Source organism: Rhipicephalus microplus, unplaced genomic scaffold (assembly GCF_043290135.1).
Source record: "Rhipicephalus microplus isolate Deutch F79 unplaced genomic scaffold, USDA_Rmic scaffold_362, whole genome shotgun sequence".
Lineage (NCBI taxonomy): Eukaryota > Metazoa > Arthropoda > Arachnida > Ixodida > Ixodidae > Rhipicephalus > Rhipicephalus microplus.
This window is the reverse complement of record NW_027464929.1, coordinates 1-117616: the sequence shown is the minus strand read 5'-3', so window position 1 is coordinate 117616 and position 117616 is coordinate 1. Positions and strand designations below refer to the sequence as shown.

At 47.2% G+C, this 117616-nt stretch overlaps 3 long non-coding RNA genes across 3 annotated transcripts; 2 read left to right on the top strand and 1 right to left on the bottom strand.

Annotated features, from left to right (window-relative positions):
* Nucleotides 1-14999: 14999 nt before the first annotated feature.
* Nucleotides 15000-53490, top strand: LOC142794024 (uncharacterized). Its single transcript, XR_012892009.1, has 3 exons — nucleotides 15000-15085; nucleotides 51703-51771; nucleotides 53343-53490. It is a non-coding gene; the product is annotated as an uncharacterized LOC142794024 (long non-coding RNA).
* LOC142794025 (uncharacterized) lies at nucleotides 48046-55104 on the bottom strand. The gene is made up of 3 exons (XR_012892010.1): nucleotides 54984-55104; nucleotides 48691-49167; nucleotides 48046-48268 (listed from the first exon to the last, which is right to left on the bottom strand). It is a non-coding gene; the product is annotated as an uncharacterized LOC142794025 (long non-coding RNA).
* Nucleotides 55105-83037: 27933 nt separating this feature from the next.
* Nucleotides 83038-92607, top strand: LOC142794026 (uncharacterized). Its single transcript, XR_012892011.1, has 2 exons — nucleotides 83038-83140; nucleotides 91978-92607. It is a non-coding gene; the product is annotated as an uncharacterized LOC142794026 (long non-coding RNA).
* The last annotated feature ends 25009 nt before the right edge of the window (nucleotides 92608-117616 follow it).

Genomic DNA, 117616 nt, shown 5'->3' with positions numbered 1-117616 from the left:
CACACTGAAGCCAGAAAAGTGCAGATTTGCGTATGAAGAGCTCTTGTTTCTGGGGCACGTTATCAGCAAGTCTGGAGTTCGTCCTGATCCACGGAAAACAGCCGCCATCGCCGAATTCCCGCCGCCCACTGACAAGAAAGCCGTGCGCCGATTTCTGGGCCTGTGCGCCTATTATAGGCGGTTCGTGAAAAACTTCGCCCGCATCGCCGATCCTCTCACTAACCTTACCAAGGCCGACGTGGAGTTCAAGTGGGAAACGCCACAGGAACACGCTTTCCAGGAGCTTAAACATCGCCTCCAGACGCCTCCGTTACTTGCCCATTTCGACGAATTCGCCGAGACAGAAATACATACTGACGCAAGCAGCGTAGGTCTTGGCGCCGTTCTTGTGCAGAGGGCTGACGGACTTGAAAGGGTTATTAGTTACGCCAGCCGATCGCTATCCAAAGCAGAAGCAAATTATTCCACAACAGAAAAGGAGTGCCTCGCCATCATCTGGGCTACGTCGAAATTTCGCCCCTACCTCTACGGCAGGCCCTTCAAAGTTGTGAGCGACCACCACGCCTTGTGTTGGCTAGCCACCTTGAAGGACCCTTCAGGTCGCCTCGCACGATGGAGCCTGAGACTTCAAGAATATGACATTACTGTCATTTACAAGTCCGGCAAAAAACACTCCGACGCCGACTGTCTCTCTCGTGCGCCTGTCGACCAACCGCTACCCGACGACCCGGATGACGACTACTTCTTGGGAACGATAACTACCGACGACTTCGCTGAACGACAGCGGGCCGACCCGGAACTTAAGGCCCTAATAGAATACCTCGAAGGCAGGACCGCCGAAGTCCCGAAGGTGTTCAAGCGCGCACTTGCGTCGTTTTTTCTACGAAACGGTCTGCTACAAAAGAAAAACTTTTCACCGCTTCGGGCTAAGTACCTCCTTGTGGTGCCTTCAGCTCTGCGACCAGAACTCCTGCAGGCCCTGCACGACGATCCGACGGCAGGGCACCTCGGTGTTTCTCGCACGCTCGCGAGGATACAAGAAAGGTACTACTGGCCGCGTCTTACCACTGACGTCACTCGTTATGTGAGGACATGCCGGGACTGTCAGCGACGCAAAACACCGCCGACAAGGCCAGCGGGACTTCTGCAGCCAATAGATCCACCTTGCCGACCTTTCCAGCAGATTGGTATGGACCTACTGGGGCCGTTCCCGACGTCGGCTTTCGGAAACAAGTGGATCGTGGTAGCTACCGACTACCTCACCCACTACGCCGAGACAAAAGCCCTGCCAAAAGGCAAAGCATCCGAGGTAGCTAAGTTCTTCGTCGAAAATATCGTCCTACGTCACGGCGCCCCGGAGGTCCTTATCGCCGACAGAGGAACGGCATTCACTGCCGACTTAACTCAAGCGATCTTGGCATACAGCCAAACAAACCACCGCCGGACGACAGCGTACCACCCACAGACCAACGGCCTCACCGAGCGGCTTAACAAGACGATCGCCGATATGCTGTCAATGTACCTCGATGTCGAACACAAGACGTGGGACGCCATTCTTCCGTATGTGACCTTCGCATACAACACGGCGGTGCAGGAGACGACGCAGATATCTCCATACAAATTGGTCTACGGAAGGAGCCCGAGAACGACGCTCGATGCCATGTTACCCAACGTCACCGACGAAGAAAACCTCGATGTGAGCGAGTACCTTCAACGCGCCGAAGAAGCCCGACAACTTGCGCGTCTCCGTATCAAGAATCAACAGACGACCGACAGCCACCGTTACAACCTTCGACGACGCTTCGTGGAATACCAGCCCGGTGAACGTGTTTGGGTGTGGACGCCGATACGCCGACGTGGACTAAGTGAAAAGCTTCTGCGACGGTACTTCGGACCGTACAGGGTGGTTCGACGTCTCGGCCCACTTGATTACGAGGTTGTCCCCGACGGCATCACGAACTCTCAACGACGCCGATCGCGACCTGAACTCGTCCATGTCGCACGCCTAAAGCCGTTTCATGCGCGTTAACAAACTGAAACAGTGCTTTTTTTGTATTATTGTTGTATTGTAATTTATTCATTGTACTTTCTTGCATTATTATTGTACCTTCATCTTTAGTTAAAGCATCGAGACGATGCCTTTTTCAGAGGGGGGCAATGCCACGTTCCATTTCCCAAGCTTTTGTTATCGTCCCAAAACACCACACGATTCTCAGCGCAAACCGCGCCTGCAGTTTTTGAGAGGGTTCCGGACTGTAGTAGATCATTTCGATAAGATCACGCCCACTGTGCGAATGGTACAGATTGTTCTGGAACGTACGCCGCCGCCAGCGGTAGCGCTAGAACATTCGACGGCGGGAGTATAAATGCCGACGCGCTTCGCCGCTTGTCAGTTGTTGATCGAAGGCCGACGCTCCGTTCGCCGCTATCAGTCCGAGACTGCTATCTATGCGAGACTGCTGCTGTAATTGGATTTTCCGTTTACCGGGCACAGGTTCGCCCAAATAAACAGTTAAAATCCCAACACGAAGTCTCCTGTCTTCGGCCACGTCACGACCCCGTGACAATATATATATATATATATATATATATATATATATATATATATATATATATATGTGTGTGTGTGTGTGTGTGTGTGTGTGTGTGTGTGTTGAGATTTAGAAAGGGCTGTTAGCGTTATTGACAGGACACTGCACATTTTGCTAAGTTACTCATGAGTTTGTACGCCGCAAAATTCTGAGTACTAGTATAATAACTGACATCTAAATGAGCTACTGGCAATCATGTGGAATGGTGTATGACATTTTCGCCACCCTTACTCCTCAGTTTTACGAATCTCTCAAATTTCAAAGTTGCGAGTTTGGCAGATCTATATTTAATATCGCAGAGTCTGTCAAAATATTTGACAGGTGCAGCAAATCCTAATATGAACTTCATCACTGTTCGCTCAGTGGGGTAGTTCATCATACTGCGTTCATTGAAATAGCAGGGCTCTATTCACACTGGATAATTTAAAGGATGCTGAATGGTATATACTTCTTTTTCAATATCTAAGCTTTATTTATACTGCTCCAAGTTTAATACAGTTAAATCTCGATATAACGAAACTGATAAAGTCTCGAAAAAATTTGTTATAAAGAGGATTTCATCATATGCTGGTTTGGTACAAAAATTCGGAAAATAAACGCGCAAATTAAACAAAAGGGGTACTTAAGGAGAGCTAACTGAAAACACTTATTTTACAGTAAAAAAAACTGCATTAATATTGCAATATCAATTACATGGACACACTCGGAGAGTTTTTGCATCGCCGCTATGTTACGTAACAAGTCCAAATTGATAAGATGCCCCCGCGCATCGTAATTTCACGAGGGAGTAAAGGCGCGCGAGCGCTGCTGAAGCAGAGATCAAACGAGTCTGCTCTTTCCTATCACCTGGAAAGAGCATAAGATAACATGCATAAGATAACTGCCGTCGAATGCTCAAACAGAAAGTAAACCACCCTTCTTGAACTAGCGTGAAACAATGTGGGGGTTAGGGGGTGGGGGAGGGGGGAGGGGATCGCTTGAGTGGCAATAATTAACTTGGATTTTAAGGGTGGTTGCATGGCTGGTGCGCTTGCTATCTCGGCGAGTATCAGTGCCGTTTCAGCGCGAAGAGACCAACACCACCTAGACTTTAGGTGGTGTTGGAAGAGACTGTGTGGAAAGAGCACTTCCCCTTGGAGAGGCCATATTTGCTCACACCAGCATTTTGTTAGAGTTACGTGATATCCGATCCAAAAGAGTTGGTGCAGCTTTACTTATTATACCATTACAATTTTTTACTATCGCGTTCATTGCATTGCGCTGTCGTGTTGCTAGAACTAATCAGCTAATCGCAAAAGCTACCAGCCTGCGAACTGGCGGCGCTGAGCAAGACGGGAAAGCAAGTGACCAGTCGACCTGCGAAGAGCCGTCGTCACCGTGGTCTCGGAGAGTTTCCATGAACGTGTCATCTGACATCCCCTCGGTGTGGTCGACACGGTTGTCCGAAAGTAGGAAAAGTCACAGTTTCGCCGCAAGGGCGAAGCAATAAATGACTGCAATAGCAACAACTTTCAATGTAACGCTAAGAACAGCAAGCAGATTGAAACGTGAAACGCGCTGCTCTGGCACGAATGACGCACGAGAACAATTAACAGGACGAAGCAAACTAACAATGTTTACGGCTCGACACTTAACACGCTGTTTAAAACGAGGCACGAAACGTAATCACGGGTACAGATTGAGTGCCAACTAACAGGTACCCCAGTTGTTACTTCACTGTTTTTGAAAGGCGCACTCTTTTCGCGAACGGCGCCTTTCCAGCGAGCCAAGTAATCTTTGTGCGCCCGGCAACTAAACGCAATCGTTCCGGTAAAACTCGAAGGTGCTATTTCACCTGTCGAAGGATAAGCGCGCGTGCACAGGCATGTGTCACATATACGTGGGCTGCGCTGCATATGGAAGGCGCTTTATCGAATAGTTTTTCGTGGTTTTCCGCATCTGTGTCTTTGTCCTTCGCTTTTCGTTTTCGACGCCGTGCGCCCGTGCATAGTTTCACTGCGCGTTCATGGTGTGGCCCCTGACGACGTCTTTGTTTTTCTTTTTGTATTGCCATAGCATTTATGCGGAGAGTCCCGACTGATTTATTGCCGTCGCTGCCGCAGCCGTGCTTCACCGTATATGTACGTATCCAATATAAAAACTCAAGAAAGGAAGAAAAAAAAGCCGCCCGCGCTCGGCACCCAGCTTGTCACGATGCGCCGCCGCACGCTCATCTCACACGCGCACTTTACCGCGCGAATAATGAGGAGGAGGGGGGGGGGACATTAAGATCTCCATTTCGGCTGTTGAGAGACTCGTGGGAGGGTTATGAAGAAGACCCGCACGTAGTCAGCTACATTTTAGATCTGTTAGAAAGACTATCTAAAACCAGAGAGCTCGTTGAGGAAAACATGAAGGCGGCTCAGAATTTAGCAAAGACACTACGATAAGTTGTCCCGGAAGCGCATTATTGTGGCACTGCGAACGCGCAAAGGTTTTTTTTTCCTATTTTATTTTTTTGGAGTGTGTGTGTGGGGGGGGGGGGAGGGGGGGGCACTATTGCGTATGCGCTTGCGGCGGCGAGAACGGCAGCAACGCCAGCTCGTGGGGTGTAGCCGCCTCGCGCTCACCTGCGCGCAATAACGAGCGCTTGCCCTCGCCTGATGCGCGCGCGCCCCTTCGTGCTTTGTCGGCAGAGGGGCAGCCGCGGAAGATGCATGCTTGTAACAAAATGCAGAGCGAAATTCCTAGATTGTCCGTCGGGAAAATTCGTTATATCAAGGTTGTCTACCACTGTTACTTTGTTGCATAGAGGTCACAAATACATGTGCTTCTATGGAGTAACGGCGGGGAATAGAAAAACTTAGTTATACCGAGGAATTTGTTATATCAAGGTTTGTTATAAGCAGGTTTAAATGTATTTCATGATAAAAAGATGTGTGAATTTGTTTCCCTAACCTGCTCCAAATTTGGATTTTAGTGCTCCAGATGTAACATTTTGCTGCGCCAAAAATTGTTTCAAATTGTATTTAAGCTGTTGCACCCTTGTGCACGTTGCTGTACCGCCAACAGCGTCCTGTTTCTGTTTCTCTTCTTGTTAGAGCCTAGTTTTGGAATAGCCAGATTCCTGACTGGCACTTGTACCGGTTCGACGTTCAAACATCTCTCTGCTGGTGACTGGCGCTCTCCGTTCGCTGGGTGATGTCGTATGCCTTGGCGAAGCTGAGACTCGTCTCTGCGAACAGGTGTTGTTGTAGGTCTTCGTCCCGCAGTCCGCACAAAAAGCGGTCACGCAACATTACATTCAAAGTGAATGTATTGGTGTTAGTAGGTTGGCACTTGATCCTCTCTTCTGCGCAGTAGCTGAAGTTGCTGAAGTCGACGTCCCGAAATTGCCGTCAGTCACCACGTAGTTGCTTACTTTTTCGCCTTCCAGTTGGTCTCGACGCTGGAAGCGGGCTAAGCTGTAGACCTCTGATGGCCTTGGGTCATAGCATCTTTGTAGCGCAGTTAAAATGTCGTCGTAGTCTATGATTGCTGGAATGGCTGACTGAATCAGGGCACAGACTTTGTCGTACGTCTGCTTCCCGCACAGCATTAGCAGGTTGGCTCTCTTAATTGCTGCATCAGTAATGTTGTTACCCACGAAGTAAAGCTGTAGGCATCCAAACCGCGATGACCATGATGAGTCGTTGAATTCGGGTATCTAATATTAAAGGCAGTGCGTAGCGCAGGTCTAAATCCACTTCCTCATCGCCACTGTTATGTCCGGGGTTGTCGTCGTCCCAAGGATGTACAGAGCTGTCCACTTCTACCCTGAACACCGTGCCGTGTGGCTGGCGCTCCATGGAGCACCTCTGCCGGCTGCTTCGGAAACTGGTGCGCAAGCTCAAAGACAGCTGTAGGCGGGGCTTTCGCCGCATCGTCTGCTGGAGTGCGGTCGCTCGACAAAATTGGTGCTGCTTTGCGGTGAAGCAAGCATTACTCTTGTTACGTACGCATGCAAATTGAGCAGTTTGTGCGGTTCTCAAGAAGCGCAGACACTGTGGCTTTTTTTTCAAGCCATCGTGCAAGTAATAAACCGTGGCCCTTACACGAGCAAAACTTCGCGCTGGCACTGCCAGAGCTGAGCTGCTCAGTGTAACAGAAATAATATTCTGCAGCTCACACGACTGCTTTTGTTCAGGGCTCGCCGCGGTGGTCCAGTGGCTAAGGCACTCGACTGCTAACCCGCAGGTTGCGGGTTCGAATCCCGGCTGCGGCGGCTGCATTTCTGATGGAGGTGGAAATGTTGTAGGCCCATGTGCTCAGATTTGGGTGCACGTTAAAGAACCCCAGGTTGTCGAAATTTCCGGAGTCCTCCACTACGGCGTCTCTCATAGTCATATGGTGGTTTTGAGACGTTGAACCCCACATATCAATCAATCAATCAATGCTTTTGATCAGCCCAAAGCTTAACATCGCAAAATTGGTGATTAATATATCATGTGAGGCCTGATATAACAGCTTGCAATGTTTGAAAATTTTGATTATTTACTAACCTGTAAACAAGAGATAGTGAGTAGTTCGTTAATCTTATGGAACTGATATAACATTGGTGTGTTACCAATTGCGCTGCTCTCACGTGCTCCAGAATTTAAATCGCCAATATTCTACCCTTATTCACAGCTTACTAGCAGCTGTGTTTCTTCGTACCACTCAGGCAGACAAATTAAGAAACATTCTAATCAAATTTTCAGTGGAACTTGTATGGGGTAATCAGTGCACCAAACAAGCACCGATGACAAATTTTTACTGCTGTGAGCAGTTGCAGATTAAAGCTTCATACTTTTTGTCTCTAAGAAAAAAGGCGCGCTTATCGTTTTATATCTTTTTAGGCTTACAACATTAGTCCACTACAGTAATTTGTTATGACCCATTAATTCGTAGTGCCATCAAAGGTTCCTTTTTTTTATCGCCGCATGATAAAAGGACTGCATACGTTCGATATTACTTCATTCCAGTATTGTCTCCTAATTGAAGGGCCATGCCGAAAGTGCCGGAAGGAGAAAGACGATGTATTGTAGGTTTACGCCTGCGAGAATATTCTCCACGTGCTATATTAGCGATGAAAAACCGTCCTTTTGCAATTGTCAACCGGATCATTCAAGTGTACAGGAATGATGGACGCATTGGAGATGCCTCTCAGCAGCCTCGTTGCCGGCTGACTACAATGGACAAATATCTGCAAATTGTGGCAGCCGTAGCAGAACAGCTGAAAAGTGCAGTCGGAGAAGTACAAACTGAGCACGGACTTGACCAGGTTTTTTCTACAACCATGAAACGCCTCCTCTACGTAGCAGGACTTTGAAGCCGAACCGCTGTCAGGAAGCCGCTCATGCGATCCGAGAACAAGGCGAAGCGGCTCTAGTTTGCTGAATATCGCGCCCACTGGTCTGCATCTCACTGGAAACGCTTGGTAATCATGGACGAGTGCACGTTCAGGATTCGTTGGGATCAGAGAACACAAGTTTGGCGCCCCATGAACATGCAGTTTGTAAAGCAGTGAAATTCACAAAAACACGACTGCTTCTTCAAAGCTTAAAATCTTTCAAGAAGCAGTCGTGTTTTTGCGAACTTCAGCCGCTACTTTCAGCAGCGCTAGTTATCCGTGATATCACTGTGCAGTTCGTGGTTATACTTTATTGATTCTAAGTTAGCAGCTAAATATTGCCAAAATCTTTTTTCATTTAGGTAATGAAAGGTGTGAAAGATATCTAACGGGAAGGTAATTCATTGGAGTTTATAAGACCCTGAGAACTAACCTCTAACTTTCGGTGTTATCTAGAACACTAAACAATCTTTTCTAAAACACTTGAAGGGGCCCTGAAACACTTTTTCAAGTAACCATGGAATGAATTCACTGGAATAGCTTATTGCCTCACGAACTCAATGCCGCAAAATTTTAAGAATTCGTTTAGTGCGAGTTGAGTTACAAAGGTATGTCGCATGCTGCAATCGCATTCTCTCATCCCGACGAAAGCACTAGAAGCTAAGCAGGAAGGGGTGGGAGGGGGCACACAAAACACGTCATGCGCGCCTCGTGACCTTGAGCACTTTTTCCTTTTTGTTCTTCGAATGCACGGCTTTTTCAGTGTGATTACACGCGCACGCGTGGACAAGTAGCGACCTCCCACGCCGATCTCTGTAACAAGCGAGCTTTCCATGTTCAATTCAGCCAATGGCTGATAGATGGGCTTACTACATGTGACTTTCGAGCATATTGCGTGGTATGTCGAGAGATAAGGAAGCACTTTTTAGCTGACTTTGATAGTTTATTGTGAATTCTAGGCCGCATGCTGTGCTATTATGTTTGGCTCGCGTGTTTTCGGGAACCTCTACTACCGATCGGCAGCATTTTCTGACCATGCTCCAAAAAGTGTTGCAGGGCCCTTTTAACTGCCTTTTTCTTTGGTGCGCCTGATGAAAATTATGTCTATTAAGCAAGTTTATATCAAAAATTCTTCGTAAATCTATTTCATCTCATGAGGTAACTTGTGAAGGCGACTTTCAATTTTAAAGTTCATGCACGAGTTACTCAGATTTCGGGAAGCACGCCCGAAAAACTCAGTAGACTCAGGTCACCGACCGTAAAATTAGTCACCGACCAATTGGCCCGCAGGCCAATTGGTCGGTGACTATGGCATCTCAGGCCTAGTCTGCTAAAGGTCACCGTCTCTATTTTTATAGGAACCTCATTTTGCTCTTGGAATCTCTTTCATAATGCCCATGACACAATAAAGTATATGAGTAGCTACTACAAGCATTTGGCCCCAGCGCCTAAAGTCACCAAGGCAACCACACACAAAAAAAAGCCTATCATTGGCTCCGTCAGTACCTTATCACGCTACTGTTTTCCACACGTAAATGTTGCAGTATCATAAGGCCATTTTTCTGTTAATAAACTGTGCTTGTTCATTTGCTGCAGATATATGCCGCGATACACACGTCGAGTAGCTGCCAGTGGCCTAAGTTCACTGACTGTCTGGGGGTGATCACAAAGTATGACCTCAGCCCTCTCTTCAGGGTACACGGCTGAGAGCTACTGCTCCAATCTAGACGTTGTGGCATTGCCATTCCTTTTGGAAGGAAATGTTCCCAGATAGAGAAATCATTGGCCTCAGTGCGAGAATGGCCTCGGTGCCATTCTTGCTCATCGCAAGAATGGCTGCAACGAGTATGTTGTCGCCTACGCCAGTCATACCCTAACGAAGGCAGAGTCTAACTATTCCGTCACGGAAAAGGAGTACTTGGCTATCATTTGGGCTATAGGAAAATTTTGCACTTATCTTTACGGATGCCAGTTCCATGTTGTCACAGATCACCATGCCTTATGCTGACTAGCGTCCATGAAAGATCCTACTGGCCGCCTCGCTCGTTGGGTTTTACGCCTTCAGGAATACGACATCCGTGTTATTTATCTCTCAGGACGCAGCCATTCAGACGCCGATGCACTATCCCGTTCTCCACTGCCTCCTGACCTTGCCTGATTACCAACTGCCATCTGCGATTCGTCATCGTTGAGCATCACTGGCATGCCATCCGAGCAGCGCAAAGATCCCTGGATCAATTCTTTGCTCGACGTCCTCTCTCACAGCTCGTCAGAAACTACTTCACGCTCCCTCTCTCGTCAAGCCACTTTGCTGTCCGTGAAAGCTTGTTGTATCGCCACAATTACGTTACGGATGGCCGTAGGTGGCTCCTTGTCATCCCTCGTCATTTGCGCTCGGACATCTGCGCTGCCTTTCACGATGACCCCCAGTGTGGCCACGCTGGAGTATTCAAGACTTACTCTCGCCTTTGTCTAAAATACTACTGGCGCGGCATGTATCGGCACGTTCGCCAGTACGTTCGGTCATGCACCATGTGGCAACGACGCAAGACGCCTTCTCACAGCACTGCTGGCCCTTTGCAACCCTTAACCTGCCCAGTAAGACCGATCGCGTCGGAATTGATATTTATGGTTCTCTACTCAACACTCTTAGAGGCAACCGGTGGATTATCGTCGCCATTGATCATTTGACACGTTACGCTGAAACATCTGCGCTGCCTGCTACCACTATGAAAGACGTTGCGTCCTTGCTTCTTCACGTTCTCATTTTGCTACATGGTGCACCTTGTGAATTACTGAGCGACCTTGGACGTGTGTTTCTCTCGAACGCCATCGACGAGCTGCTGAAGGCATGTCGCACTGTCCATAGGAAAACCTCGGCATACCATCATCAAACCAATGGCATGACAGAACGCTTTAATCGTACTCTTGGAAATATGCTTGCCATGTTTGCCTCTGAGGACCACACTAATTTGGACCAAGTGCTCCCTTTTGTCCCGTACGCGTACAACTTTGCGGCACAAACAATCACTGGCTTTTCTCCTCTCTTTCTCCTGTACGGACGTGAGCCATCATGCTCCATGGACACCATTCTCCCTTACAGGCCTGATGTTTCTAAAGCGACGCCTGTTTCTGAAGCAGCTGCTTATGCTGAAGAGTGTCGTCAACTCTCTCGTTCATTTACTGCACAAGACAAATGGCACCAGAAAACTGACCACGATGCCTCTGCGTCTAGTGCCCACTATAACCCAGGAATGTTGGTTTGGCTCTGGGTCCCGTCTACCCCTCCCGGTCTTTCCCCGAAGCTTTCGTCGAAATACCATGGCCCCTACTGTGTGGTGCGACAAACATCTCCTGTCAACTATGAAGTTGAGCCCATTGAGCCACCTTCGGACCATTGCTGCCATGGGCGTGAAACACTACACATATCAGGCTTCAAACCGTGCTATGACCCCCTTGTCGTATCATTTCTCTAGGTCGCCAGGTTGGCTCTTTTCTGCGCGGGGAGTAATTGTACCGGAACATAGTGGCGCCAGCTCTGTGCCAGTGTGAAAGAAGATATTTACATCCATGTGTAGCTTGTGCTTGCCGGGTTCCTGCCTGTACCAGCTTGTTGCGGCTAATGCTTCTCGAATAATAACCTGTGTTTTTATGTAACCTCGCTTGTTGCAGTTTATTTGCATTATAGAAGAAAGATAGGAAGTGTACAGAGATCCATAAGATCCCGCGTTATGTGCAACAGAGATTCAGTTCATGATTCCGCACATGACTCTGTGCAGGTTTCGGCATTATTTACAAAAATGCTTTGGCTTTTATAGCCCGCCGTCACTGCCGTACGAAGAAGGTGGTTATCACTCTTGCCACAAAGCAAGGGACGAAGTCTTTGTGGTCCACCCTCCAGAAAGGGTGCAGATATTGCACCACTCGGCTGGGCGAAACGGTCAAATGTTAACAGGAACGCACCATTTACTTTCCTCCTCCTCTACTAGCTTAAACACTAGCTAAGGAGGAAAGATGTTTGAGGTTCGGAATGGGTCCCCTCGATGACTCGAGTGCACGGTAGCTGCGCGAAGGAAGGGCCGTAGTCCGGTGAAGAGACGCTTTATTGCAGCCTCAGGCGACTGCCCGAGTCCAAGCCCGAACCTCCGCCCACATTTCAAATTCAAACATCCTCTTTTCAACCCTTGGTCGAACAAAGAGTCTTCACAAAAACCAATCACGTGTTGGGACTCGCATCATCACAACCAATCACAGAAACACTTTCATAAAAGGCACTACATTTGTAAAAACCTCGTCACCAAATAAAACACGCAAAGGGATAGGTTCTCCGCATGTGACACTCTCTCCCATGCCAGGTCGTGCTGCCCAACATTACTAGTGCTGCCTCCATCGGATGACTTGCGTGAGCGGCTGTTCTCACGCTCGAGCCCCGTCAGTTCTCTCATTAATTGTTGCTTCCTAGAAGCCTCCTTAAGAGCGGTGGGTACACCGTTGGGCTCCGTGCGCTTACCAGGTGTGCATGCGACAGCGAGGCGCCCCGACATCCCAACAACAGTGGGGCAGATTATGGTTGTTTTCCTGCCGCCACTATGTCTCTGTCAGCCAAGTGCTCGCGTCTCCATGTCATTCTCAATGACACGCGTGCCTGCCAACAATGGCTTAAACTCAGACGGTGGCGCCTGACCTGCCTCATGCCAGACGCTTTTCTGAGTAAGCTTTCCTCTTCTAATCCCGAACGGGGCGACCTTGACTGCTCTGCTTGTGAACCGTGAGAACGAAGAAGTCTATTTTCTTTCCCGCGCTTGGGTCTTCCGCGTTCGCCTTCGCAGAATCGATCAGCTTCCTTAGTTGACGGGTTGGGAACTGGCTATGCGCTCTACATTAGCCGCATTAATTGCGCTGCACCCCACATGCTGGTAATTGGTGCGTTATACTATCTGCACCACACAAAGATGCACCCGGCCCACGACTTGAAGGCACCACAGGGCGAGGAGGTGGAGTCCGGAGAGGGAAAGTTGAGCTCATCCGGGGAGAAGGCCACTAACCCGAACGTCAGCAGCAGTCCATGCTGCTTTCAGCTTCAGGCCATCCAAACGCTCGATCCCCATGAACGGCTTCTTCGACGCGTTCCCACGCTTCCGGGCTGTCGGTATGTTGATATGGCCTCGCGTAGATGACAAAAGCTGAGTCAAGAGGTTGACAATGAGACCCGCCACAGTGGCGCCGTTCCCCTGCTGTTCGAGCCCGTTCAACAAAAGGCTTGTTTCGCGAAGCTTTCGTGGAGACCCGACTGCTTCCTGGAACGTCTACCGGACAGCGTCTTGCAGACTAAGCGCCGATGGGGTCGAAAGCCTTCCTAGTAGACCGGCTTACGCACATTGGCGTCGGCCCAGGTGAATTGCCAGGCCAAACGTAACGGTGTGTGTGCGTTTGTGTGTGTAGATAGAGAGAGAGAAAGGACAGAACAAATAGTTTAGGGATTACACTAAATTCGCAAGCTTCCAATGTGCGATGAGAGAGGCATAATGTGGCGTAATAAAAATGCATACAGAAATAAAGAAAGTTAGGCCCAAGAACAAATGCGCGTTCGTATCATTTCATTTCCTGTGTGTTCATTCCATCGCGTTGGTTAAGTACGCCACCAAGCTACCAAGCCAAACAAACAACCAGTACTGTTTCAATGATTACCAGTAATGTTCAAATGGCACCTAATTTTGTTTGAATAAAAAATAAGAGCTAAGAATAGTGTAAAATATAACTTCCATTGGCCACATCGGAATGATCAGTTTACGTTTATGCGTACTGCAGGATGAATTATCCCCAAATCGCTCTTCCTCGCAATGGCCTCATAATTTCTTGATTATGTAGCTGCCTTTTACCCATCACTGCTCACAGCCAGATTAGCGATATCTTGGTATGCATTCCGGCACTCCAATAAACATAGTTTGTCCTTCGCATTATATAACTTGTCCCGATTATAAAATGTTGTAGTGTGTGGCAAAGCCAATTATGAGCTTTAGTGACGAACACTGAATTTCATTGCGCTGTAAAATATTCTTTATTATGTTCCTGTTTTTTCTTTCGTCTTGTTTACAATAAAGTTATTCCACCTGGGCAAAGCACTTATTCTACAAACTTGTACATAGCAAAGTATAAGCACTTCAAACACGGCTCAAGCAAACCACGGCAGTAATTCTTTATTCACGAACACTATCGGCGAATACCAATATTAATGATTATTCTACCTTCCAAGGATTGTCTTTTTTACTGCAAGAACTGCATTTCAATTGCACTGCCATTTTTACACCCCGTATTCTGCTTTTTGTTCATGGATTGAACTGATTGGCACCTGAATTAAAGTCATTGGCAATTGTAATAAACACGGTGGCACTTGGAATAAACTCACTGGTATGCAGCCTGATTGATTCGGGCCTTGGAATAAATGTTTGCCACAAAGAATAAATAGCTCGATGCTCAGATTATTTCAATGTTCACAGTATATTTAAGCTGGCACTTGAATTAAAGTGAGCGGTAAAACCTGTAGTTCATGCTAGCATAGGATGTGTTTGTTCTTCAGCACAGTATAAGCTTCATGTGTCCGCCTTACTTTGTTGATCTCTATTAGATCCCCAGGAACACCCTCTAATTCCCCCAACAGACAGCTAGACTAGCCTCACTAGATAGTCTAGCATTAAAGGAAGCTAATATCTGATAAAAGCCTATACACAAAGCGAAAATTTCATTCCCCTAGGCAATGAAATTTAAAGCAACTTTTTGTTTGTTTTTTCAAATCGCATCTCTCCTTAATATTTAAGTTTCGATTCAAAAGGCATGCTATAATGTTTTAAATATAGCAAGGTTCACAGTAAGTAATGAAACGTGGTTAAAAGTTAATTTTGCGTGAGGCTGTGTTTTGATACTCCAGTTACAGAATTAAGGCTATGTGAGACCATTGACGTGCCACCTGCATGGAGTTAACTGTTTTGAACACCCATCGCAAGGAGCTTGATTAATGGTTTTGATAGAAGTGTTTCAGTTGTGTATACATGTTCTCCTTCAGGTACCCGGTTGCCGTTCAAGTGGGCTTTTCAAAGCTTTCAATCGCCATGTCTTGCACAAGCTCAATGTTAAAGTGCTTTCACCGGTAAGTTACCTTCAGTTACTATTAGTGGTAAGGCTAGTGTTTGTTAATAAAATTGGTAAGGCTAGGTTTCTTCATAGTCATAATAAGACGTAAAGTATGTCTACAGAAGCAAGGGCACCCATCCTGTTTATGTGTTCCTTTTGAGGTCGGGTTTTTGCTACTCAGCGTGTTAATGTAAACTACATACAATCGAGCCCGCTTATAACGAACCTGAGCGTGACGCGGCATTCGTTTGCTGTATCCCGAAGTTCGTAGTAAATTAAACACAGCTTTTAAAAAAAGTTGTGAGTGAAAACACAAACTCTTTATGCCCCAAAAAGTCCGTGATGTACGTGTTTCGAATTTCAGAAGTGATAAGGGCGGTCTTGAGTTTATTTAAAACGGCAGGGTACTTGTTCGTCGAGACCTGTGGCATAAGCTGCATGAGGCACTGACTCCAAAGTTTCGTCGTTCTCGCAATCCGATTCCTCCAAACTGCGCTCGCTACGTACTTCATTCACAATGCCCTAATCCGTGCAAGGTTCCGCAGTGTCGGCATCATCTTCGGCTGTAATTAAACCATCGCAACAAATGTCTCGCTCTTCTAGGTCGGAGTCGGTGATGCGCTGCCACAAATCGTCACCGCAGGGGTCCTGTTCGGAAGCTTCAGGCTTGGCATCGGGCTCGACGGCAACGAAGTCAGTCTCACGAAAACAGTTTTAGGTGCATGTAGCCATCACCACCGCCCAGGAAATATTCACTTTCTCCACAGCTGAATACCGGGTTGCCTGAAGCGGCGAAGTGGCTGCCAGATGGCCAACAGCTATGAGCAAGTGCTCTGCAACGCGGCACCTAACGCGCGGATTACGCTCAAACCAAGCGGTCACACTTTTGACGTTTTCTTGAGCGGCAGGAAAAAAAAGCGTGCTAGTCCTTCCGTCAGCCATTATAACCACACACGCACACCAAGAGCGAGCAAGACGCACACACGCGACACACATGCCAGAACGTGTGGAACAGCTCTGGGCTTGTTTCCAGTCAGAAAACGAAACTAATTCGAGCCAGCGTGGCGGGCGTCGAGTAGTGGGGGAGACGGGCTAAGGGGTTGTGATCAAGAGAAAAGAGTAGACTTGTGAAAGAAGGGCAAAAAGTTGCGATAAAGAGAGGGGAGGATGCGGTGGGAGGGCGACTTTGAAAACCAAAACACACGGGAAGGAGGCAGGTTGGGTAGCTTGCTTGAAAGGTCCGCGAAACTCGCACATAGAAAAACTTGAAAAGAGTGCATGGCCGCCTGAATTGGTGCGCTCGGCGGTGTTCGAAGAATCGGCGGCGGCGGTCAAAAAATCGTTTCGTTGCACCTGCGGGATTGCGTGGCCTCACGGACTTCGATATTTTGTGATTCGTTCTGCGCAAATTAACAGCGATTTTCGCGATTCCGCACGCGCGCGGAATGCACGCTGAGTTGAGTGCGAAGTGAGCGAGAACAAGTCCTAAACACGAAACGAATTGCAAATGATCAAAGTCGGTGTGGTAGCGTACGCGCATGCACTTGACGCAGACTATCGGACACAGTTGGTTGCCGATGATGTTGACAAAGGGTCTGGTCACTCCAGGCCGCCGACGTGAACGACAGTACCAGCGATCAAAAACGGGGTAGATGGTCGACTGGTCTTCGAAAGGTCGGCGGCAGTGTAAAAACACGTGCCTCGTCTGGTGATGCGGAATGCTCAGACTAGCTGGGGAGACAAAGGATGGAGGGATGCTTAACAAAAGCGGTCGGGGAGAGCGGTAACTAGAGGGGCGTGGAGGCAGGGTCGGTGCTTAGCAATAAGAATGTATGGGCATCTTGCCGATGCTTGATCGGTGGTCGAAATTGGTTTACCAGGAAGTCGGCAGACCGCTGATTCAGTTCGCTGTAACCGATCAGCGGCGCTCGGAGACGTTCGTTCTAAGTGCGATTTTGTGCCTTTGAACCAATGTATATTTTCACGGTAACGCGGATATTGTTCGTTTTAAGCGAAATTTCGTTTTAAGTGGGGCCGTTATATGTGGGCTTGACTGTAGACAATGCTGCGCACATTGATTGAGTCAAAGTTTTTTTCAAGACAATTTAAAAGGACTGTCTACGACTCAGAAAAATTTTTGGAATTGATGAGAAGATAGTTCATCACATCGGCAGGGACAAACAGGCTTTTGTCCGTAAAAAAGAAGTTATAGTTTTAACTTGATAATGAAAGTCGGCAAAAAATTACTGCCAGCGTCACCCAACAGCAATGTGGTCACCCTACTGGTAGAAGGAGAAATCCTTGCAGGTGCATTTAATTAGCTTGAAGACATAGATGTATAACTTGAAATTATATTTTACACACTCAAAGCAGCTTTACGTCTTACCAGAAACTAATTTTTGCCTTTTTTCTTCCCTTGCGTTCGAACAGACACCCGGTGGCACTGCGAATGGTGTGTTCGCTTGCCTGCATGCCTGCCTGCTAACGACGCAGCAACATGAGCGCGGCGTCCGCCGCCGCTCTTAAGAACAGGAAAAAAGTGTGCATTTTATACAAGACCTATAAGGCATTTGTTCTATTAAAGAACTAAGCTTGGTGAAGCCTGCAAAAACCGTAAGCTGTTGCAATTCTCGACTTTCGTCATCAGCAGAATCGTCATTCCCTCCACCGACCAGTGTTGTGGATATTCATGCAACCGGTGGAAAGAGACCAAACGCGGATCGAAAAATGTGATTGATGCCTTTGATATAGGAATCGGTATAACACACCAAAGTGAAACGGGTCTTCACAGAAGCAGCTCAATGTTCATTGCACATCGATATATAGTGTCTATTGCTGTTTAGTGAGTACAGTACGCTTAGATACTTATGCACCCTTGTTCATACTTCTTGGCACATCTTCTCCAGCACAACAATGAACAAGTCACGACCAGTATACACTTTCAGTAGACAGTGCACTCACCGGAGCATCGCGCTAATCACACTTAAACTACAACGGTTGCAAACAGTGCAAGGGAAATCGAGCGGGTTTTCGCTCAATTGCTTTTTAACTCACAGTGTGCTGATGCAAACAAGTATGACTTGCGGGTTAACGATTGTCCTATGGATATGTGCTTGGCATGCAGCGTTGTGTTGGTGAGCAGTGTCCTGCTTATAGGTCGCTTCGGTGAAAATACGATCATTTCGGTCCTGCATCGTTGTCTGTATAGCAGCCAGTTGGGTCACGATGCGCTCAACTTCACAAACGCGTGAGACAGAGTTCTCAGTTTGTGCCGTCAATACGCGAAGGCCTCCCGCTCTCCCCTGAAATGTCCATCGCTGCACCGAACTCACTTGCGCGACATTCGCCAGTCGAGGTCGTTGTCTTGAAGCAGTGCCCAATGCAAACAGTTCTCATGGTCAGTACCATCGCAATAATATCGGCAGATGGCAAAGATACGCCATGGTTGCATATGGAAGCTAGACCAAACTGCACACGCAAGCACAACGCGAAAGATGAAGCACGTCAAAAATACAGTCAAAAAGGTGAAGCATGTAACTGAGCTGTCACCAAGTCAAATGAACGCATAGAGTGCGTAGCACTTAAAGACAGTGGTTGTGGCCTGCAAAATCAGCCCCAGAAAACTTGTCAGGGAAGATATCGTAGTCAACCCGAAGTGGCACTGGTGGCAGTTGTGACAAAAGCCGGTGTTACGCAGCCTCTGCAGATTTGTATCGAGATTTTGTAGATGTTGTTTTTTTTTGTTTTCCCGATGACTATAATGTCGTCGAGATAAACAATGTATGCACAGTCTCTCCGTGTGCCCAACACTGTGTTCATAGCACGCTGAAATGTGCTTGGGGCAGTTGGCAGACCGAACCGCATTCGGTTAAACACGTACAGGCTAGATGATGTTCAGAACACTGTCTTAAACTTATCTTCTTCGACCACGTTGATCTGTAAATACCCTGCTTTCAAGTCTAGTGAGGGAAAAACCCTCACGTTTTGTACAGCGCCAATAGCATCGTCAATTGGTGTCAGGGGGTACGAGTCTGGTATACTGTGCTTTTTCAGCTTTCGGAAGTTGACACAAAATCAGATATTGCTGTCCTTTTTCGGACCAGGACAACAGATGCTGCCCATGGGCTATAAGATTGTCTGATAATGTTTGCGGCAGGCATTTCCTGCGCCTGCTAGTCAATTACAATCCGCTCTCATTCGGCATATTCACGTAACAGTATGGACAGCGGCAGGTCATTGTCGGTAGTAATATGATGCCAGCACGCTAGTTTCGAAAAGCTGATAAGTAGTATCAGCGAAGAGCGATGCGTGCCACTTGAGTACAGCCGTATGTGCAAGTAGCGTCGTCAGCTCACCTTGAGGTTGAGTGGGAGGCACACTTAAAGCCACAGAATGGAGGTTGATGCTGCTTCTTTCAACCGTGAGCAGCACTTCGCCGGAGAGAATGTAGTTGGCCCCTAAGACCATGTCTCTGGGCAGGTCGTCGAAGATGGGCACCGAGTACAAGAACTTGCATCGGGCCTCGATGTCAGCCACAGGTTCAGGGCACCGACCTGGTAGTACGTTGCCACAAAGGCCCCGCAGTGGTGGCTCAGTCCAGGGATGAAGGTGTTCTGGGGTGTGGCGATGAAGCAATGATTTATGCTGCGCTCGACGACAGCCGTCAGTGCACAAATGCTGTCAGTGTGAACCATGAGGGTGAGCAGTGGGCGTGCTTTAGATTGCATGACTTGAGGTTGGCTTTGTGTGCAGCTTTTATACCCATGCCTGATGCTCCCACACACACAGCATCCACGTCCAGGTGAAGGCGACTTCGTTGGACAAACTGTAGCTGCTCGGCGATGAGACGTGTCCTGCAACCCGATTGTCTGGCGTACGAAAGGGAAGGTTTCGAATGGGTGGGTGTAGGATGACAAGACGGCTGTGTGCGTCGAGTCATGGATCCCGTCGCTGATGTACTGCAGGCTGCAGAGGAGGTTCATTGTATATTGCAGGGGTGTGGAAGTACCAGCGTGTCGTAGATGTGAGTCGCGACATTCTTAGTTGCACCTTGCCGGCATGACCGCAAACGTTGACATCAGCGTCGCGCTCTATGTTGCCCATGTAGCGTATGCGCTGCTTTGAAAATGATGACATGCTTAGGCAGATCCTCGCAAACGTTCTTCAGCGATGGACTTCTAGATCGTGTCACTCCACGAGTATTTAATGGCAACCGAGTTATCACGCTTACCCAGCTGGTAGGGTCATCTTTAAATACGTGAAAACACGTAATCTAGGTCTTGTTGAACGATCCAAGGGAGGCGTCGCCAAACCCAGATGTCTTGATTTCTTGAGCGATCAAGGAGAAGCTTCGGGTAATGGCCTCACTGCAGTCGTAGTGCGGAGCGGACGTGGAAGCTTGTTTGTACGCGGTCCGTGGTTGAAGGCGAGCCGGAGAGCAGTTGTCCACTTCGAAGTGTAGTAAACGCAGGAATGTCCATGTCAGTAGTTCGCAAGTGCGCTATTGTTAGGGAGAAATGAGACACAATGCTCGAACCCATTTTGGTGGATTGGCCATGAATGCGAGGTTGAGAGTTTTAATTTTAGGTATAATAGGAGAATAAAAAATTTAAAAAATGGCAATAGTATGTAATATATTTATTTTAAACTACAAGTATCATGCTTTTGAGCTTGTATTTCATACTGTCGTACTAATTTATTGGAAACAATTTTTGAAAACTTAGGTACTACCTCATTGAAATTTCGAAGAATTCTAAATACCGGATTAAAATGGTACTTGTTGAGTAGTTATAATGAAATTACACATGGTATCAAAGGCATCCCTGTGGCAGTATCCCAAGCCTGAGGCACTGAAGCTTCAAAATATTTTCCTCCGATGAGGTTAAGCCTAATTTAAAAAAGAGTAATGAGAAGTCGTCTTGGAATACGAGAGTATCTTGAACATCGCAAAAAGTAATGCGTAATATTTTCCAGTTCTCCGCAGAATCGGCTGAGGGATGATATCGTCAGAGGAGCCCTGTACAGCTAAAAGTTTGATAGGGGGATGGGGCATCAAAATCTGTGGATCGTCACTTCTGATTGTCGAGAATTGCTTCGCTGCAACATCCATGGATATTTTAGATGATTCTATTTCGTACACTTGCTTCCATCCTATCTGTGTGAATAGCTAATCTTCTGTACTTAATTGTAGTGAAGTATTCTACCACCGGGGAAACCTGAACTATTGAGAGGTCTAGCCTTAAGCGGGCTAAAGCGCCGGCCATTTAATTTAATGTTAATCCTCAGTGATGTGGGACCCATACTAACTTCAGGCACTTCAGATGAGACGGAACCAAAGATCGTAACGTCATTATAGCACGAGAGTTATGAAAAGTTGTAAGAGTTGTGCATACCGAAAACGAATCAGTAATTATTACCGCCTTGTTCTCATTCATCGGAAGTTTTCGCATTGCCATGATGACAGCTCAGCTTCAAAAACCAGAGCGAAACCGGGTAGCCTCAAGGCAAATTACCAGCCAAGTGGTTGGGAGACTATTCCTATGTCTGCCCTTTTCTCATGCCCGCCTGCCATAAAGCCTCGGTTGTGACCACGTTATTTCGGAGAGCCAAGAACATAAGCTCTAATGACACAGAGCGAAAGAAAGTAGAGGCCCGCGTAATGCGGACTTCAGAAAAATTGGATACCCAAAAAGCTTCCTTCGAGCTGCCACGCAGAGCAACAGAGCATACGAAAAACCCAATCAGCCAGCCCTCCGAAACGCATACCTGTCCCATACGTCCAGGGAACCAGCGAGATGTTGGCACGGGTATTCAAAAAAAAAAGGGGGGGGGGGTTCGCATCGCACACTTCATGTATGCTGGGCCGCCTCCTTCCCCGCCCAAAGGACCTGCCAACGATGGACAGGATCCCCGGTGTAATTTACGAATTTCCGTGTGCTGAGCGCCCTTTTTTGTATATAAGCGATACAAAAAAACCTACCGGAACGACTCGAACAACACGCCAACGACGTGCGGAAACTCTACAAAAAGCGCAGTGCTGTCGCCAAGCATGCGAAGACGTTGGACACCCGATAAATTTCGACACAATGACCATCCTTGAAAGCGAGACTAACGGGAGGAGAAGGTTACTGCTTGAGTCATAGCATATACAGCGAACTTCCCATAACATCAACCGCTCTCTTGGAACCCTTCCCCCAGTGTATACACACGGACTGCGCTCCACGGCAAAACGGGAGATTGAGAGAGGGGTCATGAACCGCCCCGCGAGTGCTTTGAAGACACCGCTGCTACGTAGGCACAGTCGCCTTTGAGGAAGGAACCAAGTCGGTGCCGAAATGTCGTGTTTCTTTACATACTTTTGCTTGGAGTTTAAATTATTTTCCAGTTTTCATACCCAAGCAGACAGACATCTGTCAAATGTTTACATTCACCCCTGGCTCTGCACGCGGTTCGCCAGAAAGCCCTGCCGAGCTTTTTCCGGGTCACAACTAATCACTTGATAGAGTTGAGCTCCAGGTTTCATCTAGCCACCTTACCAGCACTGTGCGCAAGCAAGATCTTGTTAACTGCTGCCATCGCACAAATTCTTGAGGCCAGCTCACCTGAGACCCGCCGTGCGCTCTAGCATTCTCTCACGGAGCTATCGGAGCAACTGGGCTGCTTGGCGTGGGCACACTTGGGAATTTCAACCGCCGTCCTGCCATCGCCGGCTCCACGCATTTTAACATTGATTGATTGATTTGATTGATTTGTAGTGTTTACCTTCCCAAAACCACCATATGATTATGAGAGACTCCGTAGTGGAGGGCTCCGGAAATTTTGACCACCTGGGGTTCTTTAACGTGCACCCAAATCTGAGCACACGGGCCTATAACATTTACGCCTCCATCGGAAATGCAGCCGCCGCAGCCGGGATTCGAACCCGCGACCTGCGGGTCAGCAGCCGAGTACCTTAGCCACTAGACCACCGCGGCAGGGCGCATTTTAACATTGTACTTCAGAATCCAGGAGGACGTCTTTGGGTGGCTCGAGACAGTGGACGCACTTGGCACTCTCCATGCCTGGCTGGAATATCGGAAATAGGCAGTTGCCATCGACAGCCTTCGCAGAGCTGCCAAGGCCTGGCATGGCTACCAGGTTGTGAGGCAGCGATCTTGGTCAGAATAGTGCGCTATAAGTTGACCAGTCTGTTTCGCCCACTTTTCACTAACTGCAACTACGCCTTCACTAACTCATTGTCAATTGCGGACACCAGCTGTGAGATGCACAGCATAGACAGTAGCACTAAGGCCTCTACCACACTTCTCTCCCTCGTTGACAAAGATTGGGCGCATCCCGACGCTACAGCTGCACCATGCACCAGCGTTCTGTCTCACAGATACAGAGTTCCTGAGGGGCAGTGCCATGACTGTACATCTGTGTCTAGTCAACACCTTCGAGTAAGCTTCCCGGAACACCCCACGACAAACACCGAAAAAGGCCGAAAGGCGGGTTTCGCTGCAGAGGACCCAAACTCTCCTTTGTGTCCCACTTTCGAACTTACACTGACCAAATCTGTCTCCAAGTCACAACAGTTGGTGAGCCTGCGTCCAAGCAGGCCAGTGCGAGAGTGCTTGAACGCATCGGCCGACAGTGTGATGGCGTCAGCTCCCTCGCAATAAGCTGGACCGTCACCACAGTCATTGGCCGGGCATGGGAAGGCTGTCCACATGCAAAGTTACATTTTACCTGACGACAATGTGATCCACAACAAGGCCGCCTCAACAATAGCTTCATATTCAACAATCCCCACATCTTTGCAGTGACCATCCGTCTTGTTCAAGAATTGCTCATTGATGAATGCTGAAAAGATAGTAACATTGCTGCTGACATCGAAGATATATTATGTGCATTTGATGGCAAAGTAGTGTCCATTGAGGATGCAGCCGGGCGGAAGCTTGATTGTCCACCATGGCACTGGCAATGCTGTCCGCCAGGAACCATTCCGCTAACAATGCCTTTTCGGGATACTCAGCATGTGGCCCTGCTAAGACCCTGTCGCTGATACCGACCGCAGTGCTACAGCTAGTGTCACCATTCAGAAAGCTTTTCATCAGGAGGCCATCCAGCATGCAAACGCCAAAGCTGACTGCTTGAGGCATGGTTCGCAGTTAAGTGTGACCAGCCTCCTTGAGGCAGCCAATGTCGCCTGCTAGAGGCATTTCTTCTATCTTTGGTAGTTCAGAGCTCAAGACCTCTGAATGATGCCACCTTTGAAGCGATGGTCAACGCCACCAGAGAGTCAATTTCGGTCGGATTGCATGCTCGCAGCGGAGCCGAGTGTAAGGAAGACTGAGCGGGGCTCGGGCACGGGCTCACGCTCAGCTAGCATGTAGAGAAAAAAGACAAAGAGCAGAATAAGAACAGCCGGCCTACTGAACAGGCGTTGTCTCTTATTGCTCTTCATGAATATATATATATATATATATATATATATATATATATAAATATATATATATATGAAAGTAGACGCGCTTTCACATAACAACTGTTTATTGTGCCGACGTTTTGACGAGAACCCCGTCTTTTTCAAGGTATAATACGCACGCAAAAGACGGGGTTCTCGTCGAAACGTCGGCACAATAAACAGTTGTTATGTGAAAGCGCACCTACTTTCATATTTATAACCTTGCGGCAACCGAAGTTATTCTTCTGTATATATATATATATATTTATATATATATATATATATATATATATATATATATATATATATATATATATATATATATATATATATATATATATATATATATTACTACGTGTAGGCTGCCAGAATGCATACTGTCGAGACGCGGGCGTGCGCCCGACGAGAGGGAGGAAGGTGCCTTGGTGCTCGAGCTAGGAGCCACTCTGGCCAGCGCTGCAACTGCTCTTGCAATTATATTTTGTGAATACCACGCACCTCCACCAAATTCGTTACGTGAGTAACGAGTCACTTTTGTTGCAGGCCATTCACAAAATATATTTCAAGAAAGGTTGCAGCGCAGCCAGTCCGGCTCCGAGCTCGAGAAGCAAGCGACTTTTGTCCTCTTTGTCATGTGCACACGCAGGTGCGCGACGACGATATGCATTCCAGCAGCCTGCATGTAGCATGTAGCATGTAACCACTCTAGCAAATACATTTCGTGAATAGCCTGCAGTGTTAGCCACTCGTTTCTCGCGTATAATATAGCAATGAACTCTAATATCGCTAAGCGTAAGCCATGTACCTCCCTTCCTGGCTTCACTCTTGGCACTTTACAGATGGATGGACGCAAAACTTGATGGTAAGCCCTGAGGTGCATGACTCAACAGGAGAAGGAAAAATAGACTTTATTATTCTGAAAGGGGGAGAAATGGAGAAACCAAGTCTGACGAAGGCTAGGTTGGGGCCCAAGAAGCCGCAACATTACCAGACCAGTCTGCCAGCTTGTCCAGGGTGGCTCAGTGGTTAATTCCTCACTTTCACGACTCTACAGACTTTGGTTGCATTGACATAGTAGCACCCTTGTTAAGATCGTCTCACCTCAAACTACCACCCCCACCTTTTTTCAATACTGTCCCTCTGTCTAGACACGTGGGCGCATTTGCCAGGAAATCGGTCGGCGAAGGTCTGTGAGTGGCCTCTTCTAAGTTCAGTAAACTGCGAGTGGCTGCTGATGCCTTATACTTCGTTTCACAATCTGTTGCCAGGGGAGCCAAAGGTACAGCTCTCTCGTCCAATCAGGACTGTAGAGGCACAGCAAATAGTCCCTAAAATATTTTAGCTGTCCAGTTCTATTTTGCAAGCTATACCCACAGAAGTTAGAAACATCGTTAGGAGTGTTTTTTTAAAAGTGTGTAGAGTGTTTTAATCAACAGAGACTATTAAACCGAAAGCCTGCATGAAGGCATCTTTGCGATGGTTGTTGTGTCGGGGTGATGCGCTGCCTATCAGAAACAAGACGTCATCAGAGTTGGTTGTGTCTGTGCAAGATGTCTGACCATTGAGCCATCCTTCGAATGGGCTTCGTTTTTCTAAGCTGGCAATGCAGGTAGCTTTCAGTGTTTTTGAAGGGCTTTGCGTCAAGTGCGGAGATAGTGCAAGTGTGCATGCACTCATTAAGAGAACTGCAAACTGACCAGAATGAGTGAGCAAATGCTGTATCAGTGGAAAACACAGACGTGGGACGCCAGCAAAGTCCTCCCAGCAAAGAAGCGTTCTAGAGGGAAATGTCGTGATCGGATGAAAAAGTTGTATGATTTTGGCCTCCACCTGTTGCTAAGAGTGGTGCATGGCTTTTCTGAGAAAAGCTAAATGTTTGCTATCGCCAAAGTGGTGCAGTGTTTCAAAGAGGATGAGACGCTACTGACTCTGTCCAGGATGATAGTGCAGATGGTCTGAAAAAAGCTTGCCTTCACAAACCAGAAACGCTCTTGGAACGCCCTTCTAACAGAAGCGACGCAGATTGTCCAGAGTCGCCACCAATATCTGCGCCAAATAGAGGAGCTGTGACGCCAGAGCAGGCCAATCTTTTTCTTTTCCACCGACGAAACGTGGGTCAAGGCCGGTCATACGCATATAGTCGAGTGTGGACTGATGGCACTGTCCTGTCTACGCACAAAGCCCGTTGACCTGGTTTGTCGGCTGGTCCTCGAAACCCCATCTGCAGTGGCACTTATAAAGTATGGAGTGCATTGCTGAGGTTGCTGATCACCTCGTGTGCATTTACCTCCCAACCACTGCCAGATGGACTCCCGTAAAGCTTGTTTGCAGCTATGTGGAGGACTTCGTAGCAGCAAAAAACAGGACGTTTAAGCTTGAAGATATTGATGCTCTGGTATGGCTAGGAATGAAGCAAGCGACCACTGAGAAGTGAAAATAAAGCTTCTGATTGTTTGAGCCAATCAATCCTTCGTTTGTTGATTCAATGCCTGAATTAGATGTTCGTATGCAAACTGCATAAACAAGTAAAAAAGTGGAACGTGACAAGAACTCACAGGAACCGGTTAGGATAATAAATAGAAGAGAATGTGCCACTTTCATTGCAATGCTGGTCCTTTATTTATTGATATTGTGGGGTTTAACGTCCCAAAACCGCCATATGATTGTGAGAGACGCCATAGTGGAGGGCTCTGGAAATTTCAATCACCTGGGGTTTTTCAACATGCACCTCAATATGAGCACACAGATATAGAGCATTTTTGCCTCCAATGAAAATGCAGCCGCCACAGCCGGGATTCGATCCCGGGACCTGCGAGTCAGCAGTAGAGCACCTTAGCCTCTAAACCACTGTGGTAGGGCAACCCTGGTCATCCGATCTGACAATAAGAAAAACGTATCAAAAAGGTACCAAGTGCCATCTGCCACAAAAATCAAAACGTAATTAGAATAGTACACCCACTGCCACACAGATGGGGCCACCAGTCGAATTAACGGACACAATATGTGCATAGGAACACACTTGTGTAGTGCGCTCTGCCATGATTAGCAGAGAGCGCCCGTACCTTCCACAACACTGCCAAAAGTTTGTGAAACAGAGTATAGCTCGGGAGATCAGGTGTTCCTTAGTCTCGAGCTGAGAGCTGATCAGCCTGCATTTCCACTGCTTCAGGATAGGATCATTTAATTGTTGTCTCTATTCTTCTAAATACAAATGCATATTTTAGTCGGGGATGTCAGGCGTCTGTTGGTGTCTGCACCGTGAGGTCTTATTTCTCTGCTCTCATTTCCTGACCTGTAGCCATAGCTGTGGGTGCTTATGCCTATCCTCGCCCCCCAGAAACCGGAGCAAATGATGCAGATGGAGTAGCAGAGAGTGAGTGGAAAAAACTGCACTCATGCGTGTGAGGGTGCTCGCATCGCGAGAGCTCAGCGGAGCTCCTGGGTGTGGGGAGAGAATGTAGGAGAGGGTAGGTGCAGTGCTTCGCTGCTCCTTCTACCGCAGTTTGCTTTCTCTCCTCTCTGCATCCCAATCTCCCGTTCGCTTGCTCGTACATATTTATAGATGGAGTGAAGTGCATACCTGGTTCTCGAACATTCGCTGGCTGATAAATGTGTAAATAAGTGGTTACGGTACAAATCCTCGTCTCGTCACTAATTTTTCACGCCATAAAAATACTACACTGTGTACTCTCAACGCAAGCACGATTCTCTTCGGCGAGGTGGGGGCAGTTTGTTTTCTTTGCATCTTTTATTCCCTCCGTTGCTCTAACTTGGTGCATACTCGTGCTACTTCTCAAATATAAATCTCAACTTAGTCATGCAAGCCCGAGTACATGTTTTTTACGCATTCTCTCTCCACCTTTTGTTATCCCGAGCCACGGGAAGGTGTGGTTAAAAAAGGCAAATGATCTGCCCACGTGTAAAAATAAAACCGAGGCAAAAGTAAGTGTACAAACGAATGCAATATTAGAGTGGATACTGAAGAGAAATAAACTATTCCTGCTGGTTAATTCCCACTAATATGTAGTAGTGTGTAGCCCATCCTCTGTAATGGCTTATGGTACTGAGGGTACTGTGATAAATACAAAATTTTTATACCTGTGCAGAACGCGCGGCACAGTCACAGCAAAAGCTAGAAGAGCGGCCTTTCAGAGCCTTTTCTAAACTCTCTTTGGGATGCTACTGCTGGGTACCCACTATGCCATAAAAATCATAAATTTTGTGTAGTAGGCCAGCACTCACTATGCTATCATTTGTCATTTTTTAGAGAAAAGTGGTATCTGCTACACAGTTGTTAAGAATTCTGGGCAATTTGTTTTATGCATTGGCTAACGAGGATGAAGAAATACACCTTATGTGGGTATGCGCCACAGTTAATAGGTGATCAAGAACAAGTTTTCGGATGGGTTGAAGCATTGGACGGCCCACTAGTTATGCAATTCGTACTGTGTGATGCCTGCCTGTTTCTTTGATGTTCTAAAGCACTTTATTATTCATATTAACAAGATTTTTTTTCTGGCATCAAGCATGCTTAAGGCCAGTTTTAAAACGAGTTCTAAGCACTGGCATTGCTTTGTGGGAGAATACTGGGCTGGCACGCAGTGGACCCGGGTTCGAATGATATTTTGTCATTCGTGTTTTTTATTTACTGCATTTTTTTCGTTTGATACTGATAACGGACACCGGCGGCGGCAGACAACTACAGCGCCGCGTGTGACTCGCATTCTGATCTCATAACAGCTTTCGCTGTAATAAATAAGCACTCTATGCACAGCCTGATCTTTATCTCATGAGCAGCATCATATCTGACACACATAAATACCTTTTAGGGGCAAAGACCCTTCTTGCGGGGGTCTGTCCATCCCTTGTATGTATGTATGTATGTATGTATGTATGTATGTATGTATGTATGTATGTAGGTATGTATGTATGTATGTATGTATGTATGTATGTATGTATGTATGTATGTATGTATGTATGTATGTATGTATGTATTGTGGGAATCGAGAGCGCCCTCCAACCTAGCGCCTCGTTCCCCAGCTGCCGCGCGCGCGCCGACGGCGTAGCCCGGGCGCGCATCAACACCGGCATCCGCCAAGATGGCCGCCAGGGCGCCTCTTGGTCTGGGCCAGTTAATCATGGGCTCCTTCCTGCGCTGGCATGTCTGGGCACGCTACGCTGGCATGCTGCGCGGGTCTACGTCACGACGCAGCGCCATTTCCCTTTGGGCGCGCGTGACATCCTCCTCTCCTACGTGCTTTGTTGCGCCGGACGATTCGCTCGTCGCGGCAGATGCTCTTAGGCCTTCACGAGGGGCTGATGCGCTGCTCAGCAGGCGGCTTCTCGTTCGTGCGTTCGACTTCGGCCCTTGTGCTGGAGTTGTCGCGCCCTAGGCAAGCGTACTTGCTCGGTCTTGCGGAGTTCCCTGTACGGCCTGCAAGCCCGCGAGTGTCGCACTGTGTTGCATCTTGGGTTAATAAACCCGTTGTTCTTGTTTTCCTGCTTCGTGCGTGGTTTCTGCGCCGTGCCGGAGAAATCGACGAACTCGGCCGCAGCGCCTTCACACGCAGTGGCAGTGGAGGACGTCGCATCCCTACACGGTTGCGCTTAGTAGGTAAGCCTAGTGCAAACCTATCTCCACATAACTGGCCAACTTGGTTTTGGCATGGCTTCAGAGCAGAGCCCTTCGAGGCGCTAGTTCCTGCTCGATCCTGTGGCGACGGACTTGATCTCGTTCGAGGCGGACGGCTGCGACAGCACGGGGTACGGCCCGTGCTGTGAGCGTGCAGTACAGCGCCGTGCAGTACAGCGGCATGGCCCTCTCGGCGACCCTCGGCTTTCGTTCACCGGGAGAGATCACTTTTTCGGGGCCCTCTACAGTGATGTGAGCCACTTGAACGAGGACCGCAGTCCTAGCCAAGCCAGTAACGGGCTGTATCAGCTGTTAGAAACTCACGCGCTTACGAACCTGTCCCCGCCACAGTCTCCGCTCGCTGGCCTTTCCCCGTCAGCAGCACGGTTGACAGCTCAAATCGCCGCACCCAGTCCTTCCTACCGGGGCCACTCAGGTGTTGGCGAAAACGCGCTTACTGACCCATCGTGGTCGCAAGGGCAAAGGGTTGACGAAGTTGTTTGCGAGCCTGCTCGCTTAACCGACAACGTCGCCGCGTTCACCGACACTCGCTGGCCTGAGACTCGCGTGGGCGATGCTTTCGAGGGACGTGGGCCACCGTGCTCCGCTGTCGACCCGTTTGCCAGTCGCGTGAAGCCTCAAGCACCAGTAAGAGCGCAAACCCTACCCTCCTCCATGTCGTGTACTGGCCCTTTTCAGTCGGACGCGCATGTTGGGGAACAGGCGCACGCACCTGTTACGGCCGCTCCCGCGCCGGAGCAGTCACCGCTGCACGCAATTGCGGCACAGCTCCTAAACGTTCTGTTGGAAGCGGTGCGCTCACAGTCTTGTGCTTTAAAGGGAGACCCCGAGTCACCTTAGCCAAGCGTTCCGAGTAGCTTAAGGGTACCTCTGCCTGAGTACAGCGGTTATTCGGACCGCATCAGTGCCACAGAGTACCTCGAGGTGCTGCACCGCTATCAGCAGGCTACGCGGCTGAGCGACAGCGTTATGCTAGGCTCCGTTTTGCCCGTGTCGCTGAGAGCCCAAGCGGCGAGGTGGTACCGGCTCGTCGGCCACCAAGCTCGCTCAATAGAGGAGTTTAGGGCGCTCTGCCGTACCGAATTCCTTCCTCCTGAATACGAGCGCCACATGCATCACGAGTTAGAGCTTCGTACACAGCATCCCGACGAATCTATTCTCGAGTACGTTCGGGCTTTACCTCCTTGCCGATCTTATGGCATCAGACTCTGAGAAGGTGGAGCGAGCCATACGCCAGGCTCATCCAACCTTCGCCGCTTACCTTCGGAGCGCCCGTTCTCGTGACCTAAACAAGCTGGCATCCGATGCGAAGCGTATTCAGGGCGACATACTGGCGGCGTGAGCCTATCGCCCGCCGCCACCGCCATCTGCGTCTCTCGAGCCTCGTTGCGCGTGGGCTGATCGTGACTCGTCACACTGGGGTTCCCCGAACCGTGAGGTGGCCTCTGCCGCGAGAGACCGAGACGCGCTCGATGTGTCGGACCGCGCTCTGGACCCGTACTTGTACGCCCGGGCGGCCACCGTTGCCCGGCAGCGTGAACAAGAACGGAAACCCCGTCCCGTGCTTCAGTGCACGAAGGGATATCTGATCGTGGAGCCCCCAGTGTGGCTAGCCAAGAAACACGTCGTTGCTCTAAAGGATCGCCAAAATCCCCCCCTGTTGGAGGAAAAGGCGTGGTCTGCTTTCGTTGCCGTGAGCGTGGTCACACCGCGCGTGAGTGCAACGCGCCCCTACCAACACAAGGGCTTGCTTGCCCGTCGGGAAGCGGGGTGAGCCGTCGGTGAGCTCCCCCTTGCTGGCGGCTGCAGTAGTAAAAGAGCACGGGAGTGTAACACAACCTCTGGCACCGATGGCGTGTCGCGCTGGGCATGACATTCCAGCCACGCCGGCGCCATTCATCGCCCTTACGATCGCTGGTCGAGAGTTTGCGGCGTTGGATAGTGGGGCTTCTATCTCGCTGTTCGGCGAAGAGGTTAGGGCTCATTTGCGCGACTGCTCTGTCCGCATTCGAGCTTGCGACACTGCCTTCCACCTCGCCAGCAGGTACCGCCACCTCGTGCAACGCTGCCCGGTTGGTTGTGCGTTGGGAGAATCCTGCACGCTGACAGCGCTTTGTGCATCTCCCTGGTCTTTCCGTGCCTATGATTCTCGGTCGCGACTTTCTCTGTCACCTACAGGTATCGCGATTGACGTCGCAAGCGGAGGCTACAGGGACGGCCCTTTGGCGCCCTACAGTCTTTCGCTGCACCTCCCGTGGTCTCGGCTGCCAGTAAGTCGTCGGATGCCACGAGGAAGAAGAAGGAAAGGAGACCAAGCGTTGCCACCGCGGCCCGCGTCTCCTCCTCCGACGCCAAGACTGGTCCTTTGGCCAGCGCGGCAGAAAACGGTCCGTGCGTACAGCTTTCCCTCGAGCATAATGCTAGCGCGGTGAATGAGGTCTCAGCTATGCTGGTGACCTCCCCGCTAAGCAGCAACTCGAATGGCTCGCTGCCGCCTTTGCCGGACAGCTTGTCGAAACGTGAGAAAGCACGCCTGTCGTCGCTGTTGACACGTTTCAGCGATACGTTCACGGAACGCCCGGGTTGCACCTCTCTGGTGAGGCACCGGATTGAAACAGGTGACGCACAACCGTAGAAATGCAATCCTCGCCCTGTTAGTGCGTGCGGCAAAGAGGAAAGCAATTGACCAGGCACTGGATGAGTTGATGGAAACCAGAGTTGTTCAATGCTCAAACAGTCGTTGGGATTCACGGGTGGTAATGGTCCCCAAAAGATACGGCTCTCACCGGCTCTGCGTGGACTACTGCCGGCTGAACGAGGTCACGAGAAAGGATGCTTATCCTATGCGTAACGTTGACTCGATTGTGGTTGCTCTAGGTGGTGCTTGCTACTTAAGCACCTTGGATGCTAGCCGCGGTTACCTACAGGTTCAGATTGAGCAGACTGACGCGCAGAAAACTGCGTTCACCTCTCACAGAGATTTGTATGAGTTTACCCACATGCCGTTTGGCTGTTCTGGAACTGCAGCTACGTTCCAGAGATTGATAGACCGCGTTCTAGGGGACGCTAAATGGCAACACGCCATGGCGTACCTCGACGACATCGTCTTCTCACGAACGTTCGAGGAACACCTTCACCACTTGGGGGATGTCCTTGGGAGGTTGCGTGCCGCCGGGTTGACTTTTAACCCGAAGAAAGCTCAAATAGCTGAGACTCGCATCTCACTATTAGGCTTTACCATTCAGAGCGGTCGTGTTCTGCCGTGCGAGGAGAAGGTACGTGCCATTGTGGACTACCCGACGCCGGCAAACATTCAGGGCCTGAAGCGCTTTTTGGGCATGGTGAACTACTATCGACATTTCATCTCAAACTGTGTGGCCCTCCAAGCGCCCTCGACTGCACTCTTGAAAACGTCGGCACGATGGAGCTGGGGGCCAGAACAAGAGCGAGCCTTCAAGGCGCTTTCGGAAGCTGTAGTGGCTACAGCCGAGTTAAAGCTGCCGACCTGAACAGGGAGTTCGTTGTCCAAGCTGACGCGAGCGACCTGGGTCTCTTCAGCACGACGGCGTCCTCCAGCCAGTGGTATTTGCGAGCCGGTCACTTAACGCCGCCGAGCGCAACTATAGCGTCACAGAAAAGGAATGTCCCGCTATAGTTTTTGCTCTCCGGAAGTTCGACTGCTATGTCAACAGCGTGCCATTCGTGGTGGAAACAGACCACATGGCACTCACCTGGCTTAAACGCTTGCGCGAGCCCTCGGACCGCCTCACGCCCTGGGCATTGACCTTGCAGCGGTACAACTTTGTTTTGCGCTACCGGAAAAGAAGTTTGAATGTCGTTTCTGACGCTTTGTCGCGTGCCCCCGTTTTGGTGTCTGGCACTCGAGTCTGCCACTCTCGAGAGCAGTCGCATCAAGTAGACACCGGGCCCTCTGGCTCCTAAGGGTCGAAAGGCGCGAACCCCGATGACAAAGTGACTTTCGTGTCAACAGCCTCGGGTGAGGACGCATACCTGGTAGACCCTGTCACGTCCACCGGTATCGTCTTTAGCAGAGAGGAGCTGCTGAAGGCACAGCAGGACAATCCGTTTTGTCAACACATCGTTGATGAGCTCAAAGAGCTGAGCTCTCAAGCGGAGCGGGGCGGCCAAGCCGCCGGGCGCGAACAGACAGCTGGTATTGCTGTCGGCGCCGAGCGCAGTACGCAGGCTGGTATTGCTGCGGGCACATTGGACTCGTACCTGCTTGATGCCGATGGCGTTCTTTTGCGCTACGTCTCATCTGAAGAAGCTCCCCAGGAGTCTTTCAAAGTGCTGATACCCCGCAGTCTAAGGAAAACCATCTTAGGTTATTTCCACGACTCGCGGTTGGCCGTACAACCGAGTGGCCTTAAGACTTTTCAAAAGTTGTATCGCTCCACTACCTCGCCTGGCATGAAGCGCGATGCCCTTCACTACGCCCGCTCATGCCGCATGTGCCAATGCGTGAAGCCTCGCGGGGGCAAGCCTCCCGGGCTCATGCAACCGATCGACAGGCAACAACCTTGGCAGGTCGAGGCCTGTGACATTATGGAACCTTTCCCAAGAAGCCGGAGAGGCCATGTTTTTCTCTTGTCGGCCACAGATCACTTCACGAAGTGGGCCGAACTGTTTCCCTTTCGGAAGTTAACGGCACGCGTAATCTGGGACAAGTTGATTGAGGTCTTTACCCGCTTTGTTTTTCCGGCGGAGTTGATCACGGACAATGCGTCCTATTTCACGGCAAAGGTGTTTGTGGATGCGTGTGCTGCCTTTGGCATTAAGCACCATAAAACAACCATGTATCACCCACAGGCCAACCCGACCGAGCGGATCAACCGGAACCTCAAGCCCTTGCTGACAGCCTTTGCGCAGCAACACAGGAATTGGGAGGCTTGCCTTAACGAGATCGACATCTCCTTGCGGTCTACGGTCAATCGCTCGACAGGGTACACGCCCGCTTTCCTCAACTTGGGTAAAGAGCTGCCTAACCCCATGGACTGCGTCCCTAGGGGCGGCGGCGGGGCAAGTGCCGCGAAGGTCAGTCCGTCTGGCTACGGGGCGAAACTGCGCTCACGGGTGGACGCGGCCCTCGACCTGGCGCGTTCCAACCTACCAAAGCGCAAGCTGGTCAGAAGGCTCAATATGACCGGTCGCATCGGGATGTCCGTTACGATGTCGGCGATCTCGTGCTCAGGTGCAATCACGTCTTGAGTGACGCCGCCAAAGGCATCTCGGCCTCCTTTTCGGCCAAGTGGTTGGGCCCATACCTAGTGCGCACCAAAGTGTCGCCCCTGGTATACAAGCTGGCTGACTCCCAAGAGGAACCAGTTGGCGGTCCAGTTAACGTCTCCGACCTCAAACCTTTCGTTGCCCGCAGCAACGACTGCGGGGAGAGGGAGGCGGTCACCCAACCGCAGGGAAACCGGGATAAGGCTGGTTCTAAACCACGCCACCGGTACAACTTGCGAAAACTCACTTAGGCTGATTTTCGCCTCCGGCATGTAGCGGGACGTTATCCCCTCCATGTAAGGGAGCGTAGGTTTATAGCTGCTGTGCGAGAGCCTATCCAGCAGCAACAGTAACGGCTACCTGGTGAGCTTTCTCCCTGGGAACATCATTACACGCGCTGGGCACGGAATAACCACCCAGTTAGTTCCCAGCGCTCCCGGCTGCTCGAGAGAGAAAAACCCTTTCCCCGGTGGCCCACCCTCTCACTGAGTATCTTCTGCGTAGTCGGCGGGAGAAGGGAAGCGTGCGCCCTATTGGCTGACGGAACCTTCAATCTGACGGAGTAGGCTCCATTTATTGGGCCAGCCTGTCGCGCCTCCGAGGCCTCCTTTTTAGTTGCGTTTCGGCTTTTCACCGACACCCCAGCTATCGTTATGTCCTCCTCGATGACCCGTTCTTCCAACAAAAAGCCCGGGAGACCAGCTGCGTGCTCGGTTGTTCCGCTGGCACCGGCCGCATCTCTGCCACCTTCGTCGAATGCTCCCCCGGCCCCGGCCAACAAGACACCGCCTCGTCGTGAAGTCGCTACGTGGAGATTTCAACAAGGCACTGAGGCCCCAGTCGCCTTCCTGTCGACTCGACGCTGGTCCAAGCAGCGCAAAGTCTGGGTGAGGGTAGACCCCGAGTGCGTCCCGCGTCCTTTCTGCGGACGCACCCTTTCGGACCTGCTCGACGCTTCCGGAGGTGCCCCAATGCCGCCTGCTTTTGAGGCCTCCTACTGCGACGCTTGTGGTGTCGTGCTGGTGCACGAGGCTACCCACCTCCGTTCGCGGGTTCACCGAGCGAAGTCTGGCAGTGTCTCTGCGATCCTGTCCGCTCCGGCAGTGCCACCAGGCCCTGGCCTTCAACCTGCCCAGTCGACCTACTCCGTTCAGGCGGTCGTGGTGGCGCTCACCACGGACTTTTCATTCAAGTCAGCCATCGCTGCTGCGGTGTCTGCCGCCCTCCCGCGGCCCCAGGTTTCTGCTGACACGCCGCCGAACGAAGAAACCGGGGCCCCCGTCGATCTCGTGGACGGCACTGAGTGGCACTGAGCTTTCAGGCCTCCACGAGGGTATGAAGCGTGGAAGCTTGGGCAAGTTGGTAGGACATAACTGAATGCAGAAACAGCGCAACCTAGAAGTAGTTACTTCCTAACTACGGAAGCGAAAAAAAACAAGGACAGAAAAGAGCGCTGCCCTTGTTTCTGTCCTTTTTTTGCTTCCGTAATTACGAAGTAACTACTTCTAGGTTGCGCTGTTCGTGCATCAGTTATCTCCACGAGGGGTTGAAGCGCTGCTCAGCAGGCGGCTTCTCGTTCGTGCGCTCGACTTGGGCCCTTGTGCGGGAGTCGTCGCGCCCTAGGCAAGCGTACTTGCTCGGTCTTGCGGAGTTTCCTATACGGCCTGCAAGCCCGTGAGTGTCGCACTGTGCTGCATCTTGGTTTAATAAACTCGTTTTTCTTCTTTTCCTGCCTCTTGGGTGGTTTCTGCGCCGTGCCGAAGAAATCGACGAACCCGGCCGCAGCGTCTTCGCACACAGCGGCAGTGGAGGACGTTGCATCCCTACAAGGTTGCGCTTAGTAGGTAAGCCTAGTGCAAACCTATCTCCACAGTATGTATGTATGTATGTATGTATGTATGTATGTATGTATGTATGTATGTATGTATGTATGTATGTATGTATGTATGTATGTATGTATGTATGTATGTATGTATGTATGTATGTATGTATGCATGCATGCATGCATGTAAGTAGCCACTCACCTAAGGCACATACCCGCTCTAGAGCAGGTACACGCCACAGGGGTTGCAGGATCGGAGATGAGGGTACTGGGAGTGTTCACTAGATCGACGCACGAACGGACGGACAGACAGACTAGCAGACCGAAAGACGGATGAATGGACGTGCGGACGTATGGGCCGATGGACGCACGAGCAAACAGATCGACAGACTCACACAGACAGACGGAAACAGGAACGAACGGATGTACGGAAGAATGGAGAATGGACAGGCGGACGGATGCTTTGCCCCACTCATCATCATTCACTCCGTGAATATGCTGTGATTTTTCGCACAAGGAAAGCAGTGCATAGCTATGCTCAAGTAAGCAAACACAGATCATTCTCACCCCACCCATGCTTGCGAGATGCAATTTACAAGCGTGAATGCTGAGAACCAGTGCGTCCCAGTGTTCTGTATTAAATGCAGATGCAGAAGGTGCTCGAGTGCTGCACTATTTCTCGTAATACCAGTAAATCTAGAGAACTTTGTTCCCCTTTAACCGAATTTTAGTTGTCTCCATGTTCACGGCCACTCCAGACGTGCGGCAAAACTGCTTTATCTTCTTGAAAACTACATTTGTGGGCATGAAAATGAGTTATGTTGTCATTTTAACATTAACATATTTCAGCATAAACAAAATAAAAAAATGGCATCATTCGTTCAAACTTGCGCACCTTGTAAATACTATAAGTAACGAGAGAACGGCCTTTGTGGAAATTGGTATGCTTCTGCGCAAAATATGTCACCAAGCTATATATTAGCCATCAACCTTGGTAACGTGTCTTGCGTAATTTCTCACTTCTTATCATCTGTAACATTAGCTTTTTGGTGCATTCATTCTTAACCCGATAATATCATGATGCCTTTTCTACATTGGAGAATTACAGGAATAGAATTGAACTATCTGGCCATTCCTGGAGTTGGAGTGGACTGTTCTTTTTTTCATTCCGAAGAATACAAAGAAGTTGAATTGTTCCAAGTTCTCATTCCCTGGAATCAAGTTGAAATGAAATTAAGGCACTCATTCTGCAATACTGCACCACAGTACCCTGCACTGTCGATGCTGATGCTGTAAGCGTAGCGCCACTTGAGCCTGTCTAAAAAATCCTCCTACTTGTGAGCCCCGTTCTTCCTGCCCCTTCACAGCACTTATCAGCGATGACTTAACGGCTACGCAGGCCCAGTAACTGCATTGCTCTCTCAACACTACACGGTCCTTTTGACGCCTGCTCCCGGACGTTGAGCCAGACTACCACTGCAGTGCATCGCTTTCAGACAGAAAGAACATCTGTTGTGCCCATACCGCATGTCTATTGCTGAGCAAAAAATTATACATGAAGACATCGCTGGCATGCTCCAGTGAGGGGTAATTCGTCGATCAGCTAGCCCTAGGTCATGGCCTGTTGTTTTGGTACGAAAAAGCATGGTTTCATGCGCTTTTGCGTCGATTACCGGGCACTTAACAAAATCACACGTAAGGACATGTACCCCATTCAACGCGTCGGCAATGCCCTTGATTCCCTACAAGGCGCCGAATACTTGTTGAGCCGTGATTTAGGTTGGGGATATTGACAAATTTTAATGCACGATGACGATAAAGAAAATATGTCATCTGCAACTCCCGCCAGACTATAAGAATTTAACGTGATGCCTTTCGGGCTCTGCAATGCACCCGCGACCTTTGAGAGCATGATTGACACCGGGCTTATAGCCTTGGAAGGAAGATCTGCCTCTAGTACCTTGATCACATTATTATCTTTCCATGAACACTTTCTCAACACCTGCAACGCCTCGATGAAGACCTAACATGCCTCACCGACATGGGTCTGCCATTCAGCGCCAAGAAATGCCGTTTCGCCAGCAAATCCATCAAAGTGATCGGCCATGTCATGAGCAAAGATGGAATTGGCCCTGACCCCGACATTATTGCTGCTGTCCTTCGCTTCACATGTCCAGAAGGCCGAGGAATTCGCGAAATGTTTGTGGACTCACATCCTATCTTCGTCATTTGATACCGTACTTCGCTTCAGTACGTGCGCCGCCACACCAGCTAGTTTCTTCTGGCATACCCTTTGTGTAATCCGAAGTATGTCAATCGGTATTTGACCTGTTGAAGGAAAGCCGTCCTGTCAGAGCTTGTACTGAGACTGCCCGGACACTCCTGCATAGACACCAGCGGCTGTGGTGTAGGTGTTGGTCTGCAACGGAATGACTTCACAGGAGAGATTCGTTGCATACGCTGGTCGAGTGCTCACCGCTACTGAGAAGAACTGCACGATCGCTGAGCAGGAGTGCCTCGCTGTGGTTTGGTGAGTAGAGAAGTTTCGTTTTTATATCTGTGTGGCCGTCAATTCACAATCGTGACGGAGCACCATGCCCTATGCTGGCTTTCTACTCTGAAAAACCTGTACGGACACACTGGTCGATAGATTTTACGCCTGCAAGTTTAACAGTTCGAGAATATCGTTGCAGGTGTATTTACTACTTTCTTGTAGAAAAATAGTCCGGCAGCCAAGCTGGCAGCTGTTGTATCTTTCGAACACCAACATGTCGTTGTCCTCATCTTTGCACAACCCCACGTAAAGATAGCCGCAACCCCGCAACATCGACCTCCGGCGGCAAGATCGCTGACCCGGCGGTGTGTTTGTCAACCCTATGCTGGAGAACACGTGAGAGAGAGGGGAGACGCCCATGTTGTCTGCTACGGCAGCCAAGGCCGCAGCGGTCTCGCTGGTAGCGCCGGTACTGAGAGCAGCTGTGTGTGGTGTGGTGTGTTTTAATTGTGAATCAGGTGGCTTTTCGGTTGTTTCCGAGCTACTGAAACTTTATGTGAACAGTCTCGGGCAAACTGCGTCAGGGGTGTACTTAGAGCAGCTGTGTGGTGTGGCGTGTTTTATGAATCAGATGGCTTTTGGATTGTTTCTGAACTACTGAAACCGTAAGTAAACAGTCTCGGGCAAATCACTAAGACAGACTGCACACAAGACGCATTTTTTTGCCGCAGCGTTGCTTGCATCAGGGCTCGCATTTGCCCATAGATCCCACAGCATGTTCGTCACGTCTGTTAAACGCATGTCAAGTTTTGATCTGGATGGCTTATTACGCTGTTGCAGGGACGGTTGTATATCACTGTTCATGCTTTGAGAAATCTCGAGGCTACCGACAGTCTTGCCAACACGATCAGTGTACAGCCGAAATCCACAATAACGAAACCCCGCGAGTACGAAATCCCCGCGGCAACGAAATATTTCCGAATCTCCGGCGAACGTTCATAGAAGCCCATGTATTACGTATCTCGCGACAACGAAATGTTTTTGGACAGCGATCCCGCTATAATGAATTTTCCACCACGGTGCTTCGCGATAGCGGGGCCGGGAGCCGGCATCTTGGGCTCATCGGAAAGAGCATTTCTCCGTGTTTAACTTTCCCGCCTCAGCTGGCTCCTCCCTTTAAAAACAAGCGCACAAAAAGCAAATGTTTGAAGGTCGTTTTGAGGCTCTTGATTGGCTGTGGCCGCCATGTTGCCTCAGCTCGCCTCGCCATTGGCCCGATGCTCGCTCCGGGAGATCATCTTCTGCTGCTTGTGCGTCGCGAATGAATTAATGAATGCAAAACATTATTATAAATAGTTTTTTTTCCGGTGAAGGTGGAGCCCTCAGTCCAGGGCCCCTGTCGCCTTTGCCATCTTGCAAGCTCTGTCGTTCAGCTTGAGCTGTTCTTCAGGCTTAGAGCAAGACAGCGCAGCCTCCCTTTGCTCCAATGTTGGTGTACAGTTTCTTGGCACTACCTGTGTGTGTTGGCAGGCCCATGTCACGTGGTAAAGTGTGGAGTGTTCTCTGCATAGCCGGCGTTGATGTATATTCCCGGATAGATTTTACTCAGAAGACTGAGATTGGGGCACGTATTAGTCTGCAGCTGTCTCTAGGCAACCGACTGCTGTCTGTTGAGGTCTTTGTGGGGAGGGGATATATCCTCCTCAGGGCTCTCTGGTGTTCTAAAATTGCTCCATAGCGTCTAGTAACTGTGGCTGGTTTCTCATCATTGTGCGCCCCCCGGTCGGCGTATTCTCGGGCAATGTCGTCGGCATGCTGGTTCCTTGTCACAGTTTCATGGCCTGGTGTCCACGTAATGGAGCAGCTTGAGAAGTTCATTTTTCTTCCCTTGAGTATGCAGATGGCAGCACTGGATATGCGTCCACTGCTGTACTATCGACACGCTTTTTGCGAGTCAGTTACTATTTCTGTAGTAGACTCTTCGCTCTGGTGTGTGATGGCGAGCGCGATCGCTACTTCCTCAGCCTCGAGGATGTTGTTGCTTTTGATCGAAGCGCTGTTGACTTCCCTAAGTTGTTGATCAACAACGCTTACAACTGTCCCGGAGTGCTCTTTGTATGTGGTCGGGACAATGTACAAAATGTCGGTTCTCGCCTTTAAATTTTTTCTTGTGCTTCTGATCTGGCTTTTCTTCGGGCCTTATGGATTTCTGGATGCATGTTTTGAGGTATTGGGCTGACTTCAATGATCTGGTGAATGTTCTTTGGTATGTTCGCCGTGTTATTGATTTCTCCGCAAGCATCCCTCATGCCCAATGTCTGCGACGTGTACCTGCCCGTAGAAGTCAACAGTAATCTCATTTTCTGCGCAATAAAATGCGCCTCTATGTGTTCTTGCACTGTGTTGTTTATCCCGAGTTTAAGGAATTTCTCTGTCGAGGTGCTGACAGGTAGACCAAGGGCGCACTTGTAGGCTTTTCTAAGGATTGCCTCTAATTGTTCTTTTTCCTATGGGAGTGGTGTTTGGTATGGGACACTATATACAATCCTACTGACCACGAGGGCCTGTACAAGCCTGCAAGTGTCCTCCTCCTTCATACCCCGTCTTTTGTTAGAGATTCTGGTGATCATCTTCGTGATTTGCGCTGTAGTGTTAGACAGCTGTCTGATGGTGTGTGTGGTCTCTACAACATTTGCTTTGTATCCACGTGCCGAGAATCTTAATTCGGGACACTTCTGGAATCTTCTTCCCCCATTATATAGACATCTATGGAGTTTTGCAGATGGTATCCTTATGTGTAGACTCTCAGGATTTCTGATTTCTCCGGAGAGCAGACGAGGCCACATTGACGCACGTAGTCATGAACTGTATCAGCTGCGTGTTGCAGAAGATCTTTTTTGGCCTAGAGATCCTCTTGTCACCCAGATTGAAACATCGCCTGCGTAGATGGCATGTCTGAGTCCTTCAATGTTTTCGAGGTTCTGAGCTAAGCCGATCATACTGATGTTGAACAGCATCGGTGATATCACAAAACCTTGGGGCGTTTCTTCTGTGGGCGTATGAAACGTATCAGTCCGGATGCCTCCTATACCAATTGTGGCGGTTCTGTTACTGAGAAAAGCTTTGATGTAGTTGTGTATTCACTTTCCACAACCTAATTTGCTAAGCCTCTCTAGCACAGCCTTATGACTGACATTGTCGAAAGCAGCCTCGAGATCCAGTGCAAGTAGTACGTTTTCGCCATATTTTGGGACATCGGTAAGCACCTCTTCCTTGATTTGTAGAAGGACATCCTGCATTGAGAGGCATTTTCGGAAGCCCAACATGGTGTGCGGCATGAGTTCGTTGTCTTCCAGGTAGGTTTCCAGCCTCTGAAGCACGATTCTCTCGTATACCTTTCCCAAACAGGAAATCAACGAAATGGGTCTTATGTTTTCCAAGCTTGGAGCCTTTCCAGACTTTGGAATCATTATTGTTTCCACATGTTTCCAGTCGTTTGGAACGGTACCCTCTTCCCAATGTTTGTTGACAAATTCTGTAAACCTTGTGATAGATTTGTCATCGAGGTTCCATATCATAGCGTTGCTGACGCCATCCTTTCCTGGCGTAGTGTTCTTTGTTGCCGACAGCAAAGCATGTCGAACTTTTTCTGTGGTAATGGGTTCGCCCAGAGCGGGATTTGCTACACCAGTGTATGCCGGGTTGCAGTCAGTATTTGTTGTATCGCCAGTATAGCGCAGCTTTATGTGTTCTAGCAGTTCCCGATCTGTGCCTTTGAACCAGTGTGCAATTGTTTGAGTCACCTTACAAGTTTCAGTTTTGGTCGTGGTTGGGTCTATGAGGGCCCTCAGCAAGGCCCATGTTCTTTTCCAACCTAGTGTACCTTGTAGCTGCTTGCATTTTTGGTCCCAGTTGCGCCTTGACAGCTCTGTCGCATACTCTTCAGCTTTCCTGGTGACTGCGGCGATCCTAAGTCTCAGTTTGCGATTGTGTTTCTGCCGCTTCCATCTTCTTAATGGGCCCCGGCGGGCGTCCCAGAGGTGTAGGAGATGCTTGCCCACCTCGGGCGTGTTTGTAGATAGGGTAACTTCTCGAGTTAATTGTTTCCAGTCTGCCTTGATTCCCGAGACCCAACTCTGAATGTCCGCAATTTCTTTATCCCCGAATTCTGCCCTAGTTTTTCTAAAATCTTCCCAGTCTGTAAGTCGAGCCAGGCCATGTCGTTTCTTAACAGGGAGGGTTTCTATCTGGATACGCAAAATGCATTGGTCACTGCCAAGGGTTTCCCCGCCGTTTTCCCATCGGGCCTCTCTGACACCTTTAACAAACGCCAAGTCCGGGCACGTATCTCGGTTGATACTATTCCCCACTCACGTTGGTTGAGTGTGGTCTGTAATGAGGCTTAGCCTTCTGCGATAAGCTTCTCTGGCCAAATCCCTGCCTTTCTGAGTTTCCTTGACATATCCCTAGCTCTTGTGCCACGCATTGAAGTCTCCAAGGATGACAAGACCCTTTTCGCCTGCTGCTTGTTCTGTCTTTGCAGAATGTGCGTCGCGAGGACATGGCTCTCGAAAATTGCTACTTCTTGACGTGTTCGCGGCTCGATGATGACTTAAGATATAATTACGCTTTACTTAGGAGCAGTAAGCGGATGCGCGATCAGGTAACTATGAGCGCGGCGTGTCATCGCAGTCGTCTTTAGCCCTCACTCCGCCAACAGCGAGACTGTAGGCAGGAATGACGCGCTAGCGCACTCGTAGTGACGTGCTTCGTCGCATGCAACGAAGCTGTAAGCGGCGGCTTGGTCAGATTACTACGAGTGGCCGCACTAGATGCACAGTCAGATTACTACGAGCGGGCGCGCGGTCTACGAGCGGGGCGTGTAACCGGAGTCGGCCTTAGCCCTAGCTTCGCTGACAGCGAGACTGCGGGCAGGAACAACGCGCTAGCGCATCCGAAAAAACCGGCGCGTTGTTTTGGATCCGCAAGACACCCTTCGCTCCTTCGGCCTACATGATGACGACGTAGCAATGGACCACTTTTTCCAGTGCGAAAGCAGAGCTTTGAAGTTGTTGCATGGCAAGGGCCGGCAAAGTAAGTTGACTGACATCTTTCAATAAATTTTCGTCCTGCTGGTCGTATCACTGTTTTTATGTCTCATACTCGCGGCAACAAAATTCCCGCGAAAATGAATTTTAGCGGTTTTTACGGCGATTTCGTTATTACGGGTTTCGACTGTGTATCGTTAGTAATTGCGAGTTCAAACTATCAAATTAAGTGCTCATAATATGCTACGATCGGTGTTTGACCTGCAGCGAGAGCGACGTAAGAACGTGAAACAGTTGTTGATTCCCTGAGTATGTCCTGCTTAAAAATAGACCAGCTGCCTGTTACTTGACATTGCAGTGTCGGTTCGTGATGCCTGCAGCAGTTTTGGGAACTTTGTGTAACAGTGATGCTCCAAAATACTGCACGTGTATAACTTGCAGGTGACTGTTGGCAACATTTGAAGCAAAATCAGGGAGATATGGGGTAGTTGTAGTGCGAAACAAAAACCAGACTTGACAACGTGTGCATGGCTCCCAACTGTATCACTGTGAAGGTACTGAGTAGCCTACTGCAATGACGAATAGAAAAAAAGATCCATCACAGGCAGATGGTGCAAAAGAAAACTTAATGATGGTTAAGGGAGACCTTAGTTTTTGATAAATTTCTGCAAGAGTATGTTTGTTTATGCTGGATATTTCATTTGTATTACTTCCAAGGCCTTAGGGCATCACAGGAGAGACTAGAAAATTCAATGCACACAAAGTAAGCATTAGTAATTTCTAATTTTACTGTGGTTCAGGTGTTTATTGTAAGGATCAGGCGTTTTAATGTAAGTAAGCAAGTACTCATGGACCGAGAAAGTAAAAATCCTGTGAATAATTTCATCAGCTTCCACCTGTTTCAGGACTTTGTTTCTTTAATTTTTCATTGCAGCCGATTCACTTCATTATTTCTACGCTTCCACATTAAGCCTTCACTGTGAGTTACTCTTCCTGCTTTCATGTGGAGGGCTTCAGACAAGCAATATGCATTTTCACAATAAGCTCCCAGCAGTTTCTCAGAACTCTGGGACCTGCTAATGGGATATTTTTGCAATATAGCTCTTCCATAACTGTTTTAATAACCTTGCCATATATTGACTTGAGCATGTAAGCTGCGCTCAAGTGTAAACAGTGTTTTCAGAAACAGAATGAAGAAAGTTCACCTGCCTTAGCGAACTGAACCAGGCCGGTTGGTAAGTACATTACAAAATGTTGAATTTAGACAAGTCTGTACCGATCTGTTTAAAACTCGCAAGTACAAGCAAGCACTGGAAACTGCTCAAAACATGAACAGCAGCATACGACCATTAGAATGGGAATTAAAACTACTACTATGGGGAATTAAAATTTAGGAATTAGTTAAAGACGCGTGGCGAAAAACAAGCTCCCCACACTATGGAACCCCGCGGCCACGGCTGTACGTCTCGCTCCAACGCGTAAATCTTGTTCGTCTGCTACTTGTCGTAACGCCACGAGTGTGCAGATGCCGCCTGTTTACGCAGTCAGCCCTCACTGTTTACTTTCAGCTTCACTAGTTCGGAAACAACCCCGAACCAGTCGTGTCACAACGCAGCACCGCAATCAGCCACTCCTCACCCCGGGAGCGCGGCCGCGGCGGTAACAGAGCCGAGGACAGACGAGGGCATCAGGCATTGCGCGGAATTGACATTTGCAGCAGTGGTAGCCAATTAGAGCTGTGGCAGACGACATGGGCGTTTCCCCTCTCTTGCATGCGTTCTCCAGCAAATGGTTGTCAAACAAGCGACCCGGCGCTTGTTAGCAGGTGTTGTACGAGAGGTATGGCTTCAGGCGAGCGACGCGGACGATGTAGGAAGATGTGGAGGGCATCAAAAGGTTTACAAGGGCTATTTTATATGTGACATTACCTGCTGTAGCACACGGTAAGGACCGGAATACTTGGGTAGAAGCTTTTTGGCCGGGCCACCGTGCCGTGGTGGAGCCCACAGAAGAATGAGGTCAGCCGTGTTAAAGAGGATGTTCCAGTAGTGGCTGTTGCAACTATGTTTCTGATGGAGCTGCGAGTCTGAAAGGCATCGATGGGCAGTCTGACGGGCATTCTTGGCTGTGCGAATAGCGCGGCGAGCATATGCTGTGGACAGGTGGGCAACGTTGGTTACAAGCATGTGGAACTGCAATGTCGGGTATTTTCCATACAGAAGGTAAAAGGGAGAATATTCATCATTGTCGTGGCACGAACTGTTGTAAGCTGAAGCGACGAAGGGTAGCGCAATGTCCCAGTCGCGATGATCAGTAGACACATACATGGCAATTGAGGATGATAGGCTGTCATAAACTTGTGCTGTCGTAAACATGTGACCCGCTGATGAAGAGTGCTGTAATGTAAGATGGCGTCTTGAATCAAAAAGTCGCCGACGTCTGTAGTGCAGCTGCTTAGGAGAGGTCTCGTAGTGGCAAATTGGTTGATTAATCTGTAGCGATGGCGACCCACCTGTTACCATTGGTAAAAAGAGAGAAAGGGCCCAACAGGTCGAAGCTGACACAATAGAAAGGCTCGGCAAGTATGTCGATCGGTTAAGAAGCCTGGCTAGCGTCAACTTTTGCAGCGTTGGTACTTCTCGCAAGAAGCAACATAATGTGCGGAACCGTAGAGGCCGGGCCAGGAAAAGCGTTGACAGGCACGGTCGTACGTTCTGGCAACATTAAAGTTGCCAGCTGTTGGTACATCATGTAGTTGCTGAAGTATGGTCGAGCTCAGATGAGTGGGCACTACGAGTAGTAGTTCCTGTCCCACGAGGTGCATATAGCGGCGGTACAAGATGCCATCTATGACGACTAAGATTCGAAGCGAACTGTCTGTAGAGCCAGTATTCCGGTGGTCGATTAGATCTCGTAAGGACACGTCGCGCCGTTGCTCACTTCCTATGTTGCCGAAAGCGGAGAGCGAGGAAATACAGATGGACGCGCAGTCCGTTACATAGGGAAAATCGTTCTGGAAAAAAGGCTGACGTTTTGCCCGCGAGACCAGCCTTCGTCGGAGTAATGCACACAGGCGACAATAGCGTTATGTAAGGCAATTAATGACATAGTGTTGCACTGTTACTGGCTGACAATCTATTGTTAGAAGCACATAGGGAAACAATACGTGCAATAGGACAAGAAAAGGAGAATTCGCGTATGCGCACTTGCACAAGAAAAAAGAGTGAAAGAATGAAGTTGCAATACATGGGTCATCGGCACAAACAATAACGAATCATAGGTTTTATTGTGAGCAGATTATTAATGAACATCGGCGTGTGCACAGCATCCTGTTTTCACTGGTCCCTTTATTTAGGGAGGCAATCGCCGGTCTGATTCCAAGGGCGCACATATCGGCCCCCAGAAATGCATCACGAAGCATGGACAATTGGAATTGATCCCTTTTGCGCACCAGCGAACGCTGGCTGTGGTCGGAAGAACGAGACAGAGCCTAGAATTGATCAAAACCAAAATATAGTCTCAAATACGGCAGAACAAACAACACACAAACACGCACACTCGGCGAAAATCATATACAATACGTCAACAATCATAAGTTACCCAGAACAACTGGTTACACCACACCAGATACACTCAATACAACAGGCTCAAACAACAACACGCACTACAATGCAATCTCATGCATTATAGTAACCAAGACACTTATAGTCTAAAATGTTCGTCAAACATATTCAGTCTAAAGTTCGTGGAAGAAAGCTTGAATGCTTCTCTTCAAGGCAAGACTCACTCAAAGTCCAGCATTGGTTGTCAACCCACCGCGTGCGAGGTTTCTTTTCCAGGAAGCTTTCACGTTGTCAACTGATTGCACTTCAATAACTAAATCCCTTCACCAGTAACACGTCGGTTACTCACATGCTGGGACTGCAAAACACGTCTTGGCCAATGGGTGGTAGACACACATTCTTCTCTTGCTTGTGAGACAAGCTTTTATCTGCAGGTGGAAAACTCTCTTCTTCTCCTGGTGTGACTTCCCCCGCGGCTGGATTATATACTCTAGCTGCTGGGTTCTTGAAATTTCTAGGTGTTTGGTCGGCGCGCCACACAGTTATGGCTGTAGAAAGGGCGAGACCGCTCTCGTAACGTGACGCCACTCTACATCATTTTGCCCCTATCCTTTGAGAGTTTTCCAGCAATCGCCCAGGGATAGATGTGGTGAGGTGGGTCGGTGTAGTAGCGGTGCCTTTGAGGGGGAAAGAAAGCACGCATGTGGCGTCGTTTAATATTTGTTTCTACGTTGCGCCAGCGTCGGTCGTGTCCGATTGGCGCCTGGTATTGTCACCGCTGCTAGAATTCGAAGAGCCGCGCTTTTTTGAGTGCTCATTTTGACACCTGTAATCATTCGACAAGAAAAATAAAATTAAACATGGACCTAATTTATCTGCTTGCAAGAGTAGCAGTAAATGAATAGCGGGGAAGATTGGGAGCAGCTAAATGGGTAGAAGGGAAAGTTTGCCAGTACTTTTTTTCATAGCACAAGTAACAGCTTTAAGGGGGCACTAGTGTTTTAAAACAGCACAAAATTGTAAAGAATGGTGACTGAAAAATTGCTATTTTAAGTACTTATAGTTGAAAGTATGTTTTGAAATATTTTTATATAATGGCAAAATACCATTTATCTTCGTTAAAAGTTTTATATATGAAGTCACAAATTTTTTAAAACTGGAAATGCAATTTTCTTGGCATTGTTACTTTTGTGAAGTGAATCTGCCTTATGGAAGTTTTGACCAAGTTTCTGTGAAGTTATCTGAACAAACTTAGTACCATTCTTTTTCGCAGGACTTCCACTCAACTTTAAGGGAATTATGATTATATGATAAAGGCCAGCTAATTACTGGAAACTCAATTTTTCCTTCCAAAATTAAAAATTATTTCTGATCAAAGAAATAGCCATTTTGTCATCTAGTTTGCTTCAGCATGTGGAAAGAACATTTGAGAGGAAACTTGTAGTTTTGAAAGCTAACTTCTTTATTGCGAGTTACCATACCGCCCGGTAAGAAATTTTTTAATTTAAATGTGGAAACCTGTCATTACTTCTTTTTATAAATAAAAAATTTGAAATATGTTTGCAGATTTGAAATCTCCATTCAATGGTATGCATGCATGGTAATTTTCATGACAGTAGGATAATAAACAAAGAACTTCTTTTAAGACCCTCGTCCCCCCTTCAGTTTATGGATTAAATATGATTTTCAAAGCTCTTTTCATGGTGGGAACGAAAACCAGATTGACGATTGTAGCTTTTATTGAATTAGTGGCCCGGAATTCGCACGTGTTTTGATATTGAAAGGTTGAGAATATTGGCAGCATGACACTTGTGGTTGTTAAATCAGTATCTGAAGGGCGTTTCGCTTTGTCCAGAATACTGTAATTTACAGATGGAACACTCGAACAAATAGATGCGGTTGTGTCAAGCATGAAACTACTTTTAATCTTACAGAAGAAATTGGTAGGAGTGCCTTTAGCGATCTCTGACGTCATATGCGCTCAAATATTGCATCGCAGCTGCTTGCAAGGTCAACAACCGACATTAACGGAAACCCTTAGCCCTCGTCTGGCTCTTCCTTGTTCTGTTTTTTTTGTGCACTCTTAAAAAAGTTATTTTATGTATACATACCAACTCGCCCAGCTTTTATGGAAACTCTTGTTTTAGATGAAGTTAGGATGTCATGCAGATTACGAGACCGTCTGAAGACTATCCGAGGTGGCACAGGAAAGACTACTTCACGAAGAGAGCACTGCGCTAGTATGTTGAAATGTTTTTTAAGAAATGAAGAAACATTTGGAATCGATGCTGAATGTGCTAGTCCCAGACTAATTTGTGCCTGAACTGACGGTTGCTTTTCAGTATGGATTAACTTCTTTCGATTTAGTGCATTGGCTCTTTTAACTGCATCCTCAACAATGCGGGGTAAGTATTCCTACTGCATTAAAGCTTTGTGGAGTTGTCGACACTTTTTATTAAAGTCTGACTGTTGCGAGCAAATTCTCTTGAAGCGGAGTGCCTGACTATAAGGTATACTTGTTTTTCAGTGTTTTATATGCCAACTTTTAAAATGAAGATAGCAGTGCCTGTCAGTAGGTCTCCTGTAAAGTTTAGTGATTAGCTTGTGAGTTGTGGAAACTGTGACGTCATGAAAGTTAACGGTAAAACGAAATTCATGAGAAAACGAAATGGACTGGTGAACAGTGTTGAAATCGGCAATAAAGGATAAAAGTTCAGTTCCTCTATAGGACCAGATAAAAAAAAATGTCATCTATAAACTGCGTATAATAAAGAGGCTTTATTGCCAGATTGGGTGCTTTGCTGCTGACCCGCAGGTCGGGGTATCGTATCCCAACTTCGGCGGCTGCATATTCAATGGAGGCGAAAATACTGTAGGCCCATGTGTTCAGATTTGGGTGCACGTTAAAAAACCCCAGGTGTTCGAAATTTTCGGAGCCCTCCAGTACGGCCTCTCTCATAATTATATGGTGGTTTTGGGACATCAAACCCTTCATATCAATCAATGAATTAATGCACAATTTCTAATAAAGTCATCGTCCAGAACAGACGTAAAGTAACTAGTTAAATTAGGTCCAGTGCAAGTGCCCATTGATGTTCCACTTACTTGAAGATGAGAAATCAGAATTCAAAATTTCTAAGCTGTAAGAATAATTTCAATAATGGAGCTAACGTGTTACTTACAATGGAAGTAACCTCAATTTTTGTGCTTGCATTTCACTTGACAGGAGAATGTCAGTCTGACATGAATGTCACACAATGTTTGAAAAAGAGTCTTTCTGTGGATCCTTCAAAACTGTGTAATGGCTTGACTGTCACGAATCTATCAACATATTAGGCTGCTAATGTTTTCTTCATTTCAGAAACATGATGTACGTGTCACGCTTCTGTCTAGAACAACTAGACACCGTCGAATTTTAAATGAAGACGAGGTATGTGAAATACGCGCTTTTTTACCAGCGCAAATATTTTATCATTAGCTGAAGTGTGCATTTTTTTATGTGTGAGCTTGGTAGTTGGGGTAATGTTGGATGTGTTTTATGTAATTTGCCTAGCGGACATGTGACATTGCATGAGCAGCAGCACAGTGGTGAATTGTGCCCATTTACCGTTGTACGGGCAAATAAGTTTTTTACGTAGAGCAGCCAAACTCTGTGAATAAAAGTGTATGCAACTCTGGAAACATGCTACAATCTTTCATAAAAGTTCTCGTTGCTTAAGCAGCATTTAAGTCTTGTGTCTTAGTTCTACTGACATAGCGATGCTGCATAACACGTCTCCTGAAAGTCTTTCAGAATTTTTCTTTCCAGATGATTGAGATCATGTTGCGAATGCTCATTTCAGCAGAACCTGTTACATGGCCGCAATAGTGATGCATGATTTCTATGATTATTGAAAAAATGGCCTAAAACTTTCGAGTATGAAAGCTTCATGTAAGAACGCTTGCATTTTTACAATAGCATCTTTTGTTCATTTAAGTTTGCTCACATCCAGGGGTGCAACAGCTGCGCCAATTGCGCCAATTCTCCATTTTTGCGCTGAACTATGCCACAACCACGAAATATGCCTAAATTGTGCCAAAATGCCCGACCAGCCTCAAAGTTTTTTTAATTTGTGCTAATTTCAGGGGGAAACGGTGGCCATCTTGGTTATCTGCAGTTTGCAATGTCAATCAATCCAAGTGCGCAAACCCTAACGCTAAACCATGGTGTAAAATATAATCCTGTTAGGTCAGGGCACTCGCAGCTCGTGTTTTACCAGATAAACTAACAAAGCCGTGCACCATCAGTCCGCTGACTGCTGCGGATACATATCGGCGGGACGATGCAACTTGAAGACAAAAAGATTGGCAGATTGGCACAAAACGAGACAAAAAGACTGGCAGGCAGGCAGGCAGGCGGGTGGGCCGGGCGTGCGGGGCAGGGCAGGTCAGGGCAGGGCAGGGCAGGGCTCAAAGTCACCGAAGTTCGCTAAGAAATGCTTCGCATTTAAAATTGTTAGAAAAATTATGTTTACATATGTACAAAGACTGCAACGTACACAGACACACCAAAATTTGTTACAAAAAGATATGTTTACATAAGTTTTACGTCATGGTAAACAAAGAACACACAAATGAAACGTAAAGGTTCGTACCTTCAGGAAACCTCATCTGTAAAACTTTGCCTCTTGTGCCAGAAGATTGCACTACCTAATGGCAGGCGGAGTGGACAATGGGGTACCAACTAGCCCAAACAAGCATCTTGCTAACGCATATATCCTCAAATTAACCTAGAAGTGGTAGTCAGCACCACTGATACCCATGACAGCGAGCAACAAATGGAAAAGTACTAGCTTCGAAAATGTTGAATAAATTGAACTTGTGGCTTATTTGTTTTAAGCTATTGCAGCCAGGCTCTTGCCTTCTTGTGCAAGCAAAGTGCCGCAGGTGGTATGCAGAATGCTGTGACATGCGTTTTTCAGATAGCATAGGTACTGATTATTTTTTGCAATGCTGTTGCAGCTGCTTGCAGCAGCCAGGAAACTTCCAGGTTTGTCCGTGCTGTGAGTTCACTTCAGTCATGCAACAGAATTTCGTCACCAAATTGTGGTTAGTTCACCAAGGTTATTTAAAAAGCTGATCTCTTTTATTTATATTTCCGACATCCCATTATGAATGGTTGAGGGTATAGAAACCCAGACAACTAACCAAATGTTAAACATTTCTTGCCACTACCATCTTGAAAAGTTCAGAAACATTGTTACAAATATTGAACATAAAATATTAGTGCGTTATAGGTTGTGTGAGATGATAAAACCTACTGTAATTTACCTTGTCCTCATGATGCATGAGGTTGAGCTCAGCACGAAAAGGATATTCCATGGTCGTCTATTATGAGGGCAAGTGAAAAGTGTTTATCACATCTTAGGTAAAATAATGTACATACTACCTTGCTCTGTACTTGCTAATCTCATAAGTGCCATTCATGATCTCATGGTGTGGGCAGTCCTTTTGTGTGGTATAGCTTGAATTTTAAATGTGGAGCAATTATTAGTCGCATGACGTCGCGCTTCGGCATCGGCGGTGGTGCTGCCTACACACCCCCTCTGTGAATTATAGCATATCGTGTCTCGTGCCCGCCCAGGAAGACACCTGCAGAACTGCTGCTCGCTCCCCCTCTCTCACCTCGCAAGGCCGACGCAGGCAGCGTCTGCTAGTAAAAAAACTACTGCTCGCGCTGCACAACCGTTGTGCAGGTTGTGCAGTGCGGAGAGTCGCGACACAATTTAGCCACTCACACCCAGACGACCTGCCACGGTGTAACCCGGTGAGAGCGCGCGCACGTGTCGCTGCAGTGCTTTATTTTGGAACGGACAGCTCGAAAAGGCATTGCACAAGTAATGCTGCACTGTGGTTTAGGAAAACAACTTTGTCCAAAGGCTACTCTCACCTACAAAGCACTAAAAAAACGGAAAGAAGCCTGCAAAGTGGCCTGCGTCCATGCACATGGCATTGAAAGTACAGTACTGTGCGGTGATGGCAACTCCCTCATCCTGATTTTTTGGTTGCGTGCTCTGTTTTGTGTTAAAGCTAGTGCAGGCTGACATGCTCCCAGTGATAAGCGAGGATACCACACTGCCCACATCTGTAGTAAAACAAAACAAAACAAACAGAAACAGAGTAAGTGGTAGCTGCATCAATTTTTTTTCTAGCATCGTATGTACGCCCTGTCAGTGGTATGTATGCACAGAGACGTTGCTCGAGCAAACCACCGTGGCAGCATAGCACTTGTATCCCGCTACTATGCTGAGGGCGCGCGATAGGTTACCGACCACGGCAGCCGCACTTCAATGGAGGTGAAATACAAAGAACACACGTGAAGCAAGATATATCTGTGCATTGGAGAACCCCAACAATCACAATTAATCCTGATACCCGCACTACAGCGTGCCTCAAATTGATATCTTTTTTGGCACATGAAAGCCTAGCAATTATCAATGTTGAACAGACACCATTACTTTAAGCACAAGCAAGCGGACAAACAGAAACTGTGCATTAAGCGAAATAAAGGACAAATAAAAATCGAAGACATTTTATAATTCTCTCGCAAGGCATGAATTCTGATGTTACTTAGCCACGGCAGCCACTGAAAAAGAAGCTTACCGCATCGGCTGACTCTTGAAAGCTAAACTTAGAGTAGTCCGCTATCTTGTTCGTAATTAGAATCCTGTCTTCAGCGTAAATTAAGTTAAACAGAGGCATCTCAGCATCGGGTATTCACTGCGATAGTATCTTTTATAACAACTTAGGGGCGTAGGCAAACGTGCCCCCACAGAAATCTTGTGGACAAGGCAGCTGTCCTTTATATGCCTAACTGTTTACAAATAATGTAGACAACCTGCCCATCGTGTCAATCACTTCACGTGCTGGCATCAAATGGAGCTTTTAGTGACAATGGTTAGATGGATGAATATATGAGAAACTTTGTTTGTCCTGAGGTGCACGACTCAACATTCAGCGGTACAGAGAAAAAATTACATATGCTATATGCTGCATAACATTCTCATTTTATTTCCAGCAAAATGCCGTTTAAATTCGATCGCTTGGCTCTGGTTTTTACTGGCAGCCGTCTGCACTTTTGAATAAATATAGCAGACACGTGTCGTTCGGTTAAGAAACCAGCCCAATATTACTATAGACAGGAGAGCGAAAACAGAGCATATTTTGCTCGCCTGACCGCTTGAATGCAATGCTGCCTGCTCTCTTATTGATATGATTAAAAAAGAAAAATTGTAGACGGATACGTCCTCTCTGTTTCTACATATTGTTGTACTTGAATACGCAGCAGTACTGCAAACGCCCTTTGGTTTCGTTAGTGCGATGCCAGCTGCCACTCTCTTCTGCGGCAGCGGCTGAGAAGTGCGCGCTTTGACCGCCAGAGAGGCCGTGGAAGCTCTAGCTCTGGTTCCCTTTATGTAGGCACTGGATAGCACTTTAGGAATTCAATCAAGAGTGTGTTTAATATTGGCTTTCGCTTGACGTTAAAGGCAACACATTTTCTTCATTCAGTAAATAATAATAATGAAGAAGAAATACCAAATAAGCATCCCACACCATACACAATTATGCAATATTCACGCGGTACCCCCACCACTCTGCAACGCGAATACTTGAGTGTCTCCCCCTCCCCGTGGGGAGATGCGGGCGGCATTTTTCGTCTTTATTCTAGCGGTCCATATACCAAAGTTGTCAGTTTTGTTGATAATAAGCGGATGGGGTTTCTTTTCTTGCCAAGTGACTTTTAGATTTTTTCAGGCAGTTGTACTTTTGAATTATTTGTATTGTTGCAGCAAAAATAGCTATTTGAGTGATCATCACGTTCAGCAATAACACATTTGCGATTACTTTGGGTGGTTAAATTTTGATGTCAAACTTTTCTCTAATCAACAAGTAACTTTATTCATGTACTGAAAAATGTGCATTCAAGTAAATGAAGATAACCTTGGAGACAGTGTTAAAGGAGTGCAAAAACAAAAATTTTGCATGCTCTTTTATTTGCAATAAGTAGCTAAGGACCAACTTAACACCACTGGCAAAGTTCTTTGCTCGAGAACGTGACAATTAATTTAGAGATGCTTTTGTCGTGCCAATGCCCAGTTTCGGTTCAGAGAGTGCCAAGTGACGCTTTACTGAGAGTGGTTTTTGTGTAAACATGTGTGGCTACATGAGCACACAAAACTGTGTCAGGGATGCAACAGCTGTGCCAATTTGACGCTATTTCCCAATTTTGCGCCGAGCTGTGCCAAAACCATGAAATTGCCCCACGCTGCGCTAAAATGCCCAACCAGCCTCAAAATTTTTTCAGTTGCGCTAAATTCAGCGAGAAATAGAGGCCACGTTGTTGCCCACCTCCAGTTTGAGTTGTCAATCAATTCAAGTGCAGACCCTAACCTTAAACCACGGTAACCTAACCATGCTAACCTTAATCCCATTAGGTCAGGACACTCGCGAGATGCGATTGACCATATAAATTAACCAAGCCGTGCACCCATCGGTCCGCCTACTGCAACGGATACATATTAGTGGGACAACACAACTTCAAGACAAAAATGCGTTGCTGTAACCACGAATGCTTCGCCGGAAATATGAACTTCCTAGTCAGTAAAAGCAGCTGTGGCATGTCAGTAACTAGAGCTGGGAGTGCATACCGTGTTTTCTGTGTGTGAACAGTCGACTTGCTGAGGATGCTGAGGTTGCCGGCTACCATGTTGGTCGCCATAGCAACGACACGTAAAACATTTTTCTCTCTTGAAGTTGTGTTAGTTGCGTTGTCTCGGCGATAGATATGCGGTGTTGTCGCCGGACCAATGGGCGTGCGCCGCTGCTACTCTATCTGGTAGAACGCGCCTTGCAAACGAGCCGAGATATGCCCTAAACCTAACCCCCATAGTAAAAAAAGGAGGGGGTGGGGATGTAGCAGTGTTCGAAATTTTATTGGCCTTGTTCTAACCTGTGCATAACGCTGCTTAAACCGCCTTCGCCGCAGTACATTGGTGTCCTGCAGAAAAGAGTAATATGATTTGGAAGGGGCTGTTAGCACTTCCCACGGAACAGCAAATTTCGTTCAATTACTCATGTGTGTATACTAGAGCATAATTTTGAGTACTATTATGATCGCTGACGTCTGAAAAAGTTACTGGCAATCATTTGGAGCGGTGTATGACAATTATGCTGCCCTAAAATAACAAAAGGAAACTGCGCTAGTTTTTTTTTTTTTTTGCCATCCCTGTTCCTCAGTTCCACGACAGCTTGGCAGATGGACATTTTAATTCACGGATTCTGTCAAAGGATTTGACAGACACGGCAAGTGCTAATGTGGACATTATCATTGTTTGCTAAGTGGGGTAGATCCAAATACTAGTTTTATTGTTGAAACAGCTATGGTCATGTTAACTCTGCATGACTTAGGTGATGTTGAATTTCTTGAACATACTATTTTATTCTAAATGCAAGCCTTTCTTCCTCGAAATTTTGTCTTTTGTGATAAAAAATAAAGGTTTTATTTTTCATAACCTGCTCTAAATTTGCATTTTACTGCTCTGAAACTAATATTCTGCTCCTCCAAAGATTGCTCCAAATTCTATTTCGGCTTTTGCACTTCTGCCGTGTGCATATGTGAGCAAACATTGACAACTCCTTTCAACAAAAGCACCCTCCCAGACGTAAACATGCGTCTTCCCCCAAATATGCACTGCCGAGCAAAGACATAAGCCTTTGTACCCCCATTCAAGCTTGCACCCTCTTTGTGCTGAAACATCTGTTGACGAAGAGTACTCTTAAAAATCGCGGCAGCCAACAGAAATTTGTGATAAAGGTAACGGCTGCTGTTCTTAAAGCAAATAAAAGATGCGCTTTGCACATGTTGCCATGACATATGCATTGAAGTTCAATATAAAAATGTTGTAGGCTGATATTTCTTAGATGATGCACGTGCATCCACACAAGGTTCCTCGCCTTCAGTGTTTTATGTCGTTATGCCTTTAAAGTGTAAATATGTGCTGTCGTTCATAGCTGTGCATATACATTTTTGCTGTGAAAAAGAATTGAAGAGATCTTTCTCAACTATTCTTCGTATTTGGGTGATAATTTTGTTAAAATAAAAATATGTAAAGAAATTGTGAATACACTCTATTCACGCTTCTTTTTGGTTGCATCGCGAAAGTTGCGTCACTTTTTTACCTTCTTTTGTGATGATTCATTGCTTGATAGCTCGGTATCATCTGGCAACTATATATTGACTAGCATGATCAAATGCTAGATGCATTATGCAAATGGTAGTGCTATATCAAGTGCAACGGAAATACTTTTCACATGTCTCAAGTATATATTTTTATTAGGACTTGTTCAGACTTCAATTTACGCTGTTATACTTTTAAGCGTGCATTAGATAAGGTTGACATTGTTGCCACTCAAATCACTTATTGTAATTGTACGAATTTTTCGTGCTCATAATTGGTTTTCATTGATTTGAGCATTGGGCATGAAAACTGAAACAGGCGACTGCCAAAGAGTAGTGTTGCTTAGCAATGCTTTTCATTCGGCTTCACGCCACCATTCATGGCCAGGTGAGCCCATCGGTAATGACAGCAGTGATTGGCTCAAGGTAGTCATCATGAAGTTCTGCCATTTCAGGGCAGCACTCACGATGCTGCCATAGTCTTGCCGTTAACAGCTCTTGTATTGCTGAGGACATGTTAGTCATAACACAGTACATCATTAGCAGCAGCGTGCAACAGATGATAATTTACAGGCTCCTCATTGCCAACCAGTCTCAGTTTTGTGGTGACATCACGGAAGTAGGGGGGGGGGGTCACCGTGGGGTCAATATTTATTAAATGTAAAATACCTTCCAAGCTATATTCATTGTTGATATTTTGCAGATGATATACGAATATTCATGCATATTGATCCTGCAGGCTATCTTTGCCGCGAAATTTATTTTCAGTGCCTTCTTAATTATTCTTTTGCTCTTGTTTGTATGCTTGTCCTTAGTCTGTGGGCACTTAGTGCCTTTTATAGGGATTCCGTATGGCACATTTTGCATAACTAAATAGATCGTATCTTAGGCTGTACTGTGCTATGTTTAATGCTTTTTATCGCAACAATGTCTATATTGTCTTATGGTTGTGCAAGGGCACAGCGAAAATATGAGTTAATCAGCGAATGCACATTACAGGTAATGGCAAACACTGACGCCCTCATCGGAATGCATGGTGCTGGGTTGACTCATGTGCTCTTTCAACCAGATTGGGCTGTCCTTTTTGAGATATGAGTGCAAAGACAAACTTACTACTCTATCTATGTGTGCGAATAAATTGCAGTGTGGTGCGAATACTTGCTAGAGGTTATTCACACAAGAGTCACGCAAGAATGGAATTTTCACTGATAGATTTAGTGTGTCCGGAGGGGTGCAGCCCGTAAGCACAAGAGCGGCACCAACTAATTGCATCTGGGACTAAATAAAAGGTCGTATTCACACACTCTGCAATGTTCTCCAAAGGTGGCATAACCGGACTGCTTGTATATTGGTGCAGGCTTGCATGCAGCTGCCTTTGAGGAGGAAATGTTGCACACTTCTCAAGTTGCAACCCATTTCAGTGCACTATAGTGCTTCAGTCAAGGTCTATGTCAGCATCTTGTCAGTGTCTTTCGTAGTGAGAGAAAAATCACCACCTTATTCATTACCAAAAAATCGACAAGCATGCAAATAAAATAAATAATGACAATATTTGATCTGAGTGAGAATCGAACCTAGGCTGTCCGCGTGGCAAGCAGCTGTCCTACAACCGAGCCACAGTATTGCTTCAAACTGCTTTGGAAAAAAAAACACTCCATGTCATGTAGTGGAAAGATTCTCCTTAAGGCATGTAGTACCTAATATAGCATGGAAGGAGCGTAAAATCATGCCAAGAGTCAAATATGGCAATGGCAGAGAATGGTAATTTTAAAGGCCTGCCCATTACAAAGCACTCAGACGCAGTTATCATCAGCTGCAAAAGCATCAGTAAGAGAAACAGCTGAAAGTCGGCACTCTTTTCTGTCCTTGTTTATTGCTTCTGTAGCTACGCTGTAACTACTTCTAGGTTGCACTGTTCGTATATTCAGCTGCGTAAGTTCGCGTGCTGCCGTATGGACGCATAGTGGGCCTTTTGCTGATTTGTGTGACGAATAATTATAACCAATTGCGCAACTGTAGTTGCAGTAGGCACTCTTGAATGACATGAAACATCCAATCTTACACACACTATAGTTCGTTTCCTTATGACACCGTTGAGGCATGCACCGAGAAATAAGGCCAGGCCAGCTCAGAAGGCGATATGCACAAGGCCGACTTACGCTGTCACTCTTGATCGCAAAGGTCAAGTGTTCACAAGTTTTTGAAGTCCTGTCAGCATACTGTCTGCACTGCAGCCATTTGTCTTGCATCAGACATTTCTGGCTTTGCAGTTGTGTTTTACGAAAAAAATCATATCAACACAAAGGAGTGGTGTCTTGGGCTGGTTAGTATTGCATTTCGAAAGAAAAAGAAATATGTATTCTTTTTTAGTGTTCAGGGAACATTTCGTAAAGAAGGCAGATAGCACAGAGCACACATCGTGAACTCTGTGATTTCCTATATGTCTTCTTTTTTAAACGTTCTCTGCGTACTAAGAAAGTATATTTCTTCCAAAAACCTCATCACCATGTGATAGGCGCTGAAGGACAGTGATGGAAGGTCAGTATGGAACACCATTGTCCGCCCCGGTGGAACAGTGGCTAAAGTGCTCGGCTGCTTAACCGAAGCTCGCAGGTCCGATACCGGCCGTGGGGGTCGCATTTCGATGGCGGCACAATAGTTGAGACCCGTGTACTCTGCGATGTCTGTACACGTTAAAAAGCACCAAATGGTCAAAATTTCCGGAGCCCTCCAGAAGGCCGTCACTCATAGTCATATAGGCGCATAGTCGTGACGTTGACGAAGGCAACATTTGGCGTGTCAAAGAATTTATTGGGCTGTACTTGTAGCCGGGAAACTGAAGTTCAGATTACAGTGATACACACTGGCACTGATAGTAGTGAACAAAGCATCGGCCCTCAATGAATTCACAAAGAGTGATGCGCATCGGCATTTATGCATGTGCCGTAGAATATCCCAGAGTTATTGCTTGTGGCCTTGTAAGTTCCAATAAGAATCTGTAATGTTCGCGTCTTGCGCGAAATCTGAACAGAATACTCAACTACAGTCCTGAAGCATCTCGAACACCGCAAGCACGGTTTGCGCTGAGCATTACTGACAGCCTTAAGGAGACACAGCAGAAGTGAAATAAGGCACACCTGTGAAAAAAGCTTAAAACAAAATACGGACAGGAATTGCTTGCAAAGAAATCCTAATGTTAAAGCAGGAAAGTACAATGAACTATCAGTGCAAACTAGAAAGTATAACTAATAAAGTACTGTCGTCAGGTCAACTGACACATGTAAAATGGCTTGAGGCGCACGACATGGATGACTTCATGACACACTCAGCGCTGTTGAGAGTTCATAATGCATAATGCCGGCCATGATAACCTCGTAATTAAAAGCGATGAGACGTCAAAGCACTTTACATGGACTGAAGTATCGCCGAAGAAGGTTTTCACCAAGTCCATGTCGGCAGATAGATGTCGACATCCAAACCCAATCACCGGGTTGGTATTTCAAGGAGCATTGTCGAAGGTCCTTTCGATGGCTCTTTGTCATCTGCTGATTCTCAATGCACAAGCGAATGAGTTGACAAGCTTTTTCAGCACAGTGATGTTAGCCAAGTACGTCGAGGTTTTCTTCATAGGCGGCGTTTGGCAGCATGGCATCAAACGTCGGTCCTGGACTCCTTCAGTAGGCTAACTTTAGTGGTGTCATGTGCGTCATTTTCTGCACTGCGATATTGTTTGGTCACGTACGGAAGAATGACATCCCTCATCTTGTATTTGACAACGATGTACTCAGCCAGCATGTCGGCGATAATCTTGTTTAGATGGTCAGTGAGGCCATCGGTCGGTGGCCGGTAGGCAGCGGTCCTCTAGGGACTGGTCTGGCCGTATATCAGGATCCCCTGAGTTAGCTCCGCAGTAAAAGTCGTACCTGTGTTGGTAATGTGAACCTCGGGGGTGCCATGACGCAGGACAATGTGCTTTATGCAGAACTTTGCTGCCACAATGTGGTACGTAGTAGCGCCAACTTTGGAAAACAGAGATCAGAGAAAAGAAATATGAGGGAGGAGAAAGGTCGGGCACTGCCTTTGGCCAGCGCCTTTGTCTTGACGTAGCGGATGAGGTATTCAGTAGCTACGACGATCCATTTATTCCCGGAATTCGACAACGGGAATGGCCCGGTAGGTCCTAGCCGATTTGCTGCTCAATGGGTAGCTCAATGGGATGCAAAAGTCTAGCTAACCTAGTTGGTGGTGTCTCCCGTCGCTGACAGCCTTGGCAGGTTTTGAAATAGTGGGTGGCAACGGCAGTAAGACGTAGCCAATTGTACTTTTTTGTATCTTCGCTAGTGTAGGGGAAAATCCAAGGTGTCCAGCTGTCGGGTCGTCATGCAGAGGATTGAGAACTTGTGGACGTAACGCCAAAGGTACTACAAATAGGTAGTTGGCCCGATGTGGCCAGAAGGTTTGCTTAACGAGGATGCCATTATGGAAGAAAAACGACGTCAGTTCTCGCTTGAGTACCTTGGAACAATGGCAGCCTTGTTCTCGAGGTATCCCACAAGGACCTTGATTTCAGCGTCGGTTGGCCGTCATTCTGCAATGTCGTCAACGCTTAAGGTTCCTAAGAAGCATTTGCCGTCATCGTCCTGAGGCGGTAGGTCAACAAGGGCGCGGGTCAGTAGTAGATGTTAGAGTGCCTTCATCCAGACTGTTGAGGAACGAGAGATGAGACGATGGCAATGGGGCCGTGCTGTAGTCGCAGCTTTATTTAGGGACATGGGCATGGAAGGGGTCGCAGCTGCAGCGTCCAGCCAGGTCAGAAGCTAGGCTGTTGTCTGTTTCTCATGGCTCGTGCATCACGAGTGGTGCATCATGAGCCACACGGCTCTCTTTAACATGGCAGCTGGCCACGATTGACGCTACGCTTCATTCCTTAGCGCTTTGCGCGATTTCCGACGTATAGAAAAGAAAAAGCAGGAGGGACGGACACTATGTACATGAGCGGAAGTCCATGGTGTGTCCGAGGGAAAGACGAGTTGTTACCGTGAAAAATGTTGGGTATCAGAGAGTTCTGGCAGGTGACACTGGGAGCTGCGGATTAGGCGAGGTGCGCATCGAGCAGTTGTTGTAGGCAGTGGATGCAATCTAGCGAGGCCCTTGTGGCAACTGGCATCAGCGGCACCAGCGATCACCACGCAGAGAACGGGTCAGGGCGGATGGTGCAGAGTGTGGTGATGATTCGTGTGGGCAGGCGCCAAAATTGGTGTGTGATCGGAATAGGCGTGAGTTTAGGTGAGAACTCGACGCTTGCTGCATGTGGTGCAAGCGTGAGCATGCAGGCCAATGGTCACCAAAATGCCCTGCCAGAAAAAATGCTTTGCGACGCACACTGTGATTTCCAAAGGGCTGTAGAGGTGGCAGCAGGCGCATTGAACAAAGATGAGCTGGTGGCACTAGCACAAGGTGTGCATGGATGCCACCAACGTTGGCACATCTCTGTCGCGTGCTGAAAAAAAGGCAGCAGACTCGAGTAGCACTGATCAAAACCGCTGCTTCATCGAATGTCGCGTGGGAAGGGCTCATCAGGTTCAAGCTCTTCAGCGTTGTCTCCGGCAATGTTTGGCAGCAAGTCGGGATCTGCAGGAGACTTGGACTCTGCCAGACCTTGTGACGCCACGTATGTTGCTTCGTCACCACCTATGGCAGCTGGCACAGGAGATCTTGGTAGATGGATGGCACGCTGGCCATATGCTTGCGTGACCCATGGGTCATATTCGGGCCTCTCTATTACGGGCATAACTGGAGCATCACCTGCAGTCATTGCCATGCTGGCGGTGGATTTGCTGCTGGTGTGAGAGATGGCAGCTGATTCAGTTAGATTGCTGCCCATGGTGTCAACGAACACTTGAGTGGTGGTGCCGGTTTGGTTGTCGCACACAGAGTCAGTAGCACTCAAGTCGTCATGATCACCGATGTGTCCATACGTGTCGACCGCTTAACCAAAGGCCGATATTTGGATGGCTTATGCTGCGACACGTCAGTGGAGTTGTTTGTCGTAGGAAGGTTGTTGTTGTGGCATAGCGCTGGACAAGATGCGACCAAGGGGAACCGCAAGGAAAGCTTGATCGGCGTAGGTGAAGAAGCGGCTTCCATGTGGTTGGTCCTTTGACAGATGCAGTATTCAGTGCCGCCGAACCATAGAACAGCGTCTCGAAGTTCGTCATATGGGTGGGGGCTCCAGGAAAAATAGGTTAGGCGTCGTTTGATGTCAAGTGGGAGAACATACTTCAGTACCTCAAACATGAATACGTGGAGCCAGATGCTGTTGAGCTCCAAGGCTGCCTCGATCTCTGGGAACCATGACTCGATGCAGGCTGTCCGGAATGGTGGTAGAAGTGAGTCAAAGTGCGGCTGCAAGGCTTGGGCTGGCCACGAAACTCAGTGGAACCGCTGCTGCGCCGGTCGCTTGTCTGTTGATCTGTGGTCACCAAATTGGCGGGGCAGCTGGCCAAGACTGGCACGACGCTACAGGACTTATGAATGGCAGTGATGTCGAATTCCTAAAGTGATGACAACTTTGAAAGGCTTCCCGTAGGCGTAGGGTTGAAACTTGGGTGTAGACCAAATGATGGCAAGGCACTCTTTTTCAGTTGTGCAATACTTGGCTCTTGCCTTTGATAGCAACCGGCTAGCATACGTGATAACACTTTCCAGCCCATCAGTCTTGTGCACAAGGATGGCCCCAAGTCCTACGCTGCTTGCGTCTGTGTCTAGTTCTCTGTTTAGGTGTATTTGTCGAAATGTGCAGTATTATTGGTGTCACCAGGCATCATGTAAGTTCCTGAAATGCTTCGTCTTGGGGTGTTTCCCACTGGAATTCGCTGTTAGTCTTCGTGAGTTGTGCTAGCAGCTTGGTGATAAATTTTTTGACGAAACGCCTGTAATAGGCGCACAGTTCGGGAAATTGGCATACTGTCTTCATGTCGGTGGGCGGCTATGTCAGCGATGGCTGGCAGTCGGTGATGGCGGCTGTTTTCTGCAGGTTGAAACAAACTTCAGACGTGCTAATAATGTGTGCCAGGAAAAAGAGCTGCTCGCACATGAAGCCACGCTTTTCTGACCTCAGGGTGAGTCTGGAGATCTTGGTAGCTTGAAGTACAGCTTGTAGATGCCAGAGGTGCTCATTCAAGCTTGAGGAAAGCATGACACCATGGTCTAAGTACACGAGGCAAATCTCATCCGGTTCATCCGGTGAAAGGGGCACGGGGCATACGTCCGTGCATCTTATCTTTTTCTATGCGAGTTTACGGGTTGATCATCCTCCCGCAGCCATCTTGGATTGCACGGCGCGCCACCTATAGACAAGAGCACGCCTATCTCGCACCCAGGCGTCTTCAGCGCTATACGCTCACTCCCAGAGACGCCATAATTTGTTTGGAACTGCCAAGGCGCGCCTCGCTAGCATGGCATGCACTGGTTCTGGGAGTTTAAAATGTGAAAAAGCGCCTGTTCACGCTGCGCCCGCTTATGAAATGTCATCTGGGTACCACTGCGCTGTCATCGTATGCGGCAAAAATCAGCGGAAGAGGAAGAGATTACTGAGCACTGCCTGTGAAGTTCACAGCGCATCGCAGGAATTATGCCGGTCCTGTGTTTCGTGATTGCACAGATTTTCAAAAAACGAAAAATGCTGAGCTCCGCCGCCTTAGGATATAATCGCAATCAGCAGGAAAAACTACCAGCCCAGTGAAGTGAACGAAAAAGTGTACTTACTGCATTTATTCAAGCGCGACCCCAGCTGTTCCAATTTACAGCGGCGGTTTGCATGCAGTATGTCTGTGGTATGCGGCACAAAACTACTTCCGTGGTGTTTTGCAGGCTGCATGTCAATAATATGATATACGTATTACGACTCACATGTGGATGCTCGCACCGCGCATGCTTACTACAACTATAACGACCTACTATCGCGATGCAAAGAGATGTGAATGGCGAGGAAAGTATGGCTTTCGACTCAGTCGAACTGCCACATGCCTTGACTGTCACTAGGCACTTTTCTACATGTGCTTTTGGTCGGCGTCACCATAGCATTTTAAAGTCTCTTTCTGGCAGGAACTTTTGCACCACCTGTGTTTTCCGAGTGATCGGCAGGACTGGCAATTGATACACATGTGGTGCATAAGTTCGAGCCAGATTCTAGCGCTACGTTGACGCCGGCTTACAGCACAAATTCTGCCTTGTCACAGCCAAGGTATGCAGCAGTTAACGCTTTCCGCTGTTCCCGTTTCTTTCAGTCAGATAATACGTACCTGATGAAGTTGCTTCCTCAGTCTGTATTGCACGTGCTGCAGACATTCTGGACTGCTGAGGAAGGTCTTCTCATTGTTTCACACGAAATCGGCATAAAGTTTCAGCAAAGGAATAGCGTGAAACAGGATTACAACCGGCCTCTGGTTGTGAAGTTTCGCGTTTAATTTGCAGAGCGTCTGCTCGCGTGGCAGTTGAAGGAGTTGCTTTGCTGTGCTTGCAACAGATGGCGGCACGCGCTTTTCAATATGGCAGCAAGGACTGGGCTCGCTGTGTTCTGGCGTATGGCCCGTGGGCACTGCGAATAGTCAGCTCCAGTGTTGTCGAGAGCGGAGACGTTGTGGCCGTCTAATGTTACGTCGAGGTCGCCAGTTCATCGTCGCGCACTGCACTTAGATCATGGCATTGGCTACGTTGTTTTGCTTCGCTGCTTTTACGTCATCGTCAGGTATTCTTCCAGCCGTGGAGTTTCGACTTCATAGCTCTGTCTGGCTTGCGGCGTGTTTAGGCTTTGTCACAACTTTGTTAGTGGTGGTGGAGGGTGTTCAATAGTTCGTCGTACAGAAATCGCACCTGCATCAGTTGCTGCTTTCTGTTCTCTCAATATGGGCTAGGCAATCAGTGCCTAGTTGAACCAGTGCATGTCAAGCAGTGAGGCGACAGGTAGCGGATTGGTGATGGTGAACAGTAAGACAGGATAGAAAGGTGGTCTAGTTGGTTGTTCACAATTGTTCAGCGAACTGGGAGTGTGGGGGAACACACACAAGAAGCAAAGAAACACATTGCACGAGGGCTCACTATCAGTGGGCCTTTCGTAATAATAAATTGCTGTGTGCCTCTTTGCTTTTTGTGTGTGTTCCCTCGCGCTCCCAGTTAGCTGAACGATTATAAATGGCAAGATCCTCAGGGTGTCCACTGCACTTCTGCTGGGTAGTCGGCGGTGTCACGTAATTTTTCAGCCCACTGTGGGCGTGGCGCGTCGATGGCGAAACCACGCATTCCCATCGGGCGGTACTGGCAGTGGCGGTAGCTGTGTCCAGCTTCCCTGCAATGGTCGCAGGGACGTCGATGGTCGGGGCATGCCACGCGCCAGTTTGCACGTAACATATCGTTGGCTGGCGTACGGACGGTAAAGCGTCTGTGGCGGTGGAACTGCGACGATGCGGACTCTTGAAGTTGGCGTGGAGGGGAGCGTAGTGTCTGGCTGCAGCAGCATAGCTCATGGCTTGCTGCTGAGGCTGTCGCGGTTCACAGGAGGCAAGTGAAGGTATTTGTATCTGCGATCTGCAAACGGTATCTGCGATCGAGTCCAATCGAGTTTGTGGTGAGGGCAACAGCTTGTGCAGTTTCTCTTTTACGATTGCTCAGATCGTTTCGCCCAAATAGTCGGAGCAAGGGCATGTATGCAGCTGCGCTGTATGGAGTTAGGTGACAATTGTACTGTCAGATGCGCATTTCTAGCGTGTCCTAAAAAAATCGTCGTTTCCGACACAAATTCTTCGACACTGTTTCATGGATTCCGCCTTAGTCCCGCAAAGAGTTCTCACTTCACTCATAAGGAAATGAACTTTCCTGTCTTTGGGCATGCCTGAATCGGCGTGGTGGATGAGCCTTCTCATTTCCTCTGTGAATAGCGCCATGATTCTATCTGGCAGCTGTACGCGGATTTCAAGCATGGCCTTGGCCCTCTCCTTGTGGACAACTTTGGTGAGTCTTGCAAGGAACTTGATGCAAAAAGTGTGCCATCTTGTTAGGGCTCGCTCTTGGCTTTCGAACCATGTCCTGGCTGCGTCTTCAAGGGCAAAATAGGCATCTCGCAGCATGTCTTCACTGCTGCAGACGTTGGAAGCGGCCACGCGGTCGTACGGTTTGAGCCAGCTTTCCAGATTCTCAAGTGATCAACCATGGAAAGTTGGCAGTTCCCTGGGTGGCCAGAGCAGGATAGCTGCAGGCAGCACAGGATCTGTTGTCGTCCCTGTGGCTAAGGTGAGGGTCGTGATCTGCCGGGTCTTTCGAGGTAGAGACATGAACACTGGCGGTAGACCTTGCTGCATCCGTCTTGCTCGCTGCTCGGAGTTGCAGTCGGTGTCTTCTTTGGCACTTGAGCTGGGTTCTTGGCTGGATAGAGGCATTTGGAACATGAAAGAAGCAGCACCTCCACCAGATGCCACGTACTGGTGACGTCGACAAATGCAGCAGTCGGCGTGTCGAAGGAACGCGTTGAATAAACTGAAAGTCAGATTACAGTGACACACACTGGCACTGATAGAGGCAAACAGTGTCGGCCATCAGTTACAAACGGTGGTGCGTGTCGGCATTTGTATGCATGGGCGGTTGAATATTCCAGTGTTATCACCACCGGCCACTTACGTTCCAGAAAAATCTAATGTTCGCTTTTTACAAAATGAAATTTCTCGAACACTGCAGATGCTGTTTGCGTACAGTTTTTGTATGTGGTAGCCGAATCAAATAGAGCAGAAGTGAAATACGCATGGAAATATCATTGTTTTGGGGCGATGAAACCAAGATATTCCTATTGTTAACACCATTCCACATTGCTCAGGAGCAGGTCATTTCTATCGCACCTGGGTTATGTGGAACCTTGAACCGTGATTTCCTCTGTTAAAAAAACACTGCGAGGTTTCTGCAGCTATTCGTGTCAACTTACTAATTCAATTGTCTTTAGTGTTTGTAGATGGGCAGATGCTTCCGAAAGGCGCTAAATTATTTCTTCGCATTTGCATTACATGGTATCTTCTACCAGATAGTATGAGTTGCTTCAAGTGGCAGAGAAGAGTGTCCAACATGCTGGTTAGATAAAAAACATTTAGCATATCAGGCAAAACATGTTGGTATGGCGGTGACAGTATCAATTTCGAAAATTGAGAGACAATTCGTCATGTGGTGGTGTCTACCACACAAACTAGAATCAAAGCAATAAAAAAGATGCAAAATTAAGAAGCTCTTGTCATTTTTGTAGATATTTCTGTAGGTCTGGTAATTATACATCCATTTCAGTTGTAACGTAAATATGCTCAGATCTTGACTAAGGTCTATTTTGCAGCTACAACTGCGACGATCCTGTGTGCTACAAAGACTTGGCTCGGCTTCGTGGCATCAAGTGCTTCACATGGGAGGACAACACAAAGCTTCAAGCTGAAGATGAAGTAAGGGCATTGATGATTCATAACAGATTACTTCGTACTCAGGGCTGTCCACCGTGGTGTGCTGTTCAAGGGAACCCCTAACAAGTGGTAACGCTGACAAGAATGTGCTTTATTATAAAAAAGAAATGTACTTACATCTGTATTAGGCTTGCATATTTACATTCGAGATGTGTTATCTTGCCATATTCAAGCGGTAGTTGATTATTTAGTACTAAAGGAATTTTATGTTAAAAAGTGGATCATTGGCGTATTAGTGAAGCAGCAAATTGGACTAGTTGAAACATTATCATCACGATCAGTGCACAAAAAGAAAACTCAAGAAAGCGCTTGTGAGGCGCATTTGCTTGTGTTTTTTTGTCCTTTTGTGCACTAATCGTGATGAGGATGGCGTATTGGTGTCAGCTGATAGCCCTTCCAAGGCTGAATGTCCTTCCAAGGCTTCCAAAGCTTCCAAGGCTTCCAAGCCTGATAGCCCTTCCAAGGCTTAACCAGCGCCCGACAGATGGCAGCGCTTCACCGGCGACTTCTCCACTTTGACTGCTGTTCTAGAACACCATACTGTGGCCTCGTCTGCTAGCTGGAGCGTGAGCCATAGCCAGTGCCAACGGCGAGCCCGCAACTCATGAGTGTGTGTAGCGCTGTCAGGCGCAAATGGAATATGCCTTAGTCACTAATAAAGTTTGTTATCTGCCGTGCCCCTGCCGTCGACCTCGCCCCAGCCCAGCACTCACAGTAGTACAGACAGAAAAAGAAGCCCTTTTAATGTTTAAGCCGCTAGTCCCATGTGGAAATGCAAAGCTGTGAGCATAAAATTGAACACATAAAGTTGCTCGTAAAAGCGCTTTTATAAATGACATGTTCCTATTTACAAAGGACTTGGGAGTTTCTATGTTTACACGTCGTGGTTTCAAGGGCACTTATGTTTAAATGTTTCTAATCATCCTCATATAACTAACAACCTTTCTATCTTGTTGTACTTATGGTGTTCATATTTGGCTGCATATGAAAAGTGTGCAGATAAAGTGACAAGGTCCTGTCATGCACTAGCTATAATTTAATGTGAACAGCTTTTTCACTTACCGTATTTACTTGCATAATGAACACACTTTTTTTCTCAAACAATCGAAGCAATGTTGATGGGTGCGTTTATTACGCGGAGTAAATTTTATACAAACATTTTCGGGAGCAGCAAAAAATGCGGTAATGCAAAAAAAAGTTGGGTCGTTTAGCCTTTCGCAATTTACATACGCATGCACGGTTTAGAAACAGCTTCTTTAGTTGTACTTTACTCATCTTCAGTGGTTGATGGCGCTATCTTCTGCAAGCTGTCCCCAGGCCGCCCGCGAATGCCATAAAAACATTTTGCAACTCTTTTCTCGCAGTTGTCACACTGCAACAGTGGTATCTGCTGTGATCTCGAGGGGTGCCCAAAAGTGTGCGCTACTATGCTACGACGCACTTTGCCTACTTCGCGGCAACCTAGCACAACGACCGTGGCAATGCCGTTAACATTGTAGCAAGCACGACGAGGTCGTGGTAGCAAGTAACCAACATTGCGGCAAGCAACCCCCGAAGCATCAAAACAAACTGTCAATAACAAGATTACCGACAAAATACGGTTGCTACCTTGCTGCTACGTGAGAAATGTCTGTACGTGCGGATAACAATGCCTGTATGCGTGGAAGCAAGAATCAGGAGCGCTACCATGTTGTGGAAATCAACACGATCTTTTCTGGACGACAAGCGATTTTTTCTGGTTTTCCGGAAACCTGCCACCTGATAGTGACGAATGAACCTTCCCGACAGCATATCCTGCTGTTGTCGCTTAAAAATTGCGTGCACATGTTTGAGCTTTCAGGGGTGGGGGGAGGAGGGCTGATTTTTTAGAAAAAGGTAGAAAGGTAAGAAAATGGGGTGTGGAGTGAACGATAAATGTCTCTCATGTAAGGACACCTTAACCGATACACTCACGGGGGAAGGAAATCAAGGGACCGTTAGAGTGAAGAAAAAAGAAAGCAGGCTAAAAAAGAAAGGGGGGTGGGGAAGGGACCAACTTCAGTTGGCACGGGAAGTTGGGGGACCTTCACTCACTGTGTGCTTATCAGCTGTGATGTCTCTCCATTGGCACTGCTTGTGAACCCCGCTGTGGCACTCAGATAAGATGAGGAATGTGCTGTGCTCATATGGAAAGAAAGGCAATAGGCATGCAGCAACCGGCGAAGGGTGGAGGAAGCGAGCCAAGGTAGTTGAGGGGGGGTCGGCAAAGTAATAAAAGATGGAAGAGATGCAACGGATGAGCAGGCACCTGGTTAGCGAGACTGCAGCGGATGAATGTAGGGGGTGCATTTATTACGCTGGGGAAAAAATACAAATTTTGATGTCTGAAGTTCTTGGTGTATTTAATATGTGAGTGCGTTCATTATGCGAGTAATTACGATAATTTAATTCTAAGTTGAAGTTTCTTGGCGGTTATTAGAGTCACAACAGGTGGGTATTGCAACCATATTGTGAGGCATGTTCGTCACTGAACACAAATTCTCTTGGTATAAATCTTTCACGTGCTTTGGTGTAAACACATACAACCGTATCACATGTGCCAGTATTCACAAGAACTTATGGGCGATAAACCTTATGCAAAATTGCTGCCATCTGTCAGAGGTTTGACGAAACTATCGATTCGACGTCATGATGAAGGCTTGTGTCTGAACCCTCTAAAAGATATTCATAATGCTTAGTGCTCTAGCAACATGGGGCACGTCTGCCCATTATTGTTGGGCACCGTCGCGGAATCGTGTGCTAGGAGAGGTTGAGTTCCTGTCATTGGCGGAGCTTTAAGATAAAGAAAATACTGATTTTTCTTTGATCATCCAGCGCCAAATGGTCAGTAAAACCTCACCGTATTACCCCAAATCGGTGAGAATGCAATAACGGAGCTTTGTGCATTCAGAACACACCCAAACGAAAGCTGCACATGGCGCATCGTTTCCCACAGTTGCTCTCTAACATTTTCAGCTAAGTAATTACAAAACCATTTATGTTGCCAGGTTTTCGTAGATTCCGCACTATAAATTGTCGTAATCGTGACATTTGAGCAAAATTTAAGCAATGTTTAATTTTATTGACTACCGTGAAATAGAAGTTCCATGCTACATCATTGCACGCATATAATTAAATAGAAAGACACACGATGATGTGTAAAAGCATAAATTACTCTTCTAAATTGTATGGCTGCTAACGAGTACACAGTGTCCAGTCCTTAAGTGGAGGCATAAATAGGCTTCATGCTACTGATAGAGTAGAAATCCACAATGACGAAGTCTTTAAATTTTGTGTGTTAGTTTGCGTGAGTGTTTCCCTTTGTGATCCATTGATACGAGTTCACATGCTCATATAATTATATACTAACATATCATATGTTATTGTATCAGGATGATCACATGTGAGTATGATGTGATCATATGAGTATGCGATCAGTTCTCTGAGTATGCTGCTGTGATGCGCACTTACGAAGGTGGTTAGATGAAGTAGTCAGCGGCAATTATTGAATGTAAGAGGGAAATGTCTCTTTGTCTTTTTTCAATACTTTTGTCATAAAATCGTCTTGATATGGCAAGCGACATCTCTTTTCCCCATTTCCCCGCCCCTCAGTTCAGGGTAGTTAACCAGATTCTACAATGCTAGTTAACCTCCCTGCATGTCTTTCAATTTATTCTCTCCCTCTCTTGATATGGCAAAACGCACACACATGTAACGAAATAGACTTAAACATTTATTTGACCGATTCAAGTTCACTTTATTTCACACGGTAACTGAAGCTCTGTTCCAATTATGAACAGCATTGTGGACAGTCATCACTGACATCTTAGAAGCCAGCATCGAGCACATGCTTTCCAAGAACTGAAACACGCCTGGATGGCTGCTACGCGTTGAGGTGCAATCTCACGTTCAGGAGAAAGTTAAAATAACCAAACTCAACTGTTCGTTTTTAGCTTTTGTCGTGTTCAAATTTAAGAAAAGCTGAATGTTACTTACATTCAGCATCTGGAGAAGCATCTGCTTGTGTGCAGATGACTATTCCGGCGAGATCCAAGTTACCCAAGCGTTCGCCGAGCTGCCATCTTATTCAGACAGCGAAGTAGCCTGCATCGTTTTTGTCCATGATGCCATCTTCTGGACACTGTTTATTTTGCCGGCTACGTAAAAATTGCAATGGGAATTATGATGGCCTTTGTCCATTTAGCTGTCTATTCAGCCATCTACAGTGAGTAGTAGAACAAGCCTTTGATTGCTAGTGTGGTTACTAACAATTTAGTAATGACCTGACCACCGAAGTCAGCACTGTTCACTAAGTAGGTAGTAAATTTTGCCATCCTACACTTTATTACTTCCTTTTACTTAGAGGCTAGTGCTTTTTGCTACAAATGAACTGAACATTCAAGTCGGCACTGTTCACTAACTAGGTAGTAAATTTTGCCAATTTGAACTTTTTTACTTTCATTTACTATGAGGCTAGAATGCCAATATCATCCTAATTGATAAGAAAGGACAAGTCAAGGACTTGAAAAATTGCAGGCCAATCAGCTTACTGTCCGTTGTCTACAAAATATTCACAAAAATAAAATAGCTAGTAGAATTAAGGTGACATTAGAGTTCATTCAACCAAAAAAAATAAGCAGGATTTCATGCAGAATACATCACAAGACCGTATTCATACTATCAATCTGGGGATAGAGAAATGTGCGGAATACAACCAACCCCTATACATAGCCTTCATAGATTACGACAAGGTATTTGGCTCAGTCGAGGCATCAGCAGTGATGCAGATACTACGAAATCTGGGCATTGAAGAACCCTACATAAACATACTGAAAGAAATCTACAGCCAATTCACAACCACTATAGTTCTTCATAAAGAGAGTGATAGAATCGCAATAAAGAAGGATGCCAGGCAAGGAGAAACGATCTCTCCAATGCTATGCACCGCGTGTTTACAGGAGCTTTTCAGGTCCTTAGATTGTGAAGAGTTAGGAATAAAAATTAATGGGTAACATCTTTGTAACCTGTGATTCGCTGATGACATTGCCTTGATGAGTAACTCAGGGGATGAATACTGAACTGGACATAGAAAGCAGAAGAGTAGGTTTAAAAATAATATCTATAAAAATAAAATAATGTACAGTGTCGTCCACTCTTAGAATGAACACGGCAATGCATGGCGGCGCTTCGCGGCATGCCAGCGCCCATGATGCAGGCGCGCATCAAAGCTTATCGGCGGAAGCACATAGGCATTGCGTAATCTCTTGTGACGCGCTTGTGCGTCGTGCTTGCTTTGCTGTGAAGCATGCCTAACGATGAGCATGCCAATAGAGATTGAGTGCGCTGCACTACTGTTGTGGCAAAGCTCGCATTACTTACTGAAGGGCGATGCTGTTTTTGCGTAACGAAAAAGTTTCTAACATGCTACCGACAGGACAAATGCAGCCTGCAGACGTCTCTCTGGCAGCTCAAGGCTTCTCCAGAAATGAAATATTTGGGACGTTACTAAGTCGCATTTGCGTTTTTTTCTCGCCTATCGCGATTAATAACCCATTGTTAGAGCAAGCTACAGAGGCAGGACTGGTATTAAGCAATTTTTCCTTAAAGCAGTTCATGCCGTGACTGTGTATTTAACGTACTGTGGAACAAATTGTAGTATATTTGCCAATCGGCATCCAGATCTGTCATTATGAAGACCTGTATGGGCATGTTTCTCAAACTGAACGCCAAGTCTATTTGAGAAATGATCCACACATCAGAAATGGGTTCTTTCAATAGGTAGTGTCAAGTTTTATTTTGCTCAGCATCCCTACTCCTTGCCTCCGGCCGCACTTCAACCCATTCTTCCCATTTAACCTATTCTGTCTTTGCGTGACGAATCAACTTTGTGACTGCGAGGCGCTAGCTGAGGTGAATTTGATACCTTTGCCCTTTCTGTGTTTTTTTTTCACAAACCTTATTGTTTGTGTGTATTTTTGCAAACATCGCTGCATTGCTTTGTTTAAAGGATTTAACAGAGCAAAACCACTGGACATATATGAGAGGTACTGTAGAAGATGGATGTCGACTAATGCCACTGCATGTGCAATAGCACATATGGTAACACTAATTTCAACGACCCATGGTTACTCAAATTACGAAATCGTTGTGTAACTTTTACAAAATAACATAACTTGATAAAGAAACTGGTAGAACGTTACATGCAATGTTAATCCCTGTATAGTGAAGTTACCCATGTCGAATAAAACACGCTTAAAAGGCTTAAGTATACAAAAACAAGTTCGACTATACTTATTGTGGTTTAACGAGGAACATAGCTTGAAAAGCAACTGCAGCCTTTTGGCAGCATCACAACCCAGTCAAAAAAGTTCAAGTAGTTCAATTGGAAAAATATCAGTTGGCATCAATTGGTTTTCAACCCATCGGAATTTCGCCACCAGTTGGAAACGTACCAATTATATTCAATTGGTACACTACATAGTTCATATCCAATTGGTTATACCCATTTAGACAGAACTGGTGGCTAATAAGTTGAGCAGTTGATGTAGGTTGGGGTACCAATGGTCATCCAATTGAAGCTAACTGGTGTCTAAATGGCTAACTAGTAAAAGTGAACTGGTGTGCAACTGGTAATCTAGTTAATCGTAAATGGTCACCCAGTTGAAACTATGTGGTATTCGATTGGTTGAGCAGCAGCCTGTTAGCTCGGCGGGCGTCATTGAAGTACCCGAAACGTTATAGAAAGGGAATGATTTGCTTACACATAATATTCCACTTGCCACACAGGCTATTCAAACGCCGCACAGGCCAAACACTGAGCGTGCGTCTCTCTGTTAACGTCATCAATTTGCTTCTCTATCTACAAAAAGGGACGGGCATTTCTCACAATCGGCCATTTTGCAACGCTTAACGCCCTCGTTAAGTCTGTCCCAAGAATGTTTTCGGCTGGCCTAACACAAAAGTTCGGCCATCGAACTATATGAAATACTTAATAGATGACACATGAAAGAAATAAGATAAAAACAAAACAGAAACAACACGAAAAACAACTACACCTATACACTGGTGCGTTAAGTTCTTAATGGCACGCAGAAGTTCGCCCGTTCGTTGCGCGAAAATTTCAAGGCAACGTCGTAGCTTCCAGCCACCTTAACTGGATTGACTTTGAGGAAAGCCTTACCGCGCACGATTCCAGTGTCCTCTTGTCTTAACTGCGACTTCGTTGCTTGGTCAGGCTCGGGCTTCGGCTTTAGTTGGCCTGTCTGCAGGGGTTCTTTCTTTGGATTTGCTCCGGCTCTCCAATGTTCTTGGTGTCGTCTGGTTCTGTTGGTTTCGGCTCAGTATATTCGTTCAAGTAGGTCCGGGGCTGATCGTTCTTCTTTCTCTGCCTCTGCTCTCCGGCAGTTTTTCCCGATCCTGCCAGTGGCTTGTCTTTCGTTTTGTCGTCTTGGCTTGGCTGATCTTTCGGTTTTTCGTCTTCTGCAACCGCGCGCTCCTGCTCACAAGTCGCCTTTTGTCCCTGGGCTTTTTCTTCATTTTCTTTGTTTTATTTCCTTCTTCGCCGCCTTTTCCTGATGCCTTTTTTTCGCCATTCCGGACTTTTCATTCATTCTCTCCGCCTCGCTGCCTTTTCTCGCAGTACCACGTTGGGAGTTTATCTGTTCTTCCCTGCTTTCAGCTTCGACTGTGCCCTTGTCTTCCGGCTTTTTTTTTTGCCTCCGGCAGACGTCTTGGGCTTCAATTCTTCGTGTTCCTTCGTTTTTGGTGTTTTCGCCGTTTCCTTCACTCTCTCCGCCACGCTGTCTCTTGCATAACCGTGTTGGGAGTTTGCTTTTCTTGGTCACGATATTCGGCTTCGTCCTTGTGTTTTGGATTTCCTTCAGCTTCAGCTTCGCCCTTGTTCTTTGGCTTTCCTATTGCTCTGGCAGACGTCTTGGGGTTCTGATCTCCGCCCTCTTTCATTGTCAGTGTTCTACAATTTCTGGAGTTCTCGGCGTGCGACAGGGCTTGTTGGTCTACGTGTCTTTTGCAGGCCGCAACTGGCGAGACTTCTGGTTCCTGTAGACACTTGGCGTCCCAGCGTTTTGCCGCGGCGCTTCCTGTTGAGAGTAGATGATGGCCTGTCGCGTAAACTCTGGAGCTATGGTGGACAAAGGTTTAACAGAAACGTACCTCGAAATCTTGTCGCGATGCGATTTGGGAGCTCCTTGAATGGCACCAGTCATTGGCACCTCCAACCAGTCGGGCCTTGGCAGTTTTCAGCATGTAGGCAGCTGACCACACATGAAGTTTCGACGTTGAACGAACGTTTTCAATCCACTCGCATGCTGAAGAAGCATCTCCAGAGCAGTAAAAGGGGCTGATGTTGCGGCTAAAGTCAGTAATTACCTGGAACGCTGGTGCTGGTTGAGGCTGTGCTGGACCAGCCAAAATCAGTTGTTCCAGAAGGGTCGATAGTAGACGGTCCTTTTCTTGGATAGCTTTAAGCAAGTCGCGAGCCGTAATGGTGTCTACACTGCCAAAGCCTATACCTCTTCTACCGCAAGTTGGGTTGTCTCTTCCGTCGGTGCGTTACATCTCAGGGTTACGGTTACATTAATCAGCTTCGTAAACTGACAGAACGCACATTTTCTCTCCATGGCAACTGGATGGCAATCCCACTTCTGAAATGTTAGCTTCGCCGGGCGTCGTTGAAGTACCCGAAGCATTATAGAAAGGGAATGATTTACTTACACATATTATTCCGCTTGCCACACAGGCTACTAACACGCCACACAGGCCATAAAAGAGCAACATTGCTCTTTTATGTCTGTTTCATAGGTACATTTATAGTAACGAAATTCACTGTTTGCCACTTTATTCTCCTGCGCGCACTTCCCAGCGCATTCACAATGCCCGTAGTTTTATGCGCATTCATGGTCACACGCAGGCATTTAACTTATCATCACTACCTCGAGCCATTGCATATTGGAACGGTCTTCCAGATCATGTTGTATCCATTTGTAACCGTGAAATCTTTCGTGACAACCTGAATTCGTTGCACTCTAGCATTGTATAACGCTGTTGCACCTTGATTTTTGATATTTGTAATCTTTTATATATGTATATATTTTTTCGTCTGCTTTTCTCCTTTATTGTTATTTCGTTTGTATACTGATGCCCCCCTTACTCAATGCCCTTCAGTGGGCCTGTAAGGTATTTTGAATGAATAAATAAATAAATAAATAAACACTGCACGTGCGTCTCTCTGTTAACAGGAGATGCTGTTCGAAGACACTTTTTCTTTAATATTCACCCTAGAGCAATGCAACTTGAGCTGTTTGTGGAACTTTTTATGCTAATTTCATATATGTAATTAGTTTTCTTGCAAGTTACAAACTTTTAGCTCTGCAACATGACAAAGGGAAAACCTTAACCCTTTTGCCCCCCCCCCTCTTTCTTCCCAAAATTCTGTAATTCTCTACCATTCATAGTTTATAATGCTTCAAATAAAGTGTAGAGTGCAAACAACTAATTAGGAGGCACATACAAAATATGTATTACACGTGAAAAATAATAGATGTAAAAAGCCCATACTTCACCTATCCTAGTAAAGGTATACATACAATTTTTTCATTATACAATAAAATATTGAAATTTACTCTTGATAATTGCATTCGTCATTCTTTGAAAAAAATTTGGGCAAAATTTCATGCAGGTCCAAGTACAGTAAAAGCTCGTTAATTCGACACCCGTTAATTCGGAAATTCGGATAATTTGGACGGGTCTATTGGTCCCGGCCAAAGTGCATGTTATTCTATGGGACCAAACCTTCGTTATTTCGTCGGAATTCGGCTCCGCACCGCCTAATTGGGGCAAATGCTGACGGCTGCTGCTACACAAAAGTGTGATAAAGCAGCGCTGGCACCACTGGAGTGAAACTGAAACCTGAGTGGCATCGCCATCATCATCAACTAGTGGGGGCGATCGCAGCGACACTGAACGTCGGCGTCTTCTTTCTTCTCCACTCAGCGCCTCCGACGCCATTTTCCCTTGTGTTGTCGTGTCGGAACCATCTCTTCTTGCGGAGTTCTCTTTTTCTTCCATTGTGACCGTTTTTGCATGCCACCACTATCCTGCGCTACAGTGATGGCAACGCTGAAAAAGCCGCAGAACTACGTTGCGAAGAACTTGGCGACTAAAGTGGAAATTTTGGAAGCACTGAAGAACGGCGAATCGCGACAGCAGGTTATGACCAAGTACAACGTGAAGCGGAGCACGTTGGGAACGTACGTGAAAAATGAACAACAGATTCGACAAGCCTTCGAAAGCGAGAAGCTTCATGCCTCTAGAAAGCGGTCGCGAATTGCAGCTCATCCCCAGCTCGAAGAAGCTTTGCTCTGGTGGATAACTGGCTGTCGCAACGCGCATCTGCCTTTGAGCGGACCTCTCATCATGGCGCAAGGTGAGAAGTACGCTGCAATGATTAACATTGAACCGTTCAAAGCGTCAGAAGGGTGGTTTTCGAGGTTTCGAGACAGACACGAACTTGTGTTCAGGAGTGTGTGCGGCGAAAAGGCCAGTGTTGACGAAAGCGTGACCACTGAGTGGAGAAATGTGAAGCTGCCGGAGTACATCGCCGCATATGAACCATGTGACGTGATTACTGCAGAAAAAACTGCTCTATTTTTCAGAGCTCTACCCGACAAGACGGTGACTTTCAAAGGGGACGCGTGTATTGGTGGCAAGAAGTGCAAGCAAAGGATAACTGTGCTTATTGCCGCCAATATGACTGGCGCGGAGCGCTTGCCACTACTTGTCGTCGGGAAGGCGCTTAAGCCACGTTGTTTTAAGAACGTCAAATGCCTTCCTGTCGAGTACACAGCGAACAGGAAGGCATGGATGACATCGGACATTTTTCGCGGCTGGCTGCATCAGTTAGACCGGCACTTCACGTCGAAGGACCGCAAGATAATTATGATTGTTGACAACTGCAGTGCCCATAACTGTACAGTCGAACTGAAGAGCATCAAAGTAGTTTTTTTGCCGCCCAACACTACGTCTGCTCTTCAGCCGATGGACCAGGGTATCATTCACTACTAAGAAGGTAAGTCGAAGTACCGCAAGCACCTGCTAGAGCGAATGATTCTATGCTCAGAAGCTGGAAAGTTGTATCGAGTAGACTTACTCGGCGCAGTGCACATCATCGCCCACGTGTGGAAAAACACTCCGCCGCAAGTCATCGCCAACTATTTTCGGCACAGCGGTTTTGTGAGGCCCGAGCATGCAGCAGTAGCTGACGATGGCATCGAGCAGGTGTCAGCCGAGTCCACCGACGGCGACTGCCCGACTTTCGATGCTGTCCTTCCCACAGATGTGACCTTTCAGGACTACATAGCGATTGATCATGGTGTCGCCACGAGTGGTCTCGTGACCGATCAAGAGATTATTAAAGATGTCACGGGGGCCCATGAAGTCCACGATTCCGACAAAGAATCATGCGAGGAGATACCGCCGCGACCTCATCGCACCACACGGGAAGTCTCGGAGGGGCTGTTATTATTAGACGACGCTTGCCTGAACACTCCCGACAGCTTGCGTGCTGTTGGCCGTTTGGAACAGTTAAGAAAAATTGTGATGTCAGCCAGAATCTGCGCGAAAACGCAGACGACAATTACAAAATTCTTCAACAAATAAAGGTATGCTTCTGCAGCTTGATTTTAAATGTTGTTTTTCCTGTCTATTCGGTTAATTCGGACAGTTTTTCTGGTCCCGTGAAATTCGAATTAACGAGCTTTTACTGTACTAGAAGCGCCCGAAAAAGGAGGGGCACATTGGAAAATATGACAAATTTGTGTTTTGAGAAAAACGAGTTTTAAAGTTAACATTGAGTTTTATTTATGAAAGATATTATTAAATCAGATGAAATTTGCACACCAAAAAGAACAATCCTTTTTGTTGTGGCCACTGCGACTAAAATACGCTAGCACCATGAGTTTGTCCCTATCGGCGCTTTTGGCACACTCTTCACAGACATTTCCCTCGCAGACAGGACCATGAAACGCTTGCCAAACTTCCGCTTCATTTGGCAGAGCCTTGTGCCAAATGTAAGCTAGGAAGAAGTTCGACAGGACTGCGAAATCCAAACTAAGTCCAGTGTCATGCCATTTTGCAGCCATGTTTGTGCCACATACCGTCGCAAATAATGGCAATGTCATCCCTGCTAAGTTCTCTCACTGCGAGCTCTTTCGACCTCTCAAGATTGGCGCTGGTGTCATCCATTGCCGCATCACGAACTTTCTGGCTGACAGGTGTGAACGACTTTGATGCATTGGCTTTTGCAAGCCCACAACTGCCGCAAATCGGACCAGCGGCTCGTAGCCTATTCCTACAGAGCTCGCCGCACAACAGCTTTCACTTGCGAGCAATGCCTTTTTCATTCATAACGGAGATAATTACACGAGAAAAGCATTGTTCAGCTGCGCTGCTCGACATGACATGAACCCCGCAAACAGGTTTCACAGCACATACAGGCGCGCAGCGGCCAATGGCGGTCCCCGATTAGTACCATGTAATAAGCCAGTCGCGGCACTCGAAAAATGCGCAGAACAGTGATTCTTTTTATTATTTCTTGCGCTGCATCAGCGAGAGAAACTGTTGTTATGTGAAGAGTGAGGCTCGAATTTCGACTCATGCGATCAACAATGGCTAGCGGCGGCGCATTATCGGCGGCAAGGTGCTCGAAGACTGCACACTTGCCACCTTTTAACAGGCACCTTGTGCTCTTTAGATGAAGTTTTAAAGCATTTCCAGTGAAGTCTCGACCTGTATTATTTTTTTCATAACAATAGAGGTACTAACATTATCAAAATAGGCGAGAATAAAAAATCAGTAATTTTGAAAAAATGTCGCGTTTTTCGACCTGCATCTCCCCTTAACATCTTCGTTTTCCTTCTCTATCTATAAAAAGGCGCGTGCATTTCCAGCAAGCGCGTCTGTTCGATGTAACTTGCCGACTTGTCACTGGGATACTGTAAACACCTGAAGTGCATGACACAAACTGATTGTGCTGTGTTGTGCTACATTCCCTTTATCACGAGGTAAGACTTTTATCAATTTTAATGCGAACGGCAGCGCAAATCGTAGTAGTTCATTAGGGGCGCTTAAAGCAACTGTATGCCGTAGTGTACACCGATTTTTCATTTTTAGACAATGGGAAAGCTTGTGTGCAAATGAAAGGACAGCAGCATTCTTTTTATTCATCCTTATGTTATGATAGATACAATGCTTTAACCAGCTTCAAAAGCTTTTCACATTGGGCTACTAAGGTCTGAGGCGGGGAGACGGAGACGTCTATCTAATCAAAGGGAGACGCTAGTGCCAATGAGGTGCCTACATGATTTATTGAGAGGTCAATGGAAGCGAGAAAGTGCAATGCCATTTTTGACTGTTTTAGAATGTGATGACTTGTAACTTAAAAGTGGTTTTGCTGATATGGGGCAGAACATCCAAAGGTTGTATTCAAGTGAAGATATGTATTGAAGAGCCAGAAACTGTAGGCATTGATCATAAGGTACCGTATTTACTCGCATAATTCTCGCACCCCCCACATCGCCCAACAAAAATACCATTTCTTTTTTCCTCGAGTAATTATTGCACCCCCGAAAACTGCTGCGATAATGTCGTCTGCTCTTTCCAGCCACTGATGATGATAGCGCACGCCATCTGGCGCCATCTTTTAAGCATCAAGCGTACTATTCTACAGAGATTCAATCCAAGTCAAGCCGAAGTGGCCAGTGTGCGTTGCGTCGTGTTTTCTATGTTGTGTCGGTAATCTTGTCACGTTATGAGGCGATACTGAAGCTGTACAGCTGCTTTCAAGTTGCAAGTGATAGATCATGCACTAAACAATGGCAACAGGGCCGCCGGTAGGCCCTTCAGAGTCTACGAGTTTTGTGTTCGTTACTGGTGACGGCAGCTTAAAGCCACCAAGGCGCGTTGGGTCTGCCGTATGCCTAAAACTGGGATTGATGGTAAACTTTATTTCTTCAAAAGGAAACTGTGGACGATTCTGTTAAAAGCCATCAGCCCAATACTGACATCCCACTCTTACCTTTTGAGGGCTCCTCTTGAGCGACGCTGCCGCTACGCCCGCAACGACCGCAAGCTTTGCGTACAGTATTCTAATTCTCGACTATTTGCTTCCACTTTTTGTGTCTTTATTAAATCTTGTCTTGTGTTGTATCTCTGCTTTTATTGTTGAGGTAAGTTCTAATTAGTATTTCTTAAAGCTTGCTGTAAGTTGCTGGTGTGAGAATCCCGATTTGCGGCCCCTTCGTTTTCTTTTTCGCTCTTTACGTTTTCGTGGAAAGTTTTCCCCGCGTAATTCTCGCACCCCCCAACTTTGCATCAATTTTCCGGCAAAAAAAGTGCGAGGATTATGCGAGTATATACGGTAGTTTGAACGACAAGGTGACACCTAAACTATCTTGAAAACCTTCAGCATATCTAGAAGGAGCTTTCTGGTGCAAAAACTTGGAATATAAATAAGAAAAGTGTGTACATACGTAGTGGTAGTTTTGCTTACTTAAGCCATTCAAATTATGTACCAGCATCCTGTTAAACTTACTCAGGTAGTTTTCTCGGAAGCCAAAAATCTATATATCGACTATATAACTGCTGGGGCGTCACAATTTTTTTTCATGTTCCATGCTAATAATGTAACCAAATATTGCCAGCTAGGTACTGCTGCTGGCACCTCAATGTTTCTTGAACCACCTCAAAAGCTATCAACACAACCTTTGCTGCATGATCATAGAGACTGTGATTTATTTTTGTTGTGCAGGACAATGTTGGTGACGAGATATTGCATATTTCTTCACTAAAGGTATACTGTGTTAAATATGGCACATACTGATTTCCTGTAACTCGAGAAAGCATGGCACCTCGGTGCCCATCCTGATGCTTCCTTAGTCAACACTCCTGGCTGTGAATAGGGTACATCAGCGACAGTCTAGGACATTGTTTGTTAGGATACGAGAGCCAAAAGAGAGGCAAAATGGTTAACTGAATGTTCTTTCTGTGGTTATCAAGCTGTCGGTCCTTGGACATGATAGGAAACGCCAAACCAATATAATTTTGAATACTTGAAGAGATCAAATGCCCCGCAGGGGCGCCTGTTAAAGCAGGCGTTTGGTGTGTAGCGACACCACGGACCCGAGCTAACGGGGGAGTTTCTACTCCCTCCCACGCCTAGCCGTGCGTGGCTTTGCCGTGTCCGGGGAAAAGGGGATCCTGGGGGTTGAGCTGACGCTGGGTGATTGGACCTTTAAGGCCCCCTGGCAGAGGCAACACACCCCTTTGGCCCCGGCTTCACGTAGACGGCACCCCTGGGCTGACCCAACCAAGGGAAATCGGTAGTCGCCTTTTCCTATTTCTCTCTCTCTCTACATCTTAGTCTTTTGTCATCTTTAAATCAATCCTGTCTTCTTCTCTCTTTAATTTACTTCCGATTTTTCCTGGCGGCAAGGGTTAACCTTGTGTATGTGCTCTGTCTTGGGCACAATACATTTGGTTATAGCGGCTGTGTACAGCTGACGTTGACATGCCTCATATATATTTAGGACTTGTCACGTCCCCGTGTTGGGCTTCATGGTGGGCGGCTGGCATGGCTGCCGAACTCACATTTAGTTTATGGCTTTTTCTTCTCTCCCTGCATTGCATGATCGTCCTCTCCCGAAGAGAGGGCGCACCGAAGACTTTTGCAAGTATTTCAGCAAACCGAAAGAAACCTTTCCCCGCTACCATGTAATCCATTGTGAAACCGCTGAAAAGAACGCCAGAACTATTTCGCCTTTCGTTGTTTCCAAATGCCTCACCACTACACTTGGACCAGGTTACCACGCTACAAGAATGGCCAGTGGGGATCTCCTCCTCGAGGTAAAAAGTCAGAGCCAGTACGAAAACCTCTCAAAACTAGAATCGTTTGGAAACATACCTATCTCAATTACACCACACCGCTCACTCAACACTTCCCGAGGCGTTGTATCTGATCAAGACTTGCTTGACCTGACTGAAGGTGAGCTCCTCGAGGGCTGAAAGGACCAGCAGGTGACACAAGTACAAAGAATCAAAATTAGGCGTGATAAGAAGGAAATCCCAACAAAACACATAATTGTGACATTTTGCACCAGCACCCTGCCTGAACATCTCGAAACAGGATACTTGAAGTTGAATGTGAGACCTTACATTCCCAACCCGCGACGTTGCTTCAAATGCCAGCGTTTTGGTCACGGCTCTCAGAGTTGCCGCGGCCAACTCACCTGCGGAAAGTGTGCCACCACAGGACACGCTACAGACGAGTGTAAGGTGGAGGATGGGGCCCACTGCGCAAACTGCGATGGTGCCCATCCCGCATACTCCCGAACCTGTCCAACATGGAAAAAGGAAAAAGAAATTGTTACAATCAAAATCACACAAAACATTACTTTCCGAGAAGCCCGTCAACAAGTATCTGGGCTTTTCACAAACAAACCATCGTTTTCCGATGTAGTGCAACAGGGGGCAGCACTACAACGGCCTGCGGCAACTGCCCATGCCAGGCACAGTGTGCCCAGGTGGTCGCCAATGCCCCCACCCACGGCGGGAACAGCCAAGGCTGCCCTGCCACTCGTCCCCACGGCGACAACCAAGGCCGCTGCAAACTCTTGCAGCGGCCAGGGTATCCCAGCACCAAAGGAGGTTCCTTCGACCTCTAGCTCAAGAGGACCGAAGGTTTCGCCCCCCGAGGTGAAGGAGACCCGAGGGTCGGCCGATATGAAGGCCTCGTCTCACCAGGCGAGGTCCCAAGCCCAAAACATCAGCTCGCAACTGCGGGCATGCAGTGCCTCTGAGGAGGCAATGGACACCACGGCACCCCTGGTGCAGAAAGATCGGCGTAGCTCCCTGGAGCGCGCCAAACGAAATAAAAAGCCAATAACGGGGCCCGACGACGGCCCTGTTCTTTGAGTCTTAACGCTTAGCTTAAGAAGCAGACACACCCATTGTTCCTTACACACAGCACTACGTTACCTCCAATATGGCAACACAAATAATACATTGGAACGTCAGAGGACTCCTCAGAAACCTCGATGATGTTCAAGAGCTCTTTTGCAAACATTCGCCGAAAGTACTGTGTGTACAGGAAACTCATTTAAAATCTAAAAACACGAATTTTTTGCGTCGGTATGTTCTCTTCCGAAAGGACAGAGATGATGCTGCGGCATCATCCGGCGGTGTAGCCATTATTGTTAATCAAAAAGTAGCATGCACACATTTACCACTGCAAACAACACTAGAGGCAGTGGCTGTTCGAGCAGTTCTTTTCAACAAGCTCGTCACCATCTGCTCTCTGTACATACCCGCACACCACCGTCTTGGAAAACGAGAATTCGAGTCCTTAATAGACCAACTACCCGAACCTTACTGGTCCTTGGTGACCTGAATGCTCATAGCAGTCTATGGGGTGATTCTCGCTGCGACGCACGAGGTCGTCTCATTGAACAGTTCCTTTTTTCCTCCGGCGCCTGTCTGTTGAATAGGAAAGAGGCAACATATTATAACCTTGCCAACAAAACCTACTCTTCCATAGATCTCAGCATCGCATCTCCATCACTTGTACCATTACTCCAATGGAAAGTTCTAAATAATCCCTACGGAAGCGGTCATTTTCCTGTCGTTTTGAGTACAAAAACATCATACGAATATCCTGCACGAGTTCCCAAATGGCTTATACACAAAGCCGACTGGGAACAGTTTCATAACAAAGCTCACTTATCTTGGACTGACATATGTACGCTAAGCATAGATGAAGCTGTGCAGTACTTCACAGCTCTCCTTATTAACACAGCAGCCAAATGCATCCCACAAACATCTGGACAGCCCGGCAAGCGACACGTCCCATGGTGGAACACAGAGTGTCGTAATGCGCGAAAGGAACAGAACAGGGCATGGAGGTTGCTGCGCAACTCGCCGACAGCGGAAAACCTTGAGAGCTTTAAGAAAATAAAGTCTCAAGGCAGGAGAACGCGTCGGCAGGCCAGAAGAGAAAGCTGGCAGAAGTTTTTGTCAGGGATCACTTCATACACACAGGAGGCTAAAGTCTGGAACATGGTCGGTAGGATAGCAGGAAAACAAGTACACACACTTCCACTCGTAAACACTCAGGGTGATACCTTGGAAGATCAGGCAAACTTCCTCGGTGCACACTTTGAACGGGTATCCAGCTCGTCCCACTATACTGACACTTTCCAAAAATACAGAACAAGAATAGAAAAGCAGAAACTAGAACATAAATCCACTAGATACGAGTCATATAACCAAGCTTTCAGTCTAGCTGAGCTCCGAACATCTCTAAACTCCTGCAGTACTTCTGCCCCAGGTTCTGACCGTGTGGTGTATGAAATGTTAAAAAACCTACCAGCCGAAACACGAAAAACCTTACTTTGTTTATACAATGCTATCTGGTTTTCTGGCACTATCCCTACCTCCTGGAAAGAGACTATTATTATTCCCATTTTGAAAGAGGGCAAGGACCCTTCTTTAGCTTCAAGTTATAGGCCTATTGCACTTACAAGCTGCTTGTGCAAAGTATTCGAAAAAATGATAAACTGCCGACTTCTACATATTCTTGAAACAAACAATTTGCTCGACCCATTTCAGTGCGGGTTTCGAGAAAGTAGATCCACCACAGACCACCTCGTTCGTATCGAGGCACAGATAAGAGACGCCTTCGTCCATAAACAATATTTTCTCTTTGTGTTCCTCGATATCGAAAAGGCGTATGATACAACATGGCGTTTCGGAATTCTAAGAGACCTGTCCCACCTTGGTGTGCGCGGAAGAATGTTTCATATAATCGAAAGTTACCTGTCAAACCGGACATTCCGTGTCCGTCTAGGCAGTGTGCTCTCCCAAACATTTGTCCAGGAAACAGGCGTGCCACAAGGTGGCGTGCTTAGTTGCACACTTTTTATTATCAAAATGAATTCTTTGCACTTGTCCATTCCCCGCAATATGTTCTATTGTACATATGTCGATGACGTTCAGCTTGGCTTCAAGTCATGCAACTTAGCCATGTGTGAGCGGCAGGTTCGGATGGGTTTAAATAAGGTCTCCAAATGGGCATACGAAAACGGATTTCGACTTAACCCACAGAAAACCACGTGTGTCTTGTTCTCTCGAAAGAGAGGCATGCACTCGGAACCTGACATTTGGCTGAACGGGCAACGTCTGTCCGTCAAAGCCGAGCATAAATTCTTAAGCTTAATCTTGGACAACAAGTTCACCTTCGTACCGCACATCAAGTATTTAAAAACAAAATGTTTAAAAGCCATGAATGTTATGAAAGTGTTGTCACGTACTACGTGGGGTAGTGATAGGCAATGCCTCATGAACCTCTATAGAAGCCTTATTCGTACCCGCTTAGATTATGGGGCCGTTGTCTATCAGTCTGCCACTCAAAGTGATTGATTGATTGATATGTGGGGTTCAACGTCCCAAAACCACTATATGATTATGAGAGACGCCGTAGTGGAGGGCTCCGGAAATTTAGACCATGCCACTCAAAGTGCCTTGAAGATGCTTGACCCCGTGCACCATTTGGGCATCCGCCTTTCTACGGGTGCTTTTCGCACCAGCCCCGTAGAAAGCCTTTATGTTGAGTCAAATGAGTGGTCGCTTCATCTGCAGAGAACTTACATGTCTTTTGTTTATTTCCTTAAGGTGAAAGCAGACAAGAAGCACCCCTCATACTCTACAATTAATGATTTGTCGAGCTCAACTCTGTTTCAAAACAGGCCTTCGATGAGGCAGCCCTTCTCAATTCGCCTGAAGTGTCTAGCTGAAGAAACTGAAGTGTCACTTGAACACAGTTTAATGGCTCCTGTAGCATACCCGCCACCGTGGCAGTGGCAGACTATAGACTGCGATGTGTCCTTCTTAGAGGTTACAAAACATGCACCTATTGCCCATATCCGAACATACTTTCTGGAACTCAACACAAATACACATGTCCTGAGTTCTTCACAGATGCCTCCAAGACTAACTCCTCTGTGTCCTACGCTTCGGTCGGCCCATCCTTTTCGGATGCTGGCCCTCTACATCCACGCACAAGTATCTTCACAGCGGAAGCTTACGCGATACTGGTGGCAGCTAAACACATCAAACAATTACAAATACAAAAAGCAGTAATTTATACAGACTCCCTCAGTGTGGTAAAGGCTCTGCACAGTCTTAAAAAACAAAAAAACCCAGTCCTTGTCTCACTTTACTCCATTTTGTGCACACTCTACACGCACAAACAACATGTTGTAGTGTGCTGGGTGCCAGGGCACCGTGAGATCCAAGGCAACGTGAGGGCGGATCAGCTCGCTGCATCCGTCCATGAGAGCACCGCCATTACATCCATATCAATCCCGGACCTTGATCTTAAGCCGTCTCTCAAACTAAACCTCAGGGACTACTGGCAGAGCAAGTGGGATACACACTCACAAAACAAACTACACGTTATCAAGCCACACCTTGGCCAATGGCCACCAGTATCAAAATCACGTCTAACAGAGATAACACTAACAAGACTCAGGATAGGGCACACATACACGACACACACACATCTTTTATCCGGTGGTGATCCACCATTGTGTGATAAATGTGGTGAGGCTTTAACAGTTCTTCACGTTTTAATCCAATGTAAACAGCTAGACATTCTAAGAAGACAACACTTCCCATTACCCTACCGACAACATATACCTTTACACCCTGCAATGTTTGTCGGTAGGGAACCACTTTTCACCCATAAATCATTGTTAGCTTTTTTAAGGGATGTTAATTTTTACCATGTATTATACCCAGGCATTGCGTAGAGTGACCTCTCAAGAGAGGTCGCTGCTGCTGTGATTACATTTAAAAGCACATGTCTCGCAGCCCTTGGACACAAGGGCACTGATGAGGCAAGTGTGCTAGTGCCAAATATTTTTGCATGTTTTTATTATCAAAACCTTTGTCACCCTTTTAATATGCATATCACGCCACTGTCATGTCTTTATTACTTATGTTTTTACCCGCATTATCGCGAGGAATTTTAAGGCCCCTATACAGCCACGCAACATATCATTGTCCACATCTCTATACTCATTGAAAAGGCGCTCTTTGGCCATCAATAGGCCCTTGCGCCATAAAACACCACACATCATCATCATGAAGAGATCAAATGCTCAAACTGGTGACTGCATCGCCTGTGCACATTGAAAAGCAGGGACTAAATGCACTCTTGCCTCCCGTCTACATATGACTGTTCAAAAAATTTATGCATATTTGAAACTCACCAAGGTACTTGTCCTGTTATAAGCGTTTTGCATTTTGTGCTGTGTCATTGGGAATGACGCACTTTGGGTGGGCCTATGTGCTTTGAAAACAGGCTGTACAACGAAGAAGCATGTTTTCATTTGAGAATTCTTACGTTTTTGCACCTTGTGTGAGTAGACTAATTTACACTGTGGGCTTCTCCTAATCATGTTAGTGATGGAGAATCTGTTGCTGGGCCTGTTGGTACATACTTAAAACAAAAAACAGCTTAAGGACGGGTACACAAGATGAGAAGACGCACGCTGGAAGCAGTATTTGTCTGTCGTGCTCTCTTCTTGAATATGGCTCCCAAAGCTGGTTTTTCCGTTTCTTCAAGTGTGAAAGTGCTGCTTAAAGAATATGCACAAGCTGGTTTGTTATTGCTTTTATGCTTTCATAAGCTCACATATTTATTTTTCATTGCGTTTGGCGGGTGCTTTAATAGTGACAGGTTCCTCTTTGAATTCACCTTATCGAAGAGGTTGCTTGACCTTCTATCAAGCATGGCAGCTTCGTTTTTTTCCCTGCGTGACTCTTCGTGTTGTTTTTTCCTAAGGGCCACCACCCAACACTCGGAGCACCTGCAAAGTTTACGAACTACCGCTTTGATGTCGACGAGTTCCTTCGGATTCTTCGCATTACCATGGACTATGTCAAGAAGTTGCAGGCCGTTTCTGTTGAGCTGGGCACCAGCGGGTCACAGTTCTTGACAGGTCATCAGGAATTGTAATACACGGAGATGAGACCTCTTGTCTCTCTATTTGCACCCTATGCCTTCCTTCATGATGAACCCCTACCAACTAGCTCAACTTTCGATCTTTTTGTTCTCAGGTATCACCTGCAATAATGTATTTTGTTTCGATCACCTTGCCATCTATTGCACCAAGCTGAAAATATCAAAACTACATAAAGATTAGAAGAGTGTACTAATGGAGTGGTGATATCAGAATGGCAAGTCAATTTCGTAGAAATGCATGGGTTTAAGAAAAATTAATGATAGGCGAAAAATTTTGATGCAGCTTAGAGTGCAACACTGTATGCTGTTGGACTTAACGTGAGAGCTCTAGGAAGTGTTGACCAATGATTCGCCTGTCCTTCGAGGACAGGACGCTGGTGTATGCGGGCAAATGCACGCTGCCCTTCCAAATGTGTATCGAGCTACAAAATAAAACAAGGTACCAGACAAGGTCTTGTGTCTTAAATTATATGTCAATTGTATTTGACCTTGTTTCCCCAGAGGCCTTTGGCTATGTATTGTGGCCTTTGGCTAGAAGTAAAAAATAAAGAAAACAAAGGTAGGACGACATGCACACAAGGCACTCTTCAGAATTCAACTGCCCCGTAGAATCAATTTGCACCTGCTACTGAGCTAACAAACAAGTCATCATCACAAAATGAGCCCAACAAAAGCAGCACAAATTCCGTGAAGAAGGTCAATTATAGCATTTATTCAACTGACTGTCCCACTCTTGAAAATAATTTTAATTGTAGTTAAAAATTGCACTCAATTACAAAGGTAAGTTCAAAAAAGCATTTCGATTATATCAAACCATGAAAACATGCGCAGTTATGAACAAAAGCACATACTTTATTAACGTTACACAGCCCCGATTCTAAGTGACCTGCTTCTAGCCTGATACATTAGAAAGCTGCAAGGAGATAATGGGCCGTTTGGCAGCGTGAGGACGCTCAGGTATGCCGATGATTTTCTGGTGTTCTTCTGGGCGACCCCTGAAAAGGCTTTTGAGAAGATCAACAAGATTTTTGCCCACTTATCGACGTCCTTTCTTGGTTTCCCAAAGAAGCACCCCGCTGACGGCCAAATGCGTTTTCTTGGCCTCAAGTTGTACAACAGTGCTGTGCCCAGGTGCTGGAAGCATACCCTCGTTTAGACAAGGGCCTTCTTCCATGCACTATTCCGAACTCGTCAAACGGGCCACTGCGTTGTCTGCAATGAAAAATGCTATAATTAGGTCCTGCTCCCATCAAGTTGCAATAAGCTTCTCGCATCAAGTCCTGCGATTGATGACAACAGGCGTTCCTGAACAGTTACCTGTTTTAGCGGAAGTCATCCTATCTAAGCTGTGGCGATTTTCAACCTCACTCTAACTACATAACCAAATAGGGAAATTAGCAGTAATACTCTTCGATACGGGGTGTCTCACCACATCAACAAAGCTGCCGCACGGGCCAGTGTCGAGGCCGTTTATTCAGCACTCATGAAACTCTGTTCGCTGTGCAGGACTGTTAAGAACCAGAAACTAAGCCCTCCATGTCAGGAGCGCACAAAGAAACATGACCTGTTTTGTACCGTGTAACCTGGGTTTCATCTAAGAGTTTCCCACATGCGACGGCATTAGACAGACTAGTCGCTGTGTGAGCAGTAGCTTGCGTCAGGCACATAGCCAGGATTCTTTTTCGAGGGAGGGGCAAAGCCTAATTGTTCAAAAGAAAGGCTTTTTATGGCAAATAGAAAGAAAGTTGCCTTGGAATATAAAAGGTCCTTGACTATCGGAAGAAAATGAGAGCAAAGTGGAATGCAGTTTAAAAGGCGAGTTAACTAGCGATCTCGAACAAGAAGTTCACACAGTCAGTAATGGGAAAACAATTGACGGGAAAAAAAGAAAGGAGATTGGGGGGGGGGGGAGGCCTGTCTACGTTATGTGCCGCAAAAAAAACTAAATAAATATTGGACGCTTTCTCTGCCGAACTTCTCACACACTGTCTTAACAACAAGCCTGTTTTTCATGGGCCTGTTGTGAAGACTGAATGTTAAGACAACATTTTATGACAGAAATTTTTAAATAAAGAACACACATATTCAGGAAAACAATTTTATTGAACAAAGAACTTAAAACAAATACTTCCTTGACACAATAGACCGAATGCTACCACTCATTTTAGCAAGCAATTTTAAACGATGGCCGCACCAATGCTTTTACAATGAAGTAACAGTCAATTGAAAAGCAAAGAAAAACAAACATGTAGCCTGGCCGAAGACGGAAGTTCACACTATAATTTTCATACGTCACGATTTCTCCAAAAGCACTACGATAACTTCGTCGGCCCTGACTTGTATTTGGTGAGTGGACCTAAGGGCCAGATCATCAAGCCACTCTTCTGCCATCCCATTCCTCAAATACGTTTTCACTTTTTCAGCGTCAAGAAGCTGCTTTCTGCAGCAGCTGTACTGTTGTGTATCAGCTGCAGCTGTACAGCGTTGCCAATATCTTGAGGAGTGTGTAAATGTCCGGAAAGAGGGCTTTCCTTTGCGGCTGAAGCATCCGCCGCAAATTGGGGAATTTTAACCTCTTGCATGGCTTACCAATTGGGTTTCTAGATTTCCCATTCACGTTTTTGTGTAAGGATAGGAGCTGTTGTCATATCTCGGCTAAATATCGAAGGCCAGCTGTGCAGATTCAAATTTTCCTTTGGGGGCGTGCTTTGGCAACACAATTGGCAAGCTTTGCAGTGTTTTCTAATAGTTTGCAGAGCGCCTTTTAACGGAAGCTTTTAGGTCATCTATGTACAGAATGAATAAAACTTCCACAGAACTTCAGTTGTAGTTTGCCTGGTATCTCTGTGTTCCTACCATCCTTGGAATCTCACAATCCTATCCGGACTTCGCCGCCCTGTCTTGACATAGAAAAAATATGTTGTGGAATTCTGCCTCTGCGGCAGTTCCCATCTGTTCCAGCTCAGTCAGCACCAAGTCAATCTGCTCCAAGGCGACAGTGATGTCAATATATGTGGTCCGCAGATACACAGACAAGTATGGATTGGCAGATTGATATGGCTATACCCTTTTGATCGGCTGGCGGCTAACGCCACCTAGCCGTAGTACTTAGTGAACCGAAAACTAGATTTATCTTTTTTTTCCTTTAAATAGTAAAGTTGAGGACTGGTACTTTATAGTGAATGGTTTAATTTTCACTCGGGCCTTGACTTTAGCCACAAATTAGATAACCTCTTTCTAGTTAATTCTACCTGATTAAAGTCTATTTTGCCCTCCCTGTCCCTAAACCCCAGTGCTTTGAAAAAGTCTGCGCCATCATCCTGAACTATAGGGCGAAGCCCTTTACACAACATTATCAAGTGTTCGGCAGTTTCCTCCTCCCCTCTACCTGCACTGCATACCGTGTCTACCCCTTCGTATTTGGCCTGATATGTCTTGGTTTGCAATACTCTCGTCTTGGCCTTGAACAGTAGAAAACTACCCAGAGTATTATCATAGATCCTTTCCTTGGAAATTTTCTGCTTAAAAGTTCGATAGATCTCTAGTGCGGACTTCTTAATCATGCCAGTTCTCCACATATCGGTCTCCGTTTCCTTCACCTTCTTCTTAAACGGTAGTTCTTTTTGGCTTGGCCCCCTGCTGTTTTCTAAGCGTTTACTCGTCAATTTTCTAGTTCGCTTGCTCCAATATATAGACATTCTTCATGTATGCAGTAGCTGAAAACCTTCCTAGCCCAACGCTTCTCCCCTATTTCTCTCAATTGCTTCTTCAATTTTATCTTGCTGCTAGCTTCCCTGCCCTTGAATGATGTCCATCCCATATCACCCTGTACTCCCTGATTTGGTGTGTTTCTGTGAGCTCCTGAAGCAAGCCTACCTATTCATAGTGGCTTAATTTTTAATCCTGCTTCAACCTCTGATCTCATGCACAAGACCGCATTGCAGAAAGGCAGACCAAGAGCCATGACGCCTTTCCAAATTCCTCTCAATCATAACTATTGTAATTCCATAGTACCCTATTTTTCATCACCTCTGCATTCCTGTTTCCCTTAGTCGTTGCATATATTTCGTGTTCCCTTAGATGCTCGGTCCCATTGCTTATCCGTACGCCCAGATATTTGTATTTATTCGTTATCTCAGGCATGACTTCCTGTATCGTAAGCTCACTGCCTTCATTAACATTAAAGACTGCTGATCTTTCCTTATTGAATCTCAAATCTATGTTATCTCCTTCATCACCGCAGATGTCAATTAGTCTCTGCAAATCTTCCTTGTCGTCAGCCATCAACACTATATCATCTGTGTACATCAATGCTGGTAGTGCCTGTTCAATGAGTTTTCCTTGTTTGACGAAAGAGAGGTTGAAGCCAAGTCCACTCCCCTCTAATCCTTGTAGGTACATCATGAATAACAAGGGTGACTGAGGACACCCCTGCCTAAGCCCCCGTTTTATCTCTGTGGGATTGGATACCTGTTTTTCCCATTTTAAAACTACCTTGTTACTTTTATCGATATTTTTAAGAGCTTACAGGGACTCCATCCTCCACACCTGGTGTGTCCAGTATTCTCCACAAGGCCTCTCGAACCACACTATCGTACGCTCTCTTAATATCTAAAAAATTGGCAGATCCCATGCACAGTGGCAATCGATGCTAGGCGAAGCACGAATGAGAAATGTTGTACGTCACTTTACAATCAGCACAACATTACAAGATAGAGGTAAATGATGCGGTACATGACTTCCGTGTCATGATTATTATGCTTGGATGTGTCGTTTACCTTCATCATCTGTTCATGTCACGTGATACCAAATTTAGTATATGTGGAGCTAGCGAAACGGCCACGAGCACGCTATGAGCCTGGTATGTTGTCATGTTCTTACATGACACGCGTGTCAGGATTATCATCTTTGCACCAGTCACATATTTCGTTGTCCATTGACGTCACGTAATACCAAATTTGGTATATGTGGACCTAGCAAAACTGCCGCGAGCGCATCATGAAGGGCCCAATATACTTCAATGTAGCGTTGAGACGTGCACACGCTGTGAACAGCGACGCTACGTTAGCAAAACGCGAGCACTCTATCGTCAGACGCCAGGCGCGACCAGCGTCTGTCGGCACGGCCTGACAGCAACCGGCGTGAAATGCGACATGCTGCATTTCGCACCGATGCGTTACCAAGACGACACTGTGTTTCCCTCTTTTTGTGAAGGAGGGACACCGGACACGCTGAAATGGGCTTGCATCAAAGCAGCACAGTGCGCGCTTGCGAGTATATGGCAGGACCGGCACCTGGCATGGTAACGCCAGCATGACGCAACAAAATAAACGCCCGCGAGCAGGTGCACCGCGTTGCGTTGAAATGTATTGGGGCCTTGACTATGGCATGTAGTCATGTACTCACATGACACGCATCTCATTATTATCATGTTTGCATCAATCACATACCTTCATCATCCGTTAGCGCGACGTGATACCAAATCTGGCATAAGTGAAGCTGGCGAAACGGCCGCGAGCACATCATCAGTGTGGCATGTAGCATGTTGTTAGGTGACACGCATGTCGTGGTTATCATGTTTGGATGTGTCATTTACCTATGTCGTCCGTTCGCGTTGCTTAATACCGAGTTTGGTAGATGTGAAGCTAGCGAAACGGCTGCAAGCGCATCATGAGCGTAGCATGTAGTCATTCTGTTACATGACATGCATCTCATGTTTATCATGTTTGCACCAGTATCATACCTTCGTCATTCGTTCACGTGCCGTAATACCAAACTAGGTATAAGTGAAGCTAGCGAAACGGCCGCCAGCACATCATAAGCGTGGCATGTAGTCATGTTGCTACATGACACGCATCTCATGATTATCATGGTTGCACCAATCACATAACTTCGTCATCCATTCAAGTATAGTAATACCAAACTTGTTATGTATGACGCTAGCCAAACGCCCGAGCACATCATGAGCGTGGCATGTAGTCATGTTGTTACATGACACTCATGTCATGATTTTCATGTAAGGGTCTGTTGCTTGTGTTCCCCATGCAGTCATGCCTTCCATACCAATTTTACAACATGCCATGTGAACGAAACCTCCGCAAGAGCGGCAAAACCATGAAATGTAGATCATGACATACATGTCATGATTTTCATGTTATGACTAGTCAAATATGTTTTTCATACAGTGATGTTATGCCATACCAAGTTTGGGATCAATAGCATTATCGGAACAGCCAGGAGAGCTAAATGTCGCAGGTGGCTAGATAGATAGATAGATATATATGCTCAAAGTCGCCGAAGTTCGCTAAGAAATGCTTCGCATTTAAAAATGCTAGCCACAGGAGCTGTGTTCCTTTTCTGCTACTCCGATGCACTGCGTCAGTGAGTACAGATTGCTTTCAGCACCCCCTCATCCATTATTCATGCCTGAAGTCTTTCCTTTATTATCTGCATCACCCGCCTTTAAACCACTGATGTCACTGTTGAAAAATAACAAAAACGCCGACCAAGGTGAAATACACAAAAGTTAAAAAGACATTTTCGCTCCCCACATGGGAGCCTTGTTCACAGCCAAATATGTTCTTCATACAGTGATGTTATGCCATACCAAGTTTGGTATCGATACCATTATTGGAACGTCCTTGAGAGCTAAATATGCTAGGTGGCTAGATAGATAGATAGATACGCTCAAAGTCACTGAAGTTATAGAATAGGATTACTGTTATAGGATATAGGATCACTGTTATAGGACTATAGTTGTTTATGTCAGCTTTGTCCCTCTTTCCTTTATAGGTCATGCTCATCTTGCTAAGTTTCCATCCATCAGGAACTTCACCATGGAATATTGCTCTGCTCACTGCCTCTGTCAAAGCCTGCTTAGACTTGGGACGCAATTCAACTATCAGCATATTTGGGATGCCGTCAGGGCCTGTTGATGTACTACTAGGAACCCCATTCTCAGCCCTTTCCCACACTCGTGAAAATGTAGCCACTGCGCCACTTGATCCATACTTGTCTATTAAAACGCATAAGGCACTTTCTTGTTGAATTATTTTGTCATCCTTGTTCTTATATAGTATTCATTGCTTCGTCCCCTTCAATCCTAACAATTTGAACTGTAGTTACAAACCACTTCTCTAAGCTTGTCTCATTACTCAGGGATCTTAAATGGTTGCAAAATGTTGCTGCTGCTTTTTTATCCTTTGTTGTATTTCTGCTAGCTTCTGAGCCTCCTTTCTTCTAATCTTTTCATTGAGCAGAGGAATGCTTCTCTTCTATAGCTTAGAAAGATATCCCATTTTCTTTCAACATCATCTGTCGGTTTACCCCTCTGCTAAGCATGTCTGTGTTCCCTAGAGGCTTCCTGACGTTTTCCTACGGCTCTCTTGACTTCCTTATCCCACTAACTCTTGGGTCTGTGTCTCCTTTTCCGGGGTGACTTGTCCCGTGCCTTAGAAAGCTCTAGCTGAGTCTAATTATTTATTTATTTATTTATTTCAACATACTGCAGCCCCACAGGACTATCGCAGGAGTGGGCAAATACATACATAGAATAGCATAACAAGTGTGCTCTACATCAATGTTTTGTAATATACAATAAAAATTCATCCAGTGATAAAGATCGAACGTAACCAGGCAAAGAACTTCACGATTCAATAGAATGAACAAAAAAACTATACTTCAACGCCACTGTACGATGAACGAAAGTAGACATGTTTAACTCATGGTAATTTCGGGTGGTCGTTGGTCTAACGTGTGCTATATACTTGCTGAGTAGAGGGAACCGCGGGGAAATAATTAACGTATAAAGAAACTTCAGACATTCAACATATCGACGGGAAGAGAGACTGGTAGCTAGGTAAGACTGGTAAGATAGGACGATGGAAACTTGGTGAAAAATACCTGTCAAAGCAACGATAAATGAAGCGTGCAGCTTTCTTCTGAACAGATTATATTTTGTTGATGTCCAAAATCCTGTGTGGGTTCTACACAACAGATGCATATTCTAATATTGCATATTCTAAGATGCATATTCTAAGATGCATATTCTAATAGGAGTCGTAGGCTGAGAGGTCCTGAACGTAAAGTGCGTTGTAGGTAGCCTAATTTTCTAAGCGCACGGTTGCACATGAGATCGATGTGTTGAGACCAAGATGAATCCTGATTGAAATGGAGACCTAGATATTTGTATTGTGAAACCATTCCGAGAGGGCAACCATTAAGCGAATAGGTAAATCGAGAGAGGGAAGAACGCTTGGAAAATGACATAGATACCATTTCTCAAAAGTTGATTTGCATTTGCCAAGTGTCACACCATGATTGAAATAAAGCAAATGAATCGTTAAGAATGATGGGATCATGAGCAGTTTTAAAAATGGTGTGATCATAAGCAGTTTTAATTGTATGATGCAAAACACAATCATCAGCATATATGCAGATTTTAACAGGAACATTACTTGGTAGATCGTTAATGAAAATTAGAAACAAAAGAGGGCCCAATATTGAATCTTGAGGGACGCCGGACGTTACAGTGGAAGTGGAGGAATGAAAAGACTTGAATAGTACGTACTGAGACCTATTGGATAGGAAAGAACAAGTACAGTTTACTAATGCTTCATTTTTAAGAATAACAGTGAGCTTTTTTAGCAGTTCGTAATGTGAAACACTGTCGAAAGCTTTGCAAAAGTCTGAATACTGTGTTAATTTGATCACCAGCATCAAGAACCTGGAGGATGTCATGAGCGAATTCACTGAGCTGGGTTATGGTACTAAACCTACGTCGAAAACCATGCTGGGCATCAGATAAAACATTATTGCAATCTAAGAATTCTATGATTTGCTTGAAAATTATGTGTTCGAGTATTTTACAATGGGATGTGATAGAGATGGGCCTATAATTCAATAAGGACTGCTTTTTCCGGATTTGTATAACGGAAGAACTTTAGCCAATTTCCATGTCGTAGGGACAACAGACGTCGACAGAGATTTCTGAAAGATAATGGTTAAATACTGACCAGTCCATAAGGAGTACCTATGAAGGAATGCGTTGTCTATATTATCAGGAGTACTTTTCTTCTTCGGATCGAGTTTTAAAATGAGAATCAGCACACCCTGATTTGAAACAACAATATTGTCATAGAACAGCGAGTACGCCCTATAAAAGGAGGAACAACGGAGTTATCAAGTGTAAAATAGACTGAAAGTTATCATTGAATGCATCTGCAATAAGAGCTGTATCGCCTGTAATTGTGTCATTTATTTCAAATGTGTCAGTGGTAAAGTCTATCGGTAGGACAGACTTCCGAAATTTATGTGGATAATTTCTAAGTAAACCGGGGAGTGTAACTTGATATTAAAAATCACGAGCATAATTTGTTTTGCTTCGAAGTTCCTCCTTCAGAGAAATGAATTGTGCGGCAAGAACAGCATCACCATTTCGTTTAGCACACCGCAACAGCCCAAGACGTCGCGACAGGTGCAAAATTTCCCGTGTGATCCAAGGCAACTCTGAATTCGTCTTTTTTGTGTTTAACGGCACAAAATGTATAATGCACTTTGAAATAAGATCACTGAAGAATTTTGTTAAAGTATCAACATCTTCGGAATTACTAATCGCTTCAAACTGGGCAAAAAAAGTGTTAAGTGTATCAATAATACCAATATCATCAGCATGGCTCATATTGCGGAAAGTAGAATAGATGTATCGGGCTTTCGGTACAGGACATGAAATAGATGCAAAAACAGCTTTATGATGCGATATGCCATCCACAACAGTGCACACGTAACCGTAATCACAGATTCTAGGGCTGAAGAAGACAAGATCTAAAATCGCCGTGCCTTTTGTGGCGTCACTATTTGCTTTAGACCGGAAGTTAGTGAAAAGTTCAATGTTTCTCTGTGAAGTTGGGAAGCATGACGTAGCAGAGATAACGACGTCCAGTTTATATCGGGGTTATTAAAAGCGCTCATACATATTAGATTAGGCGAATGAGGAGCTATTTCTTGGATGAATGCACTCAGGGAAACCAAAGAGTCCGCGATTAGGTTAGGTGGACGGTAAAAGACACCAATAACAAAAGTCAGTGTTTCAAAGTAAGAAAGAGAGAGAGAGAAAACTTTATTAAAAAGTCAGTCAATTGTTCAGGCATGGCCCGTCGCCCCTAACTGTCGGCCGGAATCCCTTGGGACGCTGCAGCAGCAAGCGTCCCAAGGGATTCCGGCCGACAGTTAGGGGCGACGTCTTGGGCTGGTTCTCCCACTAGAATCCTCAGTCCCAGGATTCTAGTGGGAGAACCATCGTTTTGACTTCGACATGTCCACACCATGTGAACCAAATTCGCAACCTCATCCCAAAATTTACACTGGGACTGGAAAACTGTGCGTGTCACTTGCTGTAAAGTGCGGGGTTTGAAAAAACCCCGGTCTGTAACTTTCGCCACAAAACTTCGTTTTTCTTACTTAGTGAGTTGTCTGCTCTCGGGTATACTTGCCGATTAAGCCTGTAGTGTGCGACGACTTCATGGTATGTGCGCATATCCTCGCTTCTTTGTTCGGTAGCTTGGGAGGTTGCAGGGGTCGACCGGTAGGTGAGACCTCGGGCGACCGAATGAGCTCCCTCGTTCCCTCTAAGTCCCTGATGAGCTGGAGCCCAGGCAAGCAGAACCTGCTTTTTGGGTACTCCTACCATGTTTAATATACGGACGGCAGTCTCCGTCACCCTCACCGATTCATAATTTCTCATGGCGTTTTTGGAGTCGCTGATGACGACCCTGACACCGTTTTGGCTGATGGCCAAAGCTATGGCCACTTCCTTGGCCTCTACAGTCTCGACACCAAGGACTGTGCAGCACGCAATCAGGCCACCATCTTCCCTGAGCGCCACTGCCGTGTGTGCCGCTTTGCTTTCATATTCCGCAGCGTCTGTATACGCGACGTCCTGTCGACCGGTGTACCTGGATTGTAATGCCTCTGTTCTGGCTTTACGCCTGCCTTCGTGAAACGTAGGGTTCATATTTCTGGGTAGCAGAGGTATCTTTATCCTGTCCCTGATCTGTATCGGTATGTATTTTAAACGCGCTTGCTCACGCGTGGGCTCATAGCCCAATCTCTTTAAATATTGCTCTCCCCGTTTTAGATCCGAGTAGTACTGGGATACTCCACGATTTTATCAGGTACTCAACGATTTTATCAATGTCGATTTGCAGAGAGCCTTCAATTTGGCCGTCACTGCCCTTGTTCATCTATAATGTCAAGTCATTCGCGTAAATGGTGTGATTTAAATTCTGAATATCCTCTAACTGTTCAGGCAGTTTCAACATCACACTGTTGAAAAGGGTGGGTGATAACACCGAGCCCTGAGGTGTCCCCCTGTTGCCTAATTTAACGTCCTCGATGGATTCTTCCCCGATTTTTAAAGTGGCTGTCCTCTTCGAAAGGAAGTCCTTGACGTAGTTATAAACTCTCTTCCCGACATTCAGGGAGCTCTATTCTCCAAGATTGATACGTGCCTCACGTTGTCAAATGCTTTTGCCACATCTAGCCCCACGATAACTTTTGCGTCTCGCGTTGGCTTGTCTATAATTTGGTCCTTAAGCTGTAGCATCACGTCGCACGCCGAAAGTCGGGGTCGAAAACCAATCATGGTGTCCGGATACATACCATTGTCTTCCATGTACCTATTGAGCCGTGTCTGAACGACATGCTTCATGAGCTTACCAACGCAAGACGTTAACGCTATCGGCCTAAGATTCTCGAAACCGAGTTTTTTACCCGATTTAGGAATGAAAATTACATTTGCGAGTTTCCACTCCTGCGGTATCATCTCTTTTTCCCAACACTCCTGCATGTACGTTGCTAGGTTAGCGATGGACCCATCGTCTCAATTATGGAGCATTTTGTTGGTCACTCTGTGCGGCCCTGCTGCTGATTTAGTCCTTAGCCGATTAATCTCCGCTCGCGCCTCAGCCAGGGAGATAGGGGCGTCTAAGGCTGCGTTTTCCCGTCCTCCATAATCTTGGAAAGGTTCTGATTCGGCGGGATTAATGTATCTGCTCCGAACTTCTTCTAAGAGTTCCTTCCTAGTGCCTTCAAATTGTTGCGCCATCCGTTTCAATTGCTGCTTAGACGCTGTCTTCGTGCTCTCTGGATATAAAAGGTGACGAAGAAGTCGCCACGTCCCGGCCGTACTTATATTCCTATCCATCTCCTGACAGATGTTCCCCCACCTTTGCTTCGTGAGCGCGATTGCGTGCTCTTCAATTTGCCTGTTTAAAGCCGCTATTTGTTTCCCGGTACTCCGATCCCATGTCCTCCGTTGGAGTCGGTTTTACTAAGCTTCCTTTTTCTTCCAAAGATTTACTAATCTACTTTCTACCACTTCGTTGTCCTCCTCGGTTTCCACCACTTCAGTGGCTTCCTTAACAGTACGTAACACCCCATCGCACCACTCGGCAATGCCAGAAATGGGAGTCAGGTCGCCCCTGAGGTCCCTGAAAGAGTCTCAATTTACGGCCTTTACCCTTCTTTTCCGAGGTGTTGCCGGGCCTCCCTCTACTACTATTTCTATGATCAGGTGATCACTGCGTAGGTCCTCTTTTGTGTTGCACCACGTGGCACTAGTGCCGCTCCCCGTCAGAGTAAGGTCGGGTGTGGTGTCAACCGCGACACTATTTCCCTTCCTCGTTGGCTGCAACGGGTCGATTATTAGATCCAGATTATGAGTTTGCATGTCATCCTTCAATTTCCTGCCTTGAATTGAAGCCTGCTTATATCCCCATGCCGTGTGGTGAGTGTTAAAGTCTTCGACGATCAGCAATGGGTTGTTCCTACTCTTACGTCTTGTAGAAGCGAAGAGATCCCCAAAGTCGCATAGCCTTTGTCTGGGAGAGCTGTATATATTCAATACGAATTAGCTAGCGTTTTTCTTTTTTGGGGGGGTATTAGTTCTATGAGAACATGGTTAATGTGTGCATTACCAATGTCATGCTGCACCACCGTAACGTTTCGTTTCGCCTGACCAGGGTGGCCACCTGCGTACTCGTGCCTTCGCTTACATAGGATTTATAACCCGGCAATGTCGCCTTTCTCCCACATTCTTGTAAAGCTATAACATCCGGTCGATCCCTTTTCGTTAGGAATTCCTGCAGAACCGCACGCTTGCGCGTTAAGCCTCTGCAGTTCCATTGCCAAACGGTGTTTTTACTGGATCTGTGAGCCATGATTGCCACTAAGGTTATTCATCGGCCTGCCTAATACTTCTTGGGTGAGCTGTTCATATGCCCAATCCCTCTTCGCGCATTCCGTTTTAAGTTGCTCGGGAAGTTTATTATCCCGCTGATGCAACTGCTGTGTCAGATTCTGAAACATCTCGAACATTCGTTTCTCGGAGGCCTTACGCCATTCATCGTCCTGGGCAGATTTGGCTTCAATATTTGCCTCCAGTTGCGCTATTTTCATGTCTATCACTGTCTCTACGTTCTCATATATTACGGGATTTTCCGCTTCTTTTGCATTCTTTTTAGCTGGAGGCGGAGTAGTGCTCTGCTCCTCCGGCCTTTCTATATTTGGATTCTGTGGCATTCGTGGTAGGTAAACCGGTGTTGTGTTAGACGACTTAATAGCTATTTGAAGCTCCCTATTTGCCGACTCATCATTGCTAGCTGCTCTTTAAGCATGGGATTTACTTACCTAATGGTAAACATTTCTTCATCACGTTCATCCTGGGAGGCCCTCTCTCCCCAACCCACCTTGCGATTCGGCGACGTGGGTCTCCCACTGTTGAGGACAGCACTGCTGGAAGTCCTCTCAGTTACTGGACCAGTCATTGGTGGCAGCTCTCCTTCTTGTCTCTTCGGTAGTCTTGGGAAGGAACCTGCTCTTCCTTTTGACTGTCTTCGATGCTTCGACCGGCTCCTGGACCGTTCTTTGATCTTTTCCATTCTGCACGTTTGTGGATCGGGGTCTTTCACCTTCCGCTCTTCTCCTTCCATGCGCCGCCAGGCCTCCCACTGTCTCTTCTTTATTGTATAAGGGGTCCTGAAAGCTTCCTTGCATTTCCGATCTGCTGTCAGATGACCTTTGCCACACAGCTTACACTTGGGCTCACACGCCTGGTCCTCGGGTGGGGCTGTCATTCCGCATCCCCGGCAGCGAACATGGTCGCTGATACACACGTCCGATCTGTGTCCTAGCTGGCCACATCGGTAGCACACCTCGTATCGTTTCTTATAAAGCACGCACTTCAGTGGCACGCCGTAACAGTACAACCACCTAGGCACTGTCTCATTTAAAGATGATTACCGCTGAACTTGAGTTCCCCAGCCTCCTAACGCCTTCGGTGGGTTCCTTGAGTTGCCGAAAGCCTCTGTCAGTTCCTCTACTGACAATCTCGGGTCGATGCCACGCACGTACCACACCCCGCCCGCTATCCTCGTGCGGCGCGAGGTACGCCGTGACGTCGTAGTTCTTGCCTTCAATCTTGATAGACTTTATCCTGGTCACCTTCCAGACAGTGCCTATGTCTGGAGTGCTGAAAATCAGGGTGCCTTACTTGTCGTTAACAATGAGCATTTCCTTTTCTTGTCCCTTAATCCACGGAATCGGCGCTGCCATGCGCACCGCCTCACTGAGCCTGGTGTTCGGAACTTTTGCTAGTGCCAGCCCGCACTTCAGACGAATGACTATCTTGAAGTCGATCGCCGGCAACCGCGGTAGGTACGACGCAATCGAGCGCTCCGCGATCTTGTGCCCCAGCTTTTTGTATGCTGCGTTCGCAGCCGCCGTCTTTTTCCTGTCTTCGCCGCGCTCGGCTCCACTTTCTGCCCGGGCGTCGCAATCTTGGCGTCCCTGTCTGTCACCTCTAGCGGAGTCCCGTAGCTTTTTGACATGTTTTCCAACTTTCGTGATCCAGTCCGTGGTTCCGAATTCTTCAGCGGTAATTTCAGTACCCTCCACGGTCACCTTCATTGCCGTCGCGTCTCCACAACGGGGCTCCGGGGGTGTCGGCCGCCGCCGGGGGTGTCGGCCACCGCCGAGCCGCCGCGTTTGTTCACCGCTAGCGTTAGGCTTTGCTAGGCGGAGACGCAGTCAACACCAAAATAGCCATAAAATATCCCAAAACGTACTCACAGTCCTGAAGTCGTGGTCTAGAAGATCCCTAGAACTTCAGGCAGGCGATTATGAGAGTTGTTTGCTGTAACTGCACAATTTCCACCAGACCAAACAACTTTCTGCGGAGCTGATGCGAAGCAAATCCGAACTCCCTGGCCCCTTGGCGGCCTCCTTTCAAAGTGAACTTTACACCAAACCGATTCAGTTTGAGACGCAGCATGAAGAACAAAAACTTTAAGTCGGAATGTAAATATAAAGCAACGCCACCGCCTCTACCATCGATTCGATCGCTTCTTACGACATTGAAGCTCGGCAGCGAAATCTCGGCATCACAAATTTCGTTATGAAACAAAGATTTCGTGACATCGATGACATGAGGGGAGTGGGACAAAGTTAGTGAGAAGAAATCGGGAAGCTTGTTGACTAAACTTATTGCATTATTATTTAAAATACGAAGACTACCAGGGAAATCTTGGGTGCGTCAACAAGAAGTAGGAGTAGTGGCTGAAGGAGATGCCATCACCACAGTATCGCAATTACGAGACTGAAAAATTGTGTTAGACTGCACGTCCCAGTTGTAGCGTATGTTATCAATGAACACGTGGTTGTAAACAATGAGCACGGAAGAGCTGCTGTTGCAATGGGTTCTGGTTGTCTCCCATACCTTTCTTCTGATGAAACGTGATTGATATGTGGGGTTTAACGTCCCAAAACCACTATATGATTATGAGAGACGCCGTAGTGGAGGGCTCCGGAAATTTAGACCACCTGGGGTTCTTGAACGTGCACCAAAATCTGAGCACACGGGCCTACAACATTTCCGCCTCCATCGGAAATGCAGCCGCCGCAGCCGGGATTCGAACCCGCGCCCTGCGGGTCAGCAGCCGAGTACCTTAGCCACTAGACCACCGCGGCGGGGCTTCTGATGAAACGTGCGTTATCAGAATATGGTTCGGATATGCGTTGATTGGAGCCCTTCAGCTTTGATGCGTTTTTAAGAATATGAATTTTCTCACGAAAATCCAGCAGCCTGAAAATGATAGGGCGGGTGCAACCTGTGTGACATCTACCTAACCTATGACACCTTTCGATTTGTGAGCAATCCATGCTCAGCGTTCCCGCGAAAAATTTTGAAACAACGTTGGTCAATGCCTTATTATCATAATCTGGAGATTCAGGAATACCGCGAAAAATCAAGTTATTACGGCTCAGTGTATTTTCTAGGTCATCGTTTTGAGCCGTAAGCGTAATCACCTTCTTATTAAGAAAACAAACTGAGCTTTTTAAATCTTCTACCATATTTTTAGATGCGTTAGACATGGTACTGGATGACTCTAGAGCGTTAAGTCGCGACTCAACAGCCTCAAAGCGCAAATTGACTGAAGAACGAAGCTCGGCAATACCCTGGGCCATTTTATTTTGCCCAGCTAGCAGGCTGGAAAACATGGCAGAAACAGAAGGTTCACTATCTATGGATACCACGTGGCTATTGGCTCCGCGCACATCCCCACTCGGTAACAGAGTAGATCCCACCCTTTGACTATTTAATTGAAGTTTTTGCGCACACACACAAGGACACAGAAGAAGGGAACACAAGGACCCGCTGGTCCTTGTGTTCCCTTCTTCTGTGTCCTTGTGTGTGTGCGCAAAAACTTCAATTATGCAGCAGTACCAACTAGCCCGTCTTTCCGTATTATTGCACCCTTTGACTGTCTCTGAAGTTTCTGACTCTAGCCTTTCAGCACATCATTGAGACGAGCATGAATAATCACGAGATTTTCGCCATTCATGCTGTCCTCTACAACCTCCTGAGATTTGGCCCCCACCACTAGGACCCTACTACGCTCCGATCGCCGGCTTCCTGTTTGCGACGGCGCACCTGTTTGCTTCACCTGCTTCTCTCTCTGCCGTCTTTCCTGTGCTCCTATCTTGCTCGAAGACTGCCGCGCCACCGAGCTGTATGTTCTCGGAGCCTCCGTGCTGTGGCCAGACACTGCGGCCCCCTGACCTCCCTTCTCGCCTGTTCTTTCCCGCCTGTCGCCTTCTCTGCTACGCACGCCTTCCATCTCGCACCGCTGGGGCATCTCGAGGCCGGAGCAGAGCGCCATTAGCTCCTTTAACCGCTGCTCGGTCAGCCTTTCCCGTTCTTTTCGAATTCGCTATAATAGGCTGCCGGTAGCCTCCTCTCGCTCACGCGACGCTCCGAGCTGTTTTTGGAGCTCTATCCACTGCTCCCGTTCCGTTCTAAGCTCCCCCTGAAGCCCCTCGATGCTGGCCTCCATGCCCCGCACGGCCGCCTTCAGTGCCTAGCACGGCCTGCACACGAAGCTCGCCTTCTTCGCGTCGGCCAAACTCGTGAATGTTGTCTCGTCCAAGTAGCACGGGCATTTGCATTCTTCGCAAAGCACCAGCTCCCTCTTGCCCGTGGTTTTCCTAGCCTCCTTAGCCATCGCCGGCCCGACCATCTACCGAGCGCCCGACAGCCTTATGCTTAACCCTAATCCTGCTATCCAGCCACCTCCGTTTACTCTCCTACCTCAACAACTGTTTGAAGCTGCCGCGTACATCACTTACACACGTGTTCAATTTCACGAAGAGCCCCAGTGCTTCGATTTTCCACTTCTGGCTACCCGCGGGCTCCCAGAGCCAGCCAGGGCTCGCTCGTTTTTCTCGGGCTGCTCCGTCCTCCCCGCGGCGCACTTCCGGTTGGCGCTGGTTTTTCTCGAGTTGAACGGTTCTGGCGACCCGCGGGGAGCCCGAGGGTCGCCAGACGCTCCCAGTACAATAATGGGGTTCTTCGACTTTCAGGCCCCTGGCAGCTCTCTGGCAGCCAGAGCTAGCCAAGGGGTCAGTCAGCTAGCTCCGGTCTGGACAGGAAACAGCGCCGTGGTCACGAAGGTAGGGAACCAGAAACAACCCGAAGCTGCCCGATGATCGCAAAATCGAACGCTGTGACAGCCAGCGTAAACGTAAACAAACTCTACCGTCATGGCAGCAAACGAAACAATGTGCCGCGTGTATGTTGGTATTTTTCTGCATTTTTCGCTTGGAAATACGTAGCTAAGCTCGTTAGCCCTGCCACGGTGGTCTAGTGGCTAAGGTACTCGGCTGCTGACCCGCAGGTCGCGGGATCAAATCCCGGCTGCGGCGTCTGCATTTCCGATGGAGGCCGAAATGTTGTAGGCCCGTGTGCTCAGATTTGGGTGCACGTTAAAGAACCCCAGGTGGTACAAATTTCCGGAGCCCTCCACTACGGCGTCTCTCATAATCATATGGTGGTTTTGGGACGTTAAACCTCACCACATATCAATCAATCAAGCTCGTTAAAAAGCCGAAATGATATCCTCGAGCGTACACATTCGAGGTACGACTTCGTACGCTCACACGATCACTTGCCGCGTGCGCGAACGAAACAGCCAGCTGGCGCACGCCGCCTCGAGAACGATGCAAGGTGAGCTGCCGTACAATGTACTGTAGCTGGCGCGACGCTGATGGCTTAACAAGCTCACGTCTCTTTTAGTACATGTATCAGTCACTGCACAACACGACGCGAAGTCACGCGAATGTGATCGTGTCCCCAAAAGAGCTCCAGGATCGCGTACTATACGTCGCAAACACACGTTGACCAACTTACGTTTTTATCTAAAGTTTATGATATGCGCAGGCATCGGTACCACGAGTGCGCATCGTATATAAAATAAACATTTGCATTACACGTTCTCGACCCGTTTTTGAACTTACCTTGGCCTGTTTTCCAGTCCCAAGTGGCATTAACGAATGTCACGTATATCAGTTTTGATTTGATCTACTAGGTCATAGTACTATGAAGTCTTGGTTTGGATTACCTTTTATTAGGCCCGATGAACCGGCAGCCGATAGCTACGATGAACGAACCAAGATGATGATGCTACGCGGCAACGATGAGGATGCATGAGTCACACATGATAATGATGATAATGTACCGGTGAAGAGGATGCGTATACTAAACGCCCACACCAATTCCCCCCACGTGAAAGCGGCCAGCCTGGCCGCGGAGAGTCAAGGGAATAAAGAACGTCGCATGAAGGGCTTCATACGGGAGACATGGACGACCTCTGTAGTTCGATAACGCCGATCTGCTAGGGCTACAAGTGGCGTCACGCGATAATTCACTGGTGAAGTCTCTTCAAGAACTGCGTACGGCCCGATAAACAGAGGCTGAAATTTGTCACACAAACCAGGTGTGCGAACAGGCATCAAAGAGAGCACTTCGTCTCTAGTTTGGAAGGATACAGCATGATGCGATTCATCATAAACTAGCTTTCTGTCTTGCTGTCGGGCTTCAGTGTTTATACGAGCACGTCCGCGGCACTGTGCGAGTCGTGAAACGTATTCCTCTGAAGATGATGGAGATGAGTTCGCTTGGCAGGTAAAGAAAGAGACGTCCAGGAAAGAAGTAAGGGAGCGTCCATAAACTAAGTAAAATGGCGAGTAGCCGGTTGTCCGTTGAATGGCCGTATTGTATAGGCGAAAGTGACGAATGGTAGAAAAACGTCCCAGTTTTTGTGGTCTGGTTGAATATAGGCGGCGATCATGTCAGCAAGAGTGCGGTGGAATCGCTCAGTGAGGCCGTTAGTATGGGGATGATAACTAGAGGCAGTCTTTTGAGTTGTGCCGGAGGCTTGAAGAAGTTCGTTCACTAGTTGTGAAAGGAAGGCCCTTCCACGGTCACTGAGCAACACACGTGGAGCACCATGACGCAGTATAATGGCTCGGAGGATGAAATCAGCAATCTCAGAAGCGGAACCAGTAGTAACGGATGCCGTCTCGGCGTAGCGCGTCAAATGGTCGACGGCTGTTACTATCCACCGGTTTCCAGCAGCACTGACTGGGAGGGGGCCATAAAGCTCGACGCCTACAACTTCGAATGGTGTGGCTGGGCACGGAAGAGGCTGTAGTGTACCGGCGGGAGCAGATGTTGGTAGTTTTTTACATTGGAAGGTAGTGCAGGACCCGACGTACCGAGCTACACTAGTGGTAATGCCTGGCGAATAAAACCGACTTTGAATGCGATCGTAGGTTTTATGGTAACCAAGGTGACCAGCAGTCGGATGGTCATGAAGCGCTCTGAGGACTTCGGACCGAAGCGATCGGGGTAGAATGGGAACCCAGCGCTGACCGTCAGAATGGTAAATTTTGTGGTACAGCACCGAGTTGTCCAGCTTAAATTGCGAGAGTTGGCGACGGAGCCTTGCATTAGGTGGGCGGGAACTGCCAGTGAGGTAGCCTATAATACGTGGACAGTATGGGTCAGCCAACTGTCGAGAAGGAAAATCGTAGGGGTCGTCCGAAGGCAGATGGTCCATAGACGCGAGAGAGGAAACCGCCGTAGACGTGGACTCTGAGGGCGTGTTGTGCAAATTGATTGCGGAAACCCCGAGTGGAGTTGCTGGTAGCGGGCAGAGAGAAAAAGCGTCAGCGTCACTATGCTTCCTGCCACACTAGTATACGATCTCAAAATCATATTCTTGGAGGCGTAGAATCCAGCGTCCGAGGCGTCCCGACAAGTTCTTGAGTGTCGAAAGCCAACATAAAGCGTGGTGGTCGGTCACAATGGTGAAATGCCGGCCATGCAGATATGGACAAAATTTCTGTACTGACCAAACAATGGCGAGGCACTCCTGCTCGATGATCGTGTAGTTCCTCTCGGCTGCGGAGAGGACGCGGCTGGTGTATGCAACGACTCGCTCTCGCAAAGAGTTGTCGCGTTGCAGGAGCACGGCTCCTAAACCGCGGCCGCTAGCGTCTGTGTGCAGGAAGGTCGGTGCATCATCGTGAAAATGAGAAAGTACAGGGTCGGTCGTGAGGGCACTCTTCAACCTGTCAAAAGCCGATTCACATTCCTGAGACCACTGAAAGGGCATACCGGAAGCAAGTAGCTTATGAAGTGGTGCGGCTATGGAGGCAAAGTTTTGTATGATTCGCCGAAAGTATAAGAGGCGAGACCAAGGAAACTTCGCGAATCTTTCGGTTTGTCAGGACGAGGGAAGCGAAGTACTGCAGCAGTTCTATCAGGGTCTGGACGAATTCCTTCCTTGCTCACAATATGACCGAGTACCTTGATTGATCTGCTGACGAAATGGTACTTTTTGGTGTTAATTTGAAGACCAGCGCCCGCAAGACAAGTCAAGACCTCGTCCAAGCGTTGTAGATGTTGAGGAAACGTCGTAAAAAGACAACAATGTCATCGAGGTAACATAGGCAAGTCTTCCATTTCAGGCCACGCAGCACGGTGTCAATCATGCGCTCAAAAGTTGCGGGTGCACTGCATAGACCGAACGGCATAATATTGAATTCGTATAGGCCGTCCGGGGTTGCAAACGCAGTTTTTTTCTTTGTCATCTTCGTGCATGGGGATTTGCCAATAGCCGGAACGCAAGTCGAGGCTCGAAAAATATTCAGCACCCTGTAAGGAATCTAGGGCGTCGTCGATGCGTGGCATGGGGTATACGTCCTTCCTAGTGAGCTTATTGAGTGCTCGGTAATCGACACAAAATCGTACGGAACCGTCTTTTTTACGCACCAGAACGATGGGCGACCACCAAGGACTGGTTGAGGGTCGGAATATGTCCCGTTGGAGCATATCGTCTAAGTTTCCTTCAATCATTTTTCGTTCCGCTAGAGAGACGCGGTACGGGCGGCGGTGTACGATGGAAGCTGCGTCGGTCTGAATACGATGTGCTGTAGCAGTTGTCTGGCCCAGTGTGGATGAATGAACGTCAAAGGAGTTTGCGTGCTTTTCCAACAAATCAAGCAGCTGCTGCTTCTGTGAGTCTGTCAAGTCTTTGTTGATGGCTGCTGTAAAGGCCGAGGAAGCAGCATGATCTGCAGGATGGCCTTTAGAGGAGACAGGGGTAAGAGGCACAACGCACACAGGCTGCATATTGGCAACGCATGCGACAGTAGTGTCCCGTGGCAGTAAAATTTTATCTTGTGTGGTGTTAATAGCAGCGAGGACAGTTGATCCATTGTTGAAGCGAGCCACACCAGATGCGAGAGCTATGCCTTTATTAAGGCAACGCGGTGACGGAGTGACCAAAATGTGACCAGAGTCGACGTCGTTGGACGAAACTGTAACTAATTGATGTTCGTTGGTGGTAACTCGATGTATACTGCAGCGATGAGTCGAAGTGGCCTGTAGGTTTCGTCGTTGAGCAAGTGGTCCGTATCAGTAAGATGGACGACACGTTGTGCACAGCAAATAGCCACAGAAGCAAAGGAAAGAAAGTCCCAGCCTAAAATGAGTTCATGGGAGCACGGGGATAGCACAGCAAATTCTATATGATGAATAATTTCGTCGATTAGTACACGGGCAGTACAGAGAGCGGAAGGGCGAATCATTGTTCTCTGGGCTGTAACCAGTGTCGGTCCATCATAAGGCGTCGTGGCTTTTCGAAGAGGGGCACACAAATCAGCACGAATAACAGAAAACGCAGCCCCATTGTCCACCAAAGCATCAACATCCACTCCCTCAACTGTGACCGCAATCATATTGTAGGGGCGCGCTGGAGGAATCGCAGTCCTGTGTTGGAATGCAGTTTGCCCTCCAAAAACTGCATCGCTTAGTTTTCCGGAAGCCGATCAGAAGTAAGGGAAGCAGGCTGAACAGGAGAAGAGCGACGGTAAGGCGACGGTGAAAGGCATTGGGTTGATCGGTGACTACTGCGCAGTTCACCCGATGCTGGCGGAGATGGAGACCGACGTGGTGGTGACGAATAACGGCGGCCCTGGTTTAAGGCTCCTGCGGTATAGTCCCGTTCGCGTATGTCATACCCTCGGCGCTCGTCTTGCTGGCGCTTGCGGCAAAAGCATGCAATGTGACCACGATAGCTGCAATAATAGCACGTAGGCCGAGTCGATCGATAAGGAGGGTAGTACCTTGCGCTAACTTCACCGGGTGAGAGAGCAGTCAGAGGGACCGATGACGGCTCAGGCGGTGGTGATGAAAAGCTCGTGGGAAAGCTTGTGGAAGGTGCGGCAGCAACCGACGCGTACGTTCGTGGCGGGGACGTCGAGCTGACGGTGCCTGGTGGCGCGGCGGCGGTGTGCGGGAACGGTGGGAGAGTACGAGAGACAGTGGGCTGCAGGTTGGCCATGTGGGTCATGGACGTGAGCTCTTCCCTGATGACATCCCGAAATGATGTTGAAGAAGACTGGATGGGACACACTAAAGGTAGTGTGAATCACATGGATTCTAATTCTTCGCGTATAATCGCCCAGTTCGTGTCTCGCAGGTTTGCATCAGTCGTAATACGGGCCGCGTCACTGTCTGGTTGTAGGCGCATAAACTCAAGTTCTTCAAGGCGCTGACAGGTTGTCGCAACGTCCACAACAGTAGCCGGATTCTGGATTGCAAGGGCATTGAATGAAACGGGTGCAATTCCCTTAAGAAACTGGCGCACCTTGGCTGATTCTGTCATTGGTGTGTCAGCCTGGCGGCAAAGTGAAAAAACATCCCCGATGTAGGATGTATATGACTCCCCGATGTGCTGTTTCCGAGTCGCGAGAGCTTTCTTTGCGAGAGCCGAACGAACAGCCGGTGTGCCAAAGACATGGCGAAGCGGATCTTTGAAGGCTGACCAGTCGGGGATGTCGATGAAGTGGATGAGGAACCACGTCTTTCCGACACCCGCGAGGTTGAATGACACGTGAGCGAGTCTGTAGGTGTTATCCCACCGTTTAGCAGCGCCGACACGTTCGAAATCGTCCAGCCATTCATGCACATCTTCCCCGCGCATACAAGCGAAGGGATGGGGCTCACGCTGGAGGCTGTTCATGACGTGAGAAGGCGCGGCACACGCTGGTGGAGTAGGAACGGCTGCAGCACCGGCATGATCTTGGTGCGACATATTTCCGGACACCTGGCCCAAGCGGCGACCTGAACGTAGCTCCAGGGGGTAGAGTGGTCGAGAGGATGGCGGGGGATCTAACAGCACGCTCCACCACGTATGAAGTCTTGGTTTGGATTAACTTTTATTAGGCCCGAGGAACCGGCAGCCGACAGCTACGATGAACGAGCCAAGATGATGATGCTACGTGACAACGATGAGGATGCATGAGCCACACATGATAATGATGATAATGTACCAGTGAAGAGGATGCGTATACTTAATGCCCACAGTAAATACAACGCGGCATTATTAGGAAGAGGTGAAAAAAGACAAAGCCAATGTTGAAATGGGCAATGAAAAGATGTACACATTTTTGAATCCATTCTCCGTTTTGTTTATCGCGCTGTATCGTACTATATCATACCACATATGCTGGCTCATAGATGGAAATGGGTTCGCACGCCGTTCGCAACCAGCGAGCATTACGAACAGTCGCGATCTAGGGCCTTCTATCGCCATAGAATATCAATCGATCGTGTAGTCAGGACAGAGGTTCTAAGAGGTTCACGTGCGCAAACATACGACGGAGCAACCTAGTTCGATCACAATCGTCTTCGCTAAGTGCACAGAAAGCAGGCACAGCTTCACAAACGACTACTACGAAAAAAAATTAACTCCAAAGTTGTCTTCATTACGAACGTGTACTACGTACATAACTTGGCATGTGCACGACGCAGTCGACAAGACCAGTTCACCGCGTTGCTCACAGTAGGAAGCTTCACAGGAAACATAACAAAAGCGATGAACAGTAACTTCAAACACTCGCCGCCACTCGTAATCACATCATCTCGCAAGGCGGGACAGGCTTCAGGAGATAACGCCACAAGTAATGACAAGCGAAGGCACAGTCCTCAATCACCCACATTGCAATCCATCTAGTCCTCACATAGATGGCACCGAGCGCGCATCGTACCTTTTCTGCGTCTACTAGCCCGAAACCTGCCCAAAACTTCCAGTGAGCTTCCATGACTTAATTGTCCTGGAAGCGTCTGACGACCCTCGGGCTCCCCGGAGGTCGCCAGAACCGTCCTACCCGAGAAAAACGAAGGCCAACCGGAAGTGCGCTGCGGGGGGGACGGAGCAGCCAGAGAAAAACGAGAGCGCTTTGGCTGGCTCTGGCATCCCGCGGGTAGCCAGAATTGGAAAATCGAAGAGCCCCACAGAAACGGCTTCAGTACCGCACGTAATGGATTTTTTGGTTAGGCTCGTCATTTGAATAGGCCACGACTTCAACAAATCGTCACTGCTATTGGTGCTGTCTGCAGAGCACGGCCCTCCGAAACTGGATGTTTGTTGACCTGCGTGAAATTGGCTTTATTAAATGCGAAGCATTTCTTAACGAACTTCGGCAACTTTGAACGTATCTATCTATCTATCTAGCCGCTTACGTTTGGGTACTCTCGTGGTCATCCTCTTAATGT